Source organism: Heterodontus francisci, chromosome 42, assembly GCF_036365525.1.
Source record: "Heterodontus francisci isolate sHetFra1 chromosome 42, sHetFra1.hap1, whole genome shotgun sequence".
NCBI lineage: Eukaryota > Metazoa > Chordata > Chondrichthyes > Heterodontiformes > Heterodontidae > Heterodontus > Heterodontus francisci.
In genome coordinates this window covers 21,895,893-22,017,060 of record NC_090412.1, presented here as the reverse complement: position 1 = coordinate 22,017,060, position 121,168 = coordinate 21,895,893, and the positions used below count along the sequence as shown (strand labels likewise).

Sequence of the window (121,168 nt, the reverse complement as noted above, 5' to 3'; positions counted from 1 at the left end):
GGATACAGGGAGGCTTTGTTTTGCTCTCCTCGGGTCAGGCCGCGGAGTTTGTGTTTTTTGCTGACAGTAGCAGCGAGAATCCTCTTGAACAGCACATCAGCAAGCCACTACACAGCAAGTTTAAAATATATTAAAATTATATTTGTTACAATTAAGATTAACAAATAGGAATGTGCACAACCCCCTTCTTCACCTGCATTAGTCAATACAACTTTCCACTGCTGTTACTCGCGTGCTCACATGACGTCGTGCCCTCACCATCATGGCGACGGCAACGTGACAAAGTCATCGTAAAGTGAGGTAGTAGCACTGCTGTAAAGTGTCGCGCAGAGTATGGTTGCTATGGTTTTAAGCGGTCGGTGAGTGTGAGCCCGGCAGGAGGTGATAGGCATTCGGCTGGTTTTTTTCTTTACTCGATTTTCCCGGCAAAAAATAAGAAAATGGACAACTCGGGAACCGGAGGAGGTTTACGCGCCGGTTTTGGCCTTTTCGGCGGTGGCGGAGGAGGAGGAAGCGTCCCTGATTATTCGCAGCCCGACCTTTCCCGTGTCCCCTGTGAGTAACGCAGCCCGGCCGAGTAGGCCGCAAATTGCCGAGCGGGGCAACTAATTAGTAATAGTGTTAGAACTAGTTAAATAACTCTGTATAAGGTCTCTAACTACTTTTACAAATCTGTTGGGCTTTTCTGCGGATGTAACTAGTAGGATGATTGAGGGTGATGGGGGATTGGGGGGGGGGGGAAAGCAGTAAATGTAGTGTACTTGGATTAAACATTCGATAAGGTACTACACCAGTTATTATACAAAATTAGGACTCCTGGACTTCGGTTAATATATCAGCATGGATTGAGGATTAGTTAATGGGTAGGGTCATTGAGTTATACAACATAGAAACAGGCCCTTCGGCTCATCGTGTGTGTGCCGGCCATCAAGCACCTATCTATTCTAAACCCACTTTCTAGCACTTGTCCCATAGCCTTGTATGTTCCGGCGTTTCAACTGCACATCTAAATACTTCTTAACTGTTGTGAGGGTTCCTGCCTCCTCCACCCCTTCAGGCAGTGTGTTCCAGATTCCAACCACCCTCTGGGTGAGTGGAACATTATTTGGTGGGTGAAAGTTGTCCTCTTTGGAAGGAAAAATAGAAAAGCAGAATTTTTTTTTTAAATGGTGAGAGACTGGGAAATGTTGACATCTGGTGGGACCTGGGTGTCTCTTAACTTATCACAAAGTTAACATGCAGGTACAGTAAGTAATTAGGAAGACAACTGGTTTGTTAGCCTTTATTACAAGAGGCTTGAAGTAGAAGTCTTGCTGCAGTTGTGTAGGGCCTTGGTGAGCCCACACCTGGAGTACTCTCGACAGTTTGATCTCCTTACCTGTTCATCTAAGGTTCACTAGGCTTATTCCTTGGATGAGAGGATTATCCTGTGATAGATTAAATGGATACAGGCTAGATGATTAAAATCACATAATGGTTACAGCATAGAAGGAGGCTGTTTGGCTCACTGTGTCATTGCTGGCTCTTTGTAAGAGCACAGTGGCGCAGTGGTTAGCGCCGCAGCCTCACAGTTCCAGTGACCCGGGTTCAATTCTGGGTACTGCCTGTGTGGAGTTTGCAAGTTCTCCCTGTGTCTGCGTGGGTTTCCTCCGGGTGCTCCGGTTTCCTCCCACATGCCAAAGACTTGCAGGTTGATAGGTAAATTGGCCATTATAAATTGCCCCTAGTATAGGTAGGTGGTAGGGAAATATAGGGACAGATGGGGATGTGGTAGGAATATGGAATTAGTGTAGGATTAGTATAAATGGGTGGTTGATGGTTGGCACAGACTCGGTGGGCCGAAGGGCCTGTTTCAGTGCTGTATCTCTAAATAAATAAATAAAATAAAAATAAATAAGAGCAACTCAGCTAGTCCCACTCCCCTACCCTTTCCACATAGCCCTGCACTTTTTTCAGGTACTTATCCAATTCCCCTTTGAAAGCATGATTGAATGTGCCTGCACCACACCTAGGCAGTGCATTCCATGATCTGAACTATTCGATGCATTTTTTAAAAAAGTTTTTCCTCATGTTGCCACTGGTCTTTTTGCCATTCACCTTCTATCTGGTTCTTGACCACTTTCTCAAACTGCTTTGCCAACTTCAACGCTTTTATTTGTTCGTGGGAAGTGAATGTCACTGGCAAGGCCAGCATTTATTGCCCTTGAGAAGCTGGTGGTGAGCCACCTTCTTGACCTGCTGCAGTCCATGTGCACATGTATTTCCTGTTTCTACACCCCATTTAGAATTGCATCCTTTATTTTATATTGCCTTTCCTCGATCTTCCTACCAAAATGTATTGTGTCACACTTCTCTGCATAAAATTTCATCCGCTATGTGTCTACCCATTTCACCAACCTGACTGTCCTCTTGAAGTACCCTCCTCACAGTTCGCAATACTTCCAAGTTTTGTCATCTGTAAATCTTGAAATTGTGGCATGCACACTCATTTAAAATATCAAGAAAAACAGTGGTCCTAGTACCAACTCTTGGGGATCCCCTTCCTTCAGTCCAAAAAACAACATCATCACTGCACTTTGTTTGCTGTTGCTCTGCCAACTTTGTATCCATGCTGCCATTGTCCCTTTTATTCCACAGGCTTCACCCTTTGCTGACAAGCCTGTTATGTGACACTTTTTCAAATGTTTTGGATGCCCATGTACACCACATCAACCACATTACCCTCATCAGCCATCTCTTACCTCATCAAAAACTCAATCAAGTTAGTTAAACACAATCTGACTTTAACAAATCTATGCTGACTTTCCTGAATTAATCCATACTTATCCAAGTGACTATTAATTTAGTTCCAGATTATAGTTTCTAAAAGCTTTCCCACCACTGAGGTTAAACTGAGTAGCCTGTAGTTGCTGGTTTATCCTAGCACCCTTTTTAAACAAGAGTGTAACATTTGTAATTCTCCAGACCTCTGGCCCCATCTCTATTTATAAAGAGGATTGGAAGATTATGGTCAGTGCCACAGTAATTTCCTCCTTTACTTCCATCAGTATCCTTGGATGCATCCCATCCAGTCCTGGTGACTTATCATCTTTAACTACAGCCAGCCTTTCTAATACCTGTTTATTTTTTAGCCCATCCAGTGTTTCAGCTACCTCCTTTCGCTATGACTAGCAACATCATCCTTGGTAAAGACAGGTGCAGAGCTGGACTAGAACAGCTTGGCTTGTGGCACAGCTAGTTCTGGAGGACACGTCTTCAGCACTATTGCTAGGATGTTGTCGGGACCCATAGCCTTTGCTGTATCCCATGTCTTCAGCTGTTTCTTGAAGTCACGTGAAGTGAATTGAATTGGCTGAAGACTGACATCTATGATTTTGGGGACCTCAGGAGGAGGCTGAGATGGATCATCCACTCTGCACTTCTGACTGAAGATAGTTGCATAAAAGGTGACTACACAAGATAAGAGCTCATGGGGTTGTGGTTGATATATTAGCATGGATAGAGGACTGGCTAACAGGAAATGGTCAGGATAAATGGGTCATTTGCAGCATGGCGTGCCTCCGGGATCAGTGCTAGGATCTCAACTATTTACAATCCATATTAATGACTTGGATGAAGGGACCAACTGTATTGTAGCCAAATTTGCTGCCGATATGGAGATAGGTAGGAAAGAAAGTTGAGGGGAGGATACAAAGAGTCTGCAATGGAAATAGATAGGTTAAGTGAGTGGGCAAAATGTGGGAAAACGTGAGGTTGTCCACTTTGGCAGGAAGAATAGAAAAACAGGATATAATACAGAGGGACCTGGGTGTCCTTGTGCCTGAATCGCAAAATGTGAGCATGCAGGCACAGCAAGTAATTAAGAAGGCAAATGGAATGTTGGTGAGAGTGCACCTAGAATACTGTATACAGTTTTCGTCACCTTTATTTAAGGAGGGACATATTTGCATTGGAAGCAGTTCGGAAAAGGTTCACTAGGCCAATTTCCTGTGATAAGGGATTGCCTTATGAGGAAAGGTTGGGCATGTACTCATTGGGGTTTCGAAGATTTGAGAGCTCATCTTATTGAAATGTGTAAAATTCTGAGGAAGCTTGATAGGGTAGATGCTGAGAGGATGTTTCCTTTCGTTGGGGAATCTAGAACTATGGGGGGCATAGTTTCAAATTTAAAGGGTCTCCCATTTAATACAGAAATGAGGAGGAATTTCTTCTCTGAAGATCGTTAGTGTTTGGAATTAATTTCCCCAGAGAGCAGTGGAAGCCAAGTCATTGAATATATTCACAGCTGAGTTAGGCACATTTTTGATTGACAAGGGTGTCAACGGTTATGGGGGACTGCCAGGAAAGTGGTTAAGGCCACAAGCAGATCAGCTGTGATCTTATTGAATGGTGGAGCAGGCTCGAGGGGCTTAACGGCCTATTCTTACTTCTATTTCTATGTTCTTGTGACTTTTGCGCTGACGTGCTGAGCTTTGCCATCATTCAGGATGTTTGTGGAACCTCCATCCCCGGTTAGTTGTTTAATTGTCCACCACCATTCACGACGGGATGTGGCAGGCCTATCGAGCCTTGATCTGATCCATTGTGCGATTGCTTAACTCTGTCTGTCACATGCTGCTTCCGCTGTTTAGCATGCATTTAGTCCTGTGTTGTAGCTTCACCAGGTTGGCGTCTCATTTTTAGGTATGCCTGGTGCTGCTCCTGGAATGCTCTCCTGCACTCCTCATTGAACCAGGGTTGATTCCCTGGTATGATGGTAATGACCAGGCTATGAGGTTACACATTGTGGTGGAATACAGTTCTGCTAATGATGGCCCACAGCACCAGTTTAGAGCTGCTAGGTCTGTTCTGAATCTATCCCATTTAACACGTTAATTGTACCACACGACACATTGGTGGGATCTTTAGTGTGAAGGTGGACATCGTCTTCACAAGGACTGTGCTGTGGTCACTCCTACCAATACTGTCATGGACAGATACATCTGTGACAGGTGGACTGGTGAGGGCTAGGTCACGCAGGTTTTTCCTTGTTGGTATTATCACCACCTGCTGCAAACCCAGTCGGTTAGCTATGTCCTTCAGGACCTGGCCAGCTCGGTCAGTAGTGGTGCTACTGAGTCACTCTTTGTGATGGGCATTGAACTCCCCCAACCAGGGTACGTTCTGTGTCCTTGCTATGATCAGTGCTTCTTCAACATGGGGAGTACTGATTCATCAGCTGAGGAAGGGCATTACGTGGTTCTCAGATTTCCTTGCCCATGTTTGACCTGATGCCATGAGACTTCATGGGGTCCAAAGTCAACACTGAGGACAATAATGTCTTCATGCCAAAGGGATCAAGAGATGTGGGGCGAAAGCGGGAACAGGGTACTGAATTAGACGATCAGCCATGATCTGTTTTGCATAACGGAGCAGAGCCGAATGGCCTACTCCTGCTCCTTTTTATATTTCTATGTTTAGGACTCCTAGAGCAACTCCTCCCAACTGTATACCATTGTGCTGCCACCTAGGGTGGGTCTGTCTTGTTGGTGGGACAAGACATACCCAGGGATGGTGATGGAGGAGCCTGGGACATTGGCGGTAAGTATGACTGTCAGGCTGTTGCTTGGTACAACTCTTCAAATGTTGTTAAGGAGGACTTTGCAGGGTCGACTGGGCAGGGTGTGCTGTTGTCGTTTTCGGGTATGTTTTATTCTTTTTTGACTTTTTTCTGTAGCGGTTTGGTACAACTGAGTGGCTTGCTCCACCATTTCAGAAGGCAGTTAAGAGTCAGCCACATTGCTGTAGGTCTGTAGTCACATGTAGGCCAGACCAGTTAAGGACAGCAAATTTCCTTCCCTAAAGAACATTAGTGAACCAGATGGGTTTTGCGACAATCCAGTAGTTTCATGGTTACCATTACTGAGACTAGATTTTAATTCCAGATTTATTAATTAATTAAGTTTAAATGCCGTCAGCTGCCATGTTGGGATTTCATCTCATGTCCCCAGAGCATTAGTCAGGGCAAAAATAATACTCATTTACTACCTCAACCATGTCCTTTGCTTCCACATGTTGAATCTTTTTGGTCCCTAATTGGCCCAACCCCCCCTCTTACTACTGTTTTACTATTTATATGTCTATAGAAGGCTTTTGGATTCCCTTTTATGTTAGATGCCTGTTTCTTCTACTCTTTGTCTCTCTTATTTCCTTTTTCACTATCCCTCTGAGCTTTATATTTTCAGCCTGCTTCTCCCTGGTATTATCAACCTGACGTCTGTCATACGCAGACTTTTCTGCTTCATCTTGCTCTCTATTGTCATCCAGGAAGTTCCGGCTTTGGTTGTCCTACCTTTCCCTCTCCGTGGGAAAGTACCTCAACTGTACCTGAACCATCTCCTCTTTAAAGGCCGTTTTGTTGTATTCATTATAATCTTGGCTGCCAGTCTTTGATTCCAATTTACCAGGGTCAGATCTGTTCTCACTCCAATGAAATTGACCTTCCTTCAATTAAGTATTTTTACTCTAGATTGCTTCTTGTCCTTTTCCATAGCTTATACTTTGAACTTCGCTTCAATCATTGGTAAACTGTCAAATCACACAGAATCGTGCTGCTCGACGTCTGATGAGGAAAGCATTTGGATGTCTAACTGTAAAGTGATTGAAGCATGCAGTGAGTTTTTAGTGGGTATAGGGATGGTGTTGGGGCAGTGATGGCTTGTGTTGCAGAACAGCTGCTTGCTTTTATATATCTTTAATGCAAAAAAAAAGCTCAAGCTGTTCGAGGGGGAAAAAGAACAGTCTTGATGAAGGATTGGACGTGAGCGAGCAAACTGAGGTTGAGCAATGCTCCAAGGTTCTGTTCCTATGGACTCAGCCTGAGGTGGCAGCCAACAAGGGAAATGGAGTTGGTGCTTCTGATGTGTAGGTGAATGCCGGAGCAGAAAAGGGTGGTTGCCAACTTGAAGCTGGAGGAATTTTAACCTGCAGAAGTGATGAGGCATTTTTATGCTTATTTACATCCCTGTTAAGTAATTGTATATGCTGTACTTATCCTAAAGGAATTTCACTGTACAGGAGTGAAGTGGAGTAAAGAATAACTGTGGTTATGTCCTTGAGTTGACAGCATTAACTATATTTTGAAAAACACACACAAGGTCAGATGTTCAGGATTTGGTGTTTTTGATGTGCAGTGGCACCAGTAGTGCTGGTTTGCCGTCAGGATCAAACTGACAGTGCAAGTGTTGAGATTAGTAGTGGTGAGCTGCCCAAGAGCAGGTCCTCTGCTCATTTCTCCAAGCCTCATGGTCCTGTGCCTTCCTCCTCAGTTGCTCGTTACAGCCTCCCTTTTTTTTAGAATTCCCATGAGAAATGAGCAATATGACCAGCATGCTTGAAAGGAACCACAAGTCCTCCTCCACATGTAAGTGGCCGTTGTCCCTCTGGGTTCTAACTCTTCAGCCATCATCACCAAAAACTTACTGGTTCCGTCATTGACTGTCTCGCAACCCTGAGCGTGGAGCTACCACCCCGAGTTCTCAAATTTACGCTGTTTTAACGAGCTGTGAATTTTTCTGTTAAATGTTATTGTTTGGAAGACCAACCAATATACGCATAGATACGCACACTATTAGCTATTGTTACTGATGAGGATTGGGCTCTGGGAAATCTGTGTCGCACTGTTTAATTTTGTCAGGTTTTTCTGTGCTCCCAATGGCTGCTGAATTGCATGCCTCTAGCAGAACCCCGAAAATGATCCAATTTCCAGATACACAGATCAGCCCGTTTTGGGGAGGGAGCTGCTTTTTGCACCTTACTGCTTCCTAATCATTACCACTAGATTCTGAAGTGTATGTTTTAATGGAGGATAGATGAGCAGTTTCCACTGCCACAGAATTATTTAGGAAGCTCAAAATGCAACTCGTAAATAATGGTGCAAGTGTCAATCACATCACACTGGTGACCGTGGTAAGTGGTGGACCACAGCCACCCCATATAAACTTGACTGTGCAACCTCCCACATAGCCAAAGAAAGTGTCCATTCAGTGCTGAGCCTACCATCTTTTCACCATTTCAAATGCTGTGCAATGCAGTAATCTATTATGGTGACTCCTTTATCCCTGCTGGGTCGGCTAGCTGTTAAATCTTCTTGCTCTAACTCTAATCCTTGGTAATGTGCTTCACCTCAATAGCTTTTTGCAGCAAATAACCTATTCCCACTGATAAGTGAAATGGTGCCTTGATGAGAATTGACAGAGCTGCTTCTCATTAAACTGATTTTTCTCCCCCTCATGCCTGCTTTCTAGGCTGATGCTTGGTCCTGATGTATTTCCAGTACTTGGTGAATGCTGCTCGGGAGCCAGGCCACAAGTTGATAACCTTAGAGTGTCTAATTCCCTGTGTATTTATCTTATTTCTAGTGAATTTCTTTGCCTGATAAAATGAGGTGCTGGCAATGGGACACATTAGAGTCCTCCCAGGTCAAGTGTAGTATGAATTAGGTGCAGGATAAATCTCCCTTTGCATTGTGCCAACAATGTCTTTTAATACTGTTGTCTGTGTCTCCCTAGTGCATCACTATTTCTTCTTTCTATAGCAGCTGTTATTGTGATCTCTGATTGCGATTGCCATATTGTCTTTTTTTTTTGGCTGTGGACACTCACCCACCCACCAGGAATGCTCCATACTCATTTAGTGCAGTAGTAAACAGCACAAAAGAGGAGACTTTCATCCTATTGGCCTGGGTTTATTTTGGAACCCTAGCCCCAAAGGCGAAAGGTCAGTGCTAAACTGCGACACCACTAAATCCCACAGTTCCTATCTTCCTCCCCTTCCCTTTAGATAAACACCTGTTGTGATAGTCTAGCCAAAGTAAGTAGCCGTGAAAGAAAGAAATAGTGTGCGGCGGTGGTGGTTGGTGAGTGTGCTGTAAGATGCAGAAAAGACACAGGATGTTACCAATGCTAACTTTTACCCTTGCTGTTTTCAGTGACTGGAATGAGCCCTTTGTCTCCCTACCTGAACCTTGATCCTAGATATTTGATCCAGGTGAGTAGAAAATGTTTTATTTAAAATATTCAAGGCTCCATATAGGTAGTTGGGATAAGACTGGCCTCAGTTGGAAGACATTCTGATATTTTTAGTGCTGCAGGAAAGTGTTCTTTTCGAGTCAATCAAGTAGCTATACAGCACAGTCTAGGATATCTAGAGTCTGTGCTTCATTGTTTAGCATTTGACATAGACCTTCGCTGTCCTTTTTAGACTTGGGTGTTATCCATGTATTCTTTGCAACATGAATCTGTGCTGATACTTTTTCAAAATTTGTCTTCCTATAGTAGACACAAAATGGCACTCTTTTTTTCCCCCTCTATGAAAGAAATATTAGGGACTGTAGGTTTGGGTTGTTCAGTAGGTTAGTGCAGGTGGGTTTAAACTAGGGCTGCGTGAAGCTCTGGTAAACCGACTCTCAAAGCCCAGGCAATTCGATCCTCTTTGTGTTCATATTTTATTCTCTGGTTTGTTTTGTTGAATCTATTCTTCTTTTTTTTCTTTTGGGCCTCCTTATCTCGAGAGACAATGGATACGCGCCTGGAGGTGGTCAGTGGTTTGTGAAGCAGCGCCTGGAGTGGCTATAAAGGCCAATTCTGGAGTGACAGGCTCTTCCACAGGTGCTGCAGAGAAATTTGTTTGTTGGGGCTGTTGCACAGTTGGCTCTCCCCTTGCGCCTCTGTCTTTTTTCCTGCCAACTACTAAGTCTCTTCGACTCGCCACAATTTAGCCCTGTCTTTATGGCTGCCCGCCAGCTCTGGCGAATGCTGGCAACTGACTCCCACGACTTGTGATCAATGTCACACGATTTCATGTCGCGTTTGCAGACGTCTTTATAACGGAGACATGGACGGCCGGTGGGTCTGATACCAGTGGCGAGCTCGCTGTACAATGTGTCTTTGGGGATCCTGCCATCTTCCATGCGGCTCACATGGCCAAGCCATCTCAAGCGCCGCTGACTCAGTAGTGTGTATAAGCTGGGGGTGTTGGCCACTTCAAGGACTTCTGTGTTGGAGATATAGTCCTGCCACCTGATGCCAAGTATTCTCCGAAGGCAGCGAAGATGGAATGAATTGAGACGTCGCTCTTGGCTGGCATACGTTGTCCAGGCCTCGCTGCCGTAGAGCAAGGTACTGAGGACACAGGCCTGATACACTCGGACTTTTGTGTTCCGTGTCAGTGCGCCATTTTCCCACACTCTCTTGGCCAGTCTGGACATAGCAGTGGAAGCCTTACCCATGCGCTTGTTGATTTCTGCATCTAGAGACAGGTTACTGGTGATAGTTGAGCCTAGGTAGGTGAACTCTTGAACCACTTCCAGAGCGTGGTCGCCAATATTGATGGATGGAGCATTTCTGACATCCTGCCCCATGATGTTCGTTTTCTTGAGGCTGATGGTTAGGCCAAATTCATTGCAGGCAGATGCAAACCTGTCGATGAGACTCTGCAGGCATTCTTCAGTGTGAGATGTTAAAGCAGCATCGTCAGCAAAGAGGAGTTCTCTGATGAGGACTTTCCGTACTTTGGACTTCGCTCTTAGACGGGCAAGGTTGAACAACCTGCCCCCTGATCTTGTGTGGAGGAAAATTCCTTCTTCAGAGGATTTGAACGCATGTGAAAGCAGCAGGGAGAAGAAAATCCCAAAAAGTGTGGGTGCGAGAACACAGCCCTGTTTCACACCACTCAGGATAGGAAAGGGCTCTGATGAGGAGCCACCATGTTGAATTGTGCCTTTCATATTGTCATGGAATGAGGTGATGATACTTAGTAGCTTTGGTGGACATCCGATCTTTTCTAGTAGTCTGAAGAGACCACGTCTGCTGACGAGGTCAAAGGCTTTGGTGAGATCAATGAAAGCAATGTAGAGGGGCATCTGTTGTTCACGGCATTTCTCCTGTATCTGACGAAGGGAGAACAGCATGTCAATAGTCGATCTCTCTGCACGAAAGCCACACTGTGCCTCAGGGTAGACGCGCTCGGCCAGCTTCTGGAGCCTGTTCAGAGCGACTCGAGCAAAGACTTTCCCCACTATGCTGAGCAGGGAGATTCCACGGTAGTTGTTGCAGTCACCGCGGTCACCTTTGTTTTTATAGAGGGTGATGATGTTGGCATCGCGCATGTCCTGGGGTACTGCTCCCTCGTCCCAGCACAGGCATAGCAGTTCATGTAGTGCTGAGAGTATAGCAGGCTTGGCACTCTTGATTATTTCAGGGGTAATGCTGTCCTTCCCAGGGGCTTTTCCGCTGGCTAGGGAATCAATGGCATCACTGAGTTCCGATTTGGTTGGCTGTATGTCCAGCTCATCCATGACTGGTAGAGGCTGGGCTGCATTGAGGGCAGTCTCAGTGACAGCATTCTCCCTGGAGTACAGTTCTAGGTAGTGCTCAACCCAGCGGTCCATCTGTTTGCGTTGGTCAGTGATTATGTCCCCCGATTTAGATTTGAGGGGGGTGATCTTCTTGATGGTTGGCCCAAGAGCTCTCTTCATGCCATCATACATTCCTCTGATGTTTCCGGTGTCTGAGGCCAGCTGAATATGGCTGCATAGGTGTTGCCAGTAGTCGTTTGCGCAACGCCTAGCTGTTCTTTGTGCAGTACTTCTGGCTGCTTTAAGTGCTGCGGATGTTAAATCGCTGGGGGCTTTCTTGTAGTTCAAAAGTGCAATGCGCTTAGCGGCTATGACAGGTTCCAGCTCTTCATTATGAGATTGAAACCAGTCTGCATTTCTCTTCGCACTTTTGCCGTAGGTGGTCAAAGCTGACTCATAGATGGCGTCTCTGATGTGGGCCCACTTGGTCTCAGCATCCCCTGTGGGAGTGTTTTGAAGGGCTGTTACAAGTGAATTTAGAAATTTTTGTAACAGCTGTGGGTGAGAAATTCTGCTCGTGTTGATGCGCGGGTGGCCCTTCTGCTTGGAATGATGCAACTTCTTTGGTCTGAGTCTAACCTTGCTGCACACCAGGGAGTGGTCGGTGTCGCAGTCCGCACTGTGGAAGCTGCGTGTGATTTGAACACTGTTTAAGGCGGCTCGCCTTGTGACAATGAGGTCTAGCTGGTGCCAACGACGTGATCTTGGGTGCCTCCATGAAACCTGGTGACAGGGTTTAGTGTGAAAGAACGAGTTGGTGATGCAGAGGTTATGATAGGTACACAACTCAATTGTTGAATCTATGGAGGTTTGGAAAGGGATGTTCTGAGTGCTGTTGCCTCATTGATAAATCCTAAATCAAAACACCAAGATCTGTCAATATTGACAACTTGAGTTATTTGCAAATTAGTGGGAGCAAGGATTTAAACTTCACGTGGTCCCTAAGCTTCATGGAATGCATCTCTGTGGCCTGTGAAAGTATGAGATTGGACTATCCTAATTAGCATTTACAGCAGCTGAGTTTGAATCCTTTCTGCTGTTCATATGGCTTTGATGTGGTGAGTTGTGGGACAGCTTTAATCTGGTTCCTGGTAGGCCACAGATTGTCCAGAATTTCACGTTAAGTAAGCTCCAAATTGTTTCTCATCAGGCTGTGAGGGATGGCATCCTGGTGCAGTGGGGTACAGGCAGTTGTTGAGAGGTGTTAGTGAGTGCTTGATAAAGCAGCGAAGAAAGAACTTTGCTGTAGATCTGATCTGTGCTATATCTGAGCTGATGGTACTTGAAAGGATTGGGAAACAGAAATCGGTTTATGCTGAGCTTTTTCTCCAGGTGTAAGACATTGACAAATTTCAGATGTGGGATGGCCTGTACCTGATCTGTGTGCGCATTCAGGCCAATGCTACTTCATGAGATCCAATTTTTAAAAAACATCCCTGGCAGCCACCTACAAGAGGCATTGGGCTCCTTGAATATGTTAATGAGTGTTCTGACTCCTGTTTTTGGACCCCTCTGCCATATTAGAATGCCCTAAGTGAAGCTGATGCTGGGTCTGCTCAGCCCAGGTTTCCATTGTGTGGATGTGGCTGCCACCAAAAAAAGTTATTTATTTTCCCAACGTTAAAGCAGAGTCAAAGGAGCAGGAATGCTCCACTGTGTTCCGGACCACACTCGAGGCCCACTGCCAGCAGGCAGTCAGTGTCCTCCTGTCATCCTCCTCAAGCCCCCACCCCTGGACTTGTCTGAGGAGCACTGCCAGCAAGGCAAGTAGCCCGACTTCATTCTGCTGAAATGCCTCCGCAAAATGCGACCGGTGTTAGCGTTCATGCAGATGATTGGAATGAGGCTCGCGCCCCAATTTAGAATTTTGGGCTTTTTGGTTGGAGTCTGAAGTTGGGCCATAACCAATTTCTAACCCTGTATCTTTCAGCTTGCAGCTGAATTGTGTTAAATTATGACCTGCAAATACTTGATGTTTGTAAAGTTTACAAAAAATGTCCCATTTCCCACTTGCTAATCACCTTCAGTTGCCTTAAATCATCCCAGAATATTAAACATAACTGGTGACATTTTGTGGAAGCTCCCATGTTCTGTTGAACAGTATACATTTCAAGCATTTTATGTTTACAGATCTTGAATTAGAGGAGTGGCTCAAGAAAGGAGGGGGCTGCAACAATTTGACCTATTTTGTGACAAAAGATCTGGTGCACATTTTTTAAAGTTGAGTTTTTATAATGTAAAGCCTACTCAATATAATGCACCATTCCTGGGTACCTTGATGTACAGGAAAACCTGTAAATTAGGAACATCTAAAGGACTTGCACAGATGTCCTTTTTTTGCAGCTGACCTTATTTTCAAAATGGTCATTGGCTAATCCAGTTTACTGTACATACAAGTATTCTAGGATTGGCTGTATCTCCTACAGCGTTCCTGCTTTTTTTGCCCTCTCCTGGGATTGTGTCTAATTCTGGAACCCTCCCAGCAAGGTCTCATTTCAGTTTGGTTTCCTAGTTCATTGCCTTCCCAGGGTCCTTTTCCATTGAGTGAAGGAGGGACACCATGATACTTGGATCTGCTACATTGAGAGTCTGCACAGGGCAGGGTAGTTTCTGTAGGACCATAGTGCCTGGGAGATCTCAGTCACATTGGAGGGGATTAATGTCTTGCAGATCTTTGTCTGGGACATTCTCACTCCTGTTCTGCAGCTGCTAGTGGTTGAAGAGCCGGCAAGGAGGGGAAACAGCAGACAGGAAAAAAGAGTCTCTCCACAGTCTCCATCTCTGGCCCCCATTCCACAGTCACCCTTACAGCTATTGCAACCGCCCCACCCAGCTCCTGTTTCTGACTTTTGTGTAATGGAGATCTCTTTACCCAGCATCCACAGTGGCAGAGGAACCCCTCGATCACTGTGGTAAAGCTGTGTAAGCATTCTTTTCCAAAGATAGAAAGGTTTCTCTGCCACTACGTATGCTGGGTTGAAATATTTCCATTGCACAAAAGTAGTGGGTTTTTCACCTGGCTCATGCTTACATACTTAGCACAATTTCTGTAAATTTACTCTTGCTGTATATTCTAGCGCTCTTTTAGCTCTAAGTTGCTTTATCGAGGCATTAACAGCACAGAAGAGGCCATTTGGCCCATTGAGCCCATCTCCACAGTGCTATCCTGCCATACCCCGTTACCCTGCAAGTTTCTTTCTCACAAGTGGCCATCCAACTTTCTCTTGAAGCCTTTAATTGTCTGTCTCCGCTTCCACCACCCTGGTGGGCAGCGAGTTCCAGGTCATTACCACCCGTTGTGTTTATTTTAAAAAAAAAAAGGTGCTTCCTTATATTTCTCTCTGCATCTTTTGCCCAAAACTTTCAATCTGAATTTGACGTGGTTGGACATTAAGCCAACATCTGCTATTCTGTCTAATTTTGAAAGCCTCGCCATGCTCATTGTAAGCTTATATCCTATTATATCTTGATTAATGTGTAATACTTTACTTTTACCAGTAAGGGGAGATGGTGGTGTAGTGGTAATGTCACTGGTCTACTAATCCTGAGGCCTAGGCTAATTCTCTGGGGACATGGGTTCGAATCCCACCACAGCAGATGGTGAAATTTGAATTCAATTAATAAATCTGGAATTAAAAAATAAGTTAGTCTATTGGTGACCATGAAACCATTGTCAATTGTCATAAAAAACCCATCTGGTTCATTAATGTCCTTTTAGGGAAGGAAATCTGCCGTCCATACCTGGTCTGGCCTACGTGTGATTCCAGACCCACAGCAATGTGGTTGATGCTCTCTGAAATGGCCTAGCAAGCCAGTCAGTTCAAAGTCAATTAGGGATGGGCCTAGCCAGTGACGCTCACATCCCATGAATGAATTTTTTAAAAATGCAGTTTCCTTTGCTGTGTGTTTGTCCAGGTTCATAAGCAATCCAAATAATTTCATACCTGGTGTTTTTTGTAAATGGACTTGGTGCATTGAAGGTTGTCCGTTATTTGTTATTTGCAAGTGTCTGTGGTTTCAAGGAGCAGTCTGTATCTATCATATGTTATTTGGGGCTGTCGGTAAATGTCAGTGTTTTGCAGGTGTCTGGTTTTACCGGGTTCACTACAGTGAGTGCTTATAGCCAGACATGCCATGCCGTCTAGTGCCAGAAAATCAGCACTGCTCCTTCTCGCTATCTGTCAGTCTTTGGTCACTTCTCATCTTTCTCAACTCATTCGGCTGGTTGCAGTTCATCCCTGTGAAACGTTAACTTTCCCATCATGGCATCTAAGTATATTTTAATTAAGCTCAATATTTTGCCTCTTTTACCTTGGCTGTTAGTTTGTAGTCTATATATCCTAAGCAGTAGTTTTTTTTCTTGGTTATCGGTTTAAAATTTCTTACTAATTTCCACTTCTCACTTTAAAGCAATAATCTTTGTTTATTTTATCTACACGTGATATCTCACATTCCTCCGAGATCCATTATTCCCCTTCCCTCAACAACTTCCTTTTCAGATCATACAGCTTGTTTTTTTCTAACCTTGTAACTAATCTCATCACTTGAGATCAGCTTTTACTGTTTCTGTACCCTTTCTAATATTTTGTAAGATGATCAAAAGTATGATCTCACCAGTGCATCAAAAAGACTTAACATACTTAGCACAACTTCTGTAAATGTTCTCCTTTTGCTGTATATTCCAGTTCTCCATTAGCTCTTTATAAGTTACTTTGACATAGTTGGACATAAAACCAACATTGCTTTTACTTCTAGCTCATTTTCAAAGCCTCCCCATGCTCATTGTAAGCTTATATCCTATTTATCTTGATTAATGTGTAAATGCTTTTTTGTGTCTCTAGCACTACTTTCCTTATTTTCTATTGTCAGCAGGTTTGTTCAATATGCAAGTGATTTTAGTATCTTGCGTGCATAAAAATGCTCAGGTATATTGAAAGAGGTGATGGGAGAAACAAGTTAAATCTGTGACATTTTCAAAAGTTACAATTGCTGAAGAGGGTTTTGAGAGTGGGGTCTTAAAATTTCTGTGAAATCCCAAGGTTTTTAACATCAAATTGCACTATAAAGACTGCAGATTCTCACCTTTTTCCCTGCTTCTCTTTTTCAGGACACAGAAGAGTTTATATTACCAACTGGAGCCAATAAAACTCGAGGAAGATTCGAACTAGCTTTTTTTACAATTGGTGGCTGCTGTATGACTGGTATGTTTGGGGGTTTTGTTACCTGATCAGTCATGCTTGCTGAATAAACTACAAATGACACATTAGTCAACTAGCGTAGGGCTGAGTCCTGTCTGTAAGTCATCAGTAGTGGATGAGGGGAGAAGTAGAAATAATGCACAGATACAGAAGAGGGGGACAGTCTTTTGAAATTGGGCACAAGAATCATTATTGGGTTAGAGCAAAGAGAACTTTGCATCAAATGTGGCCTATATCTAAACTGAAGTATTTCATGGGGCAGTATCGAGAGCTCTTTGGCCTGCCACAGACCTGTGCTATCTTCATCTGAAAATGCAAGGCAGGTGCTGACTTTACCTTGAATACTGTCTCATCTAATCTTATTATCCTCCCAAAAAAACACTGCTCTGGGGTAACTCGTGCAGATACCTATTCCATTATCATTCCTGCAGGTTTGGCAGGAAATGTCAGGTGGATTCTTCTGAAAAAAGAAGCATGTCCCAAATTTTTGATAATTGTAAATGACTTTAATCTCAATCAGGCCATATTTCAGAATAGCTCCTGATATTTTACTAGTTGGCAGGGTCAAGAATAAAGCCATGGTAGCTGATGTGGAAACAGATGCATTAATGGTCCAGTAGGTGGGTGCTCTTCACTGAAATAAGAACAAGAAATGCTGGAAATACTCAGCAGGTCTGGCAGCATCTGTGGAGAGAGAAGCAGAGTTAACGTTTCAGGTCAGTGACCCTTCATCAGAACGGAATCTGACTGCTTTAACTGACCTGGGAGTACAGGATGTTTGCAGGTGTAAAGAGGGCAAATGTTCCATACCCTAATAACTCACTTTGGGATAGGTTACTCATTTCACCTTATGACACAAACTCTGGAAAGCAGAGTTTGACATTTGGTTATAAACCTAGAAATTGCCTCTGTATAATGGTTTACAACTCTTCTGTTTCATCAGGTGCTGCTATTGGTGCAGTAAATGGCCTGCGTCTGGGATTGAAGGAGACTCGTGATATGGCTTGGTCTAAACCTAGAAATGTTCAGTGAGTACCCATTCACGTGAGCCTGCCTGTCCTCTGTTGACCTGTAATGGACAAGGAAGGCTGCAAGGGTGTGTACTGTAGAATTCTTGGGAACCATTGTGTTTGGAGATCAATGTAAAACTAACTTGATACGTGCTGAATTTGCGATAAGTAAAGGGAGTTTGAAACCCTATTGTGTTATTTCTCTCAAACTGGAAGAAGCACTCGTTTGTCGATCGGTGTTAAATTCAGAAATTGTTCTGGAAGCTCCACAATGTTTCTTATAGCTGGGATGGTTGTCTTTTTTTAAAAAAAAAATTAACTAATCTGCTCTACCGCCCTCTTTAATAACATGCTATGCAGCATCCTTGACAAGAGGGCAAGCAACCTGATCCTAAGTAAGTCTCTCTGTTGCTCCCCTGGAAAGTGGCATTTTGGTGCCTACTCTGATTTCCTCCAGTGAGGGAGAACTTTCCACTGTGTTTTTATGTGGTAACTTTTTAGCAGCTGTAGAGTCTGGAGTCCCCTCAGGGCCTTGCTTTATGCACCCTTAATTTTCTTTGGAAATTTCAACTTTTGGCAGAACAAAAATAAACTGTGTTTAGTGGTTAATAGAATGAAAAATTATTCTTCTTGTCCCCTTCCTGGTCTGAGAGGAGGCTGTTAAATTGCATTCAACCACAAGATGGTGATATTGATTTGATAAACAAATGATGGAGACTATTCTGCCAGGCTGTGAGCAGATGAAAAGGGCATGCTGAGAATAACCTGCATGAACTGCAAGGACACATTCCAAGCTAAGCACAGACTGAAAGGCAAAAATCTGAATGCTGCAGAGAAAATTTCGTGTTTATCTGGCTTCTGCTTTTGCTTCCTCATGTAACATGTCTAACTTGATAAGTATGACCATAAATGCACACTCATCCTCCCCTCTTCTACCTCCGCCCAGTAACGCTGCAAACTTAAGTTACAAGATAGAGCTTTGGATCAGAAATTGGCTAGCTGAAAGAAGACAGAGGGTGGTGGTTGATGGCAAATGTTCATCCTGGAGTTTAGTTACTAGTGGTGTAATGCAACGATCTGTTTTGGGGCCACTGCTGTTTGTCATTTTTATAAATGACCTGGATGAGGGTGTAGAAGGGTGGGTTAGTAAATTTGCGGATGACACGAAGGTCGGTGGAGTTGTGGATAGTGCCGAAGGATGATGTAGGGTACAGAGGGACATAGATAGGCTGCAGAGCTGGGCTGAGATGGAGTTTAATGCGGAAAAGTGTGAGGTGATTCACTTTGGAAGGAGTAACAGGAATGCAGAGTACTGGGCTAATGGGAAGATTCTTGGTAGTGTAGATGAGCAGTGAGATCTTGGTGTCCAGGTACATAAATCCCTGAAAGTTGCTACCCAGGTTAATAGGGCTGTTAAGAAGGCATATGGTGTGTTAGCTTTTATTAGTAGGGGGATCGAGTTTCGGAGCCACGAGGTCATGCTGCAGCTGTACAAAACTCTGGTGAGGCCGCACCTGGAGTATTGCATGCAGTTCTGGTCACCGCATTATAGGAAGGATGTGGAAGCTTTGGAAAGGGTGCAGAGGAGATTTACTAGGATGTTGCCTGGTATGGAGGGAAGGTCTTGTGAGGAAAGGCTGAGGGACTTGAGGTTGTTTTCGTTGGAGAGAAGGAGAAGGAGGAGGAGGGGTGACTTAATAGAGACATATAAGATAATCAGAGGGTTAGATAGGGTGGATAGTGAGAGTCTTTTTCCTCGGATGGTGATGGCAAACACGAGGGGACATAGCTTTAAGTTGAGGGGTGATAGATATAGGACAGATGTTAGAGGTAGTTTCTTTACTCAGAGTAGTAGGGGCGTGGAACGCCCTGCCTGCAACAGTAGTAGACTCGCCAACTTTAAGGGCATTTAAGTGGTCATTGGATAGACATATGGATGATAATGGAATAGTGTAGGTCAGATGGTTTCACAGGTCAGCGCAACTTCGAGGGCCGAAGGGCCTGTACTGCGCTGTAATGTTCTTTAAAAAAAAAAGATATTTGGCCAATTAAAAATAAGGGAGTCGTCATTAGATAGCTGGCATATATAAACTATTTTTTGTTTTAAAAAATTTGTATTTATATAGCATTTTATCATCCATGAGATGTCCCAAGTTCTACACAGCTAATGAAATACAGTAATGTAATAACTAGTTGACATTTATCAAAATCCCACAAATGCCAGAGATAAATGGGCATTTAATGTTAGTTGAAGGAAATATGTTGGCCGGGACAGGGGAATAATTCTCTGCTCTTCCAGAAGTGCTGTGGGATATTTAATGTCCACTTAAACCACGGTAACAGGCAAGCTTGTCCTCTGTTTAACATTGCAGCAATGCAGCATACTCTCATTACCACACAGTATTAGTCTAGATTGTATGATCCAAATTCTGTTGAACATACAACCTTCTGACTCTGAGGCCCGAGTGTGTACTTGCAATGCATTTTCTAATCAGGGTCTCGTTCCTTCGTCTATTTTTGCTCAACCCTACAACCTGACTCGGGTGAGTGTCTTAAACTAACTGAGTCAAGCTAGCCTGGTTTTTCCACCTTTAAAATAACTAGTGTTTCCTGTTCATTTTCATAGCCTGTGTAAGAACAGTAATTGAGATGTTTAGCCTTAGTCTTAGTACTTCAACTTCTGTCTGTTCCATTTAGAGTTGAGGATTGTACTGAGGTCCTACATTGTATAGTGTAGTGTACCCTACATGGTATCTCCACAGTGTACGTACGTGAGAGAGTCCAGATACCTGAGTGAAGAAAAGACTGAGATTGAGCTTGTTTGTATTCATACCTTGTAGGCTAGCTGAGAATCTGAAAAGACCAGTGCTATTTGCCTGCTTGCCCTTTTAGTTGTTTGTGCTGTGGGGGGCAGTATGTGGGCATTGGAGCTGTGATTCAAACTATAAATAATAAACATATGAGGAAGGAGCAAATGGATTTTGAGGGCTTTAGTTTCTATCCAAAACAGAAGGAAGTTGTGGCAGAGCTTGTTTCCACCCCTAGTCCTCGTGTTCTTGTAGTGTTGCTGAATTGGCAGCTTCTTTGTCATTAGGATCTACATTTGATCACTGACAATGTTAGGCACAAGATGTTTAAATCATCCTTTTAAACTTGAAAATAAATCTCATTAATTTTGCAGGTTCCAAATACTGGGACCTGGAAAAATGTTAGTCCTCACAAACCACTTATGACACAAAACTTGGAACTGTAGTGAACAGTGAGAAGGAAATTAGCAGGAGGACAGACCGGCTGGTAAAATGGGCAGACACATGGCAGATGAAATTTAATGCTAAGAAGCATGAAGTGATGCATTGTGGGGGGAAGAGTGAGGAGAGCTAATATAAATTAAATGGTACAATTTTAATGGGGGTGTAGGAACAGAGACCTGGGGTTCACACTCTCAAATCTTGAAGGTAACAGGACCAGTTCATCAGGCTGTTACAAAGGCAACCTGTTAAAAACAGGATCCTGGGCAATATAAATAAAGCCATAAGAGTACAAAGCAAGAAACTTGTAAATCACCGAGTCGACCTCAGAGTATTGTGTTCAATTCTGGGCACCACATGTTAGAAAAGATGGCAAGGCCTTAAAGAGGATGAAGTGATTTACAGAATGGTACCAGGGATGAGGGACTTAATGACGTCGAGAAACTGGAATTGCTGTCCTTCGAGCAGAGAAAATTAATAGGAGATTTAATAGAGGTGCTCAAAATTGAGGTATTTTGATGCAGTAAATGGGGAGTAACAGTTTAGACTGACAGGAGTGTCAGTCTATGAGTTATTTGACAAAAAATTGAGAATTTATTTTTTGTTGAGCTGAGTTGTATGATCTAGAATGTACTGCTTGAGAGGGTGATGGAAGCAGATTCAGTAATAACTTTCAAAATGGAATCCGATTATACACTCAAAGGAGACATTTCCAGGGTTATGGGGAACGAGCAGGAGAGTGTGACTAATTGGGTAGCTGTTTCAAAGAGCCGGCACAGCCACAATGGACTTTCTGTGCTGTATGATTCTGTGATTCATTGGAGAAGCTGCACTGCCTAGTTTCTGCCACTACTGGCCTAATAAAGAAAGTGGACTGTTATCATCCTCAAGTGGATCTTGCATATCCATCTGAGTAAATTATACTTTTGGATCCTGACCTGTTGAGTCCTTAAAATTAGCCATGACACCATTAACCTGTCTGGGAGGACTGTTTTTCAGTGTCAAAAAATGATAATGGGCTGCCATGTACCTAGAATGCCTTAGAAGTTTTTGGGTGGGTAGTATTCTGTTTGCACAGTAGTTCTCCATTGTGTATTTTTGATCTACATTTTTATTTATTTAGACATACAGCACAGAAACAGGCCCTTCGGCCCACCGAGTCTGTGCTGACCATCAACCACCCATTTATCCCTTCTTTTGGGCCTCCTTATCTCGAGAGACAATGGATATGCGCCTGGAGGTGGTCAGTGGTTTGTGAAGCAGCGCCTGGAGTGGCTATAAAGGCCAATTCTGGAGTGACAGGCTCTTCCACAGGTGCTGCAGAGAAATTTGTTTGTTGGGGCTGTTGCACAGTTGGCTCTCCCCTTGCGCCTCTGTCTTTTTTCCTGCCAACTACTAAGTCTCTTCGACTCGCCACAATTTAGCCCTGTCTTTATGGCTGCCCGCCAGCTCTGGCGAATGCTGGCAACTGACTCCCACGACTTGTGATCAATGTCACACGATTTCATGTCGCGTTTGCAGACGTCTTTATAACGGAGACATGGACGGCCGGTGGGTCTGATACCAGTGGCGAGCTCGCTGTACAATGTGTCTTTGGGGATCCTGCCATCTTCCATGCGGCTCACATGGCCAAGCCATCTCAAGCGCCGCTGACTCAGTAGTGTGTATAAGCTGGGGGTGTTGGCCGCTTCGAGGACTTCTGTGTTGGAGATATAGTCCTGCCACCTGATGCCAAGTATTCTCCGAAGGCAGCGAAGATGGAATGAATTGAGACGTCGCTCTTGGCTGGCATACGTTGTCCAGGCCTCGCTGCCGTAGAGCAAGGTACTGAGGACACAGGCCTGATACACTCGGACTTTTGTGTTCCGTGTCAGTGCGCCATTTTCCCACACTCTCTTGGCCAGTCTGAACATAGCAGTGGAAGCCTTACCCATGCGCTTGTTGATTTCTGCATCTAGAGACAGGTTACTGGTGATAGTTGAGCCTAGGTAGGTGAACTCTTGGACCACTTCCAGAGCGTGGTCGCCAATATTGATGGATGGAGCATTTCTGACATCCTGCCCCATGATGTTCGTTTTCTTGAGGCTGATGGTTAGGCCAAATTCATTGCATTTATCCCAATCCTACACTAATTCCATATTTCTACCACATCCCCACTTGTCCCTATATTTTCCTACCACCTACCTATACGAGGGGTAATTTATAATGGCCAATTTACCTATCAACCTGCAAGTCTTTTGGCATGTGGGAGGAAACCGGAGCACCCGGAGGAAACCCACGCAGACACAGGGAGAACTTGCAAACTCCACACAGGCAGTACCCAGAATTGAACCCGGGTCGCTGGAGCTGTGAGGCTGCGTGCTAACCACTGTGCCGCCCTATTTTTGTTCATGCCTAATTTGATACTGAGTCAGTCACTACCACATTTGAAATCCAATTTATTATATATTCTCCATAATATGCTATTCAAGAGTTGCTCTAAACTGCACCTATGGAATTCCTGACTGTTGATGCCCCTCAATTTTTATGATGGCAATAGGACTAAAATGTAATGTTGAGGTAGCAGTGGGTGGGTTGGGTGCCAATGTATGCTCTGCCCATTGGTAGTTTCTGTTGAGCAGTCTAATCAGCAGTGCTTATAGGGGCTACTACAGACCACTAAAAATTATACAAAAAGGGGAATATGCATGATTATAAAATGCCCCCACCCCCAACTGCTTCTGTTGTGTAATGGAATCAGTTGCATCAAAGTTTCCCCCTACATTCTCATACAACAAGTAGTGTTCAGGCGAAGAGGCATATTTCAGTCATGCCTGTAGATGTGTGTCCAATGTCATCACTCACTTATTTACCATTTTGGTGTGGTACTAACGCACAATGGGGGAGGAAAAAAAGCAGACTTAAGCTAAAATACTTCTTGGGCCATCTGAAATTGCTCCCACTACCAATACTTTACCCTCACGTTGCTCTCCAGACAGTACGGATGTTTCTCATAGTTCAAATGGGCGTAACATGAAAGTGCAACCATGGATCTATGAACATACTAAAATCTTGACTATGACCTGGTATACCACACAGATTAGGAAGGTTCTCGGTTTGATCCGTGATTGGGGCTGAATTAGCTGATTATTATCTGAGGGGTGTTGCAGTTAGCCACTGGCTAAAGCGGGGAATAATTAGCGATGATCCTACACCTGATCTGTCTCTTTCCAGTAGCTCCTATTGGAAAATACATGTGTGGATTCTGGTTACGGATGGGGTTAGGTGCATACTTGAAGTGTCTGTCTTACCTTGTGATTCCAAATGTAACTCAGTTTTCTGATCACTGGTGAGAGCTATTCTTGTGGTTCTTTAAAAGTTGATTCTGAATCTTGCATTGTATACTCCTTTTATTTACTTTGACATTTATTTAACTGCTGTGTAAAATGAATAGATTTATTAACTGTAGCTATAGATTTTAATTTGGCTTCATATATTCTCAAGTCCATTCTCTCGCTATCAAATGCTTATTATTTAAACAAAAACATTGATGTGATGTTTCAGCATTTGTAGTTCCCCTTTTAATTATCATTTTCAGATACCTAATTCTTATGGAGTTTGCTATTGCAGGAAGAAATATTATGGTTCAGTGAGCTCATTTTTGTTTGCAGAATATCCTTGTAATAGGCTGGAGTGTTTCAATGCCATGTGGCCTATTGAGCTGTGGCAAGAATTGTGTCTGTAACGCTCCAGTTGATTTGTAACTGGGAGCGCAGGAAATTTTAGAACTAGGAGGAGGCCTTTGATCCCAGTAAGCCTGCCCTTTTGTGATTTAAGCTCAATCCAAGCTTCCCACCATATCCCTCCATTCCCACTTTCTCCAGAATCCTGTTTAGTTGCCTCTTGAACCCATTTTTAATGTTTGCTTCAATGATGTTCCTTGATAACTTATTCCATTTATTTGTTATCTTTGTGTGAAATATTTCTGCCTTAATTCCCTAAGTACTCCTAACTTTTGAAATAGTTCTTCAACCCTTTATTATTGTTTAGTTTTTAGTTTTAGAGATACAGCACTTTAACAGGCCCTTCGGCCCACCGAGTCTGTGCCGACCATCAACCACCCATTTATACTAATCCTACACTAATCCCGTATTCCGATCACATCCCCACCTGTCCCTATATATTTCCCTACCACCTACCTATACTAGGGGCAATTTATGATGGCCAATTAACCTATCAACCTGCAAGTCTTTGTGATCTGTATGTATCAGCTTTATTAATTGCTGTGCCATGCCTGCCATCAATAGTGTAAATATTTACTGTGGTCAGTTTGGAGTATTCAGTCTAGCAGATTAATGGTTGCTGAAAGCTTTACGGCTACCTTTGGAACCATTTAGAAGTCGCTGTTCATGGAACCTTGCAATACGTGCCTGGTTTATCCTTTTGAAGATTTGTTACATATATCTCCAGTGCGCTGTGTTGCCCAGGCCCAACTCCTCACTGAGCTCTGCTCAACTATTAGCCCTGGCCTCCACTGGCACCCCATGTTCCAGGACATTCATTTCAAAATCCTCATCCTCATTTACACCCCTCCCACAGACTTGGTCCATCCTTCCCCCTCAATTTAACACTCTGCTCCTCCACTGTACATTTGGCCTCTCCCACTCCAGCCCTGGAATTTTCGGCACTAATCTCCCCGGCCTTGCTACGTTTCGAGATCTTCTTCAGGAGTTGCTAAAATCAAACTGGCTGCACTTCAAATCACTTCCCCTTAACTCCTGCTCTCAACTGGGCCCGCCCCTTCACTTTCCAAAGGGCTTTGGAAGGTCTTGCTAAGTTTGTGTGCTATAGAAGTTCTTCTTCTTTGGCCTCCTTATCTCGAGAGACAATGGGTAAGCGCCTGGAGGTGGTCAGTGGTGTGTTGAGCAGCGCCTGGAGTGGCTATAAAGGCCAATTCTAGAGTGACAGGCTCTTCCACAGGTGCTGCAGAAAAATTTGTTTGACGGGGCTGTTACACAGTTGGCTCTCCCCTTGCGCCTTTGTCTTTTTTCCTGCCAACTGCTAAGTCTCTTTGACTCGCCATACTTTAGCCCCGCCTTTATGGCTGCCCGCCAGCTCTGGCGAACAATTCAAAAAATGTATATAATTGTACATTGAATGCTTGTTTGAATGTTTAAACACCAAGTTAAAATGTCTTGTCTTATTTTGCAGAATCCTGAACATGGTCACAAGACAGGGAGCTCTGTGGGCCAACACACTCGGCTCCTTGGGTAAGTGTTCATGCATTCACTTTTGTGAGTAGTCATTTCAGACATTGTGTGAAGTATTCTGAAAATTGATTAGTAATTCAGTATGCTAAAGATTATTGGTCGAACCTTTCACCTCAAATAGCCCAGAAAGAGAACGTTTTTCCTCAAGATGTTAGCAAATCTGTTTTTATTGAGCGCTATCATCTTTTTTTTTTATTCATTCATGGGATGTGGGTGTCACTGGCCAGGCCAGCATTTATTGCCCATCCCTAATTGCCCTTGAGAAGGTGGTGGTGAGTTGCCGTCTTGAGCCACTGCAGTCCATTTGGGGTAGGTATACTCACAGTGCTGTTAGGAAGGGAGTTCCAGGATTTTGACCCAGCGACAGTGAAGGAACAGCGATATAGTTCAAAGTCAGGATGGTGTGTGACTTGGAGGGGAACTTGCAGGTGGTGTATTTGCTACCCTTGTCCTTCTAGTTGGTAGAGGTCGTGAGTTTGGAAGGTGCTGTCTAAGGAGCCTTGGTGCATTGCTGCAGTGCATCTTGTAGATGGTGCACACTGCTGCCACTGTGCATCGGTGGTGGAGGGAGTGAATGTTTGTAGATGGGGTGCCAATCAAGCTGGCTGCTTTGTCCTGGATGGTGTCTAGCTTCTTGAGTGTTGTTGGAGCTGCACCCATCCGATGAGGCAAGGAAGGGATGGTAGGGTGAAGGAACCTTGGATGACGAGATGTGGAACAGCTAGTCAAGAGGAAGAAGGAAGCTTACTTAAGGTTGAGGAAGCAAGGATCAGACAGGGCTCTAGAGGGTTACAAGGTAGCCAGGAAGGAACTGAAGAATGGACTTAGGAGAGCTAGAAGGGGACATGAAAAAGTCTTGGCAGGTAGGATTAAGGAAAATCCCAAGGCACTTATGCGAGGAACAAGAGGATGGCCAGAGTGAGGGTAGGGCCGATCAGGGATAGTGGAGGGAACTTGTGCCTGGAGTCGGAGGAGGTAGGGGAGGTCCTAAATGAATACTTTGCTTCAGTATTCACTAGTGAGAGGGACCTGGTCGTTTGTGAGGACAGCGTGAAACAGGCTGATATGCTCGAACAGGTTGATGTTAAGAGGGAGGATGTGCTGGAAATTTTGAAAGACATGAGGACAGATAAGTCCCCGGGGCCAGACGGGATATACCCAAGGATATTAAGGGAAGCAAGGAAAGAGATTGCCGCGACTTTGGCGATGATCTTTGTGTCCTCACTGTCCACTGGAGTAGTACCAGATGATTGGAGGGTGGCAAATGTTATTCACTTGTTCAAGAAAGGGAATAGGGATAACCCTGGGAATAATAGACCAGTCAGTCTTACGTCGGTAGTGGGCAAATTATTGGAGAGGATTCTGAGAGACAGGATTTATGATTATTTGGAAAAGCATAATTTGATTAGAGACAGTCAGCATGGCTTTGTGAGGGGCAGGTCATGCCTCACAAGCCTTATTGAACTCTTTGAAGATGTGACCAAACACATTGATGAAGGAAGAGCAGTGGATGTGGTGTATATGGATTTTAGCAAGGCGTTTGATAAGGTTCCCCATGGTAGGCTCATTCAGAAAGTAAGGAGGCATGGGATACAGGGAAAGTTGGCTGTCTGGATACAGAATTGGCTGGCCCATAGAAGACAGAGGGTGGTAGTAGATGGAAAGTATTCAGCCTGGAGCTCGGTGACCAGTGGTGTTCCGCAGGGATCTGTTCTGGGACCTCTGCTCTTTGTGATTTTTATAAATGACTTGGATGAGGAAGTGGAAGGCTGGGTTAGCAAGTTTGTCGATGACACGAAGGTTGCTGGAGTTGTGGATAGTGTGGAAGGCTGTTGTAGGTTGCAACGGGACATTGACAGGATGCAGAGCTGGGCTGAGAAGTGGCAGATGGAGTTCAACCTGGAAAAGTGTGAAGTGATTCATTTTGGAAGGTCGAATTTGAATGCAGAATACGGGCTTAAAGACAGGATTCTTGGTAGTGTGGAGGAACAGAGGGATCTTGGGGTCCACGTCCATAGATCGCTCAAAGTTGCCACCCAAGTTGATAAGGTTGTTAAGAAGGCGTATGGTGTGTTGGCTTTCATTAACAGGGGGATTGAGTTTAAGAGCCGCGAGGTTAGACCACACTTGGAATATTGTGTTCAGTTCTGGTCGCCTCATTATAGGAAGGATGTGGAAGCTTTAGAGAGGGTGCAGAGGAGATTTACCAGGATGCTGCCTGGACTGGAGGGCATGTCTTATGAAGAAAGGTTGAGGGAGCTAGGGTTTTTCTCATTGGAACGAAGAAGGATGAGAGGTGACTTGATAGAGGTGTACAAGATGATGAGAGGCATAGATAGAGTGGATAGCCAGAGACTTTTTCCCAGGGCGGAAAGGGCTATCACCAGGGGGCATAATTTTAAGGTGATTGGAGGAAGGTTTCGGGGAGATGTCAGAGGTAGGTTCTTTACACAGAGAGTGGTGGGTGTGTGGAATGCACTGCCAGCGCTGGTAGTAGAAGCAGATACATTAGGGACATTTAAGCGACTCTTGGATAGGTACATGGATGATGATAGAATGAAGGGTATGTAGGTAGTTTGATCTTATAGTAGGTTAAAGGTTCGGCACAACATCGTGGGCCGAAGGGCCTGTACTGTGCTGTACTGTTCTATGTTCTATGTAAGTGGAGAGTATTCCATCACACTCCTGACTTGTGCCTTGTAGATGGTGAACAGGCTTTGGGGAGTCAGGAGGTGAGTTACTCGCCTCAGGATTCCTAGCTTCTGACCTGCTCTTGTAGCCATGGTATTTATATGGCTCCTCCAATTCAGTTTCTGGTCAATGGTAGCCCCTAGGATGTTGATAGTGGGGGATTCAGCAATGGTAATGCCGTTGAATGTCAAGGGGTGATGGTTACATTCTCTCTTGTTGGAGATGGTCATTTGCCCGGCACTTGTGTGGCACGAATGTTACTCCTTGCTGCATATAATTCCTTTGCTCCCTCCTCTCCACACTTCTTTTCCCCAACCCAAAAAAACCCACACGTTTTGAGGGGGAGAAATGTAGCTGTTTTTCAGTTAGCACTGAAACTTATTCCTGTCCAAATGGAGCCAAATCCTTTTGGAATAATGCTCCGCATGTAGCCGTCACTCTCCGCCACCTGGTGTTGGACTCTGTAGCAGTCACTCTCCACTATCTGGCCGAGAGTTGAACATTCTTTAGGTGCTGAGTTTTTGTACGTGGTGATTAGGTACCTGTCACCGCTGAGTCCAATCCTATCCCTATGCAAAGGAGTAGTGCTCACTCCCCATGGAGCTCGCAAGTAGGAGTGGAATTCTAATTGCTGCCTTTTTTCCCACCCACCCCCAACCCCAACAGTTCCTAGCCTAAAGTGTTCTGTGACCATGTAAGCCACCAGTTCTAGGTAGGTGAAAGGTAAAAACAAAATAGTGTGGATGCTGGAAATCTGAAACTAAGACAGAAAATACTGGAAATTCAAGTTAGTCAGCGTCTGTGGCGACAAAAACAATTAACATTTCAAATCTGATCTTTATAACTATCAAAAGTTAGAAATGTGATTGGTTTTGAGCAAGTGAAAGCAGGGGGAGGGTAGAAAGAAGAACAAAAGGGAAGGTCTGTGATGGGGTTGGGGGCAGCACAGATTAAATGGCAAAAGGATTCATGGTACAAAGGGAGTGGTAATGGGAAAAGTAGAGAAACAAAAGATGTCTGGATGAGCTGTGAATGGCAAGATAGCAGCCATCTGAACGTAAAGGGATAAAGAAAGAAATGAGGGGGGCGAAAAGCGAACAAAAACATACAAGAAAAAAATGGCAGAGGTTATGATGTAAAATTATTAAGCTCAATGTTGAATCTGGAAGGCTGCAGAGTTCCCATTTGAAAGATGAAGTCTGTTCCTTGAGCTTCATTTGAACACTGCAGCAGGCCAAAGACAGAAAGATCAGAGTGGGAGCAAGGTGGAGATTTAAAATGACAGGTGACAGGAAACTCAGGTCGTGCTTGCAGAATGAACAGAGGTGTTCAGCAAAGTGGTCAACCAGTCTGCGTTTGGTCCCCCCGGTGTAGAGGAGACCACATTGCAATTGACGAGCACAGTATACTAAATTGAAAGAATTGCAAGTTAATTGCTGGTTCGCTTGGAGTGTTTGGAGCTTTGGATGGCATGAAGAGGGGAGGTTAAAGGGCAAGTGTTGCATCTCCTGCGCTTGCATAGAAAGGTGAGTTTGGAAAGGAAGGGGGCATTGGGGATGACAGAGGAGTGGACCAGGGTGTCGCGGAGGGAACAGTCCCATTGGAATACTGAAAGGGGAGGGAAAGGTGATGGCATCACGCTGGAGGTGGTGGAAATGGCCGAGGACAATCCGTTGAATACGGAGGCTAGTGGGGTGGATAGTGAGGATAAGGGGAGCCCTATCATGGTTCTGGAAGGGAGGAGAAAGGAAGGGGTGAGAGCAGAAGTGTGTGAAAAAGATCAGACTCAGTTGAGGGCCCTGTTAACCATGTTGGGGAGGAGGTGGGGAAATCCTCGGTTGTTGATAAAGGAAGACATCGGAAACGCTAGCATGGAAGATCGCATCGTCTGAACAGATGCAACGGAGACTGAGAAACTGGGAGAATGGAATAGAGACCTTGCAGTAAGTGGGGTGTGAGGAAATGTAGCCCAGGTAACAATGGGAGTCAGTGGCCTTATACTGAATATTTGTTGGTAGCCTCCATTCCCCAGAATGGAGACAGCAGTCAAGGAAGGGAAGAGTTGGAGATGGACTATATGAAAGTGAGAGAAGGGTGGAAATTGGAAAGAAAAGTCAATGAAATTTTCCAGTTCATGGCGAGAGCAGGAAGCGGCACCAATACAGTCATCAATGTACTGGAAGGAATGTTCCACAAAAATGCAGTACCCATGCGGGTACTCAGCAACACCTTTTTATTTAGAGGAAGTTGAAGGATACAGGAGGGTGTTGGTGGATGGGGATTGGTTGAGCCTCTATTCTAGATTAAATGTATCCCAGGCTGCCAAGAGAAGCAAGAGAAAATAGCAGAGGCTCTGACCATCATTTTCCAATCCCCTCTGGCTACAGACCTGGTGCCGGCCAGCTGCTAAAATTGTACCATTGTTTAAAAAGGGAGAAAGGAATATACCAAGTAATTATAGGCCAGTCAGTCGGTGGTAGGAAAATTATTGGAAAAACTTCGGAGGGACAGTATTGTCATTTAGAGAGGCACAAACTAATCAAGGACAGTCAACATGGATTTGTAGGGGAAGGTTGTCTCTGACGAACTTAACTGAAATTTTTTGAGGTGATAACAAGGAGGGTCAATGAAGGTAGTGCATTTTGATGTAGTCTGCATGGATTTTAACAATGGTTTTGACAATTTCCTAAATGGCAGATGGGTCAAAAAAGTAAAAGCCCGTGGAATCCAAAATTGGCTCAGTGGTAGGAAGCAAAGGGTTACGATTGACAGATGCTTTTGTAACTGGAAGACTGTTTCCGCTGGGATTCCGCAGGACTCCGTACTGGGCCCCTTGCTTTTTGTGGTATATATCGATGATTTAGACTTCAGTTTAGCAGCATGACTTAAGTTTGCAGATGATCCAAAAATTGGCCGTTTGGTTAATAGTGAGGAAGAAAGCTGTAGACTACGGAAACATATCAATTGACTGTTCAAATGGGCGGAACAGTGGCAAATGGAATTCAATCCAGAGAAGTGAGTTAATGCATTTGGGGAGGGCAAACAAGACAAGGGCATACACAAAAAATGGTGGATAGTAAGAAGTGTTGAGGAACAAGGGGACTTTTTTATGTTCATGTCCTAGATCCCTGAAGGTAGCGGGGCAGGTAGATGAGGTGGTTAAGATGGCATATGAGATACTTTCCTTTATTAGCCAAGGCACAGAATATAGGAGCAGGAAAGTTAGGCTAGAATTGTATAATACACTAGTTGGACCGCAGCTAGAGTACTGCATACAGTCTGGTCACCACATTTCAGGAAGGATATGATCACAGTAGATGTTGCCAGTAATAGAAAATTTTAGCTATGAGGAAAAATTGGATAAGCTAGGGTTGTTTTCTTTGGAACAGAGGAGGCTGAGGGGAGATCTAATTAAAATATATGAAATTGAGGGACCTAGATAGGGCCTTCCTATCCACTCTATTTCCATTAGAGATGTCAATAAACGGAGGGTTTAGATTTAACATAATTGGCAGAAGAGTTGAAGAAGTTTAGGAGAAATGTTTTCACCTAGAGGGTGGTGGGGTCTGGAACTCACTATTTGAAAGGTTGGTAGAGGCAGAAATCCTCATCACATATTTTAAAAAAAACCTTAGACATGCACTTGAAGTGCTGTAGCTCACAGGACTGTGGGAAATGGGGTTAAGCTGGATAGCCCTGTCTCAACTTAACATCAGCTGCCCACACGAGTGTGAATTGAATCTGGGACCTTCCTGGTGTGCATGGCTGACAGATGATGCCTATCTCCAAGTGATTGGTGGAGTTCTTCATCTTCTGCCTTGACACTCACTGTATATGAGAGAAGCCGATAGCTTTTTTTTTTCACTTTTCTCCCCTTACCTCATTTTTTCCCCTATTTCTTTACTCCTCCCTCTTCTGAAAACACTGCCTCTTGCTGACCTCCAATTCTAAGTTTGCTAACAGCCCATAGGTGCTTCCCTCAAATGGCTGTTCTTGAGTGTTAACCTTGGAGGTCATCAAAGCTTAGCTTGATCCTTTCCTTGTGTGATGTCCACACGTGCACTTTCCAGTGAGTTTACTGGATTGTAATTAGGTGTGAGAACTGGCTGATTTTTTTTTTTTTAATGCCTTTCCCTCTACAGTGCCAAGGGCACCAAAAGCAATTGTAACATCTCAACTACTGTCATCGGGAAATACATTTGTGACCTGGACCGTATGGTGTAGTGCTACACCATGTAGTTCTTTACCTCCTAATCCGTTAGGGGAACCTCTTCTGGTCCCTTTGTGTGGGAATTCCATGGCTTTCCTAGCAGCAAAACTGAGATCGGGAGTGTGTGTCGGACTGTAATTGTGAATCTGCATACTGTCAGTCATTGCAGCATGTGAGCACTACACTGAGCTGTTGCACTTACTTTTTGTAGGAGCTGATTGCTGTTTACCTGTCTTTGTACTTTGTGTTGGAGTTAAGATTTTAAAATTAATTTTTGGGGTATGGAAATTGCTGGCAAGGCTAGTGTTTTATTGCATATCCTGAGAACGGAGTGTGGTGCTAGAGCATTTCAGAGGCCAGTTTTAAGAGTCAACCACAGTGTGGGACTGGAGTTGCATATAGGTCATTCCAGTTCAGGCTGGCAGGTATCCTTTCCTAAAGGATATTAGTGAATGAGTTGAATTATTGCAGCAATCTGACAGCTTCATGGTCACTTTTCCTGATCACTTTTTTCTATATTTCCAGATTTTGTTTTAAGCTGAATTTGAATTTTCAAATTGACCTAGGACCACCTAGACTATATACTATAGTGCCGCACCAGCGAACTCACGTTCTCTGAATTTATTTGTCCTTGCCTCTGGGTTACCAATCAGTAGCATAATTCCTGCACTGCTGTACCTGAATAGTTTGCATTGTCTATGTGACAGTACATGACTGATGCACTGTGTGCTGTACTCCAAGCCACACTACCATCTTTGTTTGTACAGTAGTGTTTGGCCATGTTACTTATACCTGACTGTGTCTTTATGCAGCTCTCTTGTACAGCACGTTCGGTGTTGTCATTGAAAAGGTTCGAGGTGCAGAGGATGATCTGAACACAGTGGCAGCGGGATCCTTGACTGGCCTACTCTACAAATCCACAGGTAAACAAGCATTGGCATCCGGAATCCCAATAATCTGGGACTCAGCTTGCTCAGTATAGTGTCTGGTCAGTTAGCACCAGCCCAGAACTATAACAGAATTGGAGTTCCATTTCTATATGTTCAAAGAAAAGCTTTGTGTGCCAGTTTGTTGGAGAGGACTAATTCCCAAATCTGCAAATGGTTGCAGTATTTTTGGTTTGAAATGTAACTTTACAAGTCAGAATTCTAAAATTGTGCAAGTTGGCTGCAAGAAGTTTTGAAATCTCATTGTTCATTGATTCCAATTATGAGCCTCAAGCCTGTCCTCAAACATTCCATGTGTGTTGTGTAACATTTATCTAGTAATGTTTAGCTCTTCTGCTTATGCTGCTGTTTTTAAAAAGAAGCAATAATATATGAACACAATCATTAACTGAGTGGTCAAGGTCTAATCTCCAGATGAAATGAAGCTTTTTATAATACAGGAAATTTATTAACTTTGCAAGATCCCTTCTCGTGGGCACAGTATGGTAATATTATCTCTTTTGAGGTACTTACTGAGACATTCATACCTGAAATCCCATGCAGGCAGTATTTAGAGGGATATGCAACCAGTGTGAATTTTTTTTTTTTGCAGTAGTCCTTCAGGTGGGTGTATCTTGTTTTGAGGTTTTCAGTCACAAACTTTGTAACTGTGCACACCATAATTTATACACATCAGAATTTATACTTCAAAAATTGGTCAGAGTAATATCTGGACAATGATGTATATGTGTTTGTTTTCATGGTTATTACAGCTCTGGCATAGACCATTTTGCCCGCTGCACCAGTGCTGGTGCTAGCTGTTCACCTGTTCTAATCCAAATTTTGTTCAGGGATTTTTTTCGCAAATGAACTTTCCTTCACCCTTTGTTAAGCATTCACTTCTCCCTCTTGTAAAACATTCAAGTGTTCTGTATTTGAGGATTGATGTATACATTTCCTGAGGTCTCTGTGATATCAAAGTGAAGAAAGCCCCTCACTGAGGGGCATCTGATCAATATTTTGCTCAGAGGATCAATTCTGATTCGCTGCAATTTGGAGGAAAAGTCTTGAACTCTCCAATAGTTTACCTGCTAGTATTCTCCTGGGGTAAAAAATACAGCTCATATAGAATCTCAGAAACGTACAGCGCGGAAGTGAGCCTTTCTAGCCCTTGGTCCGTAGCCTTGTATGTTAAGGCACTTCAAGTGCATATCCAAGTACTTTTTAAATGTTATGAGGGTTTCTGGCTCTGCCACTTTTCTTTTCAGGCAGAGAGTTCCAGATCCCCATCACCCTCTGGGTGGAAAGATTTCCCTTTGAACCTCCTCTAAACCTCCTCCCTGTTACCTTAAATCTATGCCCCCTTACTTTGGACCCCTCAACCAAGGGGGGATAGGGCCTTCCTACCGACACTATCTAGACCCCTCATAATTTTATACATATCCCCTCAGCCTCCTCTGTTCTAAAGAAAACAAATATAGCCTATCCAATCTTCTTCATAACTAAAATTCTGCAGTCCAGGCAACATCTTCGTAAATCTCTATACCCTCTCTAGTACAATTGCATCTTTCCTATAATGCAGTGACCAGAACTGCGCACAGCACTCTAGCTGGGGCCTAACTAGTTTTTTTTTATACAGTTCCAGCATAGCTTCCCAGCTCTTGCATTCAATGCCTATATAGAGTGAATGCCACAAGATAGCTGGTCTGATTGGGCTCAGACATGAGAAATAGGGTAATGATTCTGTGCTTTCATATACTGGCCTACTCCAGCCCCTGTGTACCTAACAGCCCCTCAAGCCTGCTCCCCCATTCAATTAGATTGTGGCTGATCTATATCTTGACTCCATCTACTTACCTTGGTTCTGTAACTATTAATACCCTTACCTAACAAGATCTATCAATCTCTGTTTTGAAAGTGTCTGTTAACCTAGTCTCTAGTCTGATCTATTCTTTGATTTATTCCCCCCCCCCCCCCCCACAAATATAATTGTTATAGTTTCAGTAAGGACATTAGGTCAATTAGGACACTAAAAGAACATGCTGCAAGCTTGAGTGATAGTAAGATCACTACTCAAAACTCCCAAAATTGAAGTGGTCCATTAAGGGAATACATACTTACACTCGGTGTTAATTCATTCTCCACCATTTTCTGAATTGGTTATCCCAATTTTGATTGGTTGTATTCAGCTGTGACTAACTTTTTCCAGATCTTATTACTCTGAGCCAGATTTCCTGTGGGTGTGTCTTCTAGCAGACCCAAATTGTTGTGAAGAAGCTTTTTGATGCAATGAAGACCATCAGCAAAATTCTGCAGATGAGATTTTACTACTTTAGTATTCCATAGATCCAGAGACCTATTTTAAGCATTTTCCTAGGCCCCCTGGTGGAATAGCATCATAGCTTTATTAAACCAGAGCAGAATTTCAGTAGGTTCAGGGTTCTGTCTCTCCAGTCTCTGCTGGGTTAGCTGATCTCTGCCAATGTGGTAATGCAGGTGCTACAGTTTATCTTCCTATTTATGGGATAGGCAGGGGAATGAAAGAGTCAGGGTTCCTGCTCTTGACCACTATCCAGTCAACCCTGCTGTGGATTGTTTGTGTGGCTGTTTAGTGAGGACAGCATCTGATTCAGATGTGTTGCGCCAGTGTGCCCTTACCTTCAGATGCTCACCATCCCAGCTTATTTATGAAGAGTTGTCAGATGGGTGAAGAACCGGAGACCAGCCGGTGGATATAAAACTGCCCAGCCTGCATGGGAGGCAATGGTAGGAAATGGAAGTCCATTCCTTTTTATTTACACCAATCCCAACTTCCACCCACACACTCACAGTTGTAGCCTCTGTTTAAATGTTGTGCTTCAGGCTACAGTTGAGATGAATGCACATCTTGATATTTTAACTTTTTTTCCAAGAAACTCATTTATATTCTTGTGTGGTTCATGGTGCTAAATATTTATTTAAAGGTGGATTCCGATCATTTTTGTTTGCCCAAGGAGTATTGTATGCTGGTTGTTCAGCTGCAAAAATTGTTCAAATCTTGCTTTAAGCTCCAGGTGGTTTAAAAATCTGTCCTGACTCACTGAAGAGAGCCCAGTGTCGCTCCACGAGCTGCTTTTTTGGGTCTAGACTCCAGCAGTGTTCAGTAAATCAGCGAGCCACATACAGAGCTTCACATAACACATGCCTAAAAATGTTTTGATTTCATTCGTTTGTTATCCCCCACATTTTATTTCAACCCTGAGTTGTATAAAACACTACTAGCTGTGTAAAACGCTAGTTAGGCCACAGCTGGAGTACTGTGTACAGTTCTGGTCGCCACACTATAGGATGGATGTGATTGCACTGGAGAGGCTGCAGAGCACATTCATGATTTTAGATTTAGAGATACAGCACTGAAACAGGCCCTTTGGCCCACCAAGTCTGCCGACCGTCAACCACCCATTTATACTAATCCTACACTAATTCCATATTCCTACCACATCCCCACCTGTCCCTATATTTCCCTACCGCCTACCTATACTAGGGGCAATTTATAATGGCCAATTTACCTATCAACCTGCAAGTCTTTGGCATGTGGGAGGAAACCGGAGCACCCGGAGGAAATCCACGCAGACACAGGGAGAACTTGCAAACTCCACACAGGCAGTACCCAGAATTGAACCTGGGTCGCTGGAGCTGTGAGGCTGCGGTGCTAAGCACTGCGCCACTGTGCCGCCCTGATGCCTGGGCTGGAGCATTTCAGCTATGAAGAGAGACTGGATAGGCAAGGGTTGTTTTCCTTGGAGCAGACAAGGCTGAGGGGAGGAACCCTCACCACATTTAAGAAGTATTTAGATGAGCACTTGAAACACCATAACATACGAGGCTACGGGCCAAGTGCTGGAAAATGGGATTAGAATAGATAGGTGCTTGATGGCTGACATGGACACAATGGGCCGAAGGGACTGTTTCTGTGCTGTATAACTCTGACTCTAATCCAAACATTATAAGTTGAGACAGGAAAAACTGGTAAACCTGTAACAAGGAATAGTCCAGATGTAAAAAGTTTTTGAAAATTTTTTGAGTAACTGTCCAGGTTTTCATGCCGATTTACTGCTAGTTTCTCCCATCCGACTACAGCATCACCCTAGAGAGCAGTTAGTTGCAGACAGCCGCCATCTGGCAAAGGGTAGGAGGAAAGGGGGAGATTGGCCTATAAACCTCTTTTAGGGTGTAAGGATAACACTGTTGTGTAACCTGATGGATCAACAGCTGTGTGTACAATCTATCTCGAGTCTGCAAGGCAAACAGCTGACCTTGCCGGCTATCAACAGTGTGACTGTGCGCACACAGGCTTGTTTGTGCCTGATTACATATCAGAAATGGACACAGCAAAAGGGGTCAAGGGTGAGAATGTGTTGTTTTATGTGGCATTTTAAATTTGTTTCTACCTTTTTGTTCCTGGGAGTGTACAACACCATGGAAGTACAAATGTAGAGGTCGGGAGTAAATTCCATTCTGTGATCCTGTTGAGAATTTGCCAGTTGCAATCGGTGTTTTTTGTGGCATAGCTTTTAAGCTAATTTTCTGTTTGAAATTAATTACCCCTCCCCATTTTCAGTCTAACTCCCATTGCTGAGAGGGTAATCAGCCTGCATCTAAATAATGTGCCCTGACATCTGGGATGGCACTAGATCGCCATATGTGAATCCCTGTTTTTCTACCATTCCCACTCTTGAGCTGGGCAAGGAAGTGATCAACCTCCACGCACTGCCTTCCTACATGGTGTGACTAGGATCAGGACTGCTGGTGCTAGATGGTGGGGGGACTAAAGGGAGTCAAGGGGTATGGGGCCAGGGCGAGAAAGTGGAGTTAATATAGATGATTGCTGTAATCTTATTCCATGGTAGAAGAGATTCAGGGGGTCTTATGGCCTACTCCTGCTCCTATTTATGTTCTATTCTTTTCACTTTCATCTCGTCTGTGCCCTGAAAGCATCTTACATTTTTGGCCAATATTGTCCTCCTTGCTATTGTACAATTCTAGAGGTCATCCTCCACTATTCTCATGGCATTTTGTATGGAAGTCACTAGGCTTTTCAACTGTGGGAGCATCACAGCTGGGTCTGTTCTCATGTGGCAGTCTCATGCATACTCCCTGCCGAGGATGCAGACTGGCAATAAGAAGCAAGAATCCTGGCTGAACTTTGCCCTATAAAAGTGAAGGTGGTATGATCAAAGCACAGCAGAACACAATACTGGTCATTCCTGCTGCCCTGCGCCCAAGAGAGGGATCGGGAGAGATTGCTCCAGCAGACTAGGAGGAGGATGAGACATTGATTGGGACAATACATTTCATTAAGCAATCTCCAAGTGTTATGGTAGAGGGCTTGGGGACTGTTGCTCTGGGTGCAACCTTTTATAATAGCAAGTCCAGCAGCAAAGGGTCCCTCGCACCAAGGCACAAGATGCACTTAAGTTTGAAGGGCAAAATAGGATCTTTATCATGTGTTTTATTGTATGTTGTGGAAAAGTAACTATTTTTATGTAAGGTGCAGTGGGTGGGATGGACAGGAGTGTGGGTGCACTGAGCAGCAGATGAGCTGTTTGCCTATTGCTGGTCTGATAAAGGCAGGGTGTTGCCTTGTCTGCTATCAACAGTTCGACAGCTGGAAGTGATACTCCTGGATGTGCTGACCCTGGAGCTGTGCTTACAGGGTCACTGCAGTTTGTTCCTGTTTGCCTTTTGCACGTATGAGTTGGGTAATCAGTGCAGTGATTGTTCACAGCGAGCACTGGAATGCTGTTTATACAGGAAGTGAGAAGACGCATCATAACTCCCCAGTGATAATCATTTGGTTTGGTCTTGTATGTGGGATAAACATTATTGTTAACTGGCAGGCTGAAGAAAGTTGAAATATAGAATAAAATGGTTATGTCATAGAAGAGGCTGTTCGGCCCATCGTGTCTATGCTGGCTCTTTGCAAGAGCAACTTCTAAAGAGGAGAATATTGTGTTCTTTTTTAGTGCCAGCACCATCAGTTCACCTTCGTTGCTTTCTCACTGCGGCACAGTCACATGGCCACTTGTGATCTTGGAAACCCTCTTTCCCAACCAACTAACTTCGTGGTTATATAAAGTGCCCAAAAATACAATCTCAGATCAGGGGATCCCCAACCAGTAGTATTGGGTAAAGAATTGGGAATTAAATTCAACTATGATCCACTATCCATAAGAACAGAGCATACATTTCCCCAATTTTGTTATACGATAAGTGTCACAAACTAACAATGTTTTTCAAAATCAAACGCCCAGTAAAATGTACCAGATTCCCAAGCACTTAACAAAGGCTTCTATTGTCAGACATACAACTTTTCTATTGCATCCTTATCGAATTAAATATTCCTGTCATTAACTGCATTACTCCGACAGTACAGAAAAAAGGTCAGCTTCAATTACTTACAGAAATTATTTAAACCTCAGCCACGGAAAAAACCACAGGAGCATTATTATTAATTCAAAAAGAAATGCGCAATAACCCAAACAAACCAATCACTTCATTAACGTCATCGGCAAAAGGTTCATCAAAACAAATCATCACATCAGTGTTAAATCAAACATGGAACATGCAGCATCAACATTACCTGCCATCTCGGTGTCATTTCATAAAACACAGAATAAAACCATCACTGGACATTTGGTGATAAAATGTCTTCAGTCCTTGGAAATGTAAAGAACAAGTGTTAGAGCCCAAACCCCCTGAACCCTAAACCCCCCTAAACATACTTTAAGACGGGAAAACAAACCCAAACCCAGACCCGGGTGAGAGCGGCCCAAGTGGTCTGAACCGGTCCGGTCCGGTCTGAACCGGTCCGGTCTGAACCGGTCCGGTCTGAACCGGTCCGGTCCGGTCTTTTAGTTTCGGTGACTGCAGCTTGGATAGCAACGGAGGTGCGTGAACGGGCTGACAGCTGGGAAGTCAATTTCAGCGTAAGTTTAAAAGTGAATTCCCTTTTGTTTTCGGAGGACCAGGGGACTCATGGGTAAGGAAAAAGGTATATATTTGGGTGGTGGCTGTACCCGAGACACTACACGTGTCGTGTCTCCCACCCACCCTCCTCCTCTAACCAAAAAAAAGGACTCTGGTTTGTTGATAAGGTAAGCTTTTTATTTGGGAAGTTCTGTCCGTTGTATTGCTAACCTAACAAGTTTTGACTTTTTGTTTTTTTGGTTTTTCAGTAGATTTGGTGGGAATTTGGAATAGTGGGAATGGAGATTAAGGCAGTTGTATGTTCCTCCTGCAGAATGTGGGAGGTAAGGGTCGCCAAGAGTGTCCCTGCTGACTGCATCTGTGGGAAGTGCACCCAACTCCAGCTCCTCGAGAACCGCGTTAGGGAACTGGAGCTGGAGCTGGATGAACTTCGGATCATTCGGGAGGCGGAGGAGGTTATTGAGAGGAGTTATGGGGAGGTAGTCACACCTCAGGTAAAAGAAGTAGGTTGATGGGTTACCGTCAGGGGAAGGAGAGGGAACCAGCAGGCAGTGCAGGGATCCCCTGTGGCTGTTTCCCTCAACAACAGGTATACCATTTTGGATACTGTTGCGGGGGACGACTTACCAGGGGTAAGCAATGGGGTACAGATATCTGGCACAGAGTCTGTCCCTGTTGCTCAGAAGGGAAGGGGGAAGAGGAGCAGAACATTAGTCATTGGGGCAAAAACAAGAAATGCTGGATTCACTCAGCAGGTCTGGCAGCATCTGTGGAAAGAGAAGCAGAGTTAACGTTTCGGGTCAGTGACCCTTCTTCGGAACTGACAAATATTAGAAAAGTCACAGATTATAAACAAGTGAGGTGGGGGTTGGGCAAGAGATAACAAAGGAGAAGGTGCAGATTGGACCAGGCCACATAGCTGACCAAAAGGTCACGGAGCAAAGGCAAACAATATGTTAATGGTGTTTTGAAAGACAAAGCATTAGTACAGATTAGGTGTGAATATCTTTCTTTTGGGCCTCCTTATCTCGAGAGACAATGGATACGCGCCTGGAGGTGGTCAGTGGTTTGTGAAGCCTATGGAGTGACCTCTCCATGGCGCACGACTGGGCAACTCTCAACCTCCATAAATTTGCCCAGGCATGCGCCATGGAGAGGTCACTCCATAGGCTTCACAAACCACTGACCACCTCCAGGCGCGTATCCATTGTCTCTCATCCCCTCCTCCCACCGGCACCATCCTACACCTGTGTAGGGGCCCCAACAACCCCACTGCCTTGTGGGCGTCTCGGGAGAGACCAAGGCTAAGGGAGTAAACCCTAACAGAAAATCCTGAGCGGTGTGAATATACTGAATATAGAACATCAGCAAGTGCAAACCTGAAGAAAAACAACCTGAAAAAAACAGTGGGTAAGCAAACTGAACAAACTAAGATGAAATGAAATAAATGCAAAAAAAGATTGTAAAAAATGTAAAAAGGAATGCAAAAAAAAGGAAGAAAAAATAACTAAAAATGACTAAAAATGAAAGTAAAGTGAGGGGCTGTCATGCTCTGAAATTATTGAACTCAATGTTCAGTCCGGCAGGCTGTAGTGTGCCTAATCGGTAGATGAGATGCTGTTCCTCGAGCTTGCGTTGATGTTCACTGGAACACTGCAGCAATCCCAGGACAGAGATGAGAGCAGGGGGGAGTGTTGAAATGGCAAGCAACCGGAAGCTCAGGGTCCTGCTTGCTAGTCATTGGGGACTCCATAGTTAGGGGAACAGATAGGAGGTTCTGTGGGAACGAGAGAGACTCACGGTTGGTATGTTGCCTCCCAGGTGCCAGGGTTCATGATGTCTCTGATCGTGTTTTTGGGATCCTTAATGGGGAGGGGGAGCAGCCCCAAGTCGTGGTCCACATAGGTCAGACATACAACTTTTCTATTGCATCCTTATCGAATTAAATATTCCTATCATTAACTGCATTACTCCGACAGTACAGAAAAAAGGTCAGCTTCAATTACTTACAGAAATTATTTAAACCTCAGCCACGGAAAAAACCACAGGAGCATTATTATTAATTCAAAAAGAAATGCGCAATAACCCAAACAAACCAATCACTTCATTAACGTCATCGGCAAAAGGTTCATCAAAACAAATCATCACATCAGTGTTAAATCAAACATGGAACATGCAGCATCAACTTTACCTGCCATCTCGGTGTCATTTCATAAAACACAGAATAAAACCATCACTGGACATTTGGTGATAAAATGTCTTCAGTCCTTGGAAATGTAAAGAACAAGTGTTAGAGCCCAAACCCCCTGAACCCTAAACCCTAAACCCCCCTAAACATACTTTAAGACGGGAAAACAAACCCAAACCCAGACCCGGGTGAGAGCGGCCCAAGTGGTCTGAACCGGTCCGGTCTGAACCGGTCCGGTCTGAACCGGTCCGGTCTGAACCGGTCCGGTCTGAACCGGGCTTTTAGTTTCGGTGACTGCAGCTTGGATAGCAACGGAGGTGCGTGAACGGGCTGACAGCTGGGAAGTCAATTTCAGCGTAAGTTTAAAAGTGAATTCCCTTTTGTTTTCGGAGGACCAGGGGACTCATGGGTAAGGAAAAAGGTATATATTTGGGTGGTGGCTGTACCCGAGACACTACACGTGTCGTGTCTCCCACCCACCCTCCTCCTCTAACCAAAAAAAAGGACTCTGGTTTGTTGATAAGGTAAGCTTTTTATTTGGGAAGTTCTGTCCGTTGTATTGCTAACCTAACAAGTTTTGACTTTTTGTTTTTTTGGTTTTTCAGTAGATTTGGTGGGAATTTGGAATAGTGGGAATGGAGATTAAGGCAGTTGTATGTTCCTCCTGCAGAATGTGGGAGGTAAGGGTCGCCAAGAGTGTCCCTGCTGACTGCATCTGTGGGAAGTGCACCCAACTCCAGCTCCTCGAGAACCGCGTTAGGGAACTGGAGCTGGAGCTGGATGAGCTTCGGATCATTCGGGAGGCGGAGGAGGTTATTGAGAGGAGTTATGGGGAGGTAGTCACACCTCAGGTAAAAGAAGTAGGTAGATGGGTTACCGTCAGGGGAAGGAGAGGGAACCAGCAGGCAGTGCAGGGATCCCCTGTGGCTGTTTCCCTCAACAACAGGTATACCGTTTTGGATACTGTTGCGGGGGACGACTTACCGGGGTAAGCAATGGGGTACAGATATCTGGCACAGAGTCTGTCCCTGTTGCTCAGAGGGAAGGGGGAAGAGGAGCAGAACATTAGTCATTGGGGACTCCATAGTTAGGGGAACAGATAGGAGGTTCTGTGGGAACGAGAGAGACTCACGGTTGGTATGTTGCCTCCCAGGTGCCAGGGTTCGTGATGTCTCTGATCGTGTTTTTGGGATCCTTAATGGGGAGGGGGAGCAGCCCCAAGTCGTGGTCCACATAGGCACCAACGACATAGGTAGGAAGAGAGATGGGGATTTAAGACAGAAATTTAGGGAGCTAGGGTGGAAGCTTAGAGCAAGAACAAACAGAGTTGTTATCTCTGGGTTGTTGCCCGTGCCACGTGATAGCGAAGCGAGGAATAGGGAGAGAGAGGAGTTGAACACGTGGCTGCAGGGATGGTGCAGGAGGGAGGGATTTGGTTTCCTGGATAATTGGGGCCCTTTCTGGGGTAGGTGGGACCTCTACAAACAGGATGGTCTTCACCTGAACCAGAGGGGTACCAATATCCTGGGGGGGGAGGTTTGCTAGTGCTCTTCGGGGGGGTTTAAACTAATTCAGCAGGGGAATGGGAACCCAAATTGTAGTGCCAGTGTACAGGATGTTGAGAGTAGTGAGGTCAGGGATATGGTTACAAGGACGCAAGAGGGCACTGGCAAGCAAGAACCTGGTTTAAAGTGTGTCTATTTCAACGCCAGGAGCATCCGGAATAAGGTGGGTGAGCTTGCAGCATGGGTTGGTACCTGGGATCTCGATGTAGTGGCCATTTCGGAGACATGGGTAGAGCAGGGGCAGGAATGGATGTTGCAGATTCCGGGATTTAGATGTTTCAGTAAGAACAGAGAAGATGGTAAAAGAGTGGGGGGTGTGGCATTGTTAATCAAAGAGAGTATTACAGCGACAGAAAGGACGTTTGAGGACTCGTCTACGGAGGTAGTATGGGCCGAGGTTAGAAACAGGAGAGGTGAGGTCACCCTGTTGGGAGTCTTTTATAGACCTCCGAATAGTTCCAGAGATGTAGAGGAAAGGATAGCGAAGATGATTCTCGACAGGGGTGAGAGTAACAGGGTAGTTGTTATGGGGGACTTTAACTTTCCAAATATCGACTGGAAATACTATAGTTCGAGTACTTTAGATGGGTCAGTTTTTGTCCAGTGTGTGCAGGAGGGTTTTCTGACACAGTATGTAGACAGGCCAACCAGGGGCGATGCCACATTGGATTTGGTACTGGGAAATGAACCCGGCCAGGTGTTAGATTTAGATGTAGGTGAGCACTTTGGTGACAGTGATCACAATTCGGTTAGGTTTACCTTAGCGATGGGCAGGGACAGTTATATACTGCAGGGCAAGAATTAAAACTGGGGGAAAGGAAATTATGATGCGATTAGGCAAGATTTAGGATGCGTAGGATGGGGACGGAAACTGCAGGGGATGGGAACAATCGAAATGTGGAGCTTATTCAAGGAGCAGCTACTGCGTGTCCTTGATAAGTATGTACCTGTGAGGCAGGGTCCGGTCCGATCCGAACCGGTCCGGTCCGGTCCGAACCGGTCCGGTCCGAACCGGTCCGGTCCGAACCGGTCCGGTCCGAACCGGTCCGGTCCGAACCGGTCCGAACCGAACCGGACCGGTCCAGTCCGAACCGGTCCGGTCCGGTCCGAACCGGTCCGGTCCGGTCCGAACCGGTCCGGTCCGGTCTGAACCGGTCCGGTCCGGTCTGAACCGGTCCGGTCCGGTCTGAACCGGTCCGGTCCGGTCTGAACCGGTCCGGTCCGGTCTGAACCGGTCCGGTCTGAACCGGTCCGGTCCGGTCTGAACCGGTCCGGTCTGAACCGGTCCGGTCCGGTCTGAACCGGTCCGGTCCGGTCTGAACCGGTCCGGTCCGGTCTGAACCGGTCCGGTCCGGTCTGAACCGGTCCGGTCTGAACCGGTCCGGTCTGAACCGGTCCGGTCTGAACCGGTCCGGTCCGGTCTGAACCGGTCCGGTCCGGTCTGAACCGGTCCGGTCCGGTCTGAACCGGTCCGGTCCGGTCCGGTCTGAACCGGTCCGGTCCGGTCTGAACCGGTCCGGTCCGGTCCGGTCTGAACCGGTCCGGTCCGGTCCGGTCTGAACCGGTCCGGTCCGGTCCGGTCTGAACCGGTCCGGTCCGGTCCGGTCTGAACCGGTCCGGTCCGGTCTGAACCGGTCCGGTCCGGTCCGGTCTGAACCGGTCCGGTCCGGTCCGGTCTGAACCGGTCCGGTCCGGTCCGGTCTGAACCGGTCCGGTCCGGTCCGGTCTGAACCGGTCCGGTCCGGTCCGGTCTGAACCGGTCCGGTCCGGTCCGGTCTGAACCGGTCCGGTCCGGTCCGGTCTGAACCGGTCCGGTCCGGTCCGGTCTGAACCGGTCCGGTCCGGTCCGGTCTGAACCGGTCCGGTCCGGTCCGGTCTGAACCGGTCCGGTCCGGTCCGGTCTGAACCGGTCCGGTCCGGTCCGGTCTGAACCGGTCCGGTCCGGTCCGGTCTGAACCGGTCCGGTCCGGTCCGGTCTGAACCGGTCCGGTCCGGTCTGAACCGGTCCGGTCCGGTCCGGTCTGAACCGGTCCGGTCCGGTCCGGTCTGAACCGGTCCGGTCCGGTCTGAACCGGTCCGGTCCGGTCTGAACCGGTCCGGTCCGGTCTGAACCGGTCCGGTCCGGTCTGAACCGGTCCGGTCCGGTCTGAACCGGTCCGGTCCGGTCTGAACCGGTCCGGTCCGGTCTGAACCGGTCCGGTCCGGTCTGAACCGGTCCGGTCCGGTCTGAACCGGTCCGGTCCGGTCTGAACCGGTCCGGTCCGGTCTGAACCGGTCCGGTCCGGTCTGAACCGGTCCGGTCTGAACCGGTCCGGTCTGAACCGGTCCGGTCTGAACCGGTCCGGTCTGAACCGGTCCGGTCTGAACCGGTCCGGTCTGAACCGGTCCGGTCTGAACTGAACCGGTCCGGTCCGGTCCGAGCCGGTCCGAGCCGGTCCGGTCCGAGCCGGTCCGGTCCGAGCCGGTCCGGTCCGAGCCGGTCCGGTCCGAGCCGGTCCGAGCCGGTCCGGTCCGGTCCGAGCCGGTCCGGTCCGAGCCGGGCCGGTCCGAGCCGGTCCGGTCCGGTCCGAGCCGGTCCGAGCCGGTCCGAGCCGGTCCGGTCCGGTCCGGTCCGGTCCGAGCCGGTCCGGTCCGGTCCGGTCCGAGCCGGTCCGGTCCGGTCCGGTCCGGTCCGAGCCGGTCCGGTCCGGTCCGGTCCGGTCTGAGCCGGTCCGGTCCGGTCCGGTCTGAGCCGGTCCGAGCCGGTCCGGTCCGGTCCGGTCTGAGCCGGTCCGGTCCGGTCTGAACCGGTCCGGGAACAGGCCTTTACCAAATATAACCTGGAGATTTGTTTTTATTCACTTTCATTACTTTTATATTTTGGTTCATCTCAAAAATCAAAAAAATCTGGTGGGGCCACCCATTTACAAGGTAGCGCACTGTCCCAACCCGTATTCAATTAAAATGACAAACGGAGAGTAACTCTGGGATACACCCTAAAATTGCACAAATGGATCCCTGAAGTCCAGGAGGGCACAAAGCACATTTTCTAGTTGTGTCCAAGGATGCAGCACTACTGGTAAGAGACAATTCAGCAGGAAATGGGACTGAATCTGGGACAGTGCTTTTAACTGCAGCTCACTATGTGACTGAGGTCATGACTGGGCTTCCCCCGTCCCAGTCCAAGGAAACCATTGTACTCCCCAAGGATATCGGAAGAAGATTTGAAATTTAGTCTCAGTTGATGGCCCACTGCCTGTGACAGGCCAGATCTCCCCCACACAGATGTGACTCATCGAGCCTTTGGTCCATGCTGCACCTGACCCAAATAAGATCATTCCCAAATTTCCTGTGGCATGTCCAAAATCCTGCAAGACCAGTTATACAAACTAACACCAGTCTAGCTCTTCACATTCTGATCCACAGAACCAAGCTATACAGTAAGGTTCGCTCCATTCAAGAATGTGCCATGGAAGTTATTACCCTGTGTACTTTGGATATAATATCACGGTGTTTCCAGCCTAGAAACCATTAACTGGTGATCCAATTGTTGGATGTTGTAAGCAGGTGTTTGGTGCCAGTGTGTTGCAGGTTGATAATCCAGACAGGATACAGGCCTTTAACTTTGAAGTTAGTGTAACTGCATTGGTTTCATGTCAGGTGTGCAGAGTTGGATGTGATAGTGTCCTGTGAAGGAGCTGCTTGTATTTAGACTGTGTGTGGCTATTCTGTAATGCTGGCGGTTGAGTGTCTGGAAATGTAGAGGTGCTTGCTAGACAGTCAGTCTGCCGGAGGGGAGGCAAGGTAGCTGGAGCTGGAATGTCATCGCCACATGGCATTTGCATTGGAGGCTTCTGCTAACTCTGTGTAGGTTCTGATAGCCGCTTGACCTTTGCCTGGGTTATACTGTGCGGTTCTATTATCTCTACAGCATAACCTCACTATTTCAGTTTAAGGCTACAATAGATACTGCACTTCAAAAGCAGTCCTTTGTGTGAAGTCCTGTAATATTTGGATGCGAGTTGGCCCTATAAATATCAGAAAAAGCAACAAAGGAAATATAAAATGTTTCAATTTCTATTTCATATCCTTGGCATGTCTTTGAATTGTTCCGGAATGGTTGTTATCTTGTACGTGACGGCAGTGGATATGTTTTGGTTGGTGTATGTGCTTTGGTGCACTTCTAAGATCTGCTCTCGTTCAATGAGAGCCTGAATATTGCGCAGAATTTAAACGGTAACCTGGCTGATCAGGCACAAGGCCTTGTACATACTATCATTCTCTGGTCCTGTTTGTTTTGTCACTTTGGTTATTGAACAATTTTTGGTGGTGAGTTAGGGCTCACAATTCCCATTTAGTTTGCTGCAGGTCCTTGGTGGGCAGCCTCCCACTGGATGGGTTAGTGACTCTGAGCTGGTCGAGTGCCTCCTTGAACAATGAGAGCAGCACAGTCTCAGCCTCAGAACAAATTGGGTGCCATTGCTACTAACTTGGGAATCAATTTGTGATCCCAACCAAAACATTTTTTTTCACAAGTTGTCTTTTAAACTGGCTCCTCCTGTTCAGTCTTTTTGCCTTTGGGGTCTGGTTTGAATTCACTGCAAGTTAAGGGTATTTAAAAAAAAAAACACTTTTTTTCCTCTGTCCCAGCTGAACAGGTGAATTGAGTGCGGAGCATTCTCAGCTCAGTTCATGCTGAATGTGGCTCCTCAACACTATCCTTTATTGACTCTCATGTTGCTGAAGTATGAGCCATGTTGGAAGGTTGGTTTGAGAATCAGAAATGTCAGGCAGGCATGTTGGGGCTGCTCCCTATCCTATTTGATTAAACCTGGATTGCTGCTTTGAATAATATTCAGTAAGTTTATAATTATTTGGTGAAGATCGAGTTCTCCCGGGTTCATTTATGCTAATCTTACTACAAACCATTTTTAATGTTCGTTAAGTCAGCTCAGTCCAAAGATGAAACATGGGATTGCCCTGATCTATTTGACTTGGTACTGGACTATTTAAAGAAGTGTGAAGAAATGGTGGGAAATTGGCATTTAAAAAAAAAAGCAGACAAAAAAAAAATGGCGGAACCAGCTTAATGGGCTGAACACCCTACTCCTGTTCCAATGCATCCACCATGTGATACATTTATTCACTGAGCTTGAAAGGACTTTGTAGAATCCCTTGCCATTCCTTTATTTTGTTCTCTGAAAGCATGGACAGGAAAAGGACAGCCGGTGTATCGAACCTGTTTTCTAAGAAATGGAAATATTAATTCTTAGATAAACTGGAGCGTTCCAATAGGACATGGTGCCATTTAAGATTGGAGTTTGATCAGATTGTGCTAAACATTATCCTGTAGTCTGCATAAACTCGGGTTTTTAGACTCCATCCTTTACAGTTGGTGCTCAGAGGATACACAATTAATATTGACCTGTTTGACTGGAATTCTGTTAAAGAATGATATATCAGGCAGCAATGCTACTCAGCAGCAGGAAGCCACATCCAGTGTAACTTTTTTTTTCTTTACCCCAGCTGGACTTCGTGGGGCAGCACGGGGAGGATTTGCTGGCTTTGTGCTGACTGGACTCTACGCTCTCTACAACAACTGGGACCATATAAAGGGTGTGTCGGTGCGGCATTCCCTCTGAGGCTGCAATGCAGGAAAAACAATTGGGACGTTTGAATAGGCATGCTGTACAGTGAATGAGACCTGAACCCAGAGACGTATCTGAATTTTAAAAAAGATTATTAAATACCACTTTATCCCTAAATTTGGTAATGATTTGAAGGTCACTCGCAAATGAGTGGATAACATTGCAGTGCTGCTGATCCCTGTCTTATTGCAACATTGGACCCACGTGAGCAGAATCAGCAGAGATTGCAGGTGCCATTAGTTTACAGGTCTGAGATAGTCAGCAATTCCAAATCTGATGGTTCAATGCAGAGCGATTGCTGGAGCAGATGGTAACTAATTAGCCACACCCTCCATTGGCAGAAACTGAATGTTGTAACAACATTGAGGAGCGATGCAGTCAGATTTTGGATTGAAATCAACAAAGCCATGTGGGTTAAAGATCCATCCCAGCTAATGGTTTTCAATGGCTAATTTTGTTCTCAATTCTCTAATAATGTAAGGCTGAGCTCAGTAATAGAGATGTTAGTATACCATGGTCTTTCCTTATCTATTGTATATTAAATTTTGACAGGCAATATCTCAGCCTCTGAGATGGATTATAGAGAGTGTTCTCCCCTCCCTGCCCCACACATGATCACACCCAGAGAAGTCTCCCTGACCTGTTGATCTATGTACAAAACACTGAATTGGACTTGTTGCTCGCTCATTGTTCTGTTGATCTCTAGTGCTGAAAAAGAAAAACATGTTTTCCTTTAACTGATCTGGCAAAGGAGCTGATCAGATGGGCTGAATGGTTTTCCCTCATTCCCTGTATCCTGTAGCACTTGCTGAGAATGAAATGGCTAACCTCATGATTTGTGCAATAAAACCCAGCACACTTTTTTTTTTTTTCCCCTACCCACCCTGGGGTTGTGACTGTAGATGGAATGTTTTATGCCATGGTCAGTGTTTATAATTGTGTTCTGGGGATTGGCAGGGATGGGGAGCTGCCAGACCCAACCTGCTTGTTTAATTTGCGACTCACACTTCACCATGATCATCAAATTCTTTCCAATAAAGGTGGGAAATCTCTCATTGTCACCTGTTTTATTGATGTATTTCCCTATATAATAATAGAGCTGTTTATTAATACTGAAAGTTAATTATGTGCACATGGACTTGCATTGAAGAAAAACTGCGACCTGAGGCTTGAGAGCTGAGAATAAAGATGTTGAGATTGTGGGCACTGGGCAGATTATTGGGGTAATGCAGAGGAAGCCCCCATCTGACCTTGAGCTATGCAAGAGAATATTGCAGGAGTGCCAGGAAAAGGCACAGCAGCCGTGGATATAGAAAGAATATGTTGACTGGTGCTCTGAATGCCACCTGAGTTATTCAGTAGAAACGTCCAGACCTTTTAACTATGTCCTGTTTATATGAAGTTTTGTCTTTTCAAGTTATTCTGTTAGAGGAATCTGGTCACAAACTGTATGGACAAGCACAGCACAGAATAAAGAAATGCTATTTATTGTGTAATAAACTGAGTTTTGAGTTTTTTTGAACAGATTGTTACACATTTGAAGCTTCATAAAGCAGGATATGCTTTAAGATGGATTAACCTGCTGTTAAACATGAATGTAATTCTTCGAACCCCATAGACATCTCAAGTCACATGTCTATGGGGTTCTAAGAATTACATTCATGTTTAGCAGCAGGTCAAACCATCTTAAAGCATATCATGCTTTATTGGGGACAGTGACTGTTATATGACACACATGACAGCTGTTCTTTCAGCAGGATTCCACAAACAGCAATGAGATGAGTAATTTTATCTTTTTGTTGATTGGGAAGGAATTTTGATCAGGATACAGGGAAAACACCCTGCTCCCCCTCAATATTTTAATGATGTTTAATATTCACTTGCCTTCAGTCTCGACCCTAAGCTGTGGAATTCTCTCCCTGAACCCCCAGGCCTCAACCACTGTACTTTTTAAGATAATGATTCTAACCTACATCTTTGACAAAGCTTTTGGGCACCTCGTCTGATATCTCCTTGGTGTCAAATATTAGTACTCCTGTGAAATGCCTTGGGACGTTCTACTGTGTTAACAATGCAGTATAAATAAATGTTGTTAAACAGGCAGATATGACTTCCAGTAATGCAGCTTTCCCTTAGTAGGAAATGTAGGAATGCTAGTTTAGATTGTGTTAGTGTGGGGATCAACCTTGTAACCTCCTGATCAAGAGGTGGGAGTGGTACCAGCTCTGCCAAGCCTCTGTAACTGATACCTGGTGATCTGTACTGGTTATTGTAAATTTGCTGCTGGGGAAATACCTCCCTGAACCAGTGCTATGCAAACAGCAGCTTCAGCAAGGGTGAGAAGGAAAATATTTTTTGCTGTCGGTCACAAGAGGTGTTGCTTCAGTAAACTTGCTGCATTGTAGTGAAGGACAAGAGTGTAAACGTCAGAAACCTCACTGCAGATTTGAGACCATCACAGAAAACACAAAATAGGAGCAGGAGTAGGCCATTCGGTCCTTCGAGCCTGCTCCGCCATTCACTATGATCATGGCTGATCATCCAACTCAGTAACCTGTTCCTGCTTTCGCCCCATACCCTTTGATCCCTTTAGACCCAAGAGCTACATCTAACTCCTCCTTGAAAACATACAATGTTTTGGCCTCAACTGCTTTCTGTGGTAGCGAATTCCACAGGCTCACCACTCTCTGGGTGAAGAAATTTCTTCACATCTCAGTCCTGAAGGGTTTACCCCGTATCCTTAGACTATGACCCCTGGTTCTGGACTCCCTCACCATCGGGAACATCCTGCATCTACCCTGTCAAAATTTTATAGGTTTCTATTTGATTTCCCCCCCCCCCCCGACTCTTCTGAACTCTAGCAAATATAATCCTAACCGACTCAATCTCTCCTCATACGTCAGTACCGTCGACCCAGGAATCAGTCTGGTAAACCTTCGTTGCACTCCCTCTATAGCAAGAACATCCTTCCTCAGATAAGGAGACCAAAACTGCACACAATATTCCAGGTGTGGCCTCAACAAGGCCCTGTATAATTACAGCAAGACATCCCTGCACCTGTACTCGAATCCTCTCGCTCTGAAGGCCAATGCCTTCAGAGGAAAAGAATTTGAGTAAAGGAAAAATGGTGAAAGTTTCCTTTGCTCTTTGTTTCATTTATTTGTATCTACTTTCTCATTAAGTTTTCCTATGAACCTAAAGATTATGTAATTGATGCAAAAAACAAAACCTATATGATGCACAACAATTCCAACAGCTAAGAAACTGCACGCCCTGAAAGCAGCCAGGACAGCCATGCAAAGGACAGAAAGATACTGCACAAACAGTGGATCAACATGTGTGAAGTATTCCAAACTGCATGTAATAAAGGAAATCTACGAGCTATGCATGAAGGGAGCAAGAGAGCACTTAGCCCTGCCATCACCAAAGTTGCTCCCCTGAAGTCAGCATATGGTGAAGTACTCATCAACAAGTAAACACATATCCTGCTGGGCTGAACGCTACTGTGAGCTGTGCTTCTGTGAGTCGGGCATCTCCCAGTCTGCACTTGATGTTCACCTGCAACTTACTGTCTTGAATGAGTTAGATAAAGAACCCTCATCACTGGAGCTCGAGAAGGCCATGGGCTGGCAAGCACGGAATCCAAGCCAAACTGCTCAAGCATGAAAGTCCCATCCGTTGCCATGCCTTTATGACCTTCTCTGCTGAAATGTAGGCTGTGTTCCACAGGAAATGTGTGATGCCAAATTCTTCACACTATGCAAAAACAAATGTGACAGAGGGGACTGCAATAACTACAGTGGCACCTCACTCCTTCATGCCATGGGGAAGGCCTTTGCTAGGGTCATGTGTCATATAAGTATCAAGAAAATCATGAGACAAGGTGTTGCATTTCTGCCCCGATCACAATAAATAACACCCCACTGGAAGTGGTTAGTAAATTCTGCTACCTTAGGTCTACGGCAACATACCATCTGTCATTCGATGCAGAGCTCGATACATGCATAGGGAAAGCAGCTGCCACCTTTGGCTGGCTCACGAAACACGATTGGCATAACACCAAGCTGATGGTTTATAAGGCCTGTATTCTCAACACCTTGCTGTGTGGCTGTGAAATATGGGCACCTTCTAGCTACCAGGAAAGGAAGCTCAATATTTTCTTCCGCTGTCTGCGGTGCATTATGGGTATATCTTGGGAGGACAAAATCACAAATGTGGCAATCATCACAAAGGCAGAGTTCCCAGGTGTGTTGGCACAAATCAAACAGACGGCTTTGGTGGATCAGGCAGGTCCGCAGGATAGAAGTCGGCAGCATGCTCAAGGATCTTCTGTATGGTGAGGTAGCCGGGGCCACCCGACCAATGGGGTGCCCAAAGCTCCACTTCAAGGATATTTGCAAGCGTGACATGAAGGCCCTAAATGCTATCGCACCCGTGAGTCACTAGCTGGCAAAAGAGGGAAATGGCGACACATCCTGTCGACTAGTGTGCACTACCATGACGACCAGTGGCTACAGCAGCTTGGCAACAGGTGCCAATGTTAAAAACTCACAGCATCACTTGGCAGCTTCACGTGTAGCACTTGTGGCAGATCCTGCCTCTCAAGGATTGGCCTTCAGAGCCATATGAACATACGAATTAGGAGCACCTACAACAGTAGGTGTTGCCTCCTTGAGTTAAGAGCATCCTCCCAGTGCCATATCCCAAGTGGGTATTCTTCATGTACTTCTCCTAGTAAGTTATCAGCCCATCTTTTTTCACTTCATTTTCTAAATCCATGCTTGGTGAGCAAACTGCTTTGCTTTCAACATTCCTAAAACCTGGTGTGCTGAGGACCACTGAGGCAATGCTCTGATTTACACATCCCAGCCCTGCTCAGTGAGAACCAACGGCCTCTGTTCAGCACCTCCCCAGTTGGTTCAGCTCAAGAATGAAGTGCAGTAGGAATATCAAACCTACCTCCACTCTTCACCATGAATGACCACATGTTCACTCTCCCACAGCAACTTTTATAAGTGCCTTTAACGTAGTCAAATCCCAAGCTGCTTCACAGGAACGTAATCAGACAGAAATTGACATTGAGCTAAAGGAGACATTAGGGCAGGTGACCAAAAGCTTATCAAAGAGTTAGGTTTGAATATGTAGCTTAAAGGCGAGGAAAGAGGTAGAGAGGTCCAAGGAGTAAATTCCTAAGCTTAGGGCCTAGATCACTGCAGGCAGTCATCAATGGTGGGGCCAAGTGGGGTTTTAGATTTAGAGATACAGCACTGAAACAGGCCCTTCAGCCCACCGAGTCTGTGCCGACCAATAACCACCCATTTATACTAATCCTACACTAATCCCATATTCCTACCACATCCTCACCTATCTTTATATTCCCCTACCACCTACCTATACTAGGGGCAATTTATAATGGCCAATTTACCCATTAACCTGCAAGTCTTTTTGGCTGTGGGAGGAAACCGGAGCACCCGGAGGAAACCCACGCAGATACAGGGAGAACTTGCAAACTCCACACAGGCAGTACCCAGAATTGAACCCGGGTTGCTGGAGCTGTGAGGCCGTGGTGCTAACCACTGCGCCGCTCCGTTTGGGAGGTGGGGAACAGGAAACGTAACAAACCAGAATTGGAAGAGAGCTTTATGGTTGGAGGAGGTTTAGAGAGATTGGGAGCAGTAAGGCCATTGAGGCAGTGGTGGGCCAGGAGCCAATGTGGGTCAGCAGTAAGTACAAGGGTGATGAGTGAATGGGACTTAATGCAGGTTAGGATATGGACAGCAGAGGCTTGGATGAATTTAAGTTTATGGAGGTTGCAAGTTGGGATTTTGTTGAAGCTCTGTATCTCTCCTTTCATTGAAGATCTTTATCCTTCTCCTTTAGTTGCTTAGGGACTTAATTTCCCCAATTTTAATCACTCCACCATTGACAGCTGTGTCTTCCAACTGCCTCAGGCCATTAAAAACTGGTATTCTCTCCTTAAAAAGCACTTCTTTGACCAAGCTTTTGGTCACCTGAACTAGTATCTCACAACAGGCCTGTGTGGTTATTTTCTGTTCTTTGGTAAACTGTATTATATAATGGGTATCCAACACAATCACTGACAAGCAGGTCATCATCACTGGATAAATAGTAACAGCGACCTTTATACAAGACATACAAGAGCACGAGAAACTTGGATCTGCATGTGGACGAACCTTTTTATCAAGCATTAGGGAAAATCACTAGACTGCAGTTGATGGCAGCAAAAATGGAATAGTTATAACTCAAACTGAACTTAAAATTTAAGAGAACAGCAGTGAGCACAATGAAATTGGACAGAGATTTAGAATTAATGTAGGAGTTAATTAGCAATCTCTGGAAGTTGTTCCATGTGATTTAACAGTATGCTTGCTTGATCAGTACTCCTCCTTAGTTCCCTGCCTCAGCCCACAGGGTCTTCTAACAAACAGATAGGATCCAATCAAAGAGTGAACTTTTTGAGCCTGGATTCTGTGAATCAGCCCAAAGGGGTAGTTCTATCGGCAGAAAGTCATGAATGCCACAAACCAGGAGGGAACAGAAAGCAGCTTACAATGTTGGGGTTGGGAGGAAGAGGTCTAGAGCAGCATGGGGGCCAGATGCAGCTGGAAGACACCAGATTGACACTGAGCTCACAAAATGTGGTGCAAACCTTACACTGATCTAATATATGGTGTATCCTGGTGTCAGGGGTAGTTAGTTTTTAAAGAGGGTCTAAGTACCCATTCATATTTCAGGGCCAAAGGACATACCCTTGGCCAGAATGCCAATGTTGGGCCTGGCGGTGTCATGGCAGTAAGATGTATTGCTAGGTAACAATGTAAGTATCAACAAGTCCCTGGAGCAAAGAAGGCTGAGAGGGGACATGATAGAGGTATATAAAATTATGAGGCATAGATAGGGTAGATAGCCAGAGTCTGTTTCCCATGATAGGGGTGACTAAAACTAGAGGACATAGATTTGAGGTGAGAGGGAAGAGGTTTAAAGGGGATCAAAGGGGTAATTTTTCCACATAAAGAATAGCGGGTACCTGGAATGAGCTGCCTGAGGAGGTGGTGGAGGCAGGAACAGTAGCGACATTTAAGAGGCATCTGGACAGGTACAGGGCCTGTTTCTATGCTGTACGACTCCATGACTCTAAGTCAGTAACTTATGCAAGCTGGAGGTGGAACAGCCAAATCATTACATGACCAGTGTCACCAACTGCCGCTACAGACAGCATTGGGCAGCTGCCCAGGCAACCCATCAACTCAATGGAATTATTGGGAACTTCCATACACTAAGCCTACAGAAGGTGATATAGAAGTAGTTGGATGCCATATCTTGCAGCTCAGCCTGAATCTCTAAGAAAACAGGCTGGCAAAGTAATAAGACAGGATTTATTTTAACATGCAGTGAAGTGTCAGTTTGGACAGTGGATGTAATTAAAGTTATTGCAGACTCAACACATGCCTGAAACTATATATCTGGAAAGTTAGGGAGTGCAAATTAAGTTAGGGGGTATAATCTGAATTGTCACATTGCAGGTTGGTGGAGGGGAAGGGTTTAAAAAGTGGGCATTGGAACAGATACTTTGGAATTTGAAGGCTTGGCTCGCCAAGTACATAGAGCTGGGAACTGTAACTGGTTTGAATTCTCCAGCTAAAACTTAAGGTTTTGTTTTATATGCACAGTTATGTTATATGCTTATGAACCCTATCATTTTGAGTAGTGACTTATAAGCACCGCCAGGTGCATTGTGAAGGCAAGAGGCATAACTAGGTTGCCACTGGAGGGGTCAAGATTGGAGAGCAAGACAATTTTACCTGCGAGCAACACTGCCTGATCGGTCACTGTAAATATAGGGCATACTTATGTACTTCATCTTCAATGTGCTGCATTGTAGAAAACTTGCTTGTATATCTTACGCAGACACCATCCAGTACAACAAGAAAAACAGATACTTAGTTGTGCTGCAATTTATTGAGATGATTACATATTTTAAGACCATTAAAAACAAATATCTATAAATAAGGATGACAGAGGAAGCAATGCCCTGGTAGATTTTTATTAAAAGAGAAAGAAGAAATGTAATTTAGTTCACTGTAGCTCCCATTTGTTTTGCAATCAAAGTAAAAGCAGTGATGGCTACATTAATAAAACAGATTATAGTAAATAGCTAATATGGGTGTCCTGTTGGACCAAAAGGACTAGCTTAACCCTCTAAAGTCACACCAAACTCCAAAGAGCTGGCAGTGGGTCATTGATCAGACATTGTAAAAAAAGTCAAGTCCTCAAACACAATTTGATCAATAACAAAGATCAGATATGGGAAGGGAGAAAAGGGAAGGTGTTCACCTCTATACTGCAATTGGCAAAAATCATAGATATCAGTCAATCATGATGACTGTATAAAATGTCATATGCTCAGGGCATACACTCACTGGAGTGTAAGAAGCTGTGCCAGGTGGCAGTACGGTGACTTCCATCACCAGCGGGTCACTGTCCGGCTTATCTGCCCTTCAGCTACAGGATAATTGACAGATCCAGCCATAGCATTTTCAATCTCATAATTCAAGAGTCCTGATCCAACCATTCATCAGGACTGAACAGCACCAAGAGGAGACTTGAAAGAGGTCACACACACAGCTGGTGTTATCACATGCAGCACAAAGACCCAACATGTAGTCAGACCAATGCCATCTTCCATATTCAGTGAAAGTGACAGGAGACACCAATACAGCTACCGGCAGGTTTCCAACATTGACTTCACGTTGCAAGACTCTTCCTCCTCCCTCCCATGGTTTATTACATGTTTAGAATCAAAACAATGATAACAAGCATCTTCCAATCAAAAAAAAGTCTATTAAAATAAGAGTGCTGGAATTGCTGGATTCAATTTTACCAGAATTTTTACATTCCAATTACTGTTTGAAATGACCCACATCTCAAATCACCACCCTCTGGCTCAAGAATCCTCAGTAGGTGCAACTGATGCACTTTCAAATGGATCATCCCATTTGTGTCAATATAGTTATCTGATTAAGACTAATCAGAACTTTGCTAAGAATTAAACAGAAAGGTTAGCGATGAAACAAGCGAGATGGGTTGGAGGAAGGGGAGTTCTGGATTAGGTTAACCACCCCGCACACACTTCTCTTCACACACACTATTAAAACTTTGCTGGTACGTGGTCACCATGGACTGAACTGCTTTGCAGCAGCTTCTTTCAATTTTTGTTTATAAGGAAATCAAATCCTAGAGCACTTGAATTGAAATTTCAACGTATCAAAACGAGAGAGATCCAGAATTAAAATATGTTCCAAATGTTATCAGCACACTCAGCACAAGAAAAACAGGTGAACTGTTACATGGGAATGTAACCTCCAGGGGCTGGGAATGCTTCCAGCTACAATATAAATGTACCAAGATTCAGAACAATGAACAGCGAACTCATTTGCTCTGGAGAATGGGATTATATTGCAGCAGTTTGCAGGATTCAATCACTGGATTGAATTATCCCATATGATAGTATATGCCAATCTAGCCATGAGCCTCGAAGGGACAGCTGGCATTTCACTGAGCCACCTCAACATGGATTTGAACATGTACACTACCATTTACTATATCTGTTCATATGCCCAGTACCCTTACAAGGCAATTTGAGGCACAACATATATTGTTCCAGATACTACACAATTGCAAAGTCTGCAAAAGGCATCTAGGAGCAGATTAATGCACTAATTTCATCTGCTTGCTTTCTGGACTCCTTGTTCTAACACTGTAACTAGCATCACTGCTAATCAAGTCAGCTAGAGAGCCCTGAATATGGGTTAACTAACAGGTTAGATAATATAACCTAATTGCACCCCCCCCGGGAGGGTCTTCACAGTGGGATAAGTTACACATCACCCAAGGTGAAAATGGTCACTTTTTTTTTTTAAGCGGGAGGAGGATTACATAGATTGTGTTGACTCTACCCAGTTTCACAGGACAACTCACACACACCAGAAAGGATTTGAACACAGTAGTTTTCAAGGCAGAAGCAAGAAATTGATTCAGCAGAATCTCAGAGGGGATGAGTGTGCGTCTGATGTAGTTCCAGAATAATGGCAAGTCAGCCAATTCATCTTTAACGTTGGTGGTTCAAAGCTGCAAAATAAAAAAAAACAGGTACAATTTTTTTTAAAAAAGGTAAAAGATCATTCATCAGATGCATGGTCTGTGGAGGCTATAGTATATCAGGAAAAACACTCAGCACCCTTATTTCATAAGAACGGCTCTAAATCCCAGTGGAAAGTTTTTCCACTGTTACCTTCGCATCAGTTAATTGCTCAATAATACATTTACGATATTTACTTGGAACAAAGTCTCGCTGTTACAGCACCTGACATACTAAATAGGTTGAGGAAGACAACTGCAACCAGAGGCTGAAGGGAAAGTTGTTGGGCTGCTGTATACACAATGTTTACCTAAACACAATGTGGAGCAGGAATAGTAGCCTCAACACCAGTGTAGAGAATGGGAGAAACCATTGCTCAGTGTGGAACAGAATTAAGAACTCAGGATTAAAGGCCTGTTGCCGACCTGAACATTTGTCACGTGTAGAAAGAAAAATGCTGCCAATCAGATTAACTGATAAATCTGATGTGGAGAGACAGGATGGGGTGGAGAATTGTGCAGATGGCGCAGAACACAATACGCAACTTCATTTAAAAAGGAAGATGAACATTTATTGATGATCCCTTATTTCAGATGAGAAGTAAAAGATGTGTGTGATTTCGTCATGGGTTGCACAAAGATATTTAAATTAGATTGCAGCTCCTCCCCTAGTGTCCTTCACCTCCCCCTTCAGACATCTGGCAGACAACTTGCTACCCAAGTCTCCGTAATTCTTGAACTGGCCGTTAGAAAGCGTGAGTGAATAACGCCATGGATCCTCCCTCCATTCCGTGTGAAAGCAACCTCGTGTTAGCCGAGATTACACGAATCAGTCACAATACTTGGTCTGTGCCGTGACACACTGGTGTATCTTGCCACAAGAATATCCTAAAATTAGGTATAAAGTACAAAAATGTATAAACTGTTAAAGTCCCAATTCCTACCTTCTGCTTCAATACCAGGAACACTAGTGCACAGACTTCCAACGCAACATTACAAATAGCTAAAAGCCCTCATATACCCTTCTTCTCGAGCTTATATTATAGAGAAATATAGTATGCATTACCAACCAAATGAGGATCTTGTCCAGTCGCTTTTCCTGATCAACAGATTCCACTGACCTTTGGGATATAGGCTCCCCGTGGGCCTTGTTCAATCTACATTAAAGGACATATCATTAGAGAAGGATTTAATCTATTACTTCAGCATTCAGTCAGGGTACAAGGAACACAAGTAGGCCAGTCAGCCCTCGAACTTAACCGCCATTTAATTAGATCATGGTTGGTCCATGTCTTAACTCCATTTACCCATTCTGGCTCTATAGCTCTTCATACCCATGCCAAACAAAAATCTGAAAACCAAATAATGATTTGTTTTTAAAACTGCTCAGTGGGGACATTTCCTCTCAGACATGCCAGAAATTCCCCATGTGCCTTTATTTGGTTATACAAAACCATGCTCTGCACTGACATTACATGCAGTCTGCGCACAAACTCCTCAGCTGCTGAAAGTCCCAGACTCTACGGGTTGACCAGTTCCAATCTCAGTGCAACAAAAAACAAAAACCTACATTACGTCCATAATCCCGGGCAAGTGGGGGAAAAACAAAAATCTCCATGCATGCAGTTTACATACCACCTAATTTCCCCTTCCCTAATCTGATCACATCCAATTACTGACCCTGCGAGGACCTTTGTATAGCCACTTCTCTGGGTCAAAAGGCTCCTTAAAATGAGCAAACAGATTGCCAAACGATTTGGATTGCTCCTACATGAGAAAAGAAAAGAATTTATGGATCAGAAATTTGACAGCAATCAGAAATACACTTAATAGAAAACTACTTTAAACTACACCAGATCCAATCACGATGAGAACACACGGCCCTTTCAGTGCAGTGAATGCACGGTCAAAGAGATATGTGTCACAGAAAACGGAACATTCTCACTTTTTCACCCAATACAAGCAAGCACTCACAGCTCTTGATCAGATTCAGGGTAAAGTTTCATTTACCCTAAACAGAAACCCATCCCACAAAGTTCTCTCATATTGCTAACAACCAAGTGGCTTTTCTTCTACATGAGGTCAGATAGCAAGCATATAGGGGAAGAGAGGGACAGTGTCACAACCAAACTGAACTCTATACTGTCACTGGATAGCAATCAGGATTGGGGTATAGCTCAACCTTTTCTAGCACCAAGACTAATTTCTGCTGGTTCAGCTGAGCTCAAATCAACTCCGTATAGTTAAGTCTCAAAATCAGGTGAAGCGTTAAACATTTAAGTGAGATCAAAATATGTAACAAATCCATTACCCTCACCAGCTAGATCTCAGTCTCTCCAAGTATCATAATTTACTGGTCAAATAGAGATGGGAGGGAGCAGAATGAAACAGGAGCATCAGCCTGGGATGGTTTCAAATCTAAGTGATAAACTGCTCAGGTATTTTCTCACTGTTACCAGCACTAAATTCTTGGTCATGCTATTGTCTTACGCAGTGAAACAATCACCCTCAAATTTAATGTATCTATACCAGGGCATAAATTGATTAAAAAAAAAAGCCACCCAGTGACCACTATTACAAGGTATGGCTGGATAAAAGACAAGAGCAGAATTGGAGCATCCCAAAACTTGCTGGATTGGCTCTTTCAGTGAAAGATTAGATGTACAGTACACAGTCAGATAGCCCATTTACATTGGCAATGCCACACTGCAGATACTGACCTTTGCAAGAAGCTTCTCTCGATCGACAACAAGGTTCAGATTAGAGAAAAGAGTGGACACGTCGGCTACACCATTTAGTTCCTATGCACAAACACAGACAGTTCAATGTCTTGGGAAACATCAATAATTGTAGGCTGAATATCAGAACTTTGAAAAGAATTTCCACTTTGTCATTAAACCTGTAATGCACTAGCCTCAACATTAGTTGAGTACAGGGAAGAATAGACCATGAGCAATCACTTTCAATTGATGAAACTGCTGCAAAAAGGCACAATTGGTGACACCCATAACTAGATTCTCCTGTAACGTTTGGTTCATGGAGAGGGGAGAGAGTCAGCCACACCCAAGATCAACTCCAATGGCCGAGCAAAATGGCAGATTACTGATATTCACCACTAGAGCCTGGGCTCAAAGTCGGAATCCATTTATAATCACCACATTCAATTTTCAAGAATCCAATACTAGATTGAAGGAATCCAACTGAACACAGTTTCAGATTTGGCACTGAAAAGCTGCATCCTCCGACTGGCTAAGTTTAAAAAAACACACATTGCACTGTGACCTGTCAGCCGCTTCTCAACTAGAGTATATCCAATTCAACTCCCTATGCGATCTTTGCCCTGTGCCAGCTGTCCTATTCTTTAGGAAGATGAATTTGTTGGAGAACAATGAAAACTACATCAAAAATCTCGGCTATCAATGAACAACAGCCATACAAACAACCCTTTTCACTGCAAAAACTACTCTATGATCAATGACATCTGCCTACCACCAGCTGGGGCTATGCACAACTGGTTCTTGATTTGGACGTTTAAATGCATATCCTCAAAAAGGTGCTGTGCAAGGTGAGATGTAAAACTTCTGGACAGTAATAGATTTGATGAAGTTAAATGGAGACCAAAGTCTGAGGTAAATACTATTCAATAAGGTAAATCGGCAAGAATGGAACAATTTGTAATCATAGCAACCCCAAAATGAAATGGAATGGATTCCACTGGAATGGAGACAGAGGCTAAACCTAAACAGCTCACAAGAGAGGATGACCTTTATTCTCTGGCTGTTTGTTTAAAACCCAGCTCATTGAGGTGAAAGCACAGCTTTCTAATCAGACTTAATAAAACAGGGACCTTTGGAATTCTTACTGAAGATCTTTTACCCATTTAACGATTTTGAAGCAACGTCCACATGGCTAATGTGCTATAAAGCTTTCATATCTCTCTCAAACAAATACTAAACTGTATACTAACATTATTGCCTCCCAATTGTCATGGGCTGCAAAGGTGGAGCCTGCTCAGACTGCTGAAAATATCCGCAATCACTGGGAACCTCGGGAAAGCTTTGGCCCCGGGGAAAGAGGCGAGACTACATTGAGGAATGCTACAGGCATTTCCATGGCTGAAAAATTTATGGCCACTCAAATGGTAGAAAAAGCAACATGGCCACCTTGAGAAGTGAAACGAACTATTATTTTGGAGTGATTTGATAGTCTATGGATTTCCGTACCCATCTGGTGAATGGAATTGGTTCATCGTCAAATGACGAAAGTATGAACCAATCCACCCTGTTAAATTAACAGATAGCAAACATAATACATAATAGGATTCTTACATGTGCCTCCTTGCGCAACAAAAATTTATTCTCTACTTCAAGCTCAGCTCCCTTCTCAGTGTGCTCAGACCTTTTAGAGGCCACCGACTTATCCAGATTTCTGGGAGGGTTGAGTAGAGTGCTTGACTTCAGGCTTTCAGGCAACTTCACAGGATTGCTGACAAAGGACTCTGGAGGTGGCTCTTTTATGGATTTTGACTGGGGATGCAGCCACTGATCTAAATCAGTCTTCTGCTGCTCAACAGTATGTTTGCTTGGCTGGCCTGTCTGCACACCATTCTTGTCTCTCCCTCCTTGTTTAAGTAGCCACTCATTGACCGCCTCCTTTTCACAACTTCGGCCACAAACACACTCTGAGAAACTGCTGCATTGCTCGTTAGCTTTACACACATCCGCCAGTCGGATTGGCAATGGTGGTTGAAGGTGGCAGGCATTGTTTGGTGAAGCAGGCGATGGCTTCTTGGCACTATGGTGCTCACTCAGGCACTTCAGCTTGCCAAGGTTTTCAATCTCAACTGCTTTTGTCTGAACAGCACAGCAACTACCACAGGATTCAGCCTTGCTCGGCTTCAAAAGCCACTCACTCGTGTTATACTTCTCTCTGAAAGGTTGTGTGATGGATTTCCACTTGTCTTCATTGATGCTGCCACCACTTGTTTTTTCAGAATGTGTTCTCTTCACATCAGTGAGGCTTATTTTTCCAGAAGATGGGTTTAGTTCTTCCACTTCTTGGTCCACAACCTCCATGTCAAATTCCTCTATGAGCTCAAAGGTGGAAGAACTACCTGATGACTCAGTACGCTGGCGTGCAGGGACATCCTTGGTAGGACTGGAGTTCTGCTGGTCAGGAAGTAGCCAGTACTCAAGGCCCTGTCGATGCCCCCAGGCTTGCAATTTGTAGTAATTCAGATCCTTTGGATTATCGTTAGTGGGACTTGTGCGATGCAGTGCACTGGTCTTCTCAGTTGTGTCATCATTCTGCTTCCTGGGAAAAAGCCAGTGCTCAAGGCCCTGCCGATGAACCCAGGCCTGCATTCTGTAGTAGTCTGGGTTTTCTGGGCTCAGGTTACAGCTGGTGGCGGTTTGGGTGTATTGTTCAGTCGTAATGTTCTCAGCTGGGTTACTCTTCTGCTTGTCAGGAAGCAGCCAGTGCTCAAGGCCCTTCTGATGTCCCCAGACTGGCATTTTGTACTGGTCTGGATCCATTGCACTCTGATTTGGTAGGGATCCCTATGGAAAAATTAAATATTGCCGTGAATTTCAGATTTCCCTAATGCAGAACACTATCCAGACTTCAGCACTGAATCCCAACGTTAATCTACTCCAGAGATATACAGGCATGAACTGAGCACAGAATTTCAAATATACCTATTCACTATTATGTTACCTCTGAATCACCTGTTTATATCACATGGTTGCCTCCAACAGCAGACATATTACCAAATTGGTTTGTCTACAGTTAAGTGCCATTGGTTTTGACTAGTCCCAGGCAGGCTGAGCCTGTATGAACACCTACCTAACTACAAGGAAGGTCCACAACCAGGATCAATAGAAGCTTGCAAAAATAATTTGGTAATAACATGAAAAAGTAGGAAAGTAGGTAAAGGGGAAGTGAATTCCAGAGTTTAGGGCTTAGACACCAATGGTGGAGCAATTAAAATCAGGGTTGCTCAAGAGGCCAGAACAAAAAAAAAAAAAAAGAGGCATTGCTTGACCAGAAAGCACAGGGCTGATGGGTGAAGAGGACTTGGTGCGAGTTAGGACACAGGCAGCAGAGCTTTGGATGACCTCAAGTTTAACAGAGGGTGGAGCATGGGAGGCTGGCCAAAAGTGCATTAGATACTCTAAAGGTAACAAAGGCATGGATGAGAATTTCAGCAGCAGATAAGCTGAGGCCGGGTTGGCGTTGGGCAATGTTACAGGAGGTGGAAATAGGCAGTCTTCATGATGGCACAGAAGCTCATTTAGGGGTCAAATATAACAGTTTGCGAACAGTCTGGTTAAGCCTCAGACAGTTTCCAATGGCTAAGAAGCAAGGTTTGTGGTGGGGACTGAAGACAATGACTTACATGGTTTGTCATTTCCAAAGCTACACCTTTCTATAGGTATTTAAAGTGATCTAATGAACATTATAGTTTGTTAAATTGCCCTGCTAATTAATGATTAGATGAGCCAGAGTTCAAAGATGTATAATCTAATCAGCACTTAATGGAAACGCTAAGCAAGCAAAAACATTTGCATAATAATGCACTTTAACAGACCAATGTACATCATACCCCATTTTTCTATTTTTACTATTACTATGCATGACTTAATCCAGTTTTACCCTCAGAAGTAAAGAACTAAAACAAAAAGAACATTAGGTTAATGTTCCTCAGTAGTTCCAATTTAAAATTGGTGTAGCAAATAGCTGTGTCACTTGGTTTGAAACCAGTCAACTAGTCTTCATTTTTAAGATTACCCTGGATTAGAATCAATGCAAAACTGTTAGACGTAACGTGCGAGAAAGTACTGAACGAAAGACACTTTCATGTGTTTTTAAACACACTGAAATCAATTTCTGCCTTATATCAAAGGTTTGGATAACTGAGCAAGTGGGATTTTTCACTGGTGCTGTGAAACATCACATTGCAATGGCCCACCAGAAAATCTCCAGAATTGGACAGAAATATAAATGGATCCTTTCACTCAGGTTTTACAGTGCCTTTAAAAATATTAAAAAAGTAATGTGTATCACAATTAATCTTTGTTTTAAAAGGATTAAGTTAGTTCAGAGTGGATAATATAGAATTAGATTTTTTTTTTAAATGATAAAGCATGTGGATACTGGCCTTCAGAGACATCGCAGTGCAAACAGTTCCACAAATGTCACATCTTTTAAAATTCAAGATGCTGTCAGCACATATTGATAAGTCAATCTGTGCTATATGTGACAGGAGAGGAGAATGGGGGGGGGGGGGGCGGGAGAAAAAAAAAAGCTTTCAATACTATAACAAAGCTCCAATCTATTATCTCAAATTGCTCCTAGCAGTAACAGACACATGACAAACACTAGTAGTGAGTTACTTAAAAATTGTGGCAACACAATCCACCACTTTATCCTAAAATAGAAAACTATCAGTATGCAACAAGACTTTACAACTCCAGGCAATCGATCGATACCCACCTGGCCAGACTGTTTCAGTAGACAATCCTGCAGGTTCAAAATTGGCATCTTTGCAGGAGGAGGACTACACAGCCAGTCAGCAAGCGGGCATTCCTTTCCATTGGGGAATGATTTCTGCAAGAAGATTGCCAACATTAGTGCTACTGCCTTAAGTTAAGGATGTAAAGTCAAACAGCAGCAGGGCAAAACAGAAGGTTCATGAGGTGGCCCAATGCTCCAGATGGTCACATCTGCAGTGTGTGGGACATCGAAATCTCTGGTCATTCCACCATGGGAGGCAGAGAACAGAGGCTCACTACTTTTCTAAAGATGACAGCTACAATCAGGTGACCATCACTCACCCTCTGCCTGCTTGAATATAAATCAACAATGTCACAATTCAATTGTGAAGGCATTTACAAATACTTTTTTGTGCAACATTAGCATTTGCTTAATTACAAAACATGAATACTGTAAGGAAGACCAGAAGATGCAAAGACCAACAGGCTGCTAAGACTTGAACCCAAACCGAAAGTTGAGGTTTGCTGAGGAAAAAGACCAATAGCAAACCAGCAGTCCCCGACATTGCCTAATTTTATACTCAAGTTGTGCTGGAATTTCCCCCCACCACCCACCCACAATCTCATGCATCCCCAGTGCCATCAGTGGTCTTCATACAGCAATTGACACCATTAGTGGGTTATGGACTTGGCACATATACTCCAGTAGTGAAAACAGTGCTGCTTTTAAACAATATAAAACACAGATCAGGAACAACAAAATCAACTCACTTAGAACTGCACGGGATGTGACATCAAAATTTTAAAAGAAAAAGGCTTACCTTTGCCAGCAGCGGTACCAAGCAGTAATCTAGATTGGCTGCCATGTTGCAAGGACTCTTGTACTCAGTCTCTGAAACCTACACAAGACCAGAAATAATTCCTTTGATTCCTGTAGTTGTGCAGTCAATGCACACACAAGAAGAGTCCTACTTGTCACACTTGCCAAACTAAATGAGCCCACGTCACTCACTCACTTGGTTTAAATACTAACTCATTTGCTGTCCCAAAACTTGGAATTGCATTAGTCACCTGCCTTTTTCTTCAAACCAGAAGGAGAAACTGTTGGTTCTAATCCAGGTTTCAAATCTAAGCCAAAGTCTCCAAATCCACCCAAACAATCTTTAGCCACCGTGGTGATAAGAAAACTGTGACCCTGCCAAACCCTTAGGTTACTAAAGTAGCTTTTCTGTTACACAGATTACACCACTCAGTTGCGTCATTAAAGTAGCACAGGTTTGATCACATTGAATCATTTTAAGAGGAGCAAGGGAGAGCAGAGCCTTTGTAGGAATATCAGAACAGAAAGGCACACCCTAAAGCCACAAAGTTAAAATACTGGTTATTCCTGATTCTTGTGAATGCTAAATTTAGATTAAATCTAAGGCTCCATCTGGACAGTTACAACACGGTCATTAGTGAAGCAACCCTTTACAAAGAAGCCACAAGGACAATTAGCCAATGTAGAAGTAATGCTCCAAATGAAATGTGCTCAATAGTTCAGCATACATTGGTAGTCAGCAAATAAAGGATCATTTCTCATTGCGACACAAACCTTCCGCCAATAATTAGCAACTTCATTTGCTCCAAACCATACACCCTTGAGACAAAAATAAATCTTCTTTAAACTCAGACAGGTTAAGACTCTTACCAGCGTTTTGATGGCCCCAAAGCTTGTAATGGCTTGGCGGAGTGAAGGGACATCGGCCTCAAAATTCAGGGTTGGAGATTCTTCTGGTTTCAGGGTCAAGTTCTTCAATCTGGAATGGGACAAATACTAAATCTGTAAAAGGCTGCGTTTTATTATTTATTTCTTAATACCTTAAGTGCCAGAAAAGCTGTGGGATCACTTAACACACGCAAGCCATTCCAAAACAAAAGCAAAACACTACAAATGCTGGAAATCTAAAACAAACAGAAAGCACTGGAAATATTCACTTCAGGCAGCATCTGTGGAGAGAGAAACAGAGCTCCCTTTTCAAGACAGCTTTTCAACAGAACTGGAAAATGTTAAAGACGTAGCAGATTTTAAGCAAGTACAGAGGCAGGGAAAAGTGAGTGGGGGCGGGAAGAACAAAAGGCAAGGTCTGTGATGGGGTGGAAGGCAGGATAGACTAAATGACAAAAGGGGATGGTAATGGGACAAGTAAATAAACAAAAAGGTGAGATGTAAATGGCAATAGCAGAATCATTGCGAACAGCTGTTGGAAAGAAAATGGTGGTTGTGATCTGACATTGTTGAACTTAGTGTTGAATCCAGAAGGCTATAAAGTGCTAATCAAAAGATGAGGTGCTGTCCCAAGCTTCTGTTGAGCTTCAGACCACTTGTCGGGGGCTTTTGTGTACATGGTGACCACTACAGTTTGGGATAGTGGTATAAAGTAAACTCACGACTTCCTGAAACCTGAGATTAGAACTGGAATGCTAACTCCAAATATCTTTAGCATGAACACGGTATTATTTTAAACAGTGCTGCTGAATCAGACACCCCTCCTAAATCAGTCACAGAATCCCACACTCATCTGATCAGTCACACACAGCTATGTACTGAACAGAGCTAGTTAGAACAGCCATTTATTCTATCACAAGCTCAAAACGAAGGACCCATATGGCTGACTTGAAATTACTCTATAACTTAATTCGGATTTCAAGTTCATATACAAGTATACAGATCAAGAACATTTTTTTTTTTTAAAAAGCCACAATTGGTTGCATGGCAACTCTCACCTCTCCAGGCAGGTTATAATTTGATCAGTTGGAAGGTTACTCTGGGGATGTTCCAATTGATGAATAAGGCAATTGAACTGACCCAGCAGCTGAGGGGAAAAATAAAAATTGCATTTATACAGCACCTTATATCATGTCAGCACAACTCAAACATTCTTTGTACAATTCAATTACTCGTAGTACAGTAATCCTAGTTTGGCAAGCTGTCAGGCCCAAGGTGGCAGATATTCTGCACCAGCAGCATCCTACAGAGAACAGAGGTGAATCACTAGCTGAAGGAGAAACCCCAGTAGGGAACAGGGAAAGAAAAAAAAAATTACTGCTCCTCTTCAATGCCCATCTGAACGGGCATTTGGGATCTCAGTTTATTCCTTCATTTGAGGCACCACACTAATCAACAATGCAGCACTCCCTTAGTACTTCCCAGCCCAGTTTGTGCACTCAAGCCCAGCTATGGAACTCCAACTCATATCCATCGGACTCAGCCGGCGATGCAAGAAGCAAATATTCCAGGATGAAGTCTCTGACATGAATAAGAAATTAAATTTGAAGTAGGATCAATCCAGAGGAACCCTTGGAATACACTGATCTGGCCAAATTCAAAGATAAGATTTTAATGCGGTTCACTTTTCAAATAAGTGAGAACTTTTTTTATAATCCAGTTTTAGATACTGGAATTCAATCAACACATTAGAACTCAAATTCCAAATCTCTACCATCAGGTACCTGAGGTGTTGTCAGTGCAAGAAACTAATCAACTTCCATTTATATGGGGGCCAGAGGACAATAAGTGTATGAATGGATACGGCAATAGACATCTCGCCGTGGAGGGAGCGAAAGCGATTAGATTAGATTAGATGGTGTAAACCAAATGCCTCATAAGAACAAAAAAAAAGGCTCTGAAGTTTTTTTTTAAAAAAGGAAAGAAAAAGAGTGTTACTGTAGGTCAAATGATGAGCAAATGGGACATACTGCAGGGCAGGAGATGGACAGCTATTCTGAGCCAGGTGGTGTCTATGCAGCATAAGGGATGATAATAGAAAAATCAAGTCTGGAGATGATAAATGCAGGGATATGGATTTTAGTGGCAGAGGAACAGAGATAGGGTAGAGGAAGGTATTGTTGGGGAAATAGAATAGGCAATGAAGTACAGAAGACAAAACATTGGTCATTTCAGTCCTGAGATACATCAGTAGCGGCACAGTCGCACAATGGTTAGCAGGGCGGCGCAGTGGTTAGCACCGCAGCCTCAAAGCTCCAGCGACCCGGGTTCAGTTCTGGGTGTGCGGAGTTTGCAAGTTCTCCCTGTGACTGCGTGGGTTTCCGCCGGGTGCTCTGGTTTCCTCCCACAGCCAAAGACTTGCAGGTTGGTAGGTAAATTACCCATTGTAAATTGCCCCTAGTGTAGGTAGGTGGTAGGAGAATGGTGGGGGTGTAGTAGGGAATATGAGATTAATGTAGGATTAGTATAAAAGGGTGGTTGTTGGTCAGCACAGACTCGGTGGGCCGAAGGGCCTGTTTCAGTGCTGTATCTCTAATAAAAAAAATAAAGTAGCTTCAGGTTTTATTTTAAACATTGGCTTAGTTTATTACTAATAAACTGCACTGGTGAGTAGGATTTCAATATAAAAGGGATCAATTTATCAACATACATAATTCAGCATTTTATAAAGCATAACATTCATGAAAATTTCACAAGAACACAAGCATTGCATGATCCTTTTAATGAAGTGTACACCAAGAGCCCCTAATGTGGTTTTCTAATTTAATACCATCCTCTATAATTGTTACTCTAATGGCACATCAACTGTTCCCTTACCCAGTAAAGCTGCTGAATCTGTTGCTGCAGGGATTCCTCCTTCAGCTGTTGCACAAGGTCGATCTGCTCCAAGAGATAAACCTCCCTACTCCGCAGGCACTCCATGTGACGACTGATGCAGCTGTGAATTTGAAATTTTACCTACAAAAAGAACGAGAAACTGAGCAACGACATTCCTTTTCCAAGAAATTGTATGCACCTATATAAAAAATAAAAACTACAGGCCACAGTATTAAAAACTTGATTTTACTTTAAAAAAAAAAATCGGCCCAAGTGTTCTCACCAGCCACTCAACATGGTCCAAGCTTGGCTTACCTCATTACTGTTTGCTTTTATCTCCTGTTCGGCCAGAATGATACTGCTGATGGCTGTCTCCAGATCTCGCTTGGCCTGCAAACAATTAATTAAGGAGCCCTTGGATTGGAAGCCGGTACTTTCCCCACCGTGGTTGCTTGTTGGGTTCATCTTGGTCTCTGCTGAAAGGAAGTAGTTAAGAAATTCAACTATGGATATGGGCATGCAAGATTAACAGGGCAGTCACACACTCAACCCCCATTAAGTGCCAGTAACTTTAAAGCAGCTCAATGTTTAAAAACTCCAAATACCGATTCTTCACATTCTGGCTGATTTTACAAGATTTAAGTTCACTTAGCAACTTGACCTCTCCAACATCAAGAACACCATTTTAGATTCAGATCTCAAAAATATCTGGCTCTTCCACCATATATTTCAAGTTATAAGGATATTTTATTTTAAATTATAGCTGATCTGCCCTGGTGTTGCTCATGGTGGTGGTGGTGGGAGGGGAGGGAAAGGAGCTGAAATGTGGAGCTAGGGGAGGAAATGTGTAAATATCTCTTCCATGAAAATATGATGGAAATTAACTATGTTTAATATATTTAAGCAAAACCTATTGGTAAACCACTTAAAATGTAAGACTTGTTCAGAATATGGTGCAGCCCTCCTAGGAACTGTTAGCTTGGGTATAAAGAGATAGCAAGTGTTCCAAGTATTTCAGCTTCCACTTTAAAATTTTAATGACAAGACCCTTCAGCATAGTTTTTTTTCAGGAAAATTCTCAAGTTGAATACTTCATACTTTTAATGTCTTGTGTAATAAGTGGTCAGCTGTAGTGGAGAAAGGAAGATGAAATTGAAAATTTTACAAGAAATTAAAAATTTTCCCCATTCTTTGGTCAATTTTGCCCACTGCTCTCAGCTGATTTGTTTCATGTCCTCAGTAGCTCTCACTAGTAGTTTTTCTATCTGCTTCCTTTTGTATCTGACTTGCCTGCTCCCTGCCTCTTCAGTTGCAATTTTCTGGATTTATGAAAATATAATTTGACCAATTGAGTACAAACATGAAAAATTTGAATGGCACACAAAATAAAGAGATTGATACAAGAAGTGATTTATACAAACCAGACCTCTTGTGGCACTATTCAAAGTGAGGCTGAGAATACACAATTTTATAACAATAGGGATGTTATCAACGAAGGATTAAAGGAAGTGCAACATTTACAGGAAATGAGAGTTGCATGCATGAGTTTTAATGTACAATCATTAATTCACAAAGCCTGTTAGCCCACATTATACAGTTTCTTCAATAGAAAAAATGAGCTAAATAAGTTGGGTAGAAAAAGAACAGGTAATTTGATGCTATTAAATCCAAATCTGAGGGGATGAATAGAAGTATCTGAATGGGAGTACCTGCGACTTAAGAAATGCATGCAGCTAAAATGAGGTACTTCAATTACACTATGATTTCTAGTGAATAATTTTCATTAATCTGGATCATAAAGGATGCCACCATAACAGAATCTTTAGAATTTTAATGAACATTTTATTTTGGTATAAATGGAAGTGTTCCTTTTCTTTTTATAAAAAAGGAAAACATATTGACAAATTCATATATTTCCTAAACTTTGCCAGAGATCCACTATTTATGGACTGTCATTGGGATTTTGTTCTTCAGAGAGGGCGATTTACAGCTGCAGGAAGGGAAGGGGGAAAAAATCCAGCCATGGCACTCAACTTGTTTAATAAACAGCTAAATTTACAATGGGATTATTCTGAAAGGCAGAGATTCAAACCTGCCTTATGGCCATTTAGCACAGGTATTTTACATAAAAACAAAAAAGGTGGGGGAGTCACAAATCGCATACAAAATACCATTCCAATCAAATAATTTGAATTTTGCCCAGACAAGCATGTGAGCTGGGTTTTTTCCCTCTCCAAGGAACTTGGTATACAAAAATGTTGGCACTGATGCTGCAGCAACATTTGTAGCCACAATAATGTATTCAAACATTTCCTTGTTTAGCAACCCTGTCTTAAATAAGATCACTTACTGCAGGTAAAATCTTCCTCAATGAGAATGACGCTGAAGTTAAGTCATGCAAATTACAAGTTGACGCAAATTTCTATTATAGGTGGAAGCCAATTGCTCCAGCATTTTTGCCCACGGTAAAGAATGTATTCATACATTTCCTTGTTTAGCAAACCTGGCTCAAATGGTGGATCACTATTGTAAGTAAAGTCTTCCTCATTGTAAGAATGATGTTTAAACTGGATATGCAATTTTTAAAGTTGACAAAAAGTCCTGTATAAGTGGAGGATAAATAATACATTTAGTTGTACTCAATAGCACAGGTACTTTCTGAAAGATTTCTATATATTAAGTTAGTTTAAACACTAAAGATGAACATATTGAGGGGAATTACAAACTCTTTACAATACAAGACATAAATAAATTGTATTTTAAAACCCCTTGAGGGGTAAAAATTTGGAATATTAGACTACTCCTAGAAGAGGGACAGCATGCACACACCCTGCAATGTATGCTTACTCCTCGCCTAAAAATTGACCTTTCACCCACTTCTAGTATTGCCCCACTCATGTTATGTCTGTGCATCACAGATTGTACGTTAACAGTGCAAACTGGGTTAATGTTTACAATACACCCAACTCTGGTCCTTTGTGATATGATCACCCATTAGACAAACTACACAGCAAACAAAAGCTCTCTTCATTAGAATGTAGGATATAAACAAACTCTGGGAAAGGTTTAGCCATGGATGCAAAATTAAGTGTCTGGAAAAATGAGAATTTTGTTTTTTATCCTTTTTTCCACTGCTGCAGCGGGATGGGGGGTGCTTTTGCATTCCACATCTCTTGTCCACCTCTTCTCACACGCACCCCACCGCCTCGGAAATCCACTTGACTACGAGTTGTAATATGCTGCTCAACTTAAAATAGCCATATAAAAAGCCTAGCAAGTGCCAGAAACATGCACCGTTCAGTACATGAAATCTGATTAGTAGCTGCCCTGAGAGGCAGATCCCATCACCCAATTCTAATAGAACTGTATACACGATCTCTTTTAGCATAAATTTTCTTTTAATGGGCTGCATCTTGTTATCACTATTCTTTTCCCTGCTTTCCAAATTTTCTTCCTACTCAGTGAAGGGCCGATACTGCAGTCACAATATTGATAACGGAGGGATGTGGTATTATTGCTGGTGGGAGTGGGAAAAGTGCAAAGTTACCAAACATATTTAGAGTCGCATTTTACATCCGTGTGGAATGCACACATCCGCTGCCATTTTGCTTCATCTAATGAAAGACATCCTGCAAGCTCCACAACTTAAATCGCCAGTTTAGAACAAAACACCAAAATGAAATCAACAGGCAATGATCCATGTTAACAAAGGCGTATGGCACTTGGCCCACAAGGGTCCCATATCCTCCACTCCATCTGCCCTGCAATCCCATCCCAAAAAGACTACCCCAAAGATAAACAGCAATGAGCCTACGGAACAAAATACAACATATTTCAGCAAGAAAGAAACAGAAACTGTGCGAGAATGAGGGTTTATATTAAAATAAAGGCGAGCATTAGATCGAATCTACCCTCCAGATGCCTTCTAACTCTGGCACTTGAAGCAATGGCCGCCAGGCCTTCACTCTGAGCGCCACCGTCCCTCCTGGGCCCCGGGGCAATGGCCCCGCCGCCGCCGCCGCCGCTAAACACAGCGGGGATAATGACACAAATTATTCAGCACACACACGACCTGATATAGGGAACTGCACCTCTTAGGCGGATGTAGGTGAAAGCCGCCGCTGGTGTTAAACACCCACTCTGCCACCTCGCCACCTTCCGACTGCCAAAGAGACCAGGCCTCGGCTGTTTATATACCCCGGCACGTCACGCACAACCGCCTCCCTACGCGCTGATGTCACCAACACGCACGCTGCCGTCTCGTCAGCAATCCGCCACCAGCGGCTCGTCAGGCCGCACGTACACGGTGGGTCCGCTAAGGGGGATTGCAACAGCCAACCGCTGCAGCATTCATACCGAGGCCCCACAGCACAAGCTTGAACAGAGTAATGTCAAGTAACAAAAGTTTGCAAATTCTCCAAAGTATGAGGAGAAAAAAAAAGTGTCAAATCCCTTGATTCAGGGACAAAAAATCCCTGAATGTTGAAGAATGACCCGATTTAAACTCAGTTATTTGCACAGCAGCTGTCAAAATCCTGTGGTTAAAACCACATAAAAGTGAACAAGGGTCCACATCTGGAGAAATAATTTTATACTTTTAAACCAAATTTTCCAAATATCCCGAAGCTTTTCATTTTTTTTAAATTTTATTTTTAACCATGTTTTTTCGTGGAGACAGAGCTGCTCATTATTCTGCCATTAACACTCTCTCTGGACTAATGTTTTGTCTTTCACAAGCATCAACACTCTTTGCCTTTGTCCCATGACAGCTTTGCAATTTAATCTCTCCTGCCCTCTGCCCTATCACACATCTTCCCTTTTGTTCTCCTCCCCTCCTGCTTAAAAACCTAATTCTTTTCTAACCTTTGCCAGTTCTGATGAAAGGTCACAGATCTGAAACGTTAACTCTGCTTCTCTCTTTCCACAGATGTTGCCTCACATTTTTATTTCAGATTTCCAGCATCTGCAGTATTTTGCTTTTATAGAACCTTATGACTTTGGCAAGAATGCTACCTACTCAGCAAAGCATTCATTTGTTTTATTTTTAAGAAGACTAGTTGGAAAGAAACAAAAGTAGATGGTTTCCAAACAAGCAAATTATAAAAAGTGAAGGCATTAGCATTGTGGATTTGAATGAGTTATCAGCAAAGAAAACTCAAACCATGCTGCTCTACAAGTTTTTGATCTGAGGCTTGACAAAAAGTAGCATTTTTATGATACGCCAAACTGATCCTCACCTGGCATCACTCTGGTGTTCCAAAGTTATAAAATTGCTGCGTATATATTTTGTGCTATTTCAGCAGACTTATTCGAAGGAAAGCGTGTTTAATATTCTCAAGTGCTGGCCGCACATTTGATCGTACTGAGCTCTCTACACAGTCCCCACGCAGACTGGCTGAGACCCAAACAGCAAGATATTGTTAGAGATCATGCAAAATGACTTGGGACTAACAGGGACTGGATTTTTGGATGAGTATTTAAGTAGGTTGTCAGTACTGTATATAAAATAAAACCCACCAAATCCCCCTCTCCTGCATTGCCTTTACTAACACTTATCCAAAGCCATGTACATCAAGGAATGAAGAGAATGGGCATGTGATTACTCTTGGCTGGAGATTTTTATTTAGGAAAGAGACGCCGGTCACATGATCTTTGCCCATCAAACTCGCACAAAAGCGACCCTCAGAATTTTAAACAAAGACAACCGATTCAAAGTTACTGATAACATTTCGTCAATTTCCCAAAGACAAAAATTAAAGGACCACTCCAAAGAGATTAAAACTAGTCTTTCAACGCCACATTAAATTCTGAACAAACTGGAGCTATTCTGCAATTGTCGCAACCTAAGATTCTTCGTTAACAGGAACTAAAACGTGTGCCATAAAACTTTAATGCAGTTTTTGCTGACTATCTTTACTGTAATGCTGGCAAATTATCGGTATATATTGCTAATTCCAGAACTTTAAATGAGTAGGTAAATCATGAAAAGCAATTTCCACGATTGGTGAATCAGTAACCAGAGGGCGTAAAATTAAGGTCATCGCTAAAAGGACGACAGAGGTGGTTAGATGTTTTATTATTCAGAAGAATGACCTAGTAGTGGTGGAAATAGGATCCGTAATAATCTTTCAAAGGGTATAGGATAATAAATAATTGAAAAATAAAAAATTGAAAGGGCTTGGGAAAGGATGGGGTGATTGAGAATTGTTGGGCAGCTCCTCCTGGGAAATATTTATCCCTCAATTATCAAAAAACAGATATTAGGTCATTGTAACATTGCTGTTTGAGAGAGCTTGCTGTGCAAAAATTGGCTGCTGCGTTTCCTACTTTCCAACACTAACTACAATTCAAAAGTACTTCATTGGCTGTGAAGCACTTTGGAATGTCCTGCGGTTGTGAAAGGCACTATATAAATGCAAGTCTTCCTTCCTTCATCCCCCTGTGCTGAAATATTCTATGAAAAGGAAAACAACAACTTGAATTTACATAACACCTTTAAAGTAGCAAGATGTCCCAAGGTACTCCACAGTGGTACTAACAAACAAAATGTGATGCTGAACCACTTCAGGAGATCTTCAGGCAGATGGCCAAAGAGGTAGGTTTAAAGAGCATCTTGAAGGAGGAAAAGGCAGAGAGGTTTAGGGATGGAATTCCAGAGCTTAGGGCCTTGGCATTGTCCAAATGAGAGAGTTCTGGACAGTCTGTAATTAGTATATTCAACCACGGAGGGAAGGGGAGAGGAAGTGCTGGAAAAATCACAGCCGTCTGATCCTATTCCACATCCAACATGTACTTCCAGCAATGCCAAAGGGATCAAGGGATATGGGGAGAAAGCGGGAACAGAATACTGAATTAGACGATCAGCCATGATCTTTTTAAATGGCGGAGCAGGCCCGAAGGGCTGAATGGCCTACTCCTGCTCCTATTTTCTATATTTCTATGTTTTATTTGGCAGCTGAAGGCACAAGAGGCCAGTCTTCTCAATTGCCCCACAATCCTAAGTGTCATAAAGACAAACGCATATTTTAGCATCTTAGATATTCCTTTTTGCTAGTTTTTATTCTTTAGAATTTCTGTTACAGGTAGCCTGCGAGTAGCCATTTTGTAGATAACCTCAAGTAACATAATGATCCTCTATGCCAAGGTAAAGTCCTGTTCACCCGTTACCTGTGCTCACTGACCTGCTCAGAGACTCCGGGTCTGGTAATGCCTCAATTTTAAAATTTGCACCCTTGTTTTCAAATCCCTCCATGGTCTCACCGCTTCACTATCTTTGTTAACCTCCTCCAACCCAACAACCAACTGAGATCTCTGCACTCCTCCAATTCTGGAGGACTTAAATCACTCGACTCCGGCGGCCTGCAGCTGCCTAGGCTCCAGGCAATGCAATTCTCTCCCTAAATCTTTCCGTCTCTTGCCTCCTTTAAGACACTTCTTAAAATTTACCTCTTTGACCAAGTTTTTGATCACCAGTCTTAATATGTCCTGATGTGGCTCGCTGTCAAAGTTTGTTTGATAATGTTCCTATGAAGGACAATGAGTTACTTAACTATGTTAAAAGGTGGCAAATAAATGTAAGTGATCATGAAAATTGAGTGGAAACAAACATGAGGTGACCCAAGTTTATGTCCTCACCTAACAATATTGATGCCTCGTCAAGATATCTGTTCTACGGGCATCAACTGCTTGTTGGTGCGTTGTCCAAATGTGAGTGTTCTGGATAGTCTGTAATTAGTATATTTAACTACAGAGGGAAGGTGAGAGGAAGTGCTGGAAAAATCACAGCCAAGTCTGATCCTATTCCACATCCAACATGCACTTTCAGCAGCAGCAGCTGCAGTAGGAACAACCCTGGCTAACTTACACGCAGCAGCTTGGCCAAGAGAGCAACCTGCTTCCAGGTATGCATCAACACCATAGTATATATACATGCACATACTGTTACATGTACTCAAAAAAAGAAATGCTGGATTGCTTTAAAACAATACACTTGAAACCACTTAGATTGCGTACAGGATGGGTCCCAACTAGTTTATGTAAAATCCAACCAAGTATACAGAATATAAGCCTTATCTCCCTGCCCCAGAGATCAGAGTTTGTGTGACTCAAATCAGCCATTCAACACGTACAGTGACCAACATATCTTTATCGCATAAGTAAAGCTTTCCCTCAATACGAAAGCAGTATGGAGGAGTCCATACTGATATAATGCTGCCAGGCTAAAACAGTGTAAAATGTGGGCAATGTAAGTGGCACACAAAGAAGCCCTTGATGAATATTATTCCCAACTATTATTCCATGTCTTTAAATCTAAAACAATTATCCCCTCTCTGCTTGCCTCCTCTGAAATAGCAGTAGACGTTAATCGAAAGTGAATTCCAGCAGACTGTACAAGGCCCATTAGAACAGTTTGTGCTGTGTGACGGAACACAGGAACATAGGAAATAGGAGCCGGCAGCCATTTGGCCCTTCGCGCCTACTCCGCCATTCAACTAGATCAGGGCTGACCTTCCACCTCAATGTCATTTTCCTGCACTATTCCCATATCCCTTGATATCTTTAATATCGAGAAATCTATCTCTGTCTAGAACACACACAATGACTGAGCTTTCACAGCTCAGATGGCTTTCCTTATACCATTTTATACAGCTACAGGTATGTTATGGAACTCCCTCTTTAACATCATGAACAGGAACTGTTATGTTTGCTCGCCCAGTCATGGTGTCACATCAGGAAGTGTTCCAAACTAAAATCAAGGCCCTCCACATTACATATTAGGAATCCTGTCATTTCAAAGTCTGATAATTTCTGGATTAGTTGCAACTCATACAGGAAGCTCAGTTTCCTTCTCTATGCCAAATGCATCTTTGTCCTTCATTGACACTCTCTCTAAAGCCTATGCCTCTCCAGGCCTGCACCTCTCTCTCATACTCCTGCATTAATTATATTATAGTATTTACAGCACAGGAACAGGCCATTTGGCCCAACCAGTCTATGCCAGTGTTTCTGGTCCACCTGAACCTCCTCCTACTTTACTTCATTTCACCCCATCAGCATATCCTTCTTTTCTCCCTCATATACCTATCTGGCTTCTCCATAAATTTATCTATGCTATTCATCTGAATCACTCCATATAATGGCAAGTTCCACATTCCACACTAAAGAATTGCTTATTGAATTTATTAGCAACTATCTTATAATTCTCCCCTACCAGCGCAAACATCTTCCCCACACCTACCCTATCAAACCCCTTTATAATTTTAAAGCCGTCTTATTAGGTCACACCTCAGTCTTTTCTTTTCTAGAGTAAAGAGCACCAGCCAGTTCAATCTATATAATTGTATTGTATTCTTACATTATTTTGTATTTTAAGATACAACTAAAAGTCTATCATCTAACAGGCAATTCTTATCTTTAGCTTCCAACCTTGCTCTCTTTCTTGGATAGAAGCATTATCAACACTTCAGAACCTCCTTCTCTCACATTTTTAAATTTAAATTTGCTGAGTAATATTTTATCTTGGGGATCAACATATTCATCACCTGCCCTCACCCCTTACCTAGGTTTCTCAACAAGGTAATGTGACATGAATTCAGTATATATCATAGGTACGCAGCACTTACACCCATCTCCCAAGAGGTAAAAGTTTCTTTTTAAAAAGCACAGCTCAGCAAACTGCTTGGATTTTGGCCTCAAGTCATCAATTCTCAATTAGGCTTAGAAGTTAATATTCTACAGAACAAGCACCATTATAACAATGACAACATATTTTAACCCTTGCAAAGAAGGGCACCAATACAAAGTTTGCTCCAAAAAGACAAGGAGAATCATAAAAAAAATCATTTTATGTACACAGTTAAGTTATAGAACGTACTCCTGATAATGCTAAAGTTTTTGTCCACTAAAAATATGATCTAACAGTTTGCATTCAACAACATAAGCAATGTGGTAATCCATTGCTAAAAAAAATTAATTAGCAGATCACTAAATAAAGCAACTTTGAATTATTAGATAAATGCAAAAATATTCATCTAAATTTTGAATCGTGAAAAGCACATATAGTACCAAAGAGTTAAATGCCATCCACACCTCTGCTAGAACGTACACCAAGCATGTCAGAAGTTTTTGGTCCTGATTTCAGAATAGTGGTAAAGCTCAATGTACAGATAGGATATAAGCTATGGAAACAATGCAATATATTCTGCTTAAACAGAAACTGGATGTCATTAATCCAGGTGAGCAGACTGGTTACGTAATTCACTATTATTAGCACAGAGGGATTAAACAGCAAGGAAATAAGATATTAGTTGAGTTTCAGGATATTAGGTCCATTGTCAAGTTTACACATGCAGCCATCTGAACTGGTACCAAACGCCTGCATTCCAAACTCTCAACACTAGGAAGAGGGAGGTCAAATTTAAGTCAAGTTAACCCTCCATTTGCCAGAACAAATCTGTATTCTTTTCATGAATGTACCATTTCACACTAAAACTCGAGCTGACTTTTCAGAAACCCACATTTCAGCAAAGGTCAGGGACCCCAAATCCTGTTTCTTCATTGCTATAAGCAGCAAAGGCACAGAGAAAATGCAACCACCATTCACTCGCCCCTTTGCTCCCTTTTTACTGCAGTTGCTCAGCAAGTTTCAAATTCACAGGACCAAACATGCCAAATATGCAGCACAAACTAAATAATGCTGGAAACACTCAGCAAGTGGAAAAAAGGAAGAGAGTCAATATTTCAGGTGTATAATCTTTTGTCAGAACTATTTTGGATGAAGAGTTAGATACCTGAAATGTTAACATTTTTTCCCCCACAGGTGCTGCTGAGTGTTTCCTATATTCCACTGTTTTTGTTTCAGATTTCCAGCATCTGCTGGTTTTTTTTATATCTTAAAAATGCACACGTACCAGGCATGTGTGACCACATCATCTGGACCACGTGTTTTCTGCATCCAACTTTTAGTATCTCTTTATTCTACATTTGACAATAATGGAGACACGCTAAGTGTTGCACTGCTGATATGTGGAAGCACAGGTGCTCCATTCCATTGAGGCTAGTGGGTTAAAGACTCCAACTGATACTATAAAAACAAGTATAGGTGTGTTAAATAACTACTCAACCATTTTTGTTTAATGCTAACTTTTTTTTTTACTATACCTCTGCATTTATTTTTACATTTCCTACTTTGAGGAACAAATATTGGCCAGGACACCAGGGAGTGTCCTGCTCTCTGCTCCTGCTCCTGCTCCTTTTCAAAATTGTGCCATGGGATCTTTTACATCCAACTGATAGAGTATGCTGCTCCCTGCATCTCATCATGTACTAGATCTGGCTCACTTTGTATCTGGGCCCCAACAGATTGATTTTAGAATCCTCTCATTTACAAATCTCCATCACCTTTTCTCCACAACCTTATCCAGTCCTATATCATAGCTCACACCATCTGCTCTCCCAATTGCTCTACCATGCTCCTTACACTCCAAAGCTCCTCCAAGTTGCTTCATCCCTCTCCATTTTCTAAAGCTCCCCAATATCCCGCTTTTCCCAACCATTCAGTGATCGACTCTCAACTTCAGCTCAGTATCCTGATCTTCTGCCCACACCCTCATGAAGCAGCTTTGGATAAATCACATTATAAATGCAAGCTACTTTTATTGAATGCTTAAGGCAATTTATGAACAGATCACTCCAACATACTGAGAGCATCACTTGGTCCAGGTTTGGAGCAACAATAATTTATTGCAAGCTAACTTGGGCTACACATATTCATTTACAAAAAGTGATTATCTGGTCAGTTTTAAACTGTCACAGAAAACAGCCCGACATTAATCAGATATTCCGAGGCAGATTCCTCCAGCAAATAAAGAGAAACTAATGGTTCATTTAGTTACAACTATATACACATCATTTACACAGGCCCTGTTATAAACAGGTGCATAAAGTTTACAGGCACAGCTTAACCCACTGCTTTCAACTTCCTACCTGAACCAAATGTAAACTTATTGGCCTCCACATTACTGAGACCAGAGATTCACTTTATTGAGTCTGTCTGCCCTCAAATTACACTGGCCAGTGATGCACAAAGTTAGCTGATCGTGCTTGCACCAGGACGTAAAAATTGCACGAATGTGCGTGCAATGCACTGCACCAACACAGCATCTGTCAACCCTGCTGCAAAGCAGAGATTGCCTTCTCAAACTGCAGTATAGTCTATAGTACCCTTTCGTTCCCCTCCTCTGCATGTGCAGAAGACCAGTCTCCTTTTTCCAACTAAGCCAAAGAAAGCAAACCATAAAAAGACAGCATATGGAAGAGGTTGGTTTAATGACATTCGAGAATCAGAATTTAACGTGCTTATACATATGTGTTATATTGGGCGTGCTTGTGCTGTTGGTCCCTAAAGCTTACACAGCTGACAGGAAACTCCAGGAAAAAGTTATTGAATTTGCTGAATCAGTCAACTGGGAAGACCTTTTTGTTTCTAACCCGCATCTTCATGTCAGGTAGATTTATTAATTCCTCTCAACTTTACATCAGGTTTGCCACTGGATGCTTTATGAACTGACACCAAAACAAGAGCAGCCAAAAGTGCTTAATGTGTTATCTTACCCTGTCTTGCTATAAAAACAAATCTCTCTCCCAATCCAGGGCTTATCAGCATCTACAAATGTAAACACTCAAATGGTTGAAAATCAGTACTGCCTCAGGACAGTAAGAGAAAATGTCTATAACAAAAGCTTCTCCCTTCCGGAGGGTGACATGCACTATCAACATCCTGTCAGCTAGCCTACTATCCTCATATCGCCAACAGAAGACCTGTGCATTGTCACGTGGATGTCCAGTGATGCTGTTCAGAGAGACAGCGCTGGCAGTCAAACTTGGGCCAGGTTTGGAAGGTGGTGTAAAACCCATGGCCGAGCCATTCGCATGCAAAGCAATAATGAGCAGCAGTAACAACTCTCACATGTGCCGAATATTGGGGACAAAGATGGAGGAGAAGGCCTTTAGTTCTGGAAGAGAACAAGTTTCAAGCTCGAGATAGCAGGCCACAGGGGTTATACCTGACACAAAGATGGCTGTGGTTGCTGGAGGCCAATCATCTAAACTCCGCCTGCTTCAGGTCTTCCACCTTAAATGGGCCTTGACTAAAGTGACAGTAGGAACAAAGTTAAATAACAGAGAGCAGTATATAAGTCATCTTTCCACTACCCTTCTATAGCACCCTTGCTTCAATGTAAAAAGCACCTAATGACACAATCTGATAATGCTGGTCAACAAGTTAATCTTGCTGGTCAAGGTAGCCATTTTGGAGATGCCATGATCACTTTGGAAAGGCTGATATTTATAAAACACCCGACATCAGGAAGTTATTTTGTCAATAAACAAAGCGAGAATCTTTGTACTGTTGAGCACGAGTTTGAAGAGGTTTATTGATCAACACCTTGTTAAAATCTCACTAAGATTACAGAATGGTGACTTCTAATTTTCACTCAACAAGTGGCAAGAAGTCTCTAGCAGCTAATTGTGCAGCTAGAGCTGCATCGTGCTACAGTTTGATCACATTTACTGGACAACCTCCAATTTGTTTGTCCAATTCCCAGTAACCAGAAGGACCGTTGCACCAAGTCAAACAAGATGTTTAGATAGGCATTAACGACACGGAAACTTTTCACTAGATTAAATAACAACTCTTAAGTACTCGCACCACAACTACAATTGTTGAGGGACTGAAGTTCCACGGACAACATACAAACTTTTAAATATAGCAGATAACGGTTCACTCCAGCTTCTAATTAAAAATTAATAGTTATGGACAGTGACTGAAATTGACAACTGTTCAAAAAAAAAATCACTGCAGAAGATTAGCCAAGTAAATGCCAGTGGTTATATATTCCCAAATTTTAAACTCATTAAAGATTTCATCAGCAACCAGACTGTTCACAGTGTTAGTCTGTCCGAGACTGATTTCACATTACTATTATAAAACTTAGTTTTAAGATAATCTGGTCAGCTAAAGTTTTACTTGCCTCCATTATAAATTCTTAATAATAGATCCAGAGGGAGGTTTTTAAAAATGGAAGTAGCTGCCACTTGGTACTGTAGCCCAATTCAAACAATACGAGCTAGACAAAATGGGAACATTATTGTACCTGCAATTCAGACAATGTTCCTGTACAAACCAATTTTAATTAGCAATTTTTTTTTCCAAATAAGTAGAATTTGTCTTCAAAACAGACTTCCACCAACTAATCAAAGGAGTACACAAGACCTAAAAAATATAGCTTCAATGGGAGGTTATAGCCACAAACTCTTTAACTGAATTGCAAAACAAATTAAATGCAAACCACAAAATAAAAACAGATGCCTTATAAAAACCGTAAACGTCACCGACTTAAATGCAGTTTATGGCTGTCCACGGTCAGTGACATGACCTGAACTATGACTTGTGATGTCTACAAATTATCTTGGAGCTCAGAGTCTAGACTACAAACAGACTTTGATCCCCTAAAGGTAGCATTAGCTTGGGTCAGCAGGTTACATCATCACAATAGGAACAAAAAAAAACATTCCTTGATTCAATTATTAAAATAACTAGCTGGGAACTGCAAGGTGAAGATTATTACATAGAATATACTGTACAACTCAGAAACAGGTCATTCAGCCCCAGCATTTATGCTCCATTTCAGCTTCCTTCCATTCAACAAAGTGATGTTAAATTATATGCCTGGTATAAAAGCAGATTTTGTCAGGATTTGTGGGTTCTAAAAAGGCTGGCCCAAGAAAAGTGGGTTCCAGTACAGCTGATAACCACCAAAGTAAACTTGCCAAATTGGCGAAGGCCAGTGGCTGGGAATGCAAGTCTGTTATATACAGTCTATTTCGTGTGTGTAAATGTGATAGCAGCGAGCACAGTGTACCTCTTTGAAGGTATTCATAGGTACCAGACGAGTCTTACTGTCTATTTGTTAAACATCTAGGAGACCTTTCCTTTATTAGCTGAGGTATAGAATACAAGAGCAGGGAGGTTATGCTGGAACTGTATAATTCATTGGTTAGGCCACAACTTGAGTACTGTGTGCAGTTCTGGTCATTACAGAAAGGATGTAATTGCACTAGAGAGGGTACAGAGGAGATTTATGAGGATGATGCCAAGACTGGGAAAATGCAGCTATGAGGAAAGATTGGACAGGCTGGGGCTGTTCTCCTTGGAACAGTGAAGGATGAGGGGAGATCTGAATTAAATGTACAAAATTTTGAAGGGCCTAAGATAGAGTGGAGGTGAAGGGTCTATTCACGTTAGCAGAGAGGTCAGTGACGAGGGGGCATAAATTTAAAGTGATTGGTAGAAAAATTATAGGAGAGATGAGGAAAACCTTTTTCACCCAGAGGGTGGTGATGGTCTGGAACTCACTGCCTAAAAGGGTAGTTGAGGCAGAGACCCTCAACTCATTCAAAAGGAGTCTGGATATGCACTTCAAGTGCTGTAATCTGCAGGGCTACGGACCAAATGCTGGAAGGTGGGATTAGAATAGGTGGACCATTTTTCAGCCAGCACAGACATGATGGACCAAGTGGCCTCTTTCTGTGCCTTAAAATTTCTATGATTCTACCTTGCTGTGCCTAAATTGGCAGTCATGTTTCCCTACAACAGTGACTACAGTTCAAAAGTCCTTCATTAGTTGTAAAGTGCTTTGGGACATCCTAAGGTGCTAAAAGACGCAACATAAATGCCAGGGTGCAGGAAATCTCTGACCGGCTTGAAAGGATATTGGAGCGGGAGGGGGAGGATCCAGTTGTTGTGGTCCACGTTGGAACTAACAACATAGGCAAGGCTAGGATGGAGGACCTGTTTGGGGATTATAAAGCACTAGGAACGAAATTAAGGAACAGGTCCACGAGGGTCATAATCTCCGGATTACTGCCCGAGCCACGTGCAAATTGGCTTAGGGATAAGAAAATTAGGGAAGTAAACACGTGGCTAAGGGAGTGGTGTGGGAAAGAGGGGTTCCATTTCATGGGGCATTGGCATCAGTTTTGGAACCGGGGGGATCTGTACCGATGGGACAGTCTCCACCTGAACCGATCTGGAACCAGTGTTCTAGCGAAAAGGATAAATAGGGTGGTCTCTAGTACTTTAAACTAGTGAGTCGGGGGGAAGGGAAAGGGAAAACGACAGGGAGTATGATGGTAAATAAAAAGGTAAGCAGCAGGTTAACGTGTGCAGGAGGTTTTAAGTTCAAGGCAGACTATGAAAGAAGCAGAAAGGAAGGATAACTCAGGAGTTATTATTAGAGATGTTGGAAATCATGAGGGTAAGAAAGCTAGCATAAAGGCACTTTACCTGAATGCTCATAGCATTCGTAACAAGGTTGATGAGTTAACGGCACAAATCATCGCGAATGAATATGATTTGGTAGCCATTACGGAGACATGGTTACAGGTTGGTCACGACTGGGAGTTAAATATCCAGGGGTACCAGACTATTCGGAAGGAGACAGACAGGAAGGTAAGGGAGGTGGTGTAGCTCTGATATTCAAGGACGACATCAGGGCGGTGCTGAGAGATGATATAGGTTCTATGGAGAATGAGGTTGAATCCATTTGGGTGGAAATTAGAAACTCTAAGAAGAAAAAGTCATTGATAGGCGTAGTCTATAGGCCACCAAATAATAACATCACATTGGGGCAGGCAATAAACAAAGAAATAACTAATGCCCGTAAAAATGGTACGGCAATTATCATGGGGGATTTTAATCTACATGTAGATTGGTTGAACCAGCTCAGTCAGGGTAGCCTTGAGGAGGAGTTCGTTGAGTGTATCCGTGATAGTTTTCTTGAACAGTATGTAATGGAACCGACGAGGGAGCGAGCTATCCTAGATCTAGTCCTGTGTAATGAGACAGGAATAATTAATGACCTCATAGTTAGGGATCCTCTTGGAAGGAGTGATCACAGTACGGTTGAATTTAGAATACAGATGGAGAGTGTGAAGATAAAATCCAATACCAGGGTCCTGCGCTTGAACAAGGGGGACTACAATAGAATGAGGGAGGACTTGGCTAAAGTAGACTGGAAACAAAGATTTTATGGTGGGACAGTTGACGAGCAGTGGAGGACTTTCAAAGCAATTTTTCAAAGTGCTCAGCAAAAGTATATTCCAGTGAAAAGGAAGGACTGGAAGAAAAGGGGTAATCTGCCATGGGTGTCGAAGGAAATAAGGGAGGCTATCCAATTGAAAGAGAAGGCATACAAAGTGGCCAAAAACAGCATGAAACTAGAAGATTGGGAAAACTTTAAAGGTCAACAGAAAGCCACAAAAAGAGCTATAAAGAAAAGTAAGATAGAACATGAGAAAAAACTAGCACAGAATATAAAGACAGATAGCAAAAGTTTCTATAAATATATAAAACGAAAGAGTGGCTAAAGTAAACGTTGATCCTTTTGAGGATGAGAAGGGGAATTTAGTTATGGGATATGATGAAATGGCTGAGGCATTGAACAGGTATTTTGTATCAGTCTTCACAGTGGAGGACATTAATAACATGCCAGTAATTGACAAAGAGACGAACGTAGGTGAGGACCTGGAAACAATCATTATTACGGAAGAGGTAGTGTTGGGCAAGCTAAGGATTGATAAGTCTCCTGGCCCTGATGGAATGCATCCCAGGGTACTAAAAGAGATGGCGGGAGAAATAGCAGGTGCACTGGCGGTAATTTTCCAAAATTCGCTGGACTCTGGGGTAGTCCCAGCAGATTGGAAAACAGCAGGTGTGACGCCACTGTTTAAAAAGGGAGGTAGACAAAAGATGGGGAATTATAGACCGGTTAGCTTAGCCTCTGTAGTGGGAAAGATGCTTGAGTCTAGTATCAAGGAAGAAATAGCAGGGCATCTCGATAGAAATTGTCCCGTTGGGCAGACGCAGCATGGGTTCATGAAGGGCAGGTCATGCTTGACAAATCTTTTGGAATTCTATGATGACATTACGAGCAAGGGGGACAATGGGGACCCAGTGGATGTGGTGTACCTAGATTTCCAAAAGGCCTTCGACAAGGTGCCGCACAAGAGGCTGCTGCATAAGATAAGGATGCATGGCGTTAGGGGTAAAGTATTAACATGGATAGAGGATTGGTTGACTAACAGGAAGCAGAGAGTGGGGATAAATGAGTGCTATTCTGGCTGGCAATCAGACACTAGTGGTGTGCCTCAGGGATCGGTGTTGGGACCGCAATTATTTACAATTTATATAGATGATTTGGAGTTGGGGACCACGTGTAGGGTGTCAAAAGTTTGCAGATGACCATAGATACATTGAGTGAGTGGGCAAAGGTCTGGCAGATGGAATACAATGTTAATAAATGTGAAGTCATTCATTTCGGTAGGAGTAACAGTAAAAAGGATTATTACTTGAATGGTAAAAAGTTGCAGCATGCTGCTATGCAGAGGGATCTGGGTGTCCTTGTGCATGAATCGCAGAAGGTTGGTCTGCAGGTACAGCAAGTAATTAGGAAGGCAAATGGAATTTTGTCCTTCATTGCTAAAGGGATTGAGTTTAAAAGCAGAGAGGTTATGTTGCAGCTGTATAAGGTACTGGTGAGGCCGCACCTGGAGTACTGTGTGCAGTTTTGGTCTCCTTACTTGAGAAAGGATGTACTGGCACTGGAGGGGGTGCAGAGGAGGTTCACTAGGTTGATTCCAGAGTTGAGGGGGTTGGCTTTGAGGAGAGACTGAGTAGATTGGGATTATATTCATTGGAATTCAGAATAATGAGGGGGGATCTTATAGAAACATATAAAATTATGAAGGGAATAGATAAGATACAAGTAGAGAGGATGTTTCCACTGGCAGGTGAAGCTAGGACAAGAGGGCATAGCCTCAAGATTAGAGGGAGCAGATTTAGGACTGAATTGAGAAGGAACTTCTTCACCCAGAGGGTTGTTAATCTATGGAATTCCTTGCCCAGTGAAGTAGTTGACGCTTCTTCTGTAAACGTTTTTAAAGCTAAGGTAGATATCTTTTTGAACAATAAAGGAATCAAGGGATACGGTGAGAGCGCGGGTAAGTGGATCTGAGTCCACGAAAAGATCAGCCATGATCTTATTGAATGGCGGAGCAGGCTCGAGGGGCCGGACGGCCTACTCCTGCTCCTAGTTCTTATGATCTTATGATCAAGCTGTTTCTTCCTACATGCCTGGCAATGTCCCAAAGACTGAAGCAATTGAAATGTTTTGCTATCTGATTTTGCTGGGTGCGGTGGTACCGCTCCTTCTAATTATCCAAAATTAACACAAATAAATTAACACGCAGCAGTCCCCTGGTGATTGTAGCATACAAGTTGGGCTGGGGGGGGGGGGGGTTGATTTTTCCAGCAGCTGTTTGTGGTCTAAACAACAGTGGAAATACCCACTTGACACGTAAAATGTGTAATCTCTGAATGGAAAACCAAAAGTGAGAAGTCAAAAGGTTGGTCAATACTGAAGACTCTCGTCAGTATGTTATTATGTCTGGTCTTTCAATCTGTGAACAAAGTTGTAATCAATTGTTCGGGGAAAACAAAGCTGAATTATTCTGGATCTAGTACGGGAGGGGGAATGGTGGGCAGAATGGGAGTGGAGACCGTGGCCAGAATTTTTCAGCTCTCGATGACTCCGGGGCGGATGAGACGGAAGCGGCCGAGTACCCCGAATCTGCTCCACACCTCCTGCCCACCAGTATCACGCACGGGGCAGCCTATTAGCGGCACCCGAAAAGGTGCACACGGGTTAATCATCAGCTTTGGGGGCGGGGCAAAATCCAGGAACGGATGCTGTAAGCCCTTTAAAAAGGGCTCTGAACCTCCTTAATGGTGTCTCCCCTTTCCATCGCAAGGTTGTGCAAGGTGCAGCAAACGACAATAATCCCGGAGACCTGTGCTGCCGCGTACTGCAGTGCTCCACCTGAGCGGTCCAGACACCTCAATCTCATCTTTTTGTTTGTTCGATTGTCACTCTGCTGGCCGCATGGCTCTCACTGACGTGTTCCTCAGCATAACTCCTTGGGATTCTCACAGGTGTCATCAGCCATGTCTTCAGAGAATAAGCCCCGTCGCCAAATATCCAACCTTCCAGTCTGTCCAGGGGACTGAAGAGAGCAAGCACCTGGGAGTTTCTGAGAATGAATGCATCGTGGTAACTCCCTAGGTAACATGCACAAACCTGCATGATTCTCTTCCGATGATCACAAGCTGAACATTCAATGAATAGAAAGCCTTTTCGGTTAATAAATGCCCCTGACTGACCTGCTGGTGATCTCATTGCCACATGAGTATTGTCCATCATGCCCTGAACCTTAGGAACCCAGCTATTGCACTGAATCCTCTTACTCTTTCAGCCTGGCTGGTGTTGTCCGTTTTGAAACAAATGAAATTGTTAGCACGTCTGAACAATGCATCAGTCACAATCTTTACGCAATGGTGCGCAGCTGCCTGGGAGACTCTGCACAAGTCTGCCCTTGAAGCCTGGAAAGAGCCACACGCATAAAAGTTAAGAGCTTTAAAGCGACCGGCACTGGATGGGCACTGAGGCAGTTTCAGGCTACATCCACTGCCAGCACCTCGCAAAGAGATGGTACAGTCTCACATGACAGACGCAGTCTTCTTCTGCACTGGCATTCCGACAGCTGCAGGTAGCTCAGGCGCAGGCGGTACACCCTGCCTGTGTGACGTGTTCGCACTCGGCTGACTCTGCCACCCACATAACGAGGAGGCACTTGACCAGTTTGTTGTGCGGTCCCACGCCCAGCTATCCTTCTGTGCCTGCTTGGGGCATAGTCCTCCTCATCTGAAGAGCTCCCTCCAGAATGCACAATTGCCATCGTTGGACTGGTTACCAGGTTCAATGACAAAATCTCTTACGTTCCAGTTGTCAGGACACAAAGCAGATGTGTCCCAAGCTGCAGTGAGTCAGAGACCCCTCTGCACAAGCTACAAACGTCTACAATTTATATAACACAAAAACTAATAAACACCAAAAGCAGTACCTGATTGCCTGCCTTCCGCCCCTTTAAAGTTGCCGGGTCCCGGACACGCTCAATGACCCGAATTACGACCGTAAAATCAGACGGCCCACGTAAATTTGCAGTCAATGGGGTTTTCAAGGACTTAGATCAAAGTGATTATTTAATTGCCTTGAAACTACTGGCGACCACTCCTCCCCCCACACTCCCACTTCCGCGGTGGTGAAACGGCGTCAGTGCGTCATGACGCCGGGGTCACCAGACGCCTTTTCACCCGATTTCGGAAGGTCAAATTCCGGCCAGTGAGGCCTATCCAACCCCTCACACTGGGCCCGGCCTCCTCCAGCGCGGCTTCCCGCCCGGTTATAACGGGGCTAGCCCACAGCCTCCCGCCCGGTTATAACGGTGCTAGCCCACAGCCTCCCGCCCGGTTATAACGGTGCTAGCCCACAGCCTCCCGCCCGGTTATAACGGTGCTAGCCCACAGCCTCCCGCCCCTCTCACCTGCTCCTCCACCTTCCGCCGCGCTCCCGCTCCAACTCCCGCGAGAACAAAGCGACATCCCGGACCCGCCCACTTCCACAAGCAGCTGAGGGTGGGGGTGGGGGGGGGGGGAGGAGGGAAGCGGTTTGACCGCTTCAACTATTGTGGCGGACAACAAAACTGGAAAACATACAGCAAATCACCATTCCGTTTAAAACCTACATTCAGAATTCAAGTATTGTTCTGATTATTTTATTATAAACGATTATAATAAAAATTGTTGTATCAATTGATGCAGCACTCCCTACCAGTGCCGGATAGTCCCCGAGCTCTCAGTGATGGAGGAGGAGGGAGGAGGGGAGGGGAGGGGGGGGCCGAGAGAGGGGGGATGATGATGATGAGGAGGGAAGGTTGAGGGGGGAATGAGGAGGTGGGAAGGGAGTAGAAGATGGAGGGGAGGGGGGAAGGAAGAGGTGGGGGTGGGGGGGTAGGGAAGGAAGAGGAGGAGGGGGTGGGTAAGGAAGAGGAGGGGGTGGGTAAGGAAGAGGAGGGGGGGAAGGAAGAGGAGGGGGTGGAAGGAAGAGGAGGAGGGGGTGGGTAAGGAAGAGGAGGGGGGGAAGGAAGAGGAGGAGGGGGTGGGTAAGGAAGAGGAGGAGGGGGTGGGTGAGGAGGGGGTAGGTGGGGGTAGGGAAGGAAGAGGAGGAGGGGGTAGGGAAGGAAGAGGAGGAGGGGGTGGGTAAGGAAGAGGAGGAGGGGGTGGGGAAGGAAGAGGAGGGGGGGAAGGAAGAGGAGGGGGTGGAAGGAAGAGGAGGGGGTGGGGGGGAAGGAAGAGGAGGGGGTGGGTGGGGAAGGAAGAGGAGGGGGTGGGTGGGGAAGGAAGAGGAGGGGGTGGGGGGGAAGGAAGAGGAGGGGGTGGGGGGGAAGGAAGAGGAGGGGGTGGATGGGGGTGGGGAAGGAAGAGGAGGGGGTGGATGGGGGTGGGGAAGGAAGAGGAGGGGGTGGGGGTGGAAGGAAGAGGAGGGGGGGAAGGAAGAGGAGGGGGTGAGGGGGGAAGGAAGAGGAGGGGGTGAGGGGGGAAGGAAGAGGAGGGGGTGAGGGGGGAAGGAAGAGGAGGGGGTGAGGGAGGAAGAGGAGGGGGTGAGGGGGGAAGGAAGAGGAGGGGGAGGGGGGAAGGAAGAGGAGGGGGAGGGGGGAAGGAAGAGGAGGGGGTGGGGGGAAGGAAGAGGAGGGGGTGGGGGGGAAGGAAGAGGAGGGGGTGGGGGGGAAGGAAGAGGAGGGGGTGGGGGGGAAGGAAGAGGAGGGGGTGGGGGGAGGAAGTAGAAGATGGGGGAGGAGGGAGTAGAAGATGGAGGGGGGGAGTAGAAGATGGAGGGGGAGAAGGAGAGGGGAAGGAAGGGGGAGAGGGGGCAGGGGGTGGGGAGGAAAGGAGGGGGGGAGGAAATGAGGGAGGGGGAGAGAGAGGAAGTAGGGGGGAGGGAGATGAAGGAGGGGGGAGGAAGAGGAAGGAGGGGGGAGGAAGAGGAAGGAGGTGGGGAGGAAGAGGAGGGAGGGGGAGAGGAAAAGGGGAGGAGGGAGGGGGTGGAGGAAGAGGAGGGGGGAGAGGAAAAGGGGAGGGGGTGGAGGAAGAGGAGGGAGGGGGTGGAGGAAGAGGAGGGAGGGGGGAGGAAGAGGAGGGAGGGGGGAGGAAGAGGAGGGAGGGGGTGGAGGAAGAGGAGGGAGGGGGGTAGGAAGAGGAGGGAGGGGGGGTGGAAGAGGAGGGAGGGGGGGAGGAAGGAAGAGGGGGGTGGGGAGGAAGAGGAGGGAGGTGGGGAGGAAGAGGGGGGAGGGAGGAAGAGGAGAGAGGGGGTGAGAGGAAGAGGGGGAGGGAGGGGAGGAGGAGGGAGGAAGAGGAGAAGGGGGAGGGAGGGGGGTATAAGAGAGAGTGGGGAGGGAGGGGAGGAAGAGGAGGGAGGGAGGGGAGGAGTTGTTCGGCTGAGAGTTTCATCTGTTGACCTTTTTTTATTAAAATAAATCCACCCAGTTCCTTTTTTACAATCTTGCTCTTTTTTTGAGTGCTCCTTGTTCCCGTGCTTGAAGGCTGTCTGAGCTCCTTAACTTTATTCTTTACTTCAGGCTTTGATATTTTGCCACTCTTTTTGGGTGATTTTCTAGCTATTCCTAATCCACTTTTCCCGATGCCTTTCCAGATTTCTCTCCTTTTCCTTTTGAAATGTCTGCAGATTTTGGCTTTGATGCACCTGATCTTTTAGCAGTTTCAGGTTTCTTTGTTTTGGACTTCATGTTTGCAGCAGTTACCTTGGCAGATTCACTATTTGGATCAACATTTTCATTGCTTTTCTTCACAGCATTTTTAGCTGCAAGTTTGAATCTTCCTGTTGCACTAATTGCTTTGGAGTTTGCAGGCCTTTGGAGGGAGGGGGATAGTTGGAGGAGGAGGAGGGTGGGGAGAGGAGGGTTGAGGGGAAAGAGAGTGAGGCGGAAGGGCGAGGGGTGGAGGAGGAGGAGTGGAGGGGTGGTGGGGAGGGAGCAGAAGGGGGGAGGGGTGGAGGCAGAGGTGTGTGGAGAAGGAGGAGGGGTGGAGCGGAGAGGGAGGAGAAGATGAGTGGGAAGGGGGAGAGGAGAGGGGGAGGGGAGGAGACGGGGAAGGGGAGCGTGGGAGGAGGGGAAGGGGAGGGAGGAGACAGGGAAGGGGAGGGTTGGGGGAGGGAGGAGGGGCAGAGAGGGAGGGGGAGGAAAGGGGAGTGGGGTGGGGAGATGAGGGGGGGAGGGAGAGGGGTAAGGGCAGGGGGGGAGAGAGGGGAAGGGGAGGGTGGGGGAAGTGGGAGGTAATGGGGAGGAAAGGGGGTAGGGGAGGGAGGGAGTGGGGAAATGCAGAGAGAGGGGGTGTGAGTTGTGAGGAGGATGGGGAAATGCAGAGAGAGGGGGTGTGAGTTGTGAGGAAGATGCAAAGATGCTTCAAGGGGATTTGGAGAGACAATGCAAGTGGGCAAAAATTTGGCAGATGGAATACAATGTGGAGAAATGTGAGATTATCCACTTTGGTAGGAAAAACAGAAAGGCAGAATATTTCTTAAATGGCAAGAGAGAAGTGTTGAACTTTAAAGGGACTTTGGTGTTCTTGTTCATGAATCACAGAAAGTTAGTATGCAGATACAGCAAGCAATTAAGAAGGCAAATGGTATGTTGGCCTTTATTACAAGTGGATTTGAGTATAGGAGTAAAGATGTCTTACTGCAATTATATAGAGCCTTGGGGAGACCACACCTGGAGTATTGTAGCAGTTTTGGTCTTCTTACCTAAGGAAAGATATACTTGCCATAAAGGGAGTGCAACAAAGATTCACTAAACTTATTCCTGGGATGGAGGAGATGTCCTATGAGAAAAGATTAAATAGACTGAGCCTTTATTCTCTGGAGCTGATCTTATTCAAACATACAAAATTCTAATAGAATTCGACAGGGTAGATACAGGAAGGAATTTCTTCACTCAGAAGGTGATGAATCTTTGGAATTCTCTGCCCCAGAGGACTGTGGAGGCTCAGTCATTGCGTATGTTCAAGACTGAGTTTTTACGCCCTTGCTTACTAAGAATCTATCTACCTCTGCCTTGAAAATATCCAAAGACTCTGCTTCCACCGCCTTTTGAGGAAGAGAGTTCCAAAGACTCACTTAAATGGGTGACCCCTTATTTTTAAACAGTGACCCTTAGTTCTAAATTCTCCCACAAAAGGAAACATCCTTTCCACATCCACCCTGTCAAGACCCATCAGGATCTTTTATGTTTCAATCAAGTTGCCTCTTACTCTTCTAAACTCCAGCGGATACAAACCTAGTCTGTCCAATCTTTCCTCATTAGACAACCCGCCCATTCCAAGTATTAGTCTAGTAAACCTTCTCTGAACTGCTTCCTGCACATTTACATCCTTCCTTAAGTAAGGAGCAGTACTCCAGATGTGGTCTCATCAATGTCCTGTATAGCTGAAGCATAACCTCCCTACTTTTGTATTCAATTCCGCTTGCAATAAATAACATTCTATTAGCTTTCCTAATTACTTGCTGTACCTGCATACTAACCTTTCGTGATTCATGCACTAGGACACCCAGATCCCTCTGCATCTCAGAGCTCTGCAATCTCTCACAATTTAGATAATTTGCTTCTTTTGGCTACCACTTTGTCCCATTTTCCTGCCCTTTCCACATACTCTTTTTCAATTGTTTATCCACTTCCCTTTTAAAATCTGTTACGGATTCTGCTTCCATCTCTTTCTGGTAAGACACTCCATGTCTTAACAATCCTTTGGTTAAAAAAAACTTCTAACCTCTTCCTTCAGCAAATCCACATGGTTAAGCTGCAATGTTGAATTTAATCTGGTGATTTGTGGGCTTGCATCAGATAACCGTGAAAACTGCTGGATTGGATGAGATGTTAAGTCGAGGCTTTGTCTGCCCTCTCAGGTGGATGTAAAAGATGCCATGGCAACATTTTGAAGAACAGTAGGGGGATTGTCTCTGGTGTTCTGGCCAATATTTAACCCTCAACTAACACCTAAAAACAGATTATCAATGGCAAATGTAGTGAGGCACCTCATCTCCTGTATTGAAAGAAACTGATCTGTATGGCACTTTATGTAATGTGAAACTTGAACTGCTATGTAATGTACTTTTACAAATTTTATGAATAAAGTACATTTTTTGGGAAAAAAACCGTTATCTGATCATGATCACATTGCTGCCTGCAAATTGGCTACTCCATTTCCGACAACAGTGATTACACTTCAAAAATATTTTATTGGATATAAGGCGTTCTGGGGCATTCTGAGGTTGTGAAAGGCGCTATATAAATGCAAGTTTTTAATGTTCTTCAGGGAACCCCTGAAACCCCTATCCTATCCATCCTGCATATGGGGGTGAAATTCGTCTTGGCCGTGGTCACAAAATGAGTGATAGTAATATGACAGTCCGATTTACAGCTCGTCCAATTCTATCTTCCAAAGGAAATTGGACAGAGTGTGAAATAGGCTGCCAGTTTGTCCATTTTGCGCTGTTGCCCAAACCAAATTTCATGCCAAATTTGTTCTGTTGTTATTACAACTAGGCACGGGCAAATGTGGCCTTGCCAGCATCACCTGTACCCTGAGAACGAATTGGGAAAAAAAACAATGGGCAGCATTAATCCCTCAGCAACACCTAAAAAACAGATTGTCGGCTCACTTATCTAACTAGTGTCTGTGGGGCCTCAATGTGCACCAATTAGCTGTTGTGTTTCCTACATTACAACAGTGACTACATTTCACAAAAAGTATTTTGTTGACTGGAAAGCACTTTGGGGCATTTCAAGGTTGTGAAAGGCTCTTTTTTGTTACTTTCCTCTGCTGTTTCGGCAGAAGTTAATAATCTCCTTCATCTGGTGGAGGGGTGCAGCCTGATACGCCTGACCTCCCCCTTGTCCTTCTATCAAGGGAAATACTTGGCAGCTGTTCCCTGCCTGCCTTTCATTGGAATGTGACGAATTTGGCAAGGATAAGACAACAGCTGGTTTCCCTAATGTGCTGGAATCTGCACACAGTTTTAATTTTTAATACTGTGAAAGATTCCTGCATCTCTCAACCGCATGAGGTGTTTTGAAAGTAACATTTGATTCCCATTCCCTCACCCCTTAACATAGCACCTGGTGGCTATTTTTAAAAAACTTTTTAAACAAAGTTTTGTGCTATGGACTGAACCACAAAAGAAATTAGGTCAAACCTTCCCACCCTCTTACCATTTAGTGCCTTTCCAGCCAGAGGACAAAGCAGACTTTCATTGCACCAGGCTGGACTGTATTCAAAGCTAGATCCCTTAAGTTGCCTTTAAACTGAAGCTATTTCGGTCAAAATCTGGGAGATAGACATCCATTTGCTGGATCCCAGCGTTGACATGACTAAATCCAGTTCCCTTGATCTGGTGGAAAAAGGCTGGGTCTAGGATTCATCTGCTGGCACAAGAGAGCTGGATATACTAATGGAAATAATTTACATTTATCTAGCATCGATCTCAGGTCATCCAAAATCACAGCTAATGAAGTATTTTGATATGTAGTCACTTTAGTAATGTAGGAAGCTAATTTTGTATACCGCACGATCCCAGCGACATCAATGAGATCAGTGACCAGATAATCTGCATTTTTTAAGTGATATTGGTTGGGGGATAAATGTTGATCAGGACACCAGGCAGAACTCCCCTGGTTGTCTTCAAATAGTGCCATGAGATCTTCATATCCAACCGAGAGGGCAGACAGGGCCTTGCTTTAAAGTCTCATCTGAAGGACGGCACCCCCGACAGTGCATCACTCCTTCCGTCAGCCTAAATGTGGTGCTCAAGTCTCTGAAGTGGTGCTTACACCTACAACCCTCTGACGCAGAGGCAAGAGTGCTGCTGACTGGGGCAAAAATGACACCTGTAGTATAAACACTGGGAGCCAGCCTAGTGCCTTTTTCTTAATTTGTTCATGGGATGTGGGCATCGCTGGCTAGGCCAGCATTTATTGCCCATCCCTAATTGTCCTTGAGAAGGTGGTGGCGAGCTGCCTTCTTGAACCGCAGCAGTCCTCGAGATGTATGTACACCCACAGTGCCGTTAGGGAGTTCCAGCAGAACCAGGGGGTTATCAGATATGCCAGACACCCGGTGCAGTTTTCAATTCCCATGTATACTAGTTCTGAAATGTTCCCCATCTTTTCTCTTTATAAATGTACTGCCTTAAAAAGGGAGCACCTTCGACAGTAACTTTCAAAAGGAAATTGGATAAATACATGAAAAGGAAAAATATCAGAGCTGTGCTGAAAGAGGGGAGTAGGACTATTTCGATACAACTTTCAAGGAGCCCACATAGCACAATGGGCCAAATGGCCTCCTTCTGTACTGTGTGACTGTATGAAATGCTGGTGTTCCTGGCTGCGTATTTTCTGGTTATTTCCAATTTGCAGTGTTATTTCTCTCATTTCATCGATGCAGTGAAGGAGACTGTGTCTTAAACAGTTACTGGTGTATGTGATGAGCTGATACATAATGTACAGGTAGATATGGGTGTTCTCTGCTTCATGGAAATTCCTCCACAACTTTCTGATTCACTAGGTTAGAAATTACACTTGGTTACAATAGGTGCCAACGCCGACTGCATTGGTACGATGTCCCCCGATAAGTTAAAGCCTCCGTAAAATGTTGGGCCTATGAAAACTGTACAAACATGTGAAGGATCTGACCCCAAAATGGCAAGCACTTGTAACCTCTTGGGTCATCTCCAACTCCTGCAGAATTCCTCTGACATACAAAAGCCTCTGGATAACAGCTATTCGTTGAAGTGTGAAGTGCTTTGAGATGATTCTGAAGCATGTGATAAGGAGCTATAATCGAAGAATATAGCAAATCCAGGTTTGATACTGAGATTTTCTTCACACAAAGAGCAGTCGATTCATGGACTGGATTCCAGGGCAGAGCAGCGTAACTGAAAACCCTACAAGCAATTTAAAAAAAAAAAATTGGATTCTGCAGTGGTGGTGACTTTGTTTTTTTATTCGATCATAGGCTGTGCATGTCATTGGGAAGGTCGGCATTTATTGCCCATCCCTAATTGCCTTTGAGAACGTGGCCTACTTGAACTGCTGCAGTCTGGGTGGTGAATTATACAGTACTGTTTGGTAGGGAGTTCCAGGATTTTGACCCAGCAACGACGAAGGAACAATGATATATCTGCAAGTCAGGATGGTGCATGACTTGGCGGGGCATCTTGCAGGTTGAACCTGTTCCCATGGTTGGAATAAATGAATTAAGATGGACCAAAAAATCTCCCTCATCTGTAATTTACTTGTGAACTGGTGGCCAGGCCAATATTGGGTATTTCAGGGTAGGCTGGCAGTCGAGTCTGGCCCCTTCTCGTCTGTGCAGCTTAGTGCAACGCCTTCAACTGCATTCGTGGTCGCTGGGGCTGCAATAGTCATGCAGAGTTTCATAATGAAGTACAATAATTTTGAAAGATTAAGATACTTGAGTGTTTCCTCAGTCAACTGGCAGTGAGGTGTAAAGAGAACATACTCAAGTTATCTTGGCAAAAAATATTTCTCGCCCTGATTAACAAGGAGTTATTAGGCCTGCGCATTTATATATTCTTTTCAATTTCACGGGCATGTTGAATGTTTTACTTAAGTACCTGGAGTTTTTAGTTTCCTGGGCCTCATGGGAATGAACTTCAGATTCTGGAAGTGGCAGAGCACGATATTGTGAAGCAAGGCAAGGGGACAGTAGAGAGAAGAGAATGTCACAGCAGGAAAGGGTCAGTACCAATACAAATAATTTTCTATCCTGAAGGCACTGACTCTTACTGGGGATTACCCCACGGATCCTGGCTGCCCTTTTCTTCCTCATCCAAGTGATTGTCCTTCATGTGGTGAACCCTGACACTGACCATTTAGCAATTTTATATTTAAATGACCCCTAGCTTGTTTGTGGACTATCAGTTCAGGGAAGGCATCACAGCTCATGCTCCGAGAGGTCAGAAGCTGGAGTCTGGGTTTCTTTTACGCTCTCTGGCACTGGAACTGCTGCCCCAACTGGTATTGGCTAAACCTGCACCAATCCTGGGCCTTTGCTGCAACAAGTACAACCGCTACTCAAAAGACCATTGGAGGAGCCCATTCAGTAGGGCTGGCAACTCCGATTGGACGCATTCCTGGATGTTTTATCACGTGACCACACAGCTCCAATTGCCCGACCCAGTCAAGTAGCCATTTTTCCCTCATCTCTGATATTTTTATAACAAAATTATTCAGTGAAAATGAAAAAAAAGTTACAAACAAAGGAGCCGATGATATTTTTCCCCCAGTGTTGCTCACAGCAGTGTTCTGGAAATTAATCTTCAATTCCTGGAGACTCCACGACTACCCTGGAGGGTTGGCAACCCTACCGTTCATTCGGCACTGCCATTTTTTCTTCTTCAACGAAATAACACCTTGCTGCCATTATTCTATCAAAATATCTATCAGGGAAGATTGAGCAAGCCAGGGCTCTTTTCTCTCGAAAAGAGAAGACGAGGGTGACCTAATCGAGGTCTTCAAGATAATGAAAGAGTGTGACAGGGTAGACATAAAGTTGTTTCCACTTGTGGGCGAGACAGAACAAGGGGCCACAAATATAACAGTGACCAATAAATCCAATAAGGGAATTGAAGAGAAACTTCTTCACCCAGAGAGCGGTCAGAATGTGGAGCTCACTATTACAACAACAACTTGCATTTACTTAACATCTGTAATGTAGTAAAATGTTCCTAGGTGCTTCACAGGAGCAGTATCAAAGAAAATTTGACACACGAGATATTGGGGCAGATGAGCAAAGCTTGGTCAAAGAGGGAGGTTTTAAGGAGAGTCTTAATGAACAAAAGAAAGGTGGAGAGGTGTAGGGAGGAATTCCAGGACTTAGGGCCTCAGCAGCTGAAGGCATGGCTGCCAATGCTTCAGTGATTAAAATCAGGGATGCTCAAGAGGCCAGAATTGGAGGAACATTGCTATTTCGGAGGTTTATAGGGCTTGGAGGAGATTCGAGAGATAGGGAGGGGCAAGACCATCGAGGGATTTGAAAACAAGGATGAGATTTTTAACACCATGACGTTGCTTGATCAGGAGACAATGTAGGTCAGCAAGCACAGGGCTGATGGGTGAATGGCATTATCTGCGAGTTAGGATACAGGCAGCAGAGCTTTGGATGAGTTTAGGTTTATGAAGGGCAGAAGGTGGGAGACTGAGTCAGGTGCACTTTGGAATAGTCAAGTCTAGAAGTAAAGAAAGGCACGGATGAGGGTTTCAGAAGCAAATGAGCTGAGCTAGGGTAGAATGGGGCAATGTCATGGAGGTGGAAATAGGTGGTCTTAGTGATGGCAGGGACAATGGCACCTGGGCTTCCTGAAGGTGGCAGGACATTTTGAGAGAGTATCGAGAGAGTAATTAGCAAAGCATATGGGATCTTGAGCCCCAAAAGTAGAGGTATTGAGTACAAAAGCAGGGAGGTTATGCTGAACCTTTATGGGCGGCACAGTGGCGCAGTGGTTAGCACCGCAGCCTCACAGCTCCAGCGACTCGGGTTCAATTCCGGGTACTGCCTGTGCGGAGTTTGCAAGTTCTCCCTGTGTCTGCGTGGGTTTCCTCCGGGTGCTCCGGTTTCCTCCCACATGCCAAAGACTTGCAGGTTGATAGGTAAATTGGGCATTATAAATTGCCCCTAGTATAGGTAGGTGGTAGGGAAATATAGGGACAGTTGGGGATGTGGTAGGAATATGGAATTAGTGTAGGATTAGTATAAATGGGTGGTTGCTGGTCGGCACAGACTTGGTGGGCCGAAGGGCCTGTTTCAGTGCTGTATCTCTAAAAAAAAAAGCTCGCCACAACTAGAGCCCTGCATCCAGCTCTGGATATGCTTTAGGAAGGATGTGAACGTCCTTGACAGGGTGCAGAGGAGATTTACCAGAATGGTTCCAGGGATGAGGGATTTTAGCTACAAGGTTAGGTTGGATCAAAGGAGATTGAGGTATCCAAGATTGTGACAGTTTAGATAAGGTAGACAAAGAAAAGCTGTTCCTATGAGCTGATGGTACAAGGACTAGGGGATACAGATTTAAGGTTCTGGGCAAGAGATGCAGGGGGTTGTGAGGAAGAACCTTATTACCCAGTGAGTTGTGATGACCCAGACTACAAGGATGGTGGAGGTGGAGACAATCAACAATTTCAAAAGGAAATTGGATGGGCACTTGAGGGAAATAAACTTGCAGGGCTACGGAGATGGAGCAGGGGAGTGGGACTGACTGGATTGCTCTACAGAGAGCCGGCATGGACCTGATGGGCCGAATGGCCTCTTTCTGTGCCATAATGACTCTATGACCAGTCTGATGTTCATTAGAGATATGGCATTACCCAGCATTCAATTTGTGTAGTGCTGCTGCAACTCATTTTGTAATTGCCTTCAAGAAATTTTTTTAATATAAAAGTGGTTTTCAAAAGGTCAAACTAGATAAGGAAAACTGCCAAACCTTAACCTAGGCCCATTTAGTGCTGCAAATCTTAGAGGCTCCCTATTACCCAGGTAACTGATGGCCCAGTCCAGTGAACACTCAGCAGTTACTCAATATAACCCATGTGCAGAACAGGACACAACATTCATTAATATAGGAAATAACTGTTGCAATTGATAACAGACACATTTTTTAATCTCTTTTTGCTGATATGTTTCTTGATGCAGCTTTCGTTCCATGACTACCTTTCAGAATGAAGGCTGGTATCATGATGTTCAGTACAAACCTGGTGAATGTGAAAATAATGGGAGTTAGACAAAGGTCAACCACTGATTTGTTTTCCAGTTTATTTCTCCCCTCCTATCTTCAAAGCACCAACTGATGCCGGGGTCCAAACGCTTTCCTGTACCTCATCCTAACGTGACCACAGTTGAGAATTAGCATTCCAATTAACTATGAAGGCATCATGGCTGGGCTGATCCAGACAGATTCTGCAATCTGTGGGCAGGGGGGGGGATGGGGGTGGTGGGGGGGTGTTTGAGGCACATGCACCATGCACTATTTTTGGTGCGGGGGCAATCACTGTCACCAGAGGGGCCCCCCCCCTGGTCCATGGTGAACCCCCACCAAAGCCCTCTGGAAGGCCGCCTGTTAGCTCAATCAGGCTCCCGGTGAGCAGCTGATCCGCCACCGTTTCCACTGCTGGCCAAATGGTACGGTGGCGGGAAGTCTTCAGCCCACCCCGACGCCTTGCCGCACCATTTTGCCAGCCTTCCCGCCTCTCAGCCTGTCGCCAAAGGCCTGGCAAAATTCCAGCCTTGGTGTCCGCAATGGGAACGTGATCCATCTCCCAGCGCCAACAGCCCTCAGCTCAATGAGCACAAAATTCACTCATAACAAAGGAAAGTCACTCCACACACGGCACGCACCACTCTCAAAAATGTCGATGGTCGGAGCTCCTAGCTGAAGTGGAGGGTTTGACGCCTCGATGAATCTAAGCAGGGCGGATACTTCAGCCTCCAAGTGATCGACCGTTCGTTCTATATTCTGAGGTAAACGAGAGAGGAAGCGGAGAAAAAGAAGCAAAATCAATCAAAACTTGTCAACCACTGGCTAGTTAAAGAACTTGCATTTATATAGCACCTTTCATGATCTCAGGATGTCCCAAAGTACTTTACAGCCAATGAAGTACTTTTGTAATGTAGAAAATATAGCAGCCAATATATGCACAGCAAGGTCCCACAACACACGAATGAAATAATGACCAGATATTTGTCCCATTGCCATTGTCTTACATCCTCATTCCTTTTGACATTTAATCTCTCCTGCCTTCCATTCTGTCACAGACCTTATTTTTATTCTTTCCTCCCCTTTCTTGGCCTCTGTACTTGCTTAAAACATCTTGCAGCTCTAATTTTTTCCAGTTTGGACAATGGGTCATTGACCTGAAACGTTAACTCTGTTTCTCTCTCCACAGATGCTGCCTGGCCTGTTGAGTATTTCCAGCATCCGCAGTATTTTGCTTTTGCATTAATGACCAAATCTCCTGTTTTTAGTGATGCTAGTTGAGGCCAGGACATTGGGGAGAACTCCTCCGTATTTCTTAGAGTGCCTTGGGATCTTTGACAATCAGCTGAGACAGCAGACCGGGCCTCAGTTTAATATCTCATCCAAAAGACAATGCAGCACTCCCCTCAGTACTGTACTGCAGTGTCAGCCTAGATTCTGTACTCAAGTCACTAGAGTGGGACTCAAACCCACAGCCTTCTGATGCAGAGGCAAGAATGCTGTCCACAGAGCTACAGCTAACCCTGAATAACCCCATCTGAAGTGTTAACCTGTCTCCTCTTTTAGATGCTAAGGGGCTGGCTGTACCTTTCCAAAATGTTATGCCTTTCTTTCAGTTTTTTAAATTGGAGTTTGAGACATGTCCTTTTGTTTATCTAAAGGTGTAAATCATCCATATAAAGGATGAGGTGAAGAGAGGGTGGGTGGAGGCTTATGTGGAGTGTAAATGCCAGCATAGACCAGTTGGGTCAAATGATCTGTTACTTCAATGTAAATTCTCTGCAATCATCCATTATGGATTATTTTATGCATATTGTAATCCAGTGTTGCGACACTCAAACAGCAAATGGGCTTTGTTACCTTTTCTACAACATCCAACCGTTTGTGGAGTGCCTTGTCACGTTCACACCAGTTTGTGTCATTCCTCTGAGGCTCCAATCCTGGAACAAGCATTGTCATAATTGAATCACTTCTCTCCTCTCTGTGAGTCACTCATTCTGCCTCTTTCCAGCAGTTCAGGTAGTAAGTAAATGTTTACTGGTAGCAGAGATAACTAAAAAAAAATTACCGTATATGAAAGCGAATTCTTTTAAATTCATATTCCACTGTATTCTGATGTTGCCACTATATCATTGCCCTGTATCATAATAAAACATCTCTTCAGAGATGAAAACTGAATACTTGGGGAAATCTAGATGTAAATGAAAAATCTGCATGCTGTCTTTCAATCTCCAATCTCTGCTCATGCTAGCTTGCAATATTAATTGTTACAGTAACAGCATTTTTCTGTGATCTGCATTATTACACAGCTATCTTACCAATAGGAACTGGCCTTTCACCACATTAATACTGTGACAATAGAAGCTCATATAGCAGGGGTAATTCCACACTCCTGCTCTTCCAACAGGGATCCAAGCTCAAACGGAGCAAAGGATCAGGGAATTGTCCCTATTATTAGATCATTTCTGTAGCAACAGGAGCTATTTTGACATCATTACCCTAGCAACAGGAATTAACAAAAGGCCAGTCGGCCTAACGTCGGCGGTGGAGAAACTTTTAAATAAGCCCGACAAAATTAATTGGCACTTGGAGAAGTATGGGTTAATAAATGAGAGCCAGCACGGATTTGTTAAAGGAACTAACTTGATTGAGTTCTTTGATTAAGTAATGGAAAGGGTCGATGAGGGTAATGTGCATATGGACTTTCACATGGCACTTGATAAAGTGCTGCATGATACACTTGTTTGCAAAATTGAAGTGTTAAAGGGACAGTGATGGTATGGATACAAAATTGGCTAAGAGTCAGAAAGCAGAGAGTAGTGGAGAAGGGTTATTTATCAGACTGGAGGCAAGTCTACAGTGGTGTCTCCCAGGGGTTGTTATTAGGACCACTATTCTTTTGGGTATATATTAATACAAAGAAAATAAAGAAAGACTTGCATTTATATAGCGCCTTTCACAACCACAGGACGTCCCAAAACAGGCAATGAATTACTTTTTGAAGTGCAACCACTGTTGTAAGAAATATGGCAGTTAATTTGCGCACAGCAAGTTCCCACAAACAGCAATGTGATAATGACCAGATAATCTGTTTTTGTGATATTGATTGAGGGATAAACATTGGTCAGAACATTCGGGTTAACTCCCCTACTCTTCTTCAAAATCATTTTTTTTATTTATTCATGGGATGTTAGCATTACTGGCAAGGCCAGCATTTATTGCCGGTGCCTAATTGCTCTTAAGAAGTGGTGAAATTGTACTGTGAGATCTTCTACTTCCACCTGAGAGAACAGACAGAGCCTTGGTTTAATGTCTCATCCAATATACGGCACCTCTGACAGTGCAGCACTCCCACAGTGCTGGAGCATTAGCCTTGATTTTTGTGCTGAAATCCTTAAATGGGACCTTAAACCTGCAACCTTCTGTTTCAGAGTCTAGAGTGTCACCAACTCCGCCACAGCAGACACTATTATGACCTGTACTTGGGTATACAGGGCACAATTTCAAAGTTTGCAGATGACACAAAACTCGGAAATGTAGTTAACAGTGGGGAGGATAGAAACAGACTTCAGGAGGACTTAAGAGAGGCTGGCGAAATGGGCAAACATATGACAGAAGAAATTTAATGCAGAGAAGTGTGAAGTGTCATTTTGGTCGGAAGAATGGGGTGAAGAAATATTAACTAAATGGTACAATCGTAGAGGGGTTGCAAGTCCAGAGGGAGCTGGGATTGTATGTGCACACGTCTTTGAAGGCAGCAGGACAAGTGGGCGGCACAGTGGCGCAGTGGTTAGCACCGCAGCCTCACAGCTCCAGCGACCCGGGTTCAATTCTGGGTACTGCCTGTGTGGAGTTTGCAAGTTCTCCCTGTGTCTGCGTGGGTTTCCTCCGGGTTCTCCGGTTTCCTCCCACATGCCAAAAGACTTGCAGGTTGATAGGTTAATTGGCCATTATAAATTGCCCCTAGTATAGGTAGGTCGTAGGGAAATATAGGGACAGGTGGGGATGTGGTAGGAATATGGGATTACTGTAGGATTAGTATAAATGGGTGATTGATGGTCGGCACAGACTCGGTGGGCCAAAGGGTCTGTTTCAGTGCTGTATCTCTAAACTAAACTAAGGCTGTTAAAAAGGCATAAAGGATCCTTGACTTTATAAACAGAGGAACAGAGTACAAAAAGCAAGGAATTTATGCTAAACCTTTATAAAACACTGATTAGGGCACAGTTGGAGTATTGTGGCCAGTTCTGGGCACCACACTTCAGGAAAGATGTCAAGGCCAGAGAGAGGGTGCACAGGAGCTTTACTAGAATGGTGTCAAGGATTAAAGACTTCAGTTATGTGGAGAGACTGGAGAAACTTGGAATTGTTCTCCTTCGAGCAGGGAAGGTTAAGGGGAGATCTGATAGAGATGTTCAAAATCATGGATGATTTTGGTGGATCAAATAAGGAGAAACTGTTTCTAGTGGCAGAATGATCACTAACCTGAGGACAAATTTAAGGCAATTGGCAAAAGAACCAAAGGTAAGATGAGGAAACTTTTTTTTTACACAGCGAGTTGTTGTGATCTGGAATGCGCTGCCTGAAAGGAAGCAAATTCAACAGTAACTCTCAGAAGGGAATTGGATAAATAATTGAAGGGGCAATGGGACTAATTGGATAGCTCTTTCAAAGAACGGGCACAGACAGGATGGGCTGAACGGTCTTCTGCACTGTCACTGTAGGATTCTATTATTCTATGGTTGCATCTCTATCTGATTTTAGCAATGGGAATTAGATTGTTATCTATTTGTCATAACAAGTGGAACTGTATTGTCTTGTGTATTGTGCAACCTACATTACTCAATCATGGTTACACACTCAAAGATGTTGCTTGGGTGTCCGGACTGTATCTGAATGATAATGTCCACAGGCCTCATTACAGAAAGGCTTATTAAAAACTGCGATACTGAGTTTCTGAACTCCAATTTGGGGAATAACCAAAAAACAAAGACTCCGAAAGCACTCAGACTGCAGGAGAAGCTGCACTGTGCCAGCGATCCCAGTGCACTGAGGTACTCCCCTATAAATACTGGCACCAAAACTGCAAAATGACTTCTGAAAATCTACTTTTGCCATTTCCTGATTAAAATTTTCTTAACGCTCTCAAAATCTTTCTTCTTTCCAATGGTTTAACTCGTGGGTCAATTCACTGGGTGGTATGGGCCAGGGAAATCCTAACTGAGATCCTTGCTGGGAAGAACAAGATGTCAAATTCAGCTTTTAAATCTAAATTCATTCATTTTTAAAGCAAAATGTGTATATTAATATCAACTTGATGGTCTGAAACAGAATTACGCTTTAAAGTGATAACCTTTGGAGAGCCCAGGAAGGATGTCCTGGGTTCAGTGTTATACACTGGAATTAACGCCAGAGGGCTCTCTTCACCACAGAAGGCAAGACCTCAGCCAGACCAGCCGTAAGAACTGCAGCTGAGATAAAGCTGACTAAGGGCTCATGCAAATCATGGTGATTTCTTTATCAGTTCCGAATAACAGGAATGCTCAAAATACAAATGGTAGAACCATCAAGAGGCATTATCTTCAGCACACATTCAGACCCTGTCAGAGTTATTATAAAAATTAAGCTATATAATAATGAGGGGCATGTTACAAATGGGGGAAGTTATAATGGTGGAATGTAATAATAATAAGTGTGTTGTAATGATGATTATAGTGTAATGCAATATTAATCAGGGTGTTGTAATGATTACAAGGCTCCTTAGACAGCACCTTCCAAACCCGTGACCTCTACCACCTAGAAGGGCAAGGGCAACTGATGTATGGGAACACCATCACCTGCAAGTTCCCCTCCAAGCCACACACCATCCTGACTCAGAACTATATCACCGTTCCTTCACTGTCGCTGGGTCAAAATCCTGGAACTCCCATCCTAACAGCACTGTGGGTGTACCTACACCCCAAGGACTGCAGCGGTTCACGAAGGCAGCTCACAACCACCTTCTCAAGGGCAATTTGGGATGGGCAATAAATGTTGGCATAGCCAGCGACACCCACATCCCCCGAACAAATAAGAAAAAGTATGCAGTGTAACAAAGAACAAGTTACAATGAAGGCGAAATGTAACGATTGCCTATTGCAATGAGGTTACATTACAATTAAGGTGGTGTAACAGGAACCACATTATAATTAATGTGGAATGTAAAGAAGGTTCAGGACTCCGAAACTGGGATTGATGTCTGTGTTTGGGCAGTCCTAGGCCACACTCGGGGTTTTGCATTTTCTGTTTCTCCTCCATCAGATCCGAGACATGATTAGAGACTTGCTTGCTGTCATCCATTAATCTGTCCTGATGTATATTGGGGACTGAGACCCTGTCTCCCGTATAGTCATCCCTGCGACACACAGGGGACAATGGACACTGTCTCTCATGGTAACCCCTGGGACACATTGAGAAACTGGGATCACTGTCTCCGATAGTCACCTCTGGCTACAGTGAGGAACTGGGGTCACTGTATCCCATAGTCACCTCTGGGCTACACTGAGGGACTGTATCCCATTAGTCTTAGGGTTATAGAGTTATACAGCACAGGAACAAGCCTTTTGGCCCATCGTGTCCATGCTAGCCATCAAGCACCTATCTATTCTAATCCCATTTTCCAGCACTTGGCCCGTAGCCTTGTATGCTATGGCATTTCAAGTGCTCTTCTAAATACTTCTTAAATGTTTTGAGGGTTTCTGCCTCTACCATCCCTTCAGGCAGTGTGTTCCAGATTCCAACCAGCCTCTGGGTGAAACAAAAAGTCCTCAAATCCCCTCTAAACCTCCTGCCCCTTACCTTAAATCTATGCCCCCTGGTTATTGACCCCTCCGCTAAGGGAAAAAGTTTCTTCCTATCTACCCTATCTATGCCCCTCATAATTTTGTATACCTCAATAACATCCCCCTCAGCCTTCTCTGCTCTAAGCAAAACAACCCTAGCTTATCCAGTCTCTCTTCATAGCTGAAATGCTCCATCCCAGGCAACATCCTGGTGAATCACCTTTGCACCCTTTACATTGTCATCCCTGGAAAACACTGAGGGCCTGGGGATGCTTTATCCCATTGTCACCCCTGGGGTACAATGAAGAACTGGGGATACTGTCCCCCATAGTCACCTCTGGGCTACAATGAAAAACTGGGGACAATGGATCTCATAGTCATCCCTGGACTACACTGAAGAACTGGGGACATGTTTCCCATAGTCATCCCTGGGGTACACTGAGGAACTGGGGACACGGTCTCCCATAGTCATCCCTGGACTACACTGAAGAACTGGGGACACGGTCTCCCATAGTCATCCCTGGACTACACTGAAGAACTGGGGACATGGTCTCCCATAGTCATCCCTGGGGTACACTGAGGAACTGGGGACATGGTCTCCCATAGTCATCCCTGGACTACACTGAGGAACTGGGGACACGGTCTCCCATAGTCATCCCTGGGGTACACTGAGGAACTGGGGACACGGTCTCCCATAGTCATCCCTGGACTACACTGAAGAACTGGGGACATGGTCTCCCATAGTCATCCCTGGGGTACACTGAGGAACTGGGGACACAGTATCCCATAGTCATCCCTGGGGTACACTGAGGAACTGGGGACATGTCTCCCATAGTCATCCCTGGGGTACACTGAGGAACTGGGGACACAGTATCCCATAGTCATCCCTGGGGTACACTGAGGAACTGGGGACATGTCTCCCATAGTCATCCCTGGGGTACACTGAGGAACTGGGGACACGGTCTCCCATAGTCATCCCTGGACTACACTGAGGAACTGGGGACACGGTCTCCCATAGTCATCCCTGGACTACACTGAAGAACTGGGGACATGGTCTCCCATAGTCATCCCTGGGGTACACTGAGGAACTGGGGACACAGTATCCCATAGTCATCCCTGGGGTACACTGAGGAACTGGGGACATGTCTCCCATAGTCATCCCTGGGGTACACTGAGGAACTGGGGACACAGTATCCCATAGTCATCCCTGGGGTACACTGAGGAACTGGGGACATGTCTCCCATAGTCATCCCTGGGGTACACTGAGGAACTGGGGACACGGTCTCCCATAGTCATCCCTGGACTACACTGAGGAACTGGGGACACGGTCTCCCATAGTCATCCCTGGACTACACTGAAGAACTGGGGACATGGTCTCCCATAGTCATCCCTGGGGTACACTGAGGAACTGGGGACACAGTATCCCATAGTCATCCCTGGACTACACTGAAGAACTGGGGACATGGTCTCCCATAGTCATCCCTGGGGTACACTGAGGAACTGGGGACACGGTCTCCCATAGTCATCCCTGGACTACACTGAAGAACTGGGGACATGGTCTCCCATAGTCATCCCTGGGGTACACTGAGGAACTGGGGACACGGTCTCCCATAGTCATCCCTGGACTACACTGAAGAACTGGGGACACGGTCTCCCATAGTCATCCCTGGGGTACACTGAGGAACTGGGGACACGGTCTCCCATAGTCATCCCTGGACTACACTGAAGAACTGGGGACATGGTCTCCCATAGTCATCCCTGGGGTACACTGAGGAACTGGGGACACGGTCTCCCATAGTCATCCCTGGACTACACTGAAGAACTGGGGACACGGTCTCCCATAGTCATCCCTGGGGTACACTGAGGAACTGGGGACACGGTCTCCCATAGTCATCCCTGGACTACACTGAGGAACTGGGGACACGGTCTCCCATAGTCATCCCTGGACTACACTGAAGAACTGGGGACATGGTCTCCCATAGTCATCCCTGGGGTACACTGAGGAACTGGGGACACAGTATCCCATAGTCATCCCTGGGGTACACTGAGGAACTGGGGACATGTCTCCCATAGTCATCCCTGGGGTACACTGAGGAACTGGGGACACAGTATCCCATAGTCATCCCTGGGGTACACTGAGGAACTGGGGACACGGTCTCCCATAGTCATCCCTGGACTACACTGAGGAACTGGGGACACTGTCTCCCATAGTCATCCCTGGACTACACTGAAGAACTGGGGACATGGTCTCCCATAGTCATCCCTGGACTACACTGAAGAACTGGGGACACGGTCTCCCATAGTCATCCCTGGGGTACACTGAAGAACTGGGGACACGGTCTCCCATAGTCATCCCTGGACTACACTGAAGAACTGGGGACACGGTCTCCCATAGTCATCCCTGGGGTACACTGAAGAACTGGGGACACTGTCTCCCATAGTCATCCCTGGACTACACTGAGGAACTGTTGGTACCTTTGGTCATAAACATATCCTCCGAGTAGTGGATTGGGAGAGTATGAGCAACAATGGTACTCTCCAGACAAGGATTCGCCCTGGTGATTTATTGCCCCCACCCCTTCCCCACCCACTCTCCTTTATTAAAAAAAGTTGTTTTCTTCCTGCCATATACCTTTTTTCTTATTTTACATTCTATTAACCAAACACGTTTCTCCTTCAATGTTTTGCACTTGTTTCTCCTTATAATTTCCAGCACTTTGGCGTTTCATTGCTTTGTCTCTTCACTCTAAGTCAATTATTATTTTAAAAGTTTCCCTGTACATCCAAAGCTTTAAACCAACAAAAAAATAAATGAAATTCACCAAAAGAGAAATAGGAATATAAAAAGCAAATAACGTTGGGGGGAAAAATGTTTACCTCAACAGTGGGCGGAGGTGTTGGTTAAATAAATAAATAAATAAATCGCAAACTGCCAGAAACACTTTAAAGCCCCGAACAATCCGCAAAGTGGCTCCAGTGACCATCACCTACCAGTCGCAGTCGGTCCCAAAAGGAGCAAGATCCCCGCAAGGACCCACACACCCTGCATGTTGTGGACTAAACGTCGATCCCCGGGTCTTTCAATCCCCCTCTTCTTGTCTAAGTCCAGCCCTACACGATAGACTTGGCAGAGAGAGAGAAAAAACAAACTTTCCCTGGATATGCTCCAGGTTCCAGCTCCAAACTGCGCCCTTCCCTTTGAATTGCTTACTGTGGTAGTGTAAAAACATTAACCACTCCTTCTCTAGGCGTGGTCTGTGGCTTGCTCACTCCTCCCAGTTTTTAATTTTTAAATGGAACAGTTCTGGAAACTATTGCTAGTAGCTCAAGTAGAGTCTTGAAATGTCTTTTGACCAATCAGGTGCTTGAAAGGATTCCCATGGATAGACTTTCAGGGGCTTTGGAGCGAGGGGGTTAATTTTTATTTTCACTGCTTGGGCGATAAAGCCCAAAATCCCATTTGTCCTCTCAGGTGTATATGAAAGATCCCATGGCACTATTCGAAGAAAAACAGGGGAGTTCCCTCTGGTGTCCTGGTTGATATTTATCTCTCAACTGACGCCCTGAAAACAGATTAAGTAGCCATTCTCTCCTTGGTGTTTGTGGGATCCAGCTGTGTGCAAAATTGGCTGCTGCATTTCCTACATTAGGACAATGATTACACTCTCAAAGTATTTGGCTGTGAAGCACTTTGGGATGTGGTGAGGTCATAAAAGGCTTTATGGGAATACAAGTGTGTATTTCTCATCTGCCCCAGTGGATCACTCACTCCTCATAGATCCCACCCAGTAACAGATTTACTTCCCTTGCCCCATTAATGAGCCAGTGCCTTGAAATATTGCAGACCTACCTGTCCACCTGAGCTATTGGGTTAGCAGGTCTGCCAAGGAGGATTGACTTGGTTCCATTTTTCCGTTGTGAAGCATGTCATTTTGAAACTAACATGATCCCATTTCCCTTCTCCCAAAGCTGGCCATTGGACAACTGACAAGCACGGACTTGAGACCTCACAGGAAGTCTTTTGGAGTGGCGCGAGGAGTATAAACTATGTGAATATGTTGCCACCGTCTTTTTGACCATAGTATGGATGTTCACCATGCCCCATTGAACAGTAATCCCTCAAATGGAAGGTTCTCCTTGCAATTGAAACCCTAGTAGGCTCTAAAACTTGGCTATTTGAGGACATGTTCTCAAATCCAGCCTTCAGATAATGGAGCAGTTTGGTACAATTAAGTGGATTGCTAGGCTATTTCCAAGGGCAGTTAATAGTCAACCACATTGCCATGGGTCTGGAGTCACATGTAGGTCAGACCAGGAAAGGGCGGCAGATTTCCTTCACTAAAGGGCACACGATGGGTTTTTCCAACAATTTGGTAGTTTCATGGTCTCCACTAGCTTTTTAACTCCAGATTGGTTCAAATTAACTGAATTCAAATTCTCCAGCTGCCATTGTGCGATTTTAATTCCAGATTAATTCTACAGATTATTAGTCCAAGCCTCTGGTTTACTAGTCCAGTGACATAACCACGATGCCACCATATCCAATGTTAACTTGTCTCGTCCTGCCACAGATACTGACTAACTTGTTGAGTGTTTCCAACATTTTCTGGTTGTGCGCAAATTGGTTGCTGCGTTTGCTCCCTAACAGTGACTACACTTCAAAAGTACTAAATTTGCTGTAAAGCGTTTTGAGATGTCTCTAGGATAGGAAAGGCACTGTACAAATGCAAGTCTTTCTGTCTGCTATTTTTTTATAATGCATTCCTGGGATGTGTGCATCGCTGGCCAGGCCAGCATTTTTTGCCCATCCCTAATTGCCCTCGAGAAGGTGGTGGTGAGCTGCCTTCTTGAACCGCTGCAGTCCATGTGAGGTAGGTGCACCCACAGTGCTGTTAGGAAGGGAGTTCCAGGATTTTGACCCAGCGACAGTGAAGGGACAGCGATATAGTTCCAAGTCAGGATGGTGTGTGACTTGGAGGGGAACTTGCAGGTGGTGGTGTTCCCATGCATTTGCTGCCCTTGTCCCACCAGTTGGTAGAGGTCACGGGTTTGGAAGATGCTGTCTAAGGAGCCTTGTTGCATTGCTGCAGTGCATCTTGTAGATGGTACACACTGCTGCCACTGTGCGTCGGTGGTGGAGGAAGTGAATGTTTGTGGATGGTGTTCCAATCAAGCGGGCTGCTTTGACCTGGATGGTGTCGAGCTTCTTGAGTGTTGTTGGAGCTGCACCCATCCAGGCAAGTGGAGAGTTTCCATCACACTCCTGATTTGTGCCTTGTAGATGGTGGACAGGCTTTGGGGAGTCAGGAGATGAGTTACCTGCCGCAGGAGTCCTAGCCTCTGACCTGCTTTAGTAGCCATGGTATTTATATGGCTACTCCAGTTCAGTTTCTGGTCAATGGTAGCCCCTAGGATGTTGATAGTGGGGGATTCAGCGATGGTTATGCCATTGAATGTCAAGGGGAGATGGTTAGATTCTCTCTTGTTGGAGATGGTCATTGCCTGGCACTTGTGTGGCACGAATGTTACTTCCCACTTATCAGCCCAAGCCTGGATATTGTCCAGGTCTTGCTGCATTTCTACACGGACTGCTTCAGTATCTGAGGAGTCGCAAATGGTGCTGAACATTGTGCAATCACCAGCGAACATCCCCACTTCTGACCTTATGATTGAAGGAAGGTCATTGATGAAGCAGCTGAAGATGGTTGGGCCTAGGACACTACCCAGAGGATCTCCTGCAGTGATATCCTGATTGACCTCCAATAACCACAACCATCTTCCTTTGCGTTAGGTATGACTCCAACCAGTGGAGAGTTTTCCCCCTGATTCCCATTGACCTCAGTTTTGCTAGGGCTCCTTGATGTCATACTCGATCAAATGCTGCCTTGATGTCAAGGGCAGTCACTCTCACCTCACCTCTTGAGTTCAGCTCTTTTGTCCATGTTTGAACCAAGGCTGTAATGAGGTCAGGAGCTGAGTGGCCCTGGCGGAACCCAAACTGAGCGTCACTGAGCAGGTTATTGCTGAGCAAGTGCCGCTTGATAGCACTGTTGACGACACCTTCCATCACTTTACTGATGATTGAGAGTAGGCTGATGGGGCGGTAATTGGCCGGGTTGGACTTGTCCTGCTTTTTGTGTACAGGACATACATGAGCAATTTTCCACATTGCCGAGTAGATGCCAGTGTTGTAGCTGTGCTGGAACAGCTTGGCTAGGGGCGCGGCAAGTTCTGGAGCACAGGTCTTCAGTACTATTGCTGGAATATTGACAGGGCCCATAGCCTTTGCAGGATCCAGCGCCTTCAGTCGTTTCTTGATATCACGGAGTGAATTGAAATGGCTGAAGTCTGGCATCTGTGATGCTGGGGACTTCAGGAGGAGGCTGAGATGGATCATCAACTCGGCACTTATGGCTGAAGGTTGTTGCAAATGCTTCTGCCTTATCTTTGGCACTGATGTGCTGGGCTCCCCCATCATTGAGGATGGGGATATTTGTGGAGCCACCTCCTCAAGTTAGTTGTTTAATTGTCCACCACCATTCACAGCTGGATGTGGCAGGACTGCAGAGCTTAGATCTTATCCGTTGGTTATGTGATCGCTTAGCTCTGTCTATTGCATGCTGCTTATGCAGTTTGGCATACAAGTAGTCCTGTGTTGTAGCTTCACCAGGCTAACACCTCATTTTGAGGTATGCCTGGTGCTGCTCCTGGCATGCCTTCCTGCACTCTTCATTGAACTCCTGGCTTGATGGTAATGGTAGAGTGGGGGATGGGGGATATGCCGGGCCATGAGGTTATAGATTGTGGTTGAGTATAATTCTGCTACTGCTGATGGCCCACAGCACCTCACGGATGCCCAGTTTTGCATTGCAAGATATGTTTGAAATCTATCCCATTTAGCACGGTGACAGTGCCACACAACACGATGGATGGTATCCTCAATGTGAGGGTGGGACGTTGTCTCCACAAGGACTGTGCAGTGGTCACTTCTACCAATACTGTTAAGGACAGATGCATCTGCAGCGGGCAGATTGGTGAGGACGAGGTCAAGTATGTTTTTCCCTCACCACCTGCCACAGACCCAGTCTAGCAGCTATGTCTTTTAGGACTCGGCTGATACTGGTACTAACGAGCCACTCTTGGTGATGGACATTGAAGTCCCCCACCCAGAGTACATTTTGCGCCCTTGCCACCCTCAGTTCTTCCTCCAAGTGGTGTTCAACATGGAGGAGTACTGACTCTTCAGCTGAAGGAGGGCAGTAGGTGGTAATTAGCAGGAGGTCTCCTCGCCAATGCTTGACCTGATGCCATGAGACTTCATGGTCATGGTTATAAGGCAACTCACATTCTGTATCGCAGGAAACTGATTTCCTTTGCACTTTCTGGAATGTTGAATTGGAACTGGTTTGTAATGTATCTTTTACAGATTTTTATGAATAAAGTATATTTTTGGGAAAAAAAATCTTACTGAAGCATCTATATCTGAAATGTCCTCTTTTATTCTCTCCACAGAGGCTGAACCTTTCCAGCATTTCCTGTTTTTGTTTCAGATTTCCGGAATCTGCAGCATTTTGGTTTTTGCCTACATTCAGTTGTGATTCCATAGACAAACAAATGCCAATTAACATGCGAGATGGGAAGTCACTTGGTTTGGACACTAAACAACAGGCAATTCATTAGCAACAGTTGGCTATTCAGGAAGATGGTAGTGTAGTGGTTATGTTCGTGGATCAGTAATCCTAGATATTAGGTTCAAAGTCCCACTCTCAGAGAGTTGAGCACATAATCCAGGCTGACACGTAAAGCTGTACTGAGGATGTTCTGCTCTGTCTGGAGGATGAGTCGTTAAACAGAGACGCTGGCTGCTTTTTCAGGCGGATATGAAAGATCACGTGGCACCGTTTGAAAAAGAGCAGGGGCGTTCTCCCTAGTTGTCCTGGCCAACATTTATCCCTTAACTGATGTCACTAAAAACAGATAATCTGGTCATTGTCACATTGTTGTTTGTTGATCCTTTTGTGTGCAAATTGCAGCAGAGACTTCAAAGGTACATAGTTGATTTACCATCAGTCATTTACTGCAGGCACAAGGCATTTGTGGAATGTAAGAGGTCAAGGTTGGATGTGCCCATTGTAAACTGGGTTAATGTTCTGGAGCTTTGCTTAGCTTCCCTGGAGGTCAAAATAAACCTGACTCAGAACTTTATCTTCTTGGAGCTTTTAACCATCGTCAATTCCCTGCTAGGAATATTAATGGGTTGGTAGAGTCCAGGGCAGAGTCAATTGCACCTAGTCAGTGGTGAAAGTGGGATTGTTGGGCTGAATGTATCCCAATTTTTCTTGTCCGTTGTCATCTGATGAAGGTAATGGAGGAAGGGGAGGTAGAGTATTTGGAAACCAGGGGATGTTGGGAATCTCAAGAAGATAAGCAGGATTATTTCGTCTTCTAGAGGCAGTACCTCCTGCCCCATAAGCCTCTGTATTTCTCCAGTACTCCACCCTCGTGGCTCCTTTTTTTTAATAAGCCTAAGCAGTTATTGTCAGCAGGGAATTCAACCATGTGGCCATAATATATAAACCTGATCCCATCTTGATGTCTCCATACATTTTTCAACAGGGTCATTGATTCGCAATGAGGAGCAGGAACCTTGACTGATTTTTTTCCTTCACTGGCCTGGGGTCACTGAGGATAATGTAATCCCTTTCCCCCAAACACTGAGGACAGGGTAACACCTTTGCTCCAAATCTAGGTGAATTGTAGCTGCCTCCCCTCTCATACGCTACCTTGTCCCAGATGGTAGACTATATGGTTTATTCACTGAGTCACTGGGACGACTCACTTGTCATAATTTACAAAATTAACAACTATTGCTTCTATAGTACTCTACTTATGGGTTAAGCAGAGTGCAGATATAAACAGAGACATCAGAACTACTCCTTCAAGGAGCTCTTCCTGTAGAGAGATGATAAATCTCTAAAGCTTTAATAGTGCGACTCAGTAAGGAGGTCAGTAGTAACTAATCTTAGCATTTCCCAAATTG

The 121,168-nt window shown here is 44.4% G+C and overlaps 3 protein-coding genes across 11 annotated transcripts; 1 reads left to right on the top strand and 2 right to left on the bottom strand.

Annotated features, from left to right (window-relative positions):
• Positions 1–326: 326 nt before the first annotated feature.
• LOC137355521 (mitochondrial import inner membrane translocase subunit Tim23-like) lies at positions 327–51,776 on the top strand. The gene is made up of 7 exons (XM_068020764.1): positions 327–555; positions 8,969–9,027; positions 16,503–16,596; positions 17,537–17,621; positions 26,042–26,100; positions 33,814–33,924; positions 50,155–51,776. Exons 1-7 carry the CDS (start codon positions 441–443, stop codon positions 50,268–50,270), a joined length of 639 nt encoding a protein of 212 aa, XP_067876865.1. The 5' UTR covers positions 327–440; the 3' UTR covers positions 50,271–51,776.
• Positions 51,777–58,237: 6,461 nt separating this feature from the next.
• Positions 58,238–94,081, bottom strand: ncoa4 (nuclear receptor coactivator 4). Of its 9 annotated transcripts, none has more exons than XM_068020759.1 (13): positions 76,604–76,687; positions 74,997–75,113; positions 72,828–72,988; positions 72,513–72,653; positions 70,694–70,782; positions 69,618–69,726; positions 68,749–68,826; positions 67,929–68,042; positions 64,763–65,992; positions 63,155–63,235; positions 62,115–62,201; positions 61,505–61,591; positions 58,238–60,425 (listed from the first exon to the last, which is right to left on the bottom strand). In XM_068020759.1, the coding sequence occupies exons 3-12, from the start codon at positions 72,975–72,977 to the stop codon at positions 61,538–61,540; spliced, it is 2,133 nt and encodes a 710-aa protein (XP_067876860.1). In that variant the 5' UTR covers positions 72,978–72,988; positions 74,997–75,113; positions 76,604–76,687; the 3' UTR covers positions 58,238–60,425; positions 61,505–61,537. The 9 variants fall into 9 exon arrangements, with proteins under 9 accessions (XP_067876860.1, XP_067876858.1, XP_067876861.1 ...); XM_068020757.1 differs by having other exon boundaries at positions 75,016–75,113; XM_068020760.1 differs by having other exon boundaries at positions 72,828–72,985; positions 75,016–75,113.
• An 11,115-nt stretch (positions 94,082–105,196) lies between these two features.
• On the bottom strand, positions 105,197–115,357 carry LOC137355350 (placenta-specific protein 9-like). Its single transcript, XM_068020344.1, has 4 exons — positions 115,120–115,357; positions 107,168–107,247; positions 105,949–106,066; positions 105,197–105,305 (listed from the first exon to the last, which is right to left on the bottom strand). The coding sequence occupies exons 1-4, from the start codon at positions 115,175–115,177 to the stop codon at positions 105,295–105,297; spliced, it is 267 nt and encodes an 88-aa protein (XP_067876445.1). The 5' UTR covers positions 115,178–115,357; the 3' UTR covers positions 105,197–105,294.
• Between the last annotated feature and the right edge of the window lie 5,811 nt (positions 115,358–121,168).

What these genes read in the sequence shown, in the direction of transcription:
- LOC137355350 (XM_068020344.1), bottom strand. Translation starts at nt 115,177, where the DNA reads ATGCAGGGTGTGTGGGTCCTTGCGGGGATCTTGCTCCTTTTGGGACCG. An exon ending in TTTGGGACCGACTGCGACTG is followed by an intron (nt 107,248 to 115,119) that starts GTAGGTGATGGT and finishes TGCTTGTTCCAG; the next exon opens with GATTGGAGCCTCAGAGGAAT. An exon ending in GGTTGGATGTTGTAGAAAAG is followed by an intron (nt 106,067 to 107,167) that starts GTAACAAAGCCC and finishes CGTTTACCTCAG; the next exon opens with AATATAGAACGAACGGTCGA.
- ncoa4 (XM_068020756.1), bottom strand. Translation starts at nt 94,068, where the DNA reads ATGTCGCTTTGTTCTCGCGGGAGTTGGAGCGGGAGCGCGGCGGAAGGT. An exon ending in AGATTCAGCAGCTTTACTGG is followed by an intron (nt 70,783 to 72,512) that starts GTAAGGGAACAG and finishes TTTTCCCCTCAG; the next exon opens with CTGCTGGGTCAGTTCAATTG. An exon ending in TGTTGCGCAAGGAGGCACAT is followed by an intron (nt 63,236 to 64,762) that starts GTAAGAATCCTA and finishes GTTTGTGCATAG; the next exon opens with GAACTAAATGGTGTAGCCGA.
- LOC137355521 (XM_068020764.1), top strand. Translation starts at nt 441, where the DNA reads ATGGACAACTCGGGAACCGGAGGAGGTTTACGCGCCGGTTTTGGCCTT. An exon ending in ATCCTAGATATTTGATCCAG is followed by an intron (nt 9,028 to 16,502) that starts GTGAGTAGAAAA and finishes TCTCTTTTTCAG; the next exon opens with GACACAGAAGAGTTTATATT. An exon ending in CAACACACTCGGCTCCTTGG is followed by an intron (nt 26,101 to 33,813) that starts GTAAGTGTTCAT and finishes GTCTTTATGCAG; the next exon opens with CTCTCTTGTACAGCACGTTC.